This window comes from Oncorhynchus kisutch, linkage group LG7, assembly GCF_002021735.2.
Source record: "Oncorhynchus kisutch isolate 150728-3 linkage group LG7, Okis_V2, whole genome shotgun sequence".
NCBI lineage: Eukaryota > Metazoa > Chordata > Actinopteri > Salmoniformes > Salmonidae > Oncorhynchus > Oncorhynchus kisutch.
Window position 1 is genome coordinate 48,106,618 of NC_034180.2, and position 144,179 is coordinate 48,250,796.

The 144,179-nt window shown below is 43.1% G+C and overlaps 1 protein-coding gene and 1 pseudogene across 1 annotated transcript; one reads left to right on the forward strand and one right to left on the reverse strand.

Annotated features, from left to right (window-relative positions):
- The window catches only part of LOC116374598 (WD repeat-containing protein 25-like), a 15,996-nt pseudogene extending 4,869 nt beyond the window's left edge, over window positions 1-11,127 (forward strand).
- Window positions 11,128-24,265: 13,138 nt separating this feature from the next.
- LOC109893814 (brain-enriched guanylate kinase-associated protein) lies at window positions 24,266-79,792 on the reverse strand. The gene is made up of 6 exons (XM_020487013.2): window positions 79,586-79,792; window positions 76,242-76,403; window positions 73,455-73,521; window positions 36,638-36,745; window positions 35,851-35,934; window positions 24,266-27,413 (listed from the first exon to the last, which is right to left on the reverse strand). Exons 1-6 carry the CDS (start codon window positions 79,654-79,656, stop codon window positions 25,842-25,844), a joined length of 2,064 nt encoding a protein of 687 aa, XP_020342602.1. The 5' UTR covers window positions 79,657-79,792; the 3' UTR covers window positions 24,266-25,841.
- Between the last annotated feature and the right edge of the window lie 64,387 nt (window positions 79,793-144,179).

Genomic DNA, 144,179 nt, shown 5'->3' on the forward strand with positions numbered 1-144,179 from the left:
CAGGCAGCAGGCTGTTAGCCAGCCTGCCAGCGTAGTGGAGTCTGCCACTAGCACAGTCAGTGCAGTCAGCTCATCTATCACCATTGAGACCGTGTCTGTGCCTCAACCTAGGTTGGGCAAAACTAAACATGGTGGTGTTCGCCCTAGCAATCTCACTAGGATAAAGACCACCTCCATTCCTGTCATTATTGAAAGAGATCATGATACCTCACATCTCAAAATAGGGCTACTTAATGTTAGATCCCTTACTTCAAAGGCAATTATAGTCAATGAACTAATCACTGATCATAATCTTGATGTGATTGGCCTGACTGAAACATGGCTTAAGCCTGATGAATTTACTGTGTAAAATGAGGCCTCACCTCCTGGCTACACTAGTGACCATATCCCCGTGCATCCCGCAAAGGCGGAGGTGTTGCTAACATTTACGATAGCATTTACGTTTTCGTCTTTTGAGCTTCTAGTCATGAAATCTATGCAGCCTACTCAATCACTTTTTATAGCTACTGTTTACAGGCCTCCTGGGCCATATACAGCGTTCCTCACTGAGTTCGCTGAATTCCTATCGGACCTTGTAGTCAATACAGATAATATTCTAATCTTTGGTGACTTTAATATTCACATGGAAAAGTCCACAGACCCACTCCAAAAGGCTTTCGGAGCCATCATCGACTCAGTGGGTTTTGTCCAACATGTCTCTGGACCCACTCACTGTCACAGTCATACTCTGGACCTAGTTTTGTCCCATGGAATAAATGTTGTGGATCTTAATGTTTTTCCTCATAATCCTGGACTATTGGACCACCATTTTATTACGTTTGCAATTGCAACAAATAATCTGCTCAGACCCCAACCAAGGAACATCAAAAGTCGTGCTATAAATTCACAGACAACACAAAGATTCCTAGATGTCCTTCCAGATTCCCTCTGTCTACCCAAGGACGCCAGAGGACAAAAATCAGTTAACCACCTAACTGAGGAACTCAATTTAACCTTGCGCAATACCCTAGATGCAGTTGCACCCCTAAAAACTAAAAACATTTCTCATAAGAAACTAGCTCCCTGGTACACAGAAAATACCTGAGCTCTGAAGCAAGCTTCCAGAAAATTGGAACGGAAATGGCGCCACACCAAACTAGAAGTCTTCCGACTAGCTTGGAAAGACAGTACCGTACCGTGCAGTACCGAAGAGCCCTTACTGCTGCTCGATCATCCTATTTTCTAACTTAATTGAGGAAAATAAGAACAATCCGAAATTCCTTTTTGATACTGTCGCAAAGCTAACTAAAAAGCAGCATTCCCCAAGAGAGGATGACTTTCACTTTAGCAGTGATAAATTCATGAACTTCTTTGAGGAAAAGATTATGATTATTAGAAAGCAAATTACGGACTCCTCTTTAAATCTGCGTATTCCTTGCCCTCCTATGTTGAACATAATAAACGGCTCTCTATCCACCGGATGTGTACCAAACTCACTAAAAGTGGCAGTAATAAAGCCTCTCTTGAAAAAGCCAAACCTTGACCCAGAAAATATAAAAAACTATCGGCCTATATCGAATCTTCCATTCCTTTTAGAAAAGGCTGTTGCGCAGCAACTCACTGCCTTCCTGAAGACAAACAATGTATACGAAATGCTTCAGTCTGGTTTTAGACCCCATCATAGCACTGAGACGGCACTTGTGAAGGTGGTAAATTACATTTTAATGGCATCGGACCGAGGCTCTGCATCTGTCCTCGTGCTACTAGACCTTAGTGCTGCTTTTGATACCATCGATCACCACATTCTTTTGGAGAGATTGGAAACCCAAATTGGTCTACACGGACAAGTTCTGGCCTGGTTTAGATCTTATCTGTCGGAAAGATATAAGTTTGTCTCTGTGAATGGTTTGTCCTCTGACAAATCAACTGTAAATTTCGGTGTCCCTCAAGGTTCCGTTTTAGGACCACTATTGTTTTCACTATATATTTGACCTCTTGGGGATGTTATTCGAAAACATAATGTTAACTTTCACTGCTATGCGGATGACACACAGCTGTACATTTCAATGAAACATGGTGAAGCCCCAAAATTGCCCTCGCTAGAAGCATGTGTTTCAGACATAAGGAAGTGGATGGCTGCAAACGTTCTACTTTTAAACTCGGACAAAACAGAGATGCTTGTTCTAGGTCCCAAGAAACAAAGAGATCTTCTGTTGAATCTGACAATTAATCTTAATGGTTGTACAGTCGTCTCAAATAAAACTGTGAAGGACCTCGGCGTTACTCTGGACCCTGATCTCTCTTTTGAAGAACATATCAAGACCATTTCAAGGACAGCTTTTTTCCATCTACGTAACATTGCAAAAATCAGAAACATTCTGTCCAAAAATGATGCAGAAAGATTAATCCATGCTTTTGTCACTTCTAGGTTAGACTACTGCAATGCTCTACTTTCCGGCTACCTGGATAAAGCACTAAATAAACTTCAGATAGTGCTAAATACGGCTGCTAGAATCCTGACTAGAACAAAAATTTATCATATTACTCCAGTGCTAGCCTCTCTACACTGGCTTCCTGTCAAAGCAAGGGCTGATTTCAAGGTTTTACTGCTAACCTACAAAGCATTACATGGGCTTGTTCCTACCTATCTCTCTGATTTGGTCCTGCCGTACATACCTACACGTACGCTACGGTCACAAGACGCAGGCTTCCTAATTGTCCCTAGAATTTCTAAGCAAACAGCTGGAGGCAGTGCTTTCTCCTATACAGCTCAATTTTTATGGAACGGTCTGCCTACCCATGTCAGAGACGCAAACTCGGTCTCAATCTTTAAGTCTTTACTGAAGACTAATCTCTTCAGTGGGTCATATGATTGAGTGTAGTCTGGCCCAGGAGTGGGAAGTTGAACGGAAAGGCTCTGGAGCAACGAACCGCCCTTGCTGTCTCTGCCTGGCCGGTTCCCCTCTTTCCACAGGGATTCTCTGCCTCTAACCCTATTATAGGGGCTGAGTCACTGGCTTACTGGGGCTCTCTCATGCCGTCTCTGGAAGGGGTGCGTCACCTGAGTGGGTTGATTCACTGATGTGGTCATCCTGTCTGGGTTGGCGCCCCCCCTTGGGTTGTGCCATGGCGGAGATCTTTGTGGGCTATACTCAGCCTTGTCTCAGGATGGTAAGTTGGTGGTTGAAGATATCCCTCTAGTGGTGTGGGGGCTGTGCTTTGGCAAAGTGGGTGGAGTTATATCCTTCCTGTTTGGCCCTGTCCGGGGGTGTCCTCGGATGGGGCCACAGTGTCTCCTGACCCCTCCTGTCTCAGCTTCCAGTATTTATGCTGCAGTAGTTTATGTGTCGGGGGGCTAGGGTCAGTTTGTTATATCTGGAGTACTTCTCCTGTCCTATTCGGTGTCCTGTGTGAATCTAAGTGTGCGTTCTCTAATTCTCTCCTTCTCTCTTTCTTTCTCTCTCCTTGCTGTCCCCAGTCCACCTGACCGTGCTGTTGCTCCAGTTTCAACTGTTGTGCCTTATTATTATTCGACCATGCTGGTCATTTATGAACAATGAACATCTTGGCCATGTTCTGTTATAATCTCCACCCGGCACAGCCAGAAGAGGACTGGCCACCCCACATAGCCTGGTTCCTCTCTAGGTTTCTTCCTAGGTTTTGGCCTTTCTAGGGAGTTTTTCCTAGCCACCATGCTTCTACACCTGCATTGCTTGCTGTTTGGGGTTTTAGGCTTCTGTACAGCACTTTGAGATATCAGCTGATGTACGAAGGGCTATATAAATACATTTGATTTGATTTGATTTGATTAAAAGTAATTTCCTCACCATCTTAAATAAGCATGTACTGTCTTTCAAAAAATGTAGAACTAAGAACAGACATAGACCTTGGTTAACTCCAGACATGACTGCACTTGACCAGCACAAAAACATTCTGTGGCGGACTGCACTAGCATCGAATAGTCCCCGCGATATGCAACTTTCAGGGAAGTCAGGAACCAATACATGCAGTCAGTCAGGAATGCAAAGGCTAGCTTTTTCTAACAGAAATTTGGATCCTGTAGCTCTAACTGGGACACTGTAAAGTCCATGGAGAATAAGAACACCTCCTCCCAGCTGCCCACTGCACTGAGGCTAGGTAATACTGTCAACACCGATAAATCCACAATAATCGAGAATTTCAATAAGCTTTTCTCTACGGCTGGTCATGCTTTCCTCCTGGCTACCCCAACCCTGGCCAACAGCTCTGCACTCCCCCGCAGCTACTTGCCCAAGCCTCCCAGCTTCTCCTTCACCTAAATCCAGATAGCAGATGTTCTGAAAGAGCTGCAAAACCTGGACCTGTACAGCTGGGCTAGACAATCTGGACGCTCTCTTTCTAAAATCATCCGCCACCTTTGTTGCAACCCCTATTACCAGTATGTTCACCTCTCTTTCACATCATCTGAGATCCCTAAAGATTGGAAAGCTCCCGCGGTCATCCCCCTCTTCAAAGGGGGTGACACTCTAGACCCAAACTGTTATAGACTTATATCCATCCTGCCCTGCCTTTCTAAAGTCTTTGAAAGACAAGTTAATAAACAGATCACTGACCATTTTGAATCCCACCCTACCTTCTCCACTGTGCAATCCAGTTTATGAGCTCCACCTCAGCCACGCTCAAGGTACTAAATAATATTATAACCGCCATCGATAAAAGACAGTACTTTGCAGCCTTCTTCATCGACCTGGCCAAGGCTTTCGACTCTGTCAATATCTGTCAATATTCTTATCGGCAGACTCAACAGCCTTGGTTTGTCAAATGAGTGCCTCCCCTGGCTCACCAACTACTTCTCAGACAGAGTTCAGTGTGTCAAATCGGAGGGCCTGTTGTCCGGACCTCTGGCAGTCTCTATGGAGGTTTGAAAATTAAAGAGAGCCGCACACTCTAGGAGCTCAGATGCAAAAATGTAATTACCCACATTTCGACAGCCAAGCTGTCTTCATCAGGGTGTAATCACAAACACTGCGGGATGACTCGTTTATGTAGTGTCAAAAGAAACAGGTGTCTGTAATCATGGCCAAGAGTGGCCTAATATCATTGGTTAATTATCAAATATTAAAATGGCATACAAAGAACAGCATACAAACAACAAATGGATAGCATACGATCATAAATTAATTTGACTACAAAAGTTGACAAACAATTACAATGGCAGAGTCACAATAATCACATGAATGGCTTCATATCAAAGTCTACGTTGAGACCGAAGGGAGCAAGGGTCTTTAAATTAAAGATCTAGGCAGCCTCTCGTTTCAACAATAAATTATCAAGGTCACCCCGTCTCCTAGGGAGGGTGACATGTTCGATGCCAATATAACGCAGAGACGAAATCGAGTGGCTTGCCACAGGGTTCAATTCTTTTCTCTGTATATATCAACGATGTTGCTGTTGCTGCTGGTGATTCCCTGATCCACCTCTACGCAGATGACACCATTCTGTATACATCTGGCCCTTCTTTGGACACTGGGTTAACTAACCTCCAAACGAGCTTCAATGCCATACAACACTCCTTCCGTGGCCTCCAACTGCTCTCAAACACTAGTAATGTAACGGCCGTTGGTGGAAGAAGGTGAGGACCAAAGCGCAGCGTGGTACGTGTTCGTGATTTATTAAATAGAACTTAACACTAAATACAAAATAACAAAAAGAACAACCGAAACATTTCCGTCAGGTACAAAATTGAAAGCAACTACCCACAAAACCCATGTGGGCAAGAGCTACCTAAGTATGGTTCTCGATCAGAGACAACGATAGACAGCTGTCCCTGATTGAGAACCATACCCAGCTAAAAATAAAGAAATACAAAAACATAGAAAAAGGAACATAGAATGCCCACCCTAGTCACAAGTAAAACCAAATGCATGCTTTTCAACCGTTCGCTGCCCGCACCCACCCGCCCGACTAGCATCACTACTCTGGACAGTTCTGACTTAGAATATGTGGACAACTACAAATACCTAGGTGTCTGACTAGACTGTAAACTCTCCTTACAGACTCATATTAAACATCTCCAATCCAAAATTAAATCTAGAATCGGCTTCCTATTTCACAACAAAGCCTCCAAACACACCCTTGTAAACTGACTATCCTACCAATCCCCGACTTTGGCGATGTCATATATCCTACTCGGCAAACTGGATGCAGTTTATCACAGAGCCATCCGTTTTATCATCAAAGCCCCTTATACCACCCACCACTGCGACCTGTATGCTCTAGTCGGCTGGACCTCGCCAGGCCCACTGGCTTCAGGTCATCTATAAGTATTTGCTAGGTAAAGCTCCGCCTTATCTCAGCTCACTGGTCACGATAACAACACCCACCCGTAGCACACGCTCCAACAAGTATATCTCACTGGTCATCCCCAAAGCCAACACCTGCTTTGGCCGCCTTTCCTTCCAGTTCTCTGTTCCCAATGACTGGAACGAATTGCAAACATTTCTGAAGCTGGAGTCTTATATTTCCCTCACTAATTTTAAACATCAGCTATCTGAGCAGCTAACCGATCGCTGCAGCTGTATGTAGCCCATCTGTAAATAGCCCACCGAATCTACCTACCTCATCCCCATATTGTTTTAATGTACTTTTCTGCTCTTTTGCACACTAGTATTTCTACTTGCACATCACCATCTGCTCATCTATCACTCCAGTGTTAATTTGCTAAATTGTAATTACTTCGCTACTATGGCCTATTTATTGCCTTACCTTCTCACGCCATTTGCACACACTGTATATAGACATTTTTTTTCTATTGTGTTACTGACTGTACGCTTGTTTATTCCATGTGTAACTCTGTGTTGTTGTTTGTGTCGCACTGCTTTGCTTTATCTTGGCCAGGTCCCAGTTAGCTTACCAACTAGCTTACCTGGTTAAATAAAGGTGAATTATTATTATTTTTAATTAAAAGGAGCAAAGAAATAACTAGTAATAATGGAATGTACAGTATGCATGTACAGTATCTATCTTAAAGCTCTCACTTGTTTTGTCTTCCATAATACACAATTATTCCTCTCCCTGTCATTTATGTAAGTGTTGGACCAAATTGACAATTTAAGTCAATTACACTTTTTTTGTGGCAGAAAATACAGTATTATTGAGTATGAATGCCAAGCCAGGTGAATGTTCTCTGACCTTCTACCATTCAGTTGAATGTTCTCTGACCTTCTACCATCCAGTTGAATGTTCTCTGACCTTCTACCATCCAGTTGAATGTTCTCTGACCTTCTACCATCCAGTTGAATGTTCTCTGACCTTCTACCATTCAGTTGAATGTTCTCTGACCTTCTACCATTCAGTTGAATGTTCTCTGACCTTCTACCATCCAGTTGAATGTTCTCTGACCTTCTACCATCCAGTTGAATGTTCTCTGACCTTCTACCATTCAGTTGAATGTTCTCTGACCTTCTACCATTCAGTTGAATGTTCTCTGACCTTCTACCATTCAGTTGAATGTTCTCTGACCTTCTACCATTCAGTTGAATGTTCTCTGACCTTCTACCATTCAGTTGAATGTTCTCTGACCTTCTACCATCCAGTTGAATGTTCTCTGACCTTCTACCATTCAGTTGAATGTTCTCTGACCTTCTACCATCCAGTTGAATGTTCTCTGACCTTCTACCATCCAGTTGAATGTTCTCTGACCTTCTACCATTCAGTTGAATGTTCTCTGACCTTCTACCATCCAGTTGAATGTTCTCTGACCTTCTACTATTCAGTTGAATGTTCTCTGACCTTCTACCATTCAGTTGAATGTTCTCTGACCTTCTACCATTCAGTTGAATGAATCCAGGAGCTGTACATGTGCCCCAGCCTAGCCCTTTACCTCAAGGAAGACTCCTTTGTAGCGCACACCAATGACAACTACATGGCCCTATTGTCTGCACAGCGGCCATACAGAATGACAAGAGGAGGCGGTATGAGGGACACAAAAGGTCAGTGGTGATTAGGCTGTGAGAGATCCATACGCTCCACACACAGATCTATAGCTGATAGCAGTGCTCCTTCCGGCCTGTCATTTATAGTACTCTATAAACAAACATGATTACCCAGAAACAATAACGCTAATGAGTCACAGAGAGAATGTGACATTCAGATATGTGTGGTATGAATATTGAAAGAACCTGCTGAGTTTTCTTCTGTCAATATTTGTCCAACGAGTGAGTAGCCTATAGCTAGCTCGCATGCCGATGTAAGAAAGCATGTTTAGCTGTCACTAAAGTGTAGTTTCAACATCGATCCGTTGTGTAAAAAAAGCTACAAAAACAAGCATAATGTCACGTCCTGACCTTAGTTCCTTTTGTATGTTTCTATTTTAGGTTGGTCAGGGCGTAAGTTGGGGTGGGCATTCGATGTTTTAGTTCTATGATTGGTATTTCTATGTGTTTGGCCTGGTATGGTTCCCAATCAGAGGCAGCTGTCAATCGTTGTCTCTGATTGAGAACCATACATAGGTAGCCTGTTTTCCCACTCTTGTTTGTGGGTGGTTGTTTTCTGTTTAGTGTATGTCACCTTATAGAACTGTTTCGTTTCTTCCATTTCACTTGGTTATTTTGTTTTGTGCAGCTTACCACGCTGCATATTGGTCCGATCCTTCTTACTCTTCCTCAGACGAAGAGGAGATTCGTTACACATAAGCATAATAAACATGTCATTTATTTGTTTATGCATGTTATTTCCCCAGTTTACTACGGGTTATATGCATAACAGCACTGAGATGCCTATTACTCACAATAGGATAGGAAGTCTATATCTTGAAACCTCTCATGTGATGACATCATTAATAAAGTAAACTTTGTGCTGTATATGAAATGCATGCAATGCCACAGTAATAATAATTGATTCGATTTATATAGGGCTTTTTCACAAGCTAGTCTAATGGCTTTACGTAGTAGGGGGAATCTCAGGCAGGCAGCACAGGATTACAACCTCAATGCAATCTTGATCTTCAGTATTGCAAACTTGCAAGAATAGCCAACATTTATAATTATTTTGTGCACTGCAAGTGTCCGACTAAAGGTGGAAAATGTGAGCCTGGGCCATTTGCAATGTACACTGAGTGGACAAAACATTAAAGACACTTTCCTAATATTTTTTATTGAATTTATTTCACCTTTATTTAACCAGGTAGGCTAGTTGAGAACAAGTTCTCATTTTCAACTGCGACCTGGCCAAGATAAAGCAAAGCAGTGCGACACAAACAACAACACAGAGTTGCACATGGAATAAACAAACATACAGTCAATAATACAATAGAACAAGTCTATATACAGTGTGTGCAAATGAGGTAGGATAAGGGAGGTAAGGCAATAAATAGGCCATAGCGGCGAAATAATGACAGTTTAGCAATTAAACACTGGAGTGATAGATGTGCATAAGATGAGTGTTCAAGTAGAGATACTGGGGTTCAAAGGAGCAAAATAAATCAAATAAATAACAGTATGGGGATGTGGTAGTTGGATGGGCTATTTACAGATGGGCTATGTACAGGTGCAGTGATCTGTGAGCTGTTCTGACAGCTGGTGCTTAAAGCTAGTGAGGGAGATGAGTCTTAAAAATCCTTCTTTAACCTGTCTCCTCCCCTTCATCTACACTGACTGAAGTGGATTTAACAAGGCAGATCAATATAGCATCCTAGCTTACACCTGGATTCACCTGTTCAGTCTATGTCATGGAAAGAGCAGGTGTCCTTAATGTTTTGTACACTCAGTGTATCGTCTATTAATTGATTTTAGTGTGTTGCTTATGGTGCGGGGGTTTAGGTGGAGGCCTATGCTGTGCTGTGTGACTTCCTCTCCAGATGGGTCCATACTGGTCACGGGGCACAGTCCACTTCCACGACCAGCAGAGCACACGGATGCTGAATACGCTGCACTCACACCAGCAGGCCTGCGAGTGTCTCTGCACCCTGTGCTGCCCACTGTGGTGACTACATGTGACTGTGGTGACGAGATCAGGATCTCGCAGCGATTGACACAGAAGAGGGTAAGGGGAATGACTCTGAGAGCTCTCATAGATTATTTTCTTCTTTGGGGATTTAATTATAACACCCAGACACTGCAAACATTCAGCCGTCCTTCCTATCTGAGCTGCCGGAAGAAGAAACTGCTAAGGGATGTTAATATGACACTTAGTCACTTAGTCACACTGACATTCACTTCCATTCAAAGACTTGCCTGTTTATCAAACTGCTGTCAGTTGTCCATTGGTTAGCTCATATCATAACTTCAATCAAATGGACTGTATGTGTATTGTAACATAGCTTACTTAGGAATTAGTGTATAGGATGTTCACTCATATTGTAGATGAACGGTGTGATCTACCTCTGGCACAGCTATAATAAAAGTGTTTAATTCCATTTTACAACCTATTCTAAATTCATTGTCATGTGTTGTACTGTGTGTGGTCGTTGTAGACGAAAGTTGTATGCTTGCCTACAACACTGCGCAAGGTGGCAACGCGAAAGGTGGCAACGCGCAAGGTGGCAACGCGAAAGGTGGCAACACAAAGGCTTTTTATGGAAATGTTGGGTTTTAAGTATGTCACTCCCAAAGGGCTCGACTGCTGTTGTTTAGGCTGCCGTAATCTTGCATGGTGGGTAAAATGCAGTCAGGCTACGTTACAGTGCAGAGGATCAAAGACACGTTTTTGAATTAACATTTCAAAGGGTAAACTGTTAAAAGCATTGGCTTTGTGAGTTTATTATTATTATCAGACAGTAGCGGGTATGGATCCAGCTCAAGCCTATCTGCCTTATTCAGACACTGACCCAATTACATAGCAAGTCAGAATTACTCTCTATATTCAGCAACTTGTATATTCTACCAATATGTTCTCTACCAATACAGAAATTTGTTCAAGAAATGTGCTTGCCAACTCATTGTGAAACTCATAGACTCATCTAAGAACTGAGAAAGTAGTTATTGGATTCTGAAAGACTTTGGCAAGCAAACTTTCCTAACATTCTTGCTGGGTGAAATATAAACGTTATGATATCATGTGATGATTTGTTGTTTTCCTATCTGTGGTATCCAGCTTCTCCTGCTTGGTTCAGTCTGCTTTGTGTCATTGTTGAGAGCAGCCACTTCTTCCACCTCCATGACAGTCAAATGAAATCAGAATGGAGGCAACAACATTTGTTACAGCGCTTGGGCTACAGTCAGCTGTAGGATGAGGAGTTGAACCTATAGTTCTAATCTGTGTGCTGCAACATACTTTACCAAACTGGGAATTCCAAATTCTGTAACTCAAATTCCAAATTCTGTAACTCAAATTCCAAATTCTGTAACTCAAATTCCAAATTCTGTAACTCAAATTCCAAATTCTGTAACTCAAATTCCAAATTCTGTAACTCAAATTCCAAATTCTCACCTGATAACCTGTTCGTCCTCTCCCTGTACCTTTTAATTTAATGTTTTATTTAATTTAAACTTTATTTAATAGACAAGTCAGTTAAGAACAAATTCTAATTTACAATGATGGCCTACCTCAACATCGGCAGTGCTCAGGCTGAAAGATGTTACCTGAACGATTTAGCGGATTGCTTAGTTCAAATTAACAGACTAATTATTTCAACATGAATAGCTTGGTGTATTTCGAGGTTAGAAGTGCTTATTTTTCCCAATAGCCTGCTGGAATAGGCTACTGAGGACAGGGTCGTAATTTCAATCACTGAATCAAATAAATCGCACTGTCGGGATTTATTTAGAATTCAAGGCCCACTTAACCAGCATGGCTACCACACTGTAACTCAAATTCCAAATTCTGTAACTCAAATTCCAAATTCTGTAACTCAAATTCCAAATTCTGTAACTCAAATTCCAAATTCTGTAACTCAAATTCCAAATTCTGTAACTCAAATTCCAAATTCTCACCTGATAACCTGTTCGTCCTCTCCCTGATAACCTGTTCGTCCTCTCCCTGTTCGTCCTCTCCCAGTGCCTGGGCTTACCTCCGCTGTACCCGCACCCCACCATACCCCTGTCTGCGCATTATGCCCTGAATATATTCTACCATGCCCAGAAACCTGCTCCTCTTATTCTCTGTCCCCAACGCTCTAGGCGACCAGTTTTGATAGCCTTTAGCCGCACCCTCATACTACTCCTTCTCTGTTCCGCAGGTGATGTGGAGGTAAACCCAGGCCCTGCATGTCCCCAGGCACCCTCATTTGTTGACTTCTGTGATCGAAAAAGCCTTGGTTTCATGCATGTCAACATCAGAAGCCTCCTCCCTAAGTTTGTCTTACTCACTGCTTTAGCACACTCTGCTAACCCTGATGTCCTTGCTGTGTCTGAATCCTGGCTCAGGAAGGCCACCAAAAATTCAGAGATTTCCATACCCAACCATAACATCTTCCGTCAAGATAGAACTGCCAAAGGGGGAGGAGTTGCAGTTTACTGCAGAGATAGCCTGCAAAGTAATGTCATACTTTCCAGGTCCATACCCAAACAGTTCGAACTACTAATTTTGAAAATTACTCTCTCCAGAAATAAGTCTCTCACGGTTGCCGCCTGCTACCGACCCCCCTCAGCTCCCAGCTGTGCCCTGGACACCATTTGTGAATTGATCGCCCCCCATCTAGCTTCAGAGTTTGTTCTGTTAGGTGACCTAAACTGGGATATGCTTAACACCCCGCCAGTCCTACAATCTAAGCTAGATGCCCTCATAGACGTCATCCTGACCAACTGGCCCTCCAAATACACCTCCGCTGTCTTCAACCAGGATCTCAGCGATCACTGCCTCATTGCCTGTATCCGCTACGGAGCCGCAGTCAAACGACCACCCCTCATCACTGTCAAACGCTCCCTAAAACACTTCTGTGAGCAGGCCTTTCTAATCGACCTGGCCCGGGTATCCTGGAAGGACATTGACCTCATCCCGTCAGTTGAGGATGCCTGGTCATTCTTTAAAAGTAACTTCCTCACCATTTTAGATAAGCATGCTCCGTTCAAAAAATGCAGAACTAAGAACAGATACAGCCCTTGGTTCACCCCAGACCTGACTGCCCTCGACCAGCACAAAAACATCCTGTGGCGGACTGCAATAGCATCGAATAGTCCCCGTGATATGCAACTGTTCAGGGAAGTCCGGAACCAATACACGCAGTCAGTCAGGAAAGCTAAGGCCAGCTTCTTCAGGCAGAAGTTTGCATCCTGTAGCTCCAACTCCAAAAAGTTCTGGGACACTGTGAAGTCCATGGAGAACAAGAGCACCTCCTCCCAGCTGCCCACTGCACTGAGACTAGGTAACACGGTCACCACTGATAAATCCATGATTATCGAAAACTTCAATAAGCATTTCTCAACGGCTGGCCATGCCTTCCGCCTGGCTACTTCAACCTCGGCCAACAGCTCCGCCCCCCCCGCAGCTCCTCGCCCAAGCCTCTCCAGGTTCTCCTTTACCCAAATCCAGATAGCAGATGTTCTGAAAGAGCTGCAAAACCTGGACCCGTACAAATCAGCTGGGCTTGACAATCTGGACCCTCTATTTCTGAAACTATCTGCCACCATTGTCGCAACCCCTATTACCAGCCTGTTCAACCTCTCTTTCATCTCGTCTGAGATCCCCAAGGATTGGAAAGCTGACGCAGTCATCCCCCTCTTCAAAGGGGGAGACACCCTGGACCCAAACTGTTACAGACCTATATCCATCCTGCCCTGCCTATCTAAGGTCTTCGAAAGCCAAGTCAACAAACAGGTCACTGACCATCTCGAATCCCACCGTACCTTCTCCACTGTGCAATCTGGTTTCCGAGCCGGTCATGGGTGCACCTCAGCCACACTCAAGGTACTCAACGACATCATAACCGCCATCGATAAAAGACAGTACTGTGCAGCCGTCTTCATCGACCTTGCCAAGGCTTTCGACTCTGTCAATCACCATATTCTTATCGGCAGACTCAGTAGCCTCGGTTTTTCAGATGACTGCCTTGCCTGGTTCACCAATTACTTTGCAGACAGAGTTCAGTGTGTCAAATCGGAGGGCATGCTGTCCGGTCCTCTGGCAGTCTCTATGGGGGTGCCACAGGGTTCAATTCTCGGGCCGACTCTTTTCTCTGTGTATATCAATGATGTTGCTCTTGCTGCGGGCGATTCCCTGATCCACCTCTACACAGACGACACCATTCTATATACTTTCGGCCCGTCTTTGGACACTGTGCTATCTAACCTCCAAACAAGCTTCAATGCCATACAACACTCCTTCCGTGGCCTCCAACTGCTCTTAAACGCTAGTAAAACCAAATGCATGCTTTTCAACCGGTCGCTGCCTGCACCCGCATGCCCGACTAGCATCACCACCCTGGATGGTTCCGACCTAGAATATGTGGACGTCTATAAGTACCTAGGTGTCTGGCTAGACTGCAAACTCTCCTTCCAGACTCATATCAAACATCTCCAATCGAAAATCAAATCAAGAGTCGGCTTTCTATTCCGCAACAAAGCCTCCTTCACTCACGCCGCCAAGCTTACCCTAGTAAAACTGACTATCCTACCGATCCTCGACTTCGGCGATGTCATCTACAAAATGGCTTCCAACACTCTACTCAGCAAACTGGATGCAGTCTATCACAGTGCCATCCGTTTTGTCACTAAAGCACCTTATACCACCCACCACTGCGACTTGTATGCACTAGTCGGCTGGCCCTCGCTACATATTCGTCGCCAGACCCACTGGCTCCAGGTCATCTACAAGTCCATGCTAGGTAAAGCTCCGCCTTATCTCAGCTCACTGGTCACGATGGCAACACCCATCTGTAGCACGCGCTCCAGCAGGTGTATCTCACTGATCATCCCTAAAGCCAACACCTCATTTGGCCGCCTTTTGTTCCAGTACTCTGCTGCCTGTGACTGGAACGAATTGCAAAAATCGCTGAAGTTGGAGACTTTTATCTCCCTCACCAACTTCAAACATCAGCTATCTGAGCAGCTAACCGATCGCTGCAGCTGTACATAGTCTATTGGTAAATAGCCCACCCTTTTCACCTACCTCATCCCCATACTGTTTTTATTTATTTACTTTTCTGCTCTTCTGCACACCAATATCTCTACCTGTACATGACCATCTGATCATTTATCACTCCAGTGTTAATCTGCAAAATTGTAATTATTTGCCTACCTCCTCATGCCTTTTGCACACATTGTATATAGACCCCCCCTTTGTTTTCTACTGTGTTATTGACTTGTTAATTGTTTACTCCATGTGTAACTCTTTGTTGTATGCTCACACTGCTATGCTTTATCTTGGCCAGGTCGCAGTTGCAAATGAGAACTTGTTCTCAACTAGCCTACCTGGTTAAATAAAGGTGAAATAAAAAATAAAATAAAAAAATTCTGCAGGGATACACAATCCCATCTGGTTTGCGCTTAGTGGGACTATCATTTGTTTTTCAATAGGACAATGACCCAACACATCTCCAGGCTGTGTGCTATTTGACCAAGAAGGAGAGTGATGGAGTGGTGCATCAGATGACCTGGCCTCCACAATCACCCGACCTCAACCCAATGGAGATGGTGCAGCAGGGTCCCCCCCCCCTCCCCCCACTAGCACTACACAGCTCATCCAAATAACCGAGTTTGGGAAACTCTGGCCTACAGAAGCCTACAATGGCATATAAATGATGTACTTGATGGCCAACAGATGCAAATGTATCATTCTCCACATTTAATGTCAGTTTCATTGAGGACTTTTCCCCATAACAGAAGCATGCAAGGGAGTTCCATACCTTCCATTTCAAATGTCCACTCGCGCATAATGAGAAGTGAATTAGCCTACCTACAATTGGTAAAAAGTTCACAGCTTGTGCTGCTAGGTCTCCTCTCACTCATGTGAGTCAGCCAATAGTGGACTTTGCTGCAGTGCTCTCTCAACACACACCTCTCCGGCCCTCCACACCACTCACTCAGCAACAGCCGGCCTCACTGCCTGATAGTCAGCAGCAGCAGGTCACAGTGAAATATATATAAAAGAGAAATGCCATGCCGGCCACAGTGGAACTTAGAAGTAGCCCAAAAATCCTCAAACCGTGACCAATACATTTTCACCCACAATGTAATTTTCAAAGTAGCCCAATTTGGTGGGAAAACCACTGAAATGGCAATCCTGGCAGTGCTCTCTCTCTCTGTGTGCTTTTATATGCGCTACAGTCAATTATGAGTGCATGTCAACTTATATTAATATACGCTTACGTATGATAGCTAGAAAATTAATTAATTAGCTAACTAACGTTACCCTGCCTAGCTGGAAATTCTGAAGAAGGAAAATATTTCATTTCAACAATTTCCAAAAGATAACCAAACAAAAACATATTTACTTTTTACGAGACTCGTTTGTGCCGTCATGTGCATTAGTAGCACAATTTATAACTTATTTGAATTAGTTTTTACTTACACTTGTATGTTGACTTCTCCATTTATGTTGTTTTGAAGTTTTTGCTGACTTTTCTTAGTGGATGTTCAATCGTCGCTGGGAGTTTCAGGCCCTGGAGTGAACATAGCAAGCTAGCTAGCTATGTAGACATTTACTCATTTACTTAGTCCTCGGCACTCCCCCTAAATAAATCTTATGTCCTGTCAATTATATTATGCCAGACCAGCTAGTTCTACTGTCTCTATTATCTTACTACAGACCAGCTACATCTGTCTTTATTATTTTACAACATACAAGTCAGATCTACTGTCTCTATTATATTATGAAGAACCAGCTACATCTACTGTCTCTATTATATTATGACAGACCAGCTAGATCTTCTGTCTTTTCTCCTCTTTGGCATTGGTACCTACATTAAGGGCACTAGTTACTTTTTCACTAAGGGTGACCACTGACTCACTGAGTGCTGCTCATCTGAAAGTGAAGTAGAAAAGGGGATGATCCAGATACTGTGCTAGGTTTGGTGCTAGCCTAGCTAGCTACCTAATGTTAGCCTCGCTAAAATAGCCAACCTAGCATTGCATCACTGCATAAAACTATTTTTTACACAATATCACCTATAGTTCGCTAGTTACACAACAACATAGGAATACATTTATGAAATGGTTACATGTTATAAACTTTAAAAACATTTATACATTGGAGAGCTCGTGAATATAGCTAGCTACTTCTCCTCAGCAAACACCACAAAAAGAAAGAAAGAGAGCATGTAGTGTGAGCTGCTAAACTAACTGCAGACCAAAGCAAAAACAGTGCAGACCGATGAAATGGGAAAGAGAGGAGAAATTGCTTGTTTCTTTGTTCTCCTTACAAGCCGTGCTCAGCTCTTTTTCCCTTTATCACAAACTAGCTCTGGGTGACCGAGCGCAACTGAAAATTTGGTGCTGAGTCAATGCGGTGCAAAGCCAGTAGTTGCCTGGCACTTACAGTGGGGATTTTACTTAGGGGGGAGGGAGTCAAATTAGCCAGTTTCTAATATTGGGGTCATGTCCCCCCTGCAAGTAAAGCGCCTGGCTCCAACACAACAAAAAAGCTTTGTATGAGAAAGAAAGGGGGGATACCTAGTCAGTTGTACAACTGAATGTATTCAACTGAATGCATTCAACTGAAATGTGTCTTCCACATTTAACCCAGCCTCTGAATCAGAGAGGTGCGGGGGGCTGCCTTAACCGATATCCATGTCTTCGGCGCCTGGGGAACAGTGGGTTAACTTTCTTGTTCAGGGGCAGAATGACAGATTTTTAACTTGTCAGCTCTGGGATTCAATCCAGCAACCTTTCGGTTACTGGGCAGACGCTCCTACCTGCCCGGCTACAGGTAGAATATTAAAGAGACACGTATCAAAGGAATGTCAATGCCTGTCACAGTCCAATTTGTCAATCTGAAGAAATATTCCCAAAGGCCAGAGATTCTGTACCAGGTGGCATTGATCTGCAGGTGTATTATTGGTGATTGATGTCACTTGTTAAATCCACTTCAATCAGTGTAGATGAAGGGGAGGAGACAGGTTAAATATGGATTTTTAAGCCTTGAGAAAATTGAGATATGGATTGTGTATATGTGCCATTCAGAGGGTGAGTGAGCAAGACAGAAAATGCATGTGCCTTTGAAGGGGGTATGGTGGTGGAAGGGGGTATGGTGGTGGAAGGGGGTATGGTGGTGGAAGGGGGTATGGTAGTGGAAGGGGGTATGGTGGTGGAAGGGGGTATGGTAGTGGAAGGGGGTATGGTAGTGGAAGGGGGTATGGTAGTGGAAGGGGGTATGGTAGTGGAAGGGGGTATGGTAGTGGAAGGGGGTATGGTAGTGGAAGGGGGTATGGTGGTGGAAGGGGGTATGGTAGTGGAAGGGGTTATGGTAGTGGAAGGGGGTATGGTAGTGGAAGGGGGTATGGTAGTGGAAGGGGGTATGGTAGTGGAAGGGGGTATGGTAGTGGAAGGGGGTATGATAGTGGAAGGGGGTATGGTAGTGGAAGGGGGTATGGTAGTGGAAGGGGGTATGGTAGTGGAAGGGGGTATGGTAGTGGAAGGGGGTATGGTAGTGGAAGGGGGTATGGTAGTGGAAGGGGGTATGGTGGTGGAAGGGGGTATGGTAGTGGAAGGGGGTATGGTGGTGGAAGGGGGTATGGTGGTGGAAGGGGGTATGGTAGTGGAAGGGGGTATGGTGGTGGAAGGGGGTATGGTAGTGGAAGGGGTTATGGTAGTGGAAGGGGGTATGGTAGTGGAAGGGGGTATGGTAGTGGAAGGGGGTATGGTGGTGGAAGGGGGTATGGTAGTGGAAGGGGGTATGGTAGTGGAAGGGGGTATGGTAGTGGAAGGGGGTATGATAGTGGAAGGGGGTATGGTAGTGGAAGGGGGTATGGTGGTGGAAGGGGGTATGGTAGTGGAAGGGGGTATGGTAGTGGAAGGGGGTATGTAGTGGAAGGGGGTATGGTAGTGGAAGGGGGTATGGTAGTGGAAGGGGGTATGGTAGTGGAAGGGGGTATGGTAGTGGAAGGGGGTATGGTGGTGGAAGGGGGTATGGTAGTGGAAGGGGTTATGGTAGTGGAAGGGGGTATGGTAGTGGAAGGGGGTATGGTGGTGGAAGGGGGTATGGTAGTGGAAGGGGGTATGGTAGTGGAAGGGGGTATGGTGGTGGAAGGGGGTATGGTAGTGGAAGGGGGTATGGTGGTGGAAGGGGGTATGGTAGTGGAAGGGGGTATGGTAGTGGAAGGGGGTATGGTGGTGGAAGGGGGTATGGTAGTGGAAGGGGGTATGGTAGTGGAAGGGGGTATGGTAGTGGAAGGGGGTATGGTAGTGGAAGGGGGTATGTAGTGGAAGGGGGTATGGTAGTGGAAGGGGGTATGGTAGTGGAAGGGGGTATGGTAGTGGAAGGGGGTATGGTAGTGGAAGGGGGTATGGTGGTGGAAGGGGGTATGGTAGTGGAAGGGGTTATGGTAGTGGAAGGGGGTATGGTAGTGGAAGGGGGTATGGTAGTGGAAGGGGGTATGATAGTAGGCAGTGGTGGAAAAAGTACACAATTATCATATTTGAGTAATAGTAAAAATACCTTAATAGAAAATGATTCAAGTAAAAGCAAAAGTCACCCTGTAAAATTCTACTTGAGTAAAAGTCTAAAAGTATTTGGTTTAAAATATACTTACGTATCAAAAGTAAATATAATTACTAAAATAAAATAAAGTATAAATAATTTGTTATTCCTTATATTAAGCAAACCTTAAGGCACCATTTTCTTGTTTTTATTTTTTATTTACGGATAGCTAGGGGCACACTCCAACACTCCAACATAATTTACAAATGAAAAATGTGTGTTTAGTGAGTTCTCCAGATCAGAGGCAGTAGGGATGACCAGGGATGTTCTCTGTTTAGTGAGTCCTCCAGATCAGAGGCAGTAGGGATGACCAGGGATGTTCTCTGTTTAGTGAGTTCTCCAGATCAGAGGCAGTAGGGATGACCAGGGATGTTCTGTTGATAAGTGTGTGAATTGAACCACTTTCCTGTCCTGTCCTGCATTCAAGATGTAGCAAGTACTTTTGGGTGTCAAGGAAAATGTATGGAGTAAAAAGTACATTATTTTCTTTAGGAATGTAGTCAAGAAAAAGTAGTCAAAAATATAAATAGTAAAGTACAGATACACCACTACTTAAATATTACTTTAAAGTATTTTTACTTAAGTACTTTAAACCACTGGTAGTAGGTGCCAGGCGTATCGGTTTGTATCAAGAACTGCAATGCTTCTGTGTTTTTCACGCTCAACAGTTTCCAGTGTGTTTCAAGTATGGTCCACTACCCCAAGGACATCAAGCCAACTTGACACACCTTTGGGAAGCACTGGATTCAACACATCCCTGTGGAGAGCTTTCGACACCTTGTAGATGATTTTTGAGGGCAAGGGGGCGGGGGGGGTGCAACTCAATAGTAGGAAGGTGTTCTTAATGTTGTGTACACTCAGTGTATAATTATGATAGGTGATCACAAAGTGTCAGTCCAATACTCCTCTTTATTAGGTAAATAAACATACAACAAAAATATAGAAACATGCATCAAACAACCAGCTGCCCTGTCGTACAGAGTTTGAGGTAGAACAGGACAGGTGGATATTTATTCAGGGGTCAAAGTAAAGAGCATCAACTTAACCAGGATAAAAATATCAATAGTAATGATGACATATATTTATATTTTCTTATGTTACATCCACAACAAAAATACTCTGTCTATCGGGGTCAGAATCTCGTACCCTTCTGAACAGCAGTTAAGATTGAAGTACTGTTGCTCTTTAGGGAAATCATCAGGTCTGTTCACAATGTCACCTCTGCGAAAATGGACACAAAGAACCAAAATGGACGCCTGGTGGAAGAGCTACAGTGACGCCAGTGCACAGAGGGGAGGCATCGCCTCTTTGCCCTCTCTGTCCCTGGCTTCAGCAGTATTTTGGAGGTGTTCACGTCCCCCAGATGGTATCCTGAGACCAGGGCATGAACAATGTATCTCGGTCATAAAGTTTTGGGGGAAGTTAATTCCCAAAATAAATCGCCACAGTGAGAGGACTTGTCAGAGCAAGAAGTGCTTTGTTTTGGTTTGAGATCAATGTGGCTGCTGCCGACAATGTTCAAGATTGTAGAGTAGAAAATCTGTCTGGTATATTAATGGTCTGTTTGAAATATTATTAACAACATACAGGGCCTAAAGAAAGTGTACACCCCCTTGAACTTTTTTCACATTTTGTTGCGTCACAAAGTGCGATTGAAATAGATTTAATTGTAATGTTTTGTAATTGATCTAAACAAAATACTCCAAAATGTCAACGTTAACATTTGATTCTACATTATAATTTTTTTTACCAATAATACTATGCAATAACTGAACTAAAATATAGTCATTGCATAAGTATTCAACCCCTTTGTTTAGGCAAGCCTTAATTAGTTCAGAAATAAAATGTGGCTTAACAAATCACAAGTTGTATGGACTCACTCTGTGTGAGATGATAGGGGTTGACATGATTTTGAAATGACACCCCCTTCCTCTGTCCCCCATATAACATCTGTAAGGTCCCTCAGTCAAGTATGGAATTTCAAGCACAGATTCAACTACTAAGACCAAGGAGCTTTTTGAAAGCCTCATAAAAAGCACAGTGATTGGTAGATGGGTAGCAATAACAAATCAGACATTGAATATATCTTCAAGCATGGTCAAGTTAGTAATTATGCTATGGATGATGTATTATGCCACTCAGACACATCAACTATGCATTCGTCATTTTGAACTGAGCTGCAGGACAGGAAGGAAACTGCTTAGGGATGCTACCATGAGGCCATTGGTGATTTTATAACAGCTACAGAGTTCAATGGTTGTGATGGAAGAAAACTGACGATGGCGCAACAACAATGGAGTGACTCCACAATAATGACCTACAGTTGAAGTCAGAAGTTTACATACATCTTAGCCAAATACATTTAAACTTATTTTTTCACAATTCCTGACATTTAATCCTAGTAAAAATTCCCTGTCTTTGGTCAGTTAGGATAACCACTTTATTTTAAGATTGTGAAATGTCAGAGTAATAGGAGAGGGAATGATTTATTTCAGCTTTTATTTCTTTCATCACATTCCCAGTGGGTTAGAAGTTTACATACACTCAATTAGTATTTGGTAGCATTGCCTTTACATTGTTTTACTTGGGTCAAATGTTTCGGGTAGCCTTCCACAAGCTTCCCACAATAAGTTGGGTGAATTTTGGCCCATTCCTCCTGACAGAGCTGGTGTAACTGAGTCAGGTTTGTAGGCCTCCTTGCTCGCACACGCTTTTTCAGTTCTGCCCACAGATTGTCTATAGGGTTGAGGTCAGAGCTTTGTGATGGCCACTTGACTTTGTTGTCTTTAAGCCATTTTGGAAGTATGCTTGGGGTCATTTTCCATTTGGAAGACACATTTGTGACCAAGCTTTAACTTCCTGACTGATGTCTTGAGATGTTTCTTCAAGGTATCCACATAATTTTTCGTCCTCATGATGCCATCTATTTTGTTAAGTGCACTAGTCCCTCCTGCAGCAAAGCACCCCCACAACATGATGCTGCCATCCCTGTGCTTCATGGTTGGGATGGTGTTCTTCGGCTTGCAAGCCTCCCCATTTTCCTACAAACATATCAATGGTCATTATGGCCAAGCAGTTCTATTTTTGTTTCATCAGACCAGAGGACATTTCTCAAAGAAGTACAATCTTTGTCCCCATGTGCAGTTGCAAACCGTAGTCTGGCTAGTTTATGGCGGTTTTGGAGCAGTTGCTTCTTCCTTGCTGAGCGGCCTTTTAAGTTATGTCGATATAGGACTCGTTTTCCTGTGGATATAGATACTTTTGTGCCCGTTTCCTCCAGCATCTTCACAAGGTCATTTGCTGTTGTTCTGGGATTGATTTGCACTTCTCGCACCACTTTTCGTACCTTCATCTCTAGGAGACAGAATGCGTCTCCTTCCTGAGCGGTATGACAGCTGCGTGGTCCCATGGTGTTTATACTTGCGTACTATTGTTTGTACAGATGTAGTACCTTCAGGTGTTTGGAAATTGCTCCCAAGGATGAAACAGACTTGTGGAGGTCTACAATTGTTTTATGAGGTCTTGGCTGATTTCTTTGGATTTTCCCATGATGTCAAGCAAAGTGGCACTGAGTTTGAAGGTAGTCCATGAAATACATCCACAGGTTCACCTCCAATTGACTCAAATTATTTAAATTAGCCTATCAGAAGCTTCTAAAGCCATGACATCATTTTCTGGAATTTTCCAAGCTGTTTATAGGCACAGTCAACTTCTGACCCACTGGAATTGTGATACAGTGAATTATAAGTGAAATAATCTGTCTGTAAACAATTGTTGGAAAAATCACTTGTGTCATGCACAAAGTAGATGTCCTAACTGACTTGCCAAAACTATAGTTTGTTAACAAGAGGTTTGTGGAGGGGTTGAAAAACGAGTTTTAATGACTCCAACCTAAGTTTATGTAAACTTCCGATTTCAACTCTAAATGAAAGAGTAAAAAGAAGAATACAAATATACAGAATAAAAATGTTCCAATACATGCATATATATGCAACAAGGCACTAAAGTAATATTGCAACAACAACAAAAACACAGCGAAGGAATATAGTTCTGGAAAATCTATGGCAAGACTTGAAAATGGTTGTCTAGCAATGATACCCAACACCATAACAGAGCTTGAAGGATTTTGAAAAGAAAAAATGTGCAAATATTGCACAATCCAGGTATGCAATGCTCTTATGAGACTAACCCAAGAAGACTCACAACTGTAATCACTGCCAAAGGTATTTCAATCACGTATTGACTCAGGAAGGGGGGGGGGGGTGAATACTTATCAATCAAGGTATATTAGTGGGTTTTTTCCCTCCCCCATTAATCAACAACAACAAAAAACACTTTTGAGATGAGAGTATTTTGTGTGGATTGTTGACCAAATAAATACAATTAAATCATTTTTAATGCCACTTTAACTGTGATGAAATCCAAGGGGGGTTGTAGACTTTCTATAGGCACTGTATACATGTACATACATACACACACATATATATATATACACACACAAACATTCATATACATATATACACACACACATACATATATACACACATATATATATATATATATATATATATATATACACATATATATATATATATGTATGTGTGTATATATATATACAGTATATCACAAAAGTGGGTACACCCCTCACATTTTTGCAAATATTGGAGTATACCTTTTCATGTGACAACACTGAAGAAATGACACTTTGCTACAATGTAAAGTAGTGAGTGTACAGCTTGTATAACAGTGTAAATTTGCTGTCCCCTCAAAATAACTCAACACACAGCCATTAATGTCTAAACCGCTGGCAACAAAAGTGAGGGGTGTACTCGCTTTTGTGATATCCTGTAGATACACACACACAAATACCACTGTCAGACTTGTAGTAAAGGAGTAGACTAGCTACTGAACAGAATTAAGGCAAAATGTACTTACTAGTTGTTGGGTATTCATAAATTCAAGCAACAGCATTTGAATTCATGCTTTTTTTTCCAATTTGGGCATTAAAACGTTGGGTGCTTTGGGCCAAATTCCTACATGTAATATTCATACAGAGTAACACTAGCCTGGATACATGGAATATTGGACAACCTGCTGTGCAACTTTTTAAATCATTTATCTCTTGTCAATGTCTGCTCTGTGGGGGTACATTCCTGCCAATCATATTGTAAATATATTCCTTTATATTGTTAGTATTATCGTCAGGAAAATAGCCCATACTGCGCCACCAACTTTACAGTTGTTGTATTTACAATGTATTTGATATTGTGTTACCGACAGTATCTGTATTTTAAATCTGTCTTTGATTTATCTAATTCCAATACACGCCAAATTTATTTTTCAGACGTGTTCCTCCTAAGTATCAATATGCTAATTGAGTGAGAGAAATAAACATTTATTTCTGTAGTGCCTCTCTAATGTTCAGGAGATATCCATGACTTTCTGCCTAGAAGAACCAGTCCATTCATATATGCATAATTAACATGCAGTTTGTCGATGAGAAAATGAGGCCTTGGAAGCAGGACATCATATACATAATGGATAGCCTTTAGTTGGTGTTATGCCATGCTAATGAAGTTCTAATAGTCAGTCTGTTGCCCAAATGAATGGGACACGTTATGCTTGGTACTAAAGGATACCAATGTGCCTGGTACTAAATGGCCATTTTTACTGACATACTTCAAATGCTAATAGTGCATGTACAGTAGTTACTGCCTCAATGCTGTCATTGTTAAGGTTAAGGGATAATTTAACTTATGAGCCTTCCACAAAATAGCTCTGAGCTTGCTGAATGGCTGTCTGAGAGACTAAGGGGATGATATACTGTAAGAAACGGTACGGAAATCTAGTGGCTGTTATCTCTGATAACTACACCGTATCATGACATAAACAAACAGCCAAAACAACAACTACAGCTGTATAGCTTCTCATACAGCTTGAAACGTGCCTTCGCCGGATTACAAGAACATCTCACATCCACACCAACTGTGTGTTTGCCACCAGAAACATGGAGACCTACACAATCATCATGCATAAGAGGAGAAGCTGTTGGTTACACTACTTGAAGCCGGCAGGTATAATGCTTCATTACTTGTTGTAAGCACGTATGAGCTTTCATGTCTTATTACAAGGTTTACAGTTTGTTATGTCCTTTTATGAAAAACAATTTCAAAATTGCTATCATCTAGTCATTGAGATAATATTAAGAATTTTTAAGGGGGGTCGTACGTGCTTATGACAAGTCTTACAATGCATTATAACCGCATCATGATGCATTATACCTGTCAGGTCCAAGTAAAGTGTTACCGAGCGGTTCAATTCAGGAGGGTGCCGTACAGCTGGGCCTTGGTCAGACTGTCCTTCCTGCTCAGTCCTGTTCCTGTGCTTCCAAATTTTTGGTATTGTTGAGAACTCTTTTTGGGAAGTGCCGGGCTGGGCCTCATTCTCTCCCTCTGGCAGTGCTGCAGACTGGAGGCTTCCAGGGAGCTTTGGTGGTGTAAGGACTCAGCTGAGCTGTTGGGGCTCACGTCCACGTATTCCTTGTTCATGCTCCCCCCTGCCGCTCCAGCAGCCCCGCTCTCCTTATCCTTAAGGCTCCCTGAGAGGAACTGCAGGCTGCACTCTGAGTCCTGGCTGTCTACCTTGGCTCTGTACAGGGGCGGGGGATTGTCCGGCTTGCCTCGCAGGCCCAGGCTGGGGTGTTTGGGACTGGGACTGGGGCTGGGTGAGAGGCCACCACTGGCGGCAGCAGCCAAGCACTGGTCCAGCACATGGCTGTGGAGGAAGACGTTGTCGTCCCCCTCATGGAAGCTGCTGTAGAGAGGCCCCAGTTTAATCTTGGCCGGGCCCATGGCAAAGTGCTGCTCGGAGAAGCTGTAGGGAGACACACGGCCAGGGCTGCGGTTGAAGGAGTACGAGTTGATGTCCTCTACGCTCAGCTGCCTCCAGCGTCCAGTCAGTTCCTCCTCGGTGGGGACACCCATGCTGACCATGCTGGCCTGACTATCGGAGCGCTCCACATCACGGGGTCCTCCTCCCTGGGCTGAGCCCACACTGTGTGACGATGCGATGAGCGGTGAGTGGTAGGGCTCACTGTAGCCGCAAGATGCTGTGCAAACGTAAGCCGGTGAAGAGCCACCGCCGCCTTTCGCAGGGCTGGGGGAAGGCGGCATTGCCATGTGCTGGAAGCTGTGGGATTTGGGGAAGATGCTGTGGCCAGGAGGGCTGTCCTTCTCATAGGATGAGGTGCTCTTTCGCTCGCCGTAACCTCCATCCCGCCAGTCCATGTAGAGCCCATGGTGAGAGGAGGACATGGTGCTACTGGGGCCACCGCCGCAGCCTTCCCCGCCCTTCTCGTCTTCCGATGCCTGGCTGAAGCTGGAGTAGGAGCTAGAGGCCCTCAAGGAGCCCGCGGCAAACTCTCCATGGAAGGAGTGGGCACCGTGATGGGAGAAGTTACCCGAATGGAAGGCTTCCTCCTCGGGGTTGGAGTCTGTGGAGTTCTGGGACTGGAGGAGAAGACCCATGGGGCGGGCATGGACATCCACGCTCTGTCTGCGCTCCTGCCAGCGCTCGGGGCAGTAGAGGGCTGTGTCGCTGCAGTACAGGTCCGATGTGCGGTAAGCTGTGCGGCGCCGGAGGCTTTCGGTGGCGCCGCCCGCGCTAGTGGGCACAAAGTTATGGTCATGGCCCTCATCCTCCAATGGCTGGGGGCTGGGCGAACGGGTGTTGGGGCAGCTGCTGCCCGGCTCCGGCTTCTCTAGCACCTTGGCGATGACTGCGGTGGGCACAGCGTCGGAGTAGGGCGAGTGGCACAGCGCCATGGTGACGCCCCGGCCTTGCTTCTCCATGTGGGAGCTCACCCGCTCCTGGAAGTCAATGGGCAGCTGGAGAGAGAGATGTAGAAAGGGGCGTTGAGGAGAAATATTAAACGACAGAAAGGAGAAAGACATGGATAGACAAACATGAATAAATGGGAGTTAATTGAAGAGAAGTTGATTCAGAAATTACAGCAATAAATAACAGAAAGGAGGATTTATTACTCTAACAAAGTAATGTTTTAAAGATTTTTCCAGCGAATCTTTATTGACCAACGAAATATTCCTTAATTGACCATGCTGTCTGACAACCACTATCATATCTCCCCATTACATATTCACCGTTATGGAATGCTCGCCACATCCGCACAGCTGTTTTATCAACGCTGTTCCCTAGGCTCCAATCTAGAGTTTTGAGTTTAGAGAAGTAATTTATTCTCGTGTGTTTACTCAGTCCAGCTCGGAGACCCGGTGGGACTTTCACAACCCCTCCACTCCTGGGCTTTATTTAGGAGCTTGTCTTCTTATACCTCAGTTGTTAACATCGCCGAGTTTTAGGTTACATCCACTACATCCGCATGGACACAGGTACATCAATACACACACACACACACACACACACACACACACACACACACACACACACACACACACACACACACACACACACACACACACACACACACACACACACACACACACACACACAGTTACACACACACACAACTCCCTCCTCTGCGAACATTACATACAACTGTTCCCTCTGCTATCAGTACATACGACTGTCCCCTCTGCTAACAGTGCATACGACTGTCCCCTCTGCTAACAGTGCTTACGACTGTCCCCTCTGCTAACAGTGCATACGACTGTCCTGTCTGCTAACAGTGCATACGACTGTCCCCTCTGCTAACAGTGCATACGACTGTCCCCTCTGCTAACAGTGCATACGACTGTCCTGTCTGCTAACAGTTTGTATGACTGTCCCCTCTGCTAACAGTGCATCTGACTGTCCCCTCTGCTAACAGTGCATCTGACTGTCCCCTCTGCTAACAGTACATCTGACTGTCCCCTCTGCTAACATTACATCTGACTGTCCCCTCTGCTAACAGTGCATCTGACTGTCCCCTCTGCTAACATTACATCTGACTGTCCCCTCTGCTAACATTACATCTGACTGTCCCCTCACACACACACACACACACGCGCGCGCGCGTGCAAACACACACACACACACAACTCCCTCCTCTGCGAACATTACATACAACTGTTCCCTCTGCTAACATTACATGCAACTGTTCCCTCTGCTAACAGTGCATACGACTGTCTCCTCTGCTAACAGTACATATGACTGTCCCCTCTGCTAACAGTACATATGACTGTCTCCTCTGCTAACAGTACATATGACTGCCCCCTCTGCTAACAGTGCATACGACTGTCTCCTCTGCTAACAGTACACACGACTGTCCCCTCTGCTAACAGTACATACGACTGTCCCCTCTGCTAACAGTGCGTACGACTGTCCCCTCTGCTAACAGTGCATACGACTGTCCCCTCTGCTAACAGTGCATACGACTGTCCCCTCTGCTAACAGTACCTACGACTGTCCCTTCTGCTAACAGTGCATACGACTGTCCCCTCTGCTAACAGTGCATATGACTGTCCCTTCTGCTAACAGTTTGTACGACTGTCCCCTCTGCTAACAGTGCATCTGACTGTCCCCTCTGCTAACAGTGCATCTGACTGTCCCCTCTGCTAACAGTACATCTGACTGTCCCCTCTGCTAACATTACATCTGACTGTCCCCTCTGCTAACATTACATCTGACTGTCCCCTCTGCTAACATTACATCTGACTGTCCCCTCTGCTAACATTACATCTGACTGTCCCCTCTGCTAACATTACATCTGACTGTCCCCTCTGCTAACATTACATACAACTGTCTCCCCTGCTAACAGTGCATACGACTGCCCCCTCTGCTAACAGTGCATACGACTGTCTCCTCTGCTAACAGTGCATACGACTGCCCCCTCTGCTAACAGTACATACAACTGTCTCCTCTGCTAACATTACATAGAACTCCCCTTGTATTCACTGGACAGCCACAAGAAGAACAAATGTTTAGGCTTGTCTTCATTCTAATTTTCTCTTGAGTTAATTACAGCATTGGGGGTCAGGGAGAAATGGAGATTGTTTCTGTGGGGGGGGGTGTCTCTCTTCTCTTCCCCACTCTCAGTCTCCTCTCCCCCACTCTCGCTGTCTCCTCTTCCCCTGCTCTCTGTCTCCTCTCCCCCGCTCTCTGTGTCTCCTCTCCCCCGCTCTCTGTGTCTCCTCTCCCCCACTCTCTGTGTCTCCTCTCCCCCTGCTCTCTGTCTCCTCTCCCCCGCTCTCTGTGTCTCCTCTCCCCCGCTCTCTGTGTCTCCTCTCCCCCACTCTCTGTGTCTCCTCTCCCCCTGCTCTCTGTCTCCTCTCCACCGCTCTCTCTGTCTCCTCTCCCCCTGCTCTCTGTCTCCTCTCCCCCACTCTCTGTCTCCTCTCCCCCACTCTCTGTGTCTCCTCTCCCCCACTCTCTGTGTCTCCTCCCCCCCCTCTGTCTCCTCTCCCCCTGCTCTCTGTCTTCTCTCCCCCTGCTCTCTGTCTCCTCTCCCCCTGCTCTCTGTCTCCTCTCCCCCGCTCTCTGTGTCTCCTCTCCCCCGCTCTCTGTGTCTCCTCTCAAAAATGTATTGGGGGGGGGCTCAGGGAGAGTGTGGCAGAGTCAGGGTTCAGACCTGAGCCAACTCCCCCTGTTTATCGTGAGGAGCCAAGGAGGAGACCAGAACCAGAGCCGGTGTTGGAGGTGAGTGAAGCAGAGACTGTGAAGGAGTTAATGGGGAAAGTGGAGGAGAGAGTTATGAGGGAGTTGCTAGTTTGGTGCTTTAGGTACGATATTCGTCCGACGGAGCGTGTCGGGGATTTGATGGCACCTGGGTCAGCGCTCCATACTCGTCCTGAGGTGCGTGTTAGTCGGCTGGTGAAGATTGTGCCAGCCTCACGCACTAGGCCTCCTGTGTACCTACCTAGCCTTGCACGTCCTGTGCCAGCCCTGCTCTCAGGCTCTCCAGTACACCTTCACGGTCCGGTCCATCCTGTGCCACCTTCACACACCAGTTCTCCGGTGGCAGCTCCCCGCACCAGGCTTCCTGTGCGTGTCCTCGGCCCAGTACCACCAGTGCCAGCACCACGCACCAGGCCTTCAGTGGGCCTCGCCTGTTCAGCGCGGCCAGAGCCTTTCTCCTCTCCAGCGCTGTCGGAGTCTCCCGCCTGTCTAGCGCTGCCGGAGTCTCCCGCCTGTCTAGCGCTGCCGGAGTCTCCCGCCTGTTTAGCGCTGCCAGAGCCTTCCTCCTCTACAGCGCTGCCGGAGCCTCCCGCCTGTCTAGCGCTGCCGGAGTCTCCCGCCTGTTTAGCGCTGCCAGAGCCTTCCTCCTCTACAGCGCTGCCGGAGCCTCCCGCCTGTTTAGCGCTGCCAGAGCCTTCCTCCTCTCCAGCGCTGCCGGAGTCTCCTGCCTGTTCAGCGCAGCCAGAGCTGCCAGTCTGCATGGAGCAGCCAGAGCTGCCAGTCTGCATGGAGCAGCCAGAGCTGCCAGTCTGCATGGAGCAGCCAGAGCTTCCAGTCTGCATGGAGTAGCCAGTGCTGCCAGTCTGCATGGCTTCCTGTGCGTGTCCTCGGCCCAGTACCACCAGTGCCAGCACCACGCACCAGGCCTTCAGTGGGCCTCGCCTGTTCAGCGCGGCCAGAGCCTTTCTCCTCTCCAGCGCTGTCGGAGTCTCCCGCCTGTCTAGCGCTGCCGGAGTCTCCCGCCTGTCTAGCGCTGCCGGAGTCTCCCGCCTGTTTAGCGCTGCCAGAGCCTTCCTCCTCTACAGCGCTGCCGGAGCCTCCCGCCTGTCTAGCGCTGCCGGAGTCTCCCGCCTGTTTAGCGCTGCCAGAGCCTTCCTCCTCTACAGCGCTGCCGGAGCCTCCCGCCTGTTTAGCGCTGCCAGAGCCTTCCTCCTCTCCAGCGCTGCCGGAGTCTCCTGCCTGTTCAGCGCAGCCAGAGCTGCCAGTCTGCATGGAGCAGCCAGAGCTGCCAGTCTGCATGGAGCAGCCAGAGCTGCCAGTCTGCATGGAGCAGCCAGAGCTTCCAGTCTGCATGGAGTAGCCAGTGCTGCCAGTCTGCATGGAGCAGCCAGAGCTGCCAGTCTGCATGGAGCAGCCAGTCAGCCAGAATCTTTCAGATCCGCCATTCAGCCAGGATCCGCCAGTCAGCCAGGATCTCCCAGATCCGCAAGTCAGCCAGGATCCGCTAGTCAGCCAGGATCCGCCAGTCAGCCATGATCTTCCAGATCCGCCAGTCAGCCAGGATCCGCCAGTCAGCCATGATCTTCCAGATCCGCCATTCAGCCAGGATCCGCCAGTCAGCCAGGATCTGCCGGAACCGCCAGTCAGCCAGGATCTGCCAGAACCACCAGCCAGCCAGGATCTGCCAGAGCCTACTACCTGCCTGAGCTTCCTCTCAGTACTGGGCTTCCTCTCAGTACTGGGCTTCCTCTCGGTACTAGGCTTCCTCTCAGTGCTGGGCTTCCCCTCAGTGCTGGGCTTCCCCTCAGTGCTGGGCTTCCCCTCAGTGCTGAGCTACCCCTCAGTCCCGAGCTACCCCTCAGTCCCGAGCTACCCCTCAGTCCCGAGCTACCCTTCAGTCCCGAGCTTCCCCTCAGTCCCGAGCTTCCCCTCAGTGCCGAGCTTCCCCTCAGTCCCAAGCTTCTACCTCAGTCCCGAGCTGCCCCTCGTTCCAGTGTGGTCCTTGGTGAGGGTTATTAGGCCTAGGTCGGCGGCGAGGGTCGCTAATTTAAGGACGCGTTACAAGGGGACTAAGACTTGGTTGGAGTGGGGTCCACGTCCCACCATGGACAGACGCCCACCCGGACCCTCCCCTATGGGTTTAGGTGTGTGGCCGGGAGTCCGCACCTTGGGGGGGGGGGGGGGGATTCTGTCACGCCCTGGTCTTAGTATTTTGTGTTTCCTTTATTTATTTGGTCAGGCCAGGGTGTGACATGGGTTTATTTTGTGTTGTGTTTATGTATGGGAGGTTTTTCGTAGGTTTTGGGATTGTGGCTTAGTGGGGTTTTCTAGCATAGTCTATGGTTGCCTGAGGCGGTTCTCAATCAGAGGCAGGTGTTTATCGTTGTCTCTGATTGGGAACCATATTTAGGCAGCCATATTCTTTGAGTGTTTCGTGGGTGATTGTTCCTGTCTCTGTGTTAGTTGTCACCAGTTTAGGCTGTTTCGGTTTTCACGTTACGTTTATTGTTTTTGTATTGTTCGTGTTTCGTCTTCATTAAAGATGTATCGAATTAACCACGCTGCATTTTGGTCCGACTCTCTTTCGACGGAAGAAAACCGTAACACACTCCAATACCTTGACTTTGTTGTCCTTAAGCCATTTTGCCACAACTTTGGAAGTATGCTTGGGGTCATTGTCCATTTGGAAGACCCATTTTCGACCAAGCTTTTAATGACTGATGTCTTGAGTCTTGAGATGTTGCTTCAATATATCCACATAATTTTCCACCTCATGATGCCATCTATTTTGTGAAGTACATCAGTCCTCCTGTAGCAAAGCACCCCCACAACATGATGCTGCCACCCCTGTGCTTCACCGTTGGGATGGTGTTCTTCGGCTTGCAAGCCTCTCCCTTTTTCCTCCAAACATAACCGCAGTCTGTTTTTTATGGCAGTTTAGGAGCAGTGGCTTCTTCCTTCCTGAGCGGCCTTTTAGGTTATGTCGATATAGGACTCGTTTTACTGTTGATATAGATACCTTTGAACCTGTTTCCTCCAGCATCTTCACAAGGTCCTTTGCTGTTGTTCTTGGATTGATTTCCACTTTCCGCACCAAAGTACGTTCATCTCTAGGAGACAGAACGCGTCTCCTTCCTGAGCGGTATGACGAGTGTCCCATGGTGGTCCCATGGTGTTTATACTTGCGTACTATCGTTTGTACAGGTGAACGTGGTTTCTTCAGGTGTTTGGAAATTGCTCCCAAGGATGAACCATACTTGTGGAGGTCTACCATTTTTTGCTGAAGTCTTGGCTGATTTCTTTTGATTTTCCTATGATGTCAAGCAAAGAAGCACTGAGTTTGAAGGTAGGCCTTAAAATACATTCACAGGTACACCTCCAATTGACTCAAAGGATGTCAATTAGCCTATCAGAAGCTTCTAAAGCCATGACATAATTTTCTGGAACTTTTCAAGTTGTTTAAAGACACAGTCAACTTAGTGTATGTAAACGTTCTACCCACTGGAATTGTGATACAGTGAATTATTAGTGAAATAATCTGTCTGTAAACAATTGTGGGAAAAATGACTTGTGTCATGCACAAAGTAGATGTCCTAACCGACTTGCCCAAACTATAGTTTGTTAACAAGAAATTTGTGGAGTGGTTGAAAAATGAGTTTTAATGACTCCAACCTAAGTGTATGTAAACTAGTTTTAATGACTCCAACCTAAGTGTATGTAAACTAGTTTTAATGACTCCGACCTAAGTGTATGTAAACTAGTTTTAATGACTCCAACCTAAGTGTATGTAAACTAGTTTTAATGACTCCAACCTAAGTGTATGTAAACTAGTTTTAATGACTCCAACCTAAGTGTATGTAAACTAGTTTTAATGACTCCAACCTAAGTGTATGTAAACTAGTTTTAATGACCTCAACCTAAGTGGATGTAAACTAGTTTTAATGACTCCAACCTAAGTGTATGTAAACTAGTTTTAATGACTCCAACCTAAGTGTATGTAAACTAGTTTTAATGACTCCAACCTAAGTGTATGTAAACTAGTTTTAATGACTCCAACCTAAGTGTATGTAAACTAGTTTTAATGACTCCAACCTAAGTGTATGTAAACTAGTTTTAATGACTCCAACCTAAGTGTATGTAAACTAGTTTTAATGACTCCAACCTAAGTGTATGTAAACTAGTTTTAATGACTCCAACCTAAGTGTATGTAAACTAGTTTTAATGACTCCAACCTAAGTGGATGTAAACTAGTTTTAATGACTCCAACCTAAGTGTATGTAAACTAGTTTTAATGACTCCAACCTAAGTGGATGTAAACTAGTTTTAATGACTCCAACCTAAGTGTATGTAAACTAGTTTTAATGACTCCAACCTGAGTGTATGTAAACTAGTTTTAATGACTCCAACCTAAGTGTATGTAAACTAGTTTTAATGACTCCAACCTGAGTGTATGTAAACTAGTTTTAATGACTCCAACCTGAGTGTATGTAAACTAGTTTTAATGACTCCAACCTAAGTGTATGTAAACTAGTTTTAATGACTCCAACCTGAGTGTATGTAAACTAGTTTTAATGACTCCAACCTAAGTGTATGTAAACTAGTTTTAATGACTCCAACCTAAGTGTATGTAAACTAGTTTTAATGACTCCAACCTAAGTGTATGTAAACTAGTTTTAATGACTCCAACCTAAGTGGATGTAAACTAGTTTTAATGACTCCAACCTAAGTGGATGTAAACTAGTTTTAATGACTCCAACCTAAGTGGATGTAAACTAGTTTTAATGACTCCAACCTAAGTGGATGTAAACTAGTTTTAATGACTCCAACCTAAGTGGATGTAAACTAGTTTTAATGACTCCAACCTAAGTGGATGTAAACTAGTTTTAATGACTCCAACCTAAGTGTATGTAAACTAGTTTTAATGACTCCAACCTAAGTGGATGTAAACTTCCGACTTCAGCTGTATTTTTAGCAGCCTGCCTACCCCATTGAGAATTGAGTGGGGAAGCAGGTGAGACTGCAGGGTTAACTAGCGCCTCCAACATGCCATGTTCAGCAGCTTTCCTGAGGGGCTCATCTGCACACCGATCAATTTATCTGGCTGGTAATTAGCAGAGTTAAGTCCCAATGAGAATCATGCAGCATCCCTTTGATCGCGCTCAGCCATATCCACCGCTGCAGTTTTTAACGGATTCGTCAATGCTCCGGGAATTGGTCATTGACATTCATTACTACTCTCACTTTCAGTTGACTCAGAGGGAAGTGCTTTCAAAAAACAATCACTGTTATTTCAGTATGAAAATACGTGTGTTATTATTGACAGCTGAATGTGTCAATCGATAAAAACCGCTGTGGTCCCTGTTATCTTACTGTATTTCAGTAACTCCTTCAATTTCATTCCGTAGCAGCTTTGCTACTTGGCCCATATATGCTTGACATTACGTTGAAGAAATCATCCCATGTCTGTGAAGCATTTCTAAGAGAATTGATGAGGATTTTCACTCATGCTTCACTTCTTACTTCCCCTTTGTGTGGACTAGATGTTGTTGGAGACAGTTTGTCCTCTGTTGTGCTCAGTTGTATGGTCAAATCAACAGGGGGAGAATTAAGTGGCCATCAAGAGCCTGACAGAACAGCATTTGAGACGGGGCTGTTTGTTAGCAGTGAGTGAGTGTACAGCAGATCAGAACTCACCTCAGATAGCTTGTGGGCTCTGTGGTGTGACTTGGAGCACTGTAGGAGCTGTGCTGCCAGGTTACAGTCCTTTCTGTACAGGTCCTGGCATGGGAAAGATAGACACTGTTGTTGAGTCATAGGTTGGGGTGCCATGCAAACTTAAGAACAGTATTAATTGTAATGGGAGTAACTGACCTAAATCTATTTAAAATGGGTTACTACAATAATTGCTTTGCAGTTATATTAAATGTACAAATAAATGTAAATTCCATGTAATTTCATGGTATTTGCACATCAGAGTAGAATGGGACCAAACAGTAATTTCAGCGTGTGGCATTCGCGTACACACCAATGCTCGACAAACAAAAAATAGTGTCCTCAAAAATGATATTACAAATTGACTACTAGTCTTTATCTGTTCTTCTCCCTCGAGTCTCTTGTGACAACCCAAAAGTTGACTTCCATTTAAAGGCAAGCCTCCACTTAGGGAGAACACAATCAAAGGAACGAACACACTATCAATTACCGAACAAATTCATCCGCCCAGAGAGAAATTGTGCTAGTTTTTCTGATCAGGCCCCTATTGATTTGAGGGTCACTACAGTACATCTTACTCTAGCAATTTAAAGAATGAAGAAGTTGTGATGATGAAAATGTACTGAGATTTTTATGTTAATGTTAGAGTTGGCATGGTAGGCAAGGCCATCACCAGGCTTTGGTCTAATTGGGTGTGTAGTTTTTTCAGTGAATCCCTTCAAAAACTCATGAAGTAAGGATTTTGCGCAATGGCTGGCTATATACTCACATTGTCCTCTCTGAGCTTTTCAATGGTGATCTTGGCCTCCATGAGGTGATTGTTGAGGACGATAATCTCTCGACTCAGCGCTCTTTTCTCATCCTCATGGTGCTGGGACTAAATCACAGAGGAAAGGTGGAAAGAGGAGAGAAAGAGGAAATTAGGAATTGAGAGACCAAGAAGAGGGAGAAGGGGAAGTGAAAGGAGTGGAAGAGAAAGTCAAAGGAAAGCAGGAGAAAACGAATGAGAGAAGAGGTGGAGAGCAGTCAGTCAGGGGTTCACGCTCTTTCTCTGCCAGTAGCAGGTCGTAATTAAAGGAAGATTACATTGGCCAGTGCCCATATCAAATCAATTACGCTGCCAGGGTGAGAGAAAGTAGCAATCTTGGAGTCCTGAGAAATTAAAGCTTCTTGTATTGCGTTTGCAGTGACTGTCATTTTTACTCCGAAACCTGACACCTTAGTATTTCCTGTGATTTAGCCTCAAACAATAAACGGTTACTAGATGCTTTCTCCCCTCACCCAATCATTTTCAACATCCTGTTGTGTGGCAGGATTTGACAAAAGATGCATCATCAATTCCCCGACGCACAATAGTCATAATTGTTTTGAAATTCAGGGGTGGGAGATAAATTAAATACAAGTCAATTAATGTCAGTTTGAGCAATAGGTCGGTATTGATATCCAAATCCATTCTATAAGCCTCTTATTAATCAGCTCTGGGATGTTGCTTTGGCAGTCTCATTCATTCCTATGACGTTCTACATTGCAATCATATTTCACTCTGGATGGTCTTTGGCAGTCTCATTCATTCCTATGACGTTCCACATTGTAATCATATTTCACTCTGGATGGTCTTTGGCAGTCTCATTCATTCCTATGATGTTCCACATTGCAATCATATTTCACTCTGGTTGGTCTTTGGCAGTCTCATTCATTCCTATGACGTTCCACATTGTAATCATATTTCACTCTGGATAGTCTTTGGCAGTCTCATTCACTCCTATGACGTTCCACATTGTAATCACATTTCACTCTGGATGGTCTTTGGCAGTCTCATTCATTCCTATGACGTTTCACATTGTAATCATATTTTACTCTGGTTAGTCTTTGGCAGTCTCATTCAGTCCAATTCTCAAATAGGAACTTAACACTAGAACGACCAAAGCAGTCATTTTGACTTGTCATAATTTTTATTTTTTTATTACTCTGCCATTTCCTTGACTTTTCCTAAATAAGTCTGTATAACACAGAATCTTAATTTCACAAACAGAACTGGAGTTATAACCAGTTTCAGGAATGCATGTCATTTTTCTAATGGTTTTCCTCCGTTGCCCCTCCTTCTCCCGACAGTGGGGCTTGCTCCGCTCATTCTTCCAACAGTTGAAAGTGCAGTGTACAGCTAATCATTTCCCCGATAATTGCCTCGAAAGTGAACATAAACTATATATAAAAACTAATTTCACACATACAGTGCCTTCGAAAAGTATTCAGACCCCTTGACTTTTTCCACATTTTGTTACATTACAGCTTTATTCAGAAATGGATTAAATCGTTTTTTTAATGACAAAGCAAAAACAGGTTTTTATCATTTTTGGCTAATTTATAAAAAATAAAAAATAAACTGAAAAAATAAATTTACATAAGTATTCAGATCCTTTACTCAGTACTTTTCTTGAAGCACCTTTGGCAGTGATTACAGCATCGAGTCTTCTTGGGAATGAGGCTACAAGCTTGGCACACCTGTATTTGGAGAGTTTATCTCATTCTACTCTGCAGATCCTCTCAAGCTTTGTCAGGTTGGATGGGGAGAGTCGCTGCACAGCTATTTTCGGGGGTTAATTGGGGTTAAGTCCGGGCTCTGGCTGGGCCACTCAAGGACATTCAGAGACTTGTCCCGAAGCCACTCCTGCGTTGTCTTGGTTGTATGCTTTGGGTCGCTGTCCTGTGGGAAGGTGAACCTTCACCCCGGTCTGAGGTCCGGAGCACTCTGGAGCAGGTTCCCATCAGTGATCTCTCTATACTTTGCTCTGTTCATCTTTCCCTCAATCCTGATTAGTTTTCCAAATCAAATCAAATGTATTTATATAGCCCTTTGTACATCAGCTGATATCTCAAAGTGCTGTACAGAAACCCTAAAACCCCAAACAGCAAGCAATGCAGGTGTAGAAGCATGGTGGCTAGGAAAAACTCCCTAGAAAGGCCAAAACCTAGGAAGAAACCTAGAGAGGAACCAGGCTATGTGGGGTGGCCAGTCCTCTTCTGGCTGTGCCGGGTGGAGATTATAACAGAACATGGCCAAGATGTTCAAATGTTCATAAATGACCAGCATGGTCGAATAATAATAAGGCAGAACAGTTGAAACTGGAGCAACAGCACGGTCAGGTGAACTGGGGACAGGAAGGAGTCATCATGTCAGGTAGTCCTGGGGCATGGTCCTAGGGCTCAGGTCCTCCGAGAGAGAGAAAGAAAGAGAGAATTAGAGAGAGCATATGTGGGGTGGCCAGTCCTCTTCTGGCTGTGCCAGGTGGAGATTATAACAGAACATGGCCAAGATGTTCAAATGTTCATAAATGACCAGTCCTTGTCATGTGGGGTGGCCAGTCCAGAAAAGTGCTTCAGTCCTTGTTGCTGAAAAACATCCCCACAGCATGATGCTTCCACTACCATGCTTCACCGTAGGAATGGTGACAAGTTTCTTCCAGATGTGTCTCGGAGCTCCATCGGATTCTTGGTCACCTCCCTATTGCTTAGTTTGGCCGGGCGGCTAGCTCTAGGAAGATTCTTGATGGTTCCAAACCACTTCCAATTAAGAATTTGGTACCCTTCCCCTGATCTGTGCCTCAACACAATCCCGTCTCGGAGCTCTACAGACAAATCCTTCTACCTCATGGCTTGGTTTTTACTCTGACATGCACTGTGAACTGTGGGACCTTAGATAGACAGGTGTGTGCCTTTCCAAATCATGTCCAATCAATTGAATTTACCACAGGTGGACTTAATCAAGTAGAAACATCTCAAGGATGATCAATGGCAACAGGATGCACCTGAGCTCAATTTCGAGTCTCAATGCAAAGGGTCCAAATACTTATGTAAATAAGGTATTTCTTTACTTTTAATACATTTGCAAACATTTCTACAAAATTGTTTATCACTTTGTCATTATGGGTAGATTGTGTAGATTAATTAGGATTTTTTTTTAAGCCATTAGAATAAGCCTGTAATGTATCAAAATGTGTAAAAAGTCAAGGCACTGTAAAGCAACAGATTAAATAAATGAATGGGGAGAATGGGTGAGTTGATGAGTGATGAAGCCTTATTATGTAATCATCAATTGTGAATATAGAACAGGGTGGGCTGTGTGTAAATAATGACGGAAAAATAATAATTTTTCATTTCAGGCTGTTAGGCAACAAATGACATTTTGACTTTCTATACCCACTGTATATTCATCATAATGCCGTTATTGATTTCGTGCTGAGTTTCACTATTTATCAAGACCACTTGGCTCTTATAATGTTGTTTAGGCTACTGATGTTTTCATAATTTGAACCCGTGTCTTGACCGTGCGTCTTGGTGGTTGGGGTATTTATTTTGATTTTTTGTTGTTTTAAAAAGGAGCAGTTGCCGTGTTCCAAACATATGCATTCAGTTTCATAATTCTAATAAAGACACTCCATAAATAAAATTGATTGAACCCTTGAATAGTTTTTTTTGTTTTTTTGTTTTTACATGCAGCCTACAGTAACATAAACGAATGAAAATGCTATTGTGTTATGTACAATAAAATACAAATCGTATTCTGTTACCCAAGGCCTTCATAAACACAACCAAATAAAATATGTTTTTGCGTATCTGAAATGTATTAATAATACTGTTAGAATGTTGCAGTCAGAATGACTGCTCATTAGCTTGTAGGTGTCCCCCGAAGCCCATCACAAACTACTGCATTTTTTTTAGAAAATCGGGATGAAATTGGCAATTGTAGGCCCTTTTTAGACCTATACATGTCTCCACAGACAACATCTTGGTGTCATTAGCCTCCTTATCGTGTTCTCTAACATATGGAGTATGTCTGGAGTCTAAAATGCACATTTTCACATTAACCTCTAAGAGTTTAAAACTTCTTCAGGATCTGTGTCCCGTCCAGGGCACGGTTGAGCTAACGTAGGCTAATGTAATTAGCATGAGGTTGTAAGTAACAAGATATTGGCAGAAAGCTTCAATTCTTGTTAATCTAACTGCACTGTCCAATTTACAGTAGCTATTACAGTGAAAGAATACTAAGCTATTGTTTGAGGAGAGTGCACAATTCTGATCATGAAAAGTTATTAATAAACAAATGAGGTACATTCGGGCAGTCCTGATACAACATTTTGAACAGAAATGCATTGCTTTTTTCTTTGTATTATCTTTAATCCAGATAATGTCAATTTCCATATAAAATGCGTCATATCATTTAAAAGTACCAGAGAGCCCACTCTGACGTATTTGAAGAGTATATTGTTACGAACAATGTCTAAAATATTAGACATTGTTGATGAGACAAAAAAATAATAACCATATTGAATAAATTAATAACAAATCACAGCCCTTCTTTAGGATTGCGAGTTCCCTTTGAATCCACTTTCCCATTCACTGTGTTTTTACAAACAGTACGTCTTAAAACTACCACTTCACAGCACAATATTGGTTTTGACTGACAGCTGTTCTGAACTTGAACACCGCCTCCCTCCCTCCTGCTAACGGGCAACTTTTGCACATTATTTGTTGTCTGAGTGAGGAAAATGCTGTAAATAAAGATTATTATTTTGAAAGATGAAACATTAAGGATTACAATAAATACTGCTTTGATGTCATACAAGTGTAACGAATGTGAAATGGCTAGCTAGTTAGCGGCGGTGCGCGCTAAATAGTGATTCAATCGGTGACGTCACTTGCTCTGAGACCTTGAAGTAGTGGTTCCCCTTGCTCTGCAAGGGCCGTGGCTTTTGTGGAGCGATGGGTAACGATGCTTCGTGGGTGACTGTTGTTGATGTGTGCAGAGGGTCCCTGGTTAGCGCCCGGGTATGGGCGAGGGGACGGTTTAAAGTTATACTGTTACACAAGCAAGCCAAACATCCATCAGTCCAAATGTGCACTTCACATGTCAATATCATAAAACTCATGTCATATACAGTACAATGTCAACGTTTATGATCACTGTGTTAGTTGTACAGTTACAATATGACACAGCGTCATACCCTGGGTTGTCCTGAACAGAATGAGTCTGTTAGTTGTACAGTTACAATATGACACAGCGTCATACCCTGGGTTGTCCTGAACAGAATGAGTCTGTTACAATATGACACAGCGTCATACCCTGGGTTGTCCTGAACAGAATGAGTCTGTTAGTTGTACAGTTACAATATGACACAGCGTCATACCCTGGGTTGTCCTGAACAGAATGAGTCTGTTAGTTGTACAGTTACAATATGACACAGCGTCATACCCTGGGTTGTCCTGAACAGAATGAGTCTGTTAGTTGTACAGTTACAATATGACACAGCGTCATACCCTGGGTTGTCCTGAACAGAATGAGTCTGTTAGTTGTACAGTTACAATATGACACAGCGTCATACCCTGGGTTGTCCTGAACAGAATGAGTCTGTTAGTTGTACAGTTACAATATGACACAGCGTCATACCCTGGGTTGTCCTGAACAGAATGAGTCTATGTTTGTTGTATTGTGAGAAATTTGGTGGGAACACACATCTGAATGCACAAGTGGTGACTATTCTATGTGCACTAAAATGACGATCTGCTTCTCTGAATTGCCTAACACTTTGAGATCCTATCTTGTAACTTCCATGTTGGCAATAGAACATGCTTTCAAATGATGTCCACCCGCTGATTGCAATTTATAATGGACCATTTTTGGAATGTGTAAACATTGTGTGAGAGTGGGGATGCAGGGCTGTTTTCAAAAGAAAACAACTTCAAGTGTGCTTGCTTTATCTAGTTCCTCAATGGCACAGCTAACAAAAAAATAGCACCTTACAGTTGAAGACTCTTCTTTGAGTCATAAAATTGCATTGAAATTACACAGAAACTGTGCACACTTTGGACAGTTGTGTGGCCACTTGAAGACTCCTGTTAGAAACTCAAACCCTTGTCATTTTATTGTCTTATGTTTCATCTACCCCAAATTTCCCAAGAATATTCTTAGCATGTTACTGAATGTATCCAGAGTATTTTCAGATTTAGTAATAAACAAATGTGTCGAAAAGCACAGTAAAAATTTTATTTCTTTGCTGTAATCTCCAAACCTTTGTCTTTTGATTGCTACCATGGGTATGCATATGCTTTCCATAGTTCTTCTGGAAGAAACATATCAATGTAGCCCTATCCATATAGACCAATTCCCATGAGTGTAAAGGGTTAATGTTTAATAAATGAATGTGGGAAATTGTATTTAATAATCAAGACATAGTCCATATTTTAGAGCACACTATAAGGAGTCTGGACACCAAGATGTTGTCTGTTTTCATGTACAGTTCAAAGATCATATGGTCTTACTGTATGTACTGTATCTAAAACAGTATCTAAAAAGGTATCTAAAAAGGGCCTAAAATGTCCACTTTCATCATGATTTTCTCAAAATTGATTTGTCATACAAATCTTAAAAGCTTTTCAAACATCCTTCCTCCCAATTATTTTTTTGGGTGAAAGTTGCCAAAACAACCTGATACCCCAAAATACGTTCCACTGCCTTGGAATCCACCATATATGACAAATCCAGAATACTACTGGGTTTATAGATGAATATCGAAAGATTGTATTCTGACATGCAGATGTAATCTATCTCCCTCACTTGTGATATTCTTGTCAATTTGTAGCTAAACTGTGTTTTTCAGTGGGTTTATTTATATATTACACTCCCAAGGGAACAATGAAAACTTTTATCTCTTGACATCAGATTGACAAATGGCTCATGCACCGTCATTTTAATCAAATCTGAGTCAGCCATTCCTTGCGTAAACCGTGAGATGAGGAAACATGATGAGAATAGATAACACCAACCTCACTCGTAAATTGCTATTGTATCTACATCCAGATTGGCTCTGTATAGACTAAGGTAACAACCAAACAATTTGTAATGACCAAGGTTACATTTTGTCCTCTCTGCTGAATAGAACGCTCCGTGGGTGACAATGAAGCGAGAATTACTCCTAGATTGAGTCGTGTCCTGCTCCATTTCCTACTGTACAATATAACGATGCCGAAGGTCACATTGACACGAATTGTGACTGACTGTTATTAGGGTCAGAGCACAGGGCAATTAGACATTTCCCCTCACCTTCCCATCCAACCACTGCCGCAGGATTGGGCGAAGTGGTTTCCATGACAACCTTTCAAATCAAAATGGTACCCTGTTTTGCACAAACCCAAAAGATATTGATTCCTTTCGCCGTATGATGTAAAATTCTAATGGAATAGTAAGATAAACAAGGTCTGACTCCCGGGTTCTGTTTTCCTGTAATGATTTTGAGAGGAGAGGGTCGAAATAAGTACAAATGTGTGTTGGGTGAGAAAGAACCTGGTTTGTGAATGACTGCGGTATTGTGATTTCCCCATGCTGTTTAGGCTGTCTGTCTGTCTCCGCTGAACTGCTATCTTCTCCAGGCCAACAAACACTGAAGTTGGGGGAGGGGAGAAAACTTTTTTTGTTTATTTAACTAGGCAAGCCAGTTCAGAACAAATTCTCATTTACAATGATGGCCTAGGAACAGTGGGTTAACTGCCTTGTTCAGGGGCAGAACAACCTATTTTTTACCTTGTCAGTTGAGGGTTTAATCTAGAAACCTTTTGATTACTGGCCCAATGCTCTAACCACTAGGCTACCTGCCGCCTCTACGCTCTAACCACTAGGCTACCTGCCGCCTCTACGCTCTAACCACTAGGCTACCTGCCGTCTCTACGCTCTAACCACTTGGCTACATGCCACCCCAAGTTGGGAAAGGGGAGAGAAACACACAAGGTTATATAGGCTTCTGTGGAAAAAATACAATTTCTAACCTTAAGAAAAAGGATTTCCAACCGTCTCATAAATAACCACCTGCCCTAAAGTTTTAAATGCTCAATCGGTAAAATATTTTGTGAAATATCTACAAGTCCCTAAAGGAGAGGGCTGGCCATATCTGACATAAAAGCCATTTAATTTAAAGTTTGATGTGCTTCAACTGAACATTAGGTTTTCTTTTCCCCTTTTGGCACAATTTCAATTCTTAGGTTGAGAGACAGTATTTTTTTGAAGAAGTTCATATCTTTATCTAGGTCCAGTTTGATAGCTGTTTGAGATATTTCCATCAATCGACGACAAGCCCAGTTAATGGATGAGGGGTAACGCATTCTGGTAGGTCAAATGTGAAGACGGGAAGATGAGCAAGAGGCTCGGGGGAAAAAAACAACTGGATGATTTAAGAAGATCAAGTCAAACATTTCAGCATATCATCAAATCCTCTCTGATATTTTTGGCACCTCGAGTAGCAACATCAATACAATGGAAACTCAACTAGCATGTGACTTTTTTCGCTGAACAAAGCAGAATGATGCTTTGTTTTCATTGAAAAGCTTTGACTAATGAGAACACAGTGAATGGCACCTTGAGAAATCTGTGACTCAGAAAACATGCACTTCTGGCATACTAGTGAGCATGGCAGAAATGCAACACACACTGATGAGAACTGTTATTATGGATGAAGTGTCTCTGAACCACCCACTGCAGTGTGAGTAGGGCCGGGAGCTGCCTGCTTAGTCGAGGTCTAGGAAAGCACACACACACACCCTTAATCAGAACAGCCTCAATTCCATCGGGGCATGGACTTTACAAGGTGTCGAAAGCATTCCACAGGGATGCTGGCCTATATTGACTCCAATGAAGTCACTTGTAAAATCCACTTCAATCAGTGTAGATGAAGGAGAAGAGACAGGTTAAAGAATGATTTTTTTTTTGTGAGTGCCAGCCAACCAGCCAACTTGAGACAACTGTTGGAACACTGCTGTGTCAAGTTGGCTGGATATCTTTTCGGGAAACTGCTGAGCATGAAAAACCCAACAGCGTTGGAGTTCTTGACACAAACCGTTGCGCCTGGCACCTACTCTTTTTTCTTGCCCTTTCAGCCTCAAACCTGACTAGTCTCCCAGTCCCTGCAGCTGAAAAACATCCCCACAGCATGATGCTGCCACCACCATGCTTCACTGTAGAGATGGTGACAGGTTTCCACCAGAGGTGACGCTTGGCATTCAGGCCAAAGAGTTCAATCTTGGTTTCATCAGACCAGAGAATCTTGTTTGGTCTGAGAGTCCTTTATGTGCCTTTTTGGCAAACTCCAAGCAGGCTGTCATGTGCCTTTTACTGAGGAGTGGCTTCCGTCTGGGCACTCAGTGATTCAGAGATGGTTGTCCTTCTGGAATGTTCTCAAAACTCCACAGAGGAACTCTGGAGCTCTGTCAGAGTGACCATCGGGATCTTGGTCACCTCCCTGACCAAGGCCCTTCTCCCCTGATTTCTCAGTTCGGCTGGCGGCCAGCTCTAAGAAGAGTCTTGGTGGTTCCAAACTTCTTCCATTTAAGAATGATTGAGGCCACTCTGTTCTTGGGGACCTTCTATCTTGTATCCAAGATGGCGTAGCAGTAAGTCGTCCTGTCGTGTCGTGTCCCTGTATATTTTGTTTATATTTTGTTTATTTTTCGTTTTTTACATATTTTTCGTCTTTTACATAGCTATCCCTTTAAAAACATTTTGCTAAACCTAAGCTTCCAAATACGCTGGATCTTCACAACTAGCTATCTAGCTAAATCGCAACCCCGGATGATTACCCCTGGCTAGCGTTTCCACCCACTTAGCTTGAAGCTAGCCCGGCCTGCGCTACCACCGTAGCATACTCCTGAGCTACAATACCCGGGCCCACGACCGGTCTATCGATGTCACCGCATGAAGAGGAATAAACAGACTCACCCCATCGCGACGTCCCCCAAAGGCTAACTCTCTAGCCCTCGCTATCTCCCTGCTTGCTATTTCGGCCTGCTAACTGCTAGCTTGTCCAGCTCCGGTCCGCTAACTGCTACCTTGTCTAGCCCGGGCCTACAAACTGTTAGCTTGTTAGCACAGGCCTACAAACTGTTAGCTTGTTAGCACAGGCCTGCTAACCGCCTGAATCGCCGCGTCCCAAACGCCCACCGGACCCATATTTACTTTCTATCTCTTTTGACTTTTAATTTGTTTATACCTTCCGGAAACCTGCCTCACCCAATGTGATACGGAATCGCTATTATTTTTTATTTATTTTTAGAACACACTCAAGAACCTCCAGAAGCTAACCAGCTAACTAGCTACAAGCTATTTAGTCATTGTTCGTTTTTTTTAACCTGGATAACACTCGCCAGTCCAGCTTCCCTTCCCCATCCACCGCTGCCCCCTGGACACTGATCTCTTGGCTACATAGCTGATGCACGCTGGACTGTCCATAAATCACGGTACTCCATTCTGCTTGTTTGTTTTATCTGTTGGCCCCGCTGCCTAGTCTACGCCATTTTACCTGCTGTTGTTGTGCTAGCTGATTAGCTGTTGTCTCACCTACTGTTTTAGCTAGCTTTCCCAATTCAACACCTGTGATTACTGTATGCCTCGCTGTATGTCTCTCTCAAATGTCAATATGCCTTGTATACTGTTGTTCAGGTTAGTTATCATTGTTTTAGTTGACAATGGAGCCCCTAGTTCCACTCTTCATACCCCTGATAACTCCTTTGTCCCACCTCCCACACATGCGGTGACCTCACCCATTACTACCAGCATGTCCAGAGATACAACCTCTCTCATCATCACCCAGTGCCTGGGCTTACCTCCGCTGTACCCGCACCCCACCATACCCCTGTCTGCGCATTATGCCCTGAATATATTCTACCATGCCCAGAAACCTGCTCCTCTTATTCTCTGTCCCCAACGCTCTAGGCGACCAGTTTTGATAGCCTTTAGCCGCACCCTCATACTACTCCTTCTCTGTTCCGCGGGTGATGTGGAGGTAAACCCAGGCCCTGCATGTCCCCAGGCACCCTCATTTGTTGACTTCTGTGTTCGAAAAAGCCTTGGTTTCATGCATGTCAACATCAGAAGCCTCCTCCCTAAGTTTGTCTTACTCACTGCTTTAGCACACTCTGCTAACCCTGATGTCCTTGCTGTGTCTGAATCCTGGCTCAGGAAGGCCACCAAAAATTCAGAGATTTCCATACCCAACTATAACATCTTCCGTCAAGATAGAACTGCCAAAGGGGGAGGAGTTGCAGTTTACTGCAGAGATAGCCTGCAAAGTAATGTCATACTTTCCAGGTCCATACCCAAACAGTTCGAACTACTAATTTTGAAAATTACTCTCTCCAGAAATAAGTCTCTCACGGTTGCCACCTGCTACCGACCCCCCTCAGCTCCCAGCTGTGCCCTGGACACCATTTGTGAATTGATCGCCCCCCATCTAGCTTCAGAGTTTGTTCTGTTAGGTGACCTAAACTGGGATATGCTTAACACCCCGCCAGTCCTACAATCTAAGCTAGATGCCCTCAATCTCACACAAATCATCAAGGAACCCACCAGGTACAACCCTAACTCTGTAAACAAGGGCACCCTCATAGACGTCATCCTGACCAACTGGCCCTCCAAATACACCTCCGCTGTCTTCAACCAGGATCTCAGCGATCACTGCCTCATTGCCTGTATCCGCTACGGAGCCGCAGTCAAACGACCACCCCTCATCACTGTCAAACGCTCCCTAAAACACTTCTGTGAGCAGGCCTTTCTAATCGACCTGGCCCGGGTATCCTGGAAGGACATTGACCTCATCCCGTCAGTTGAGGATGCCTGGTCATTCTTTAAAAGTAACTTCCTCACCATTTTAGATAAGCATGCTCCGTTCAAAAAATGCAGAACTAAGAACAGATACAGCCCTTGGTTCACCCCAGACCTGACTGCCCTCGACCAGCACAAAAACATCCTGTGGCGGACTGCAATAGCATCGAATAGTCCCCGTGATATGCAACTGTTCAGGGAAGTCCGGAACCAATACACGCAGTCAGTCAGGAAAGCTAAGGCCAGCTTCTTCAGGCAGAAGTTTGCATCCTGTAGCTCCAACTCCAAAAAGTTCTGGGACACTGTGAAGTCCATGGAGAACAAGAGCACCTCCTCCCAGCTGCCCACTGCACTGAGGCTAGGTAACACGGTCACCACTGATAAATCCATGATTATCGACAACTTCAATAAGCATTTCTCAACGGCTGGCCATGCCTTCCGCCTGGCTACTTCAACCTCGGCCAACAGCTCCGCCCCCCCCGCAGCTCCTCGCCCAAGCCTCTCCAGGTTCTCCTTTACCCAAATCCAGATAGCAGATGTTCTGAAAGAGCTGCAAAACCTGGACCCGTACAAATCAGCTGGGCTGACAATCTGGACCCTCCAGACTCATTCCAGACTCATATCAAACATCTCCAATCGAAAATCAAATCAAGAGTCGGCTTTCTATTCCGCAACAAAGCCTCCTTCACTCAAGCCGCCAAGCTTACCCTAGTAAAACTGACTATCCTACCGATCCTCGACTTCGGCGATGTCATCTACAAAATGGCTTCCAACACTCTACTCAGCAAACTGGATGCAGTCTATCACAGTGCCATCCGTTTTGTCACTAAAGCACCTTATACCACCCACCACTGCGACTTGTATGCTCTAGTCGGCTGGCCCTCGCTACATATTCGTCGCCAGACCCACTGGCTCCAGGTCATCTACAAGTCTATGCTAGGTAAAGCTCCGCCTTATCTCAGCTCACTGGTCACGATGGCAACACCCATCCGTAGCACGCGCTCCAGCAGGTGTATCTCACTGATCATCCCTAAAGCCAACACCTCATTTGGCCGCCTTTCGTTCCAATACTCTGCTGCCTGTGACTGGAACGAATTGCAAAAATCGCTGAAGTTGGAGACTTTTATCTCCCTCACCAACTTCAAACATCAGCTATCTGAGCAGCTAACCGATCGCTGCAGCTGTACATAGTCTATTGGTAAATAGCCCACCCTTTTCACCTACCTCATCCCCATACTGTTTTTATTTATTTACTTTTCTGCTCTTCTGCACACCAATATCTCTACCTGTACATGACCATCTGATCTTTTATCACTCCAGTGTTAATTTGCAAAATTGTAATTATTTGCCTACCTCCTCATGCCTTTTGCACACATTGCATATAGACCCCCCCTTTGTTTTCTACTGTGTTATTGACTTGTTAATTGTTTACTCCATGTGTAACTCTTTGTTGTATGCTCACACTGCTATGCTTTATCTTGGCCAGGTCGCAGTTGCAAATGAGAACTTGTTCTCAACTAGCCTACCTGGTTAAATAAAGGTGAAATATTTTTTTTTTTTTAAACAGTACAGCTCCCACCATCCTCTTATTATCAATTTCTTTCAACCAATCATCAGTCATATGTGTCAGTGCAGTACATGTTGAGTGCCCTTCTCTATAAGCATGCTGAAAGTCTGTTGTTAATCTGTTTATCGAGAAATAGCATTGTATTTGGTTAAACACATTTTTTCCAACAGTTTGCTAAGAGCTGTTAGCAAGTGAATAGGTCTGCTGTTAAAATCAGTAAAGGCCGCTTTGGGTAGCGGAATGACTTTGGCTTCCCTCCAGGCCTGAGGACAAACACTTTCCTCCAGGCTCAGATTAAAGATATGATAGAGAGGAGTAGCTATAGAGTCAGCTACCATCCTCAGTAGCTTTCCATCTAAGTTGTCAATGCCAGGTTCGTCATTATTGATCAATATCAATTTATCCACCTTTCCCACACTACTTTACAAAATTCAGAATTATAATGCCTATCTTTAATTTTTTGATTTTTTGATGCCTTAATATGATCGCTCATTATTCGTTGTTGACATTTCCTGTCTAAGTTTGTCCACTTTGCCAATTAAGTAATGATTAAAATAAGCCATCTGATTCTATGAACGATGGAGTTAAATTTGTCTTTCTGCCCGTAATTTCATTTAAAGTACTCCAAAATGGTTTTTCCCTCATTCTTTATATCATTGATGTTGGCTTCATAATACAGTTTATTTTTATTTTTGTTGTCACATAAGTTTTCAATTTGTAGTAAGATGTGCAGCCATACAGTTATTCAATTCCTCATCAATCCATGGAGCCTTAACAGTTCTAACAGTCAGTTTATTCATTAACAGGTGCATGTTGATCAATAATTGAAAGAAGCAATATCATAAATTCACAAAGTGCAGTGTCTAGATGCTCCTTATTACTAGCATCAGACCAACAAATACGTTTAACATCATCCACATAAGAGTCACAGACTCTTTCCTGGATATAGCCACTATATTGTGATCACTGTATCCAATGGGTATGGAAACAGTTTTAGAACAAAGTTCTACAGTATTAGTAAAAATGTGATCAATACACATGGATGATCTTGTTCCTGTAGTGTTTGTAAACAACCTGGTACAGTTGAAGTCGGAAGTTGACATACACTTAGGTTCTTTCCACAAATTTCTTGTTAACAATCTATAGTTTTAGCAAGTCGGTTAGGATATTTACTTTGTGCATGACAGAAGGGATTTTTCCAACAATTGTTTACAGACAGATTATTTCACTTATAATTCACTGTATCACAATTCCAGTGGGTCAGAGGTTTACATGCACTAAATTGACTGTGCCTTTAAACAGCTTGGAAAATTCCAGAAAATGTTGTCATGGCTTTAGAAGCTTCTGATAGGCTGATTGACATGATTTGAGTCAATTGGAGGTTTACCTGTGAATGTATTTCAAGGCCTACCTTCAAACGCTGTGCCCCTTTGCTTGATATCATGGGAAAATCAAAAGAAATCAGCCAAAACCTCAGACAAAACATTGTAGACCTCCACAAGTCTGGTTTATCCTTGGGAGCAATTTCCAAATGCCTGAAGGTACCACGTTCATCTGTACAAACAATAGTACGCAAGTATAAACACCATGGGACCACGCAGCCGTCCTAGAGATGAACGTACTTTGGTGCGAAAAGTGCAAATCGATCCCAGAACAACAGCAAAGGACCTTGTGATGATGCTGGAGGAAACAGCTACAAAAGTATCTATAACCACAGTAAAACGAGTCCTATATCGATATAACCTGAAAGGCCGCTCAGCAAGGAAGAAGCAACTGCTCCAAAACCACCATAAAAAAAGCCAGACTACGGTTTGCAACTGCACATGGGGACAAAGATTTTACTTTTTTGAGAAATGTCCTCTGGTCTGATGAAACAAAAATAGAACTGTTTGGCCATAATGACCATCGTTATGTTTGGAGGAGAAAGGAGGAGGCTTGCAAGCTGAAGAACACCATTCCAACCGTTCAGCACGGGGGTGGCAGCATCGTGTTGTGGGGGTGCTTTGCTGCAGGAGGGACTGGTGCACTTCACAAAATAGATGGCATCATGAAGCAGGAAAATTATGTGGATACACTGAAGCAACATCTCAAGACATCAGTCAGGAAGTTAAATCTTGGTTGCAAATGGGTCTTCCAAATTGACATTGACCACAAGCATACTTACAAAGTTGTGGTAAAATGGCTTAAGGACAACAAAGTCAAGGTATTGGAGTGTCCATCACAAAGCCCTGACCTCAATCCTATAGAAAATGTGTGGGCAGAACTGAAAAAGAGTGTGCGTGCAAGGAGGCCTACAAACCTGACTCAGTTACACCAGCTCTGTCAGGAGGAATGGGCCAAAATTAATTTATTGGTGGAAGATTGTGGAAGGCTACCTGAAACTTTTGTTGTTTTAAAACAATTTAAAGGCAATGCTACCCAATAATAATTGAGTGTATGTAAACATCTGACCCACTGGGAATGTGATGAAAGAAATAAAAGCTGAAATAAAATTATCTCTCCTATTATTCTGACATTTCACATTCTTAAAATAAAGTGATGATCATAACTGACCTAAAATGGGAATAGTTTACTAGGATTAATTGTCAGGAATTGTGAAAAACTGAGTTTAAATGTATTTGGCTAAGGTGTTTGTAAACTTCTGACTTCAACTGTAGGTTGATTAATAACCTGGTCCAGATTACAGGCACTGGTTACAGTGAGAAGCTTCCTCTTGAGGGGACAGCTAGAAAGTAGACCTCTCTGTTTACATCACATATACTATCAAGCATTTCACACACATTATTTAAATACTGACTGTTAGCATTTGGTGGCCTATGGCAGCACCCCAAAATAATAGGCTTTAGATGAGGCAGGTGAACCTGCAACCACAACAATTTGATAATGCTTGACATGAGATCTTCTCTAAGCATTACAGGGATATGGCTCTGAATATATACAGAAACACCTCCCCATAAGCATTACTGTCTCTTCTTTAGATGTTATATCCTTGTATTGCTTCTGCTGTATCATCAAAGGGATAATGTAAATGAGTCTCAGAAATGGTTAATGTACTAGTGTTATCAAGTTATTGATTTCATGAACCTTATTTCTAAGGCTACATACTGTATATTACTATGGGCTATTTTTAGCCCTTTCCTTTGAAGCTTCTCAGAGATTGAAGTAATATGGTAAAGAGCAAACCAGGAAAGATAAAAAACAAACATTCAGCAGTCCATTAATCAGTTGTAAGTGTGCGTAAGTGTGTGTGTGTGCTTTGGGGTTGAAGCTACGAACCCATAGGCTTGGCTCTCTCATCCCTTCCTGGCTTTTGGGAGGGAGGGTGGACAATGACGCTGTCATAGCAGATGTAAGCAATGTCCCCAAGCGCTCTGGAAGCTTTCACTGGTGAGTTCTTTCCTCTTTTGGTGTACAGTTTCAGGATAGTCCTCGTTGAGGAAGATGTACGTTCCGCTACCTTGTCCTTGAACCTCAGGAACTTGACCACTATCAGCCTGGGCCTGTCACCTAGGCCGGTGGTGGGTTTACCAGTCCTGTGGGAAAGCTCCACCTCTTCAGTTTCTCAGAGATAATTTCCCTCACTTTGTCCTCAGACTCCATCCATGTGGAGATTCTGCAATTCTGTCCACAGCAATGTTGTTCCTTTTTGACTGTGCATCAAAATAATCAGATTTCTCCATCATTTATATCATAGATTCACATGCTGTCACGTCCTGACCATAGAGAGTCCTTATTTTCTATGGTTAGAGTAGGTCAGGGCGTGACTGGGGGGTCAGTCTAGTGTCATGACATTGGCCTGGGAGTAGGTTTATGACAGTCATAAATACCTCTTCCCCCCCTCTTTCCTCTCTCTACCCTACTGATGTTACATTTGCAAAACCCTTGGTTAACATAGAGATTCTGGGAACATCAGAAGGTGGGGGGAAATTAACTATATTCTGGTAATCCGACCAATTGAACATATGCGGTGGTACTTAATGAATATGATGTCAGTTCGGTTGTCATCTGAGACATTCTCATCAATGATAAGATGACAAACTCTACAGTGGAAAGTCTACACATCAGAGTTATCGGATTCACATGGAATTGTTGTTCAATTTAAATATTTGAATATGAAATTATTCGTGATGGGATGAAATGTGATTTTAGCTTCTAAAATGTGAGATTTGGGTTTTCATAAGATAGGGCTCTGCACAATCAGTGGCCTGCTCCTGTGAAGGGACATGGGCTATAAAACTTTTCAAACACGCCCTCCTCTCCCTTCCTATATAAGCCCTTGACCACAATATAACCTCCTGTTCCGAGGACGTGAGGACGACGGTCCTATGTCAGAATGGTTCAGATAATAACTACAGAACGAAGCCAACATCAGAGTGAACTTTGGTTGCAAATGGTATGAACTTTGAACTCATATTCACTACAGAAGTGATACCTCCTAGCCATTGAGTTAGCAACAGCCGCTGCAAACGAGGGTTAGGAAGGAACATACAGAGTATCCCATCTACCACACAACAACGTTACTACAATGTATTTATTTTACCAGCAGAGACATTCTTCAAAGGACTCGGTTGGGCAACGCGGCCTTCCATCTACCACCAACCTACAGAAGCGCAGCTCAGAGTAAATATTTATTGCATTTTCCTTTTCCAAATGGGTGGTAATTTAGAATGCATCAGATACTGTATTTACAATAGCACAGCTTCACCTTTGTTCCTCAGTCTTCCCGGCCTTTCACTCAAACCCTGCATCAGATACTGTATTTACGATAGCACAGCTTCGCCTTTGTTCCTCAGTCTTCCCGCTCTTTCACTCAAACCCAGCCCCTTTTCTTTTGTGTAACCAGCTGTCATATCTGTTCCGTCCGCTAGGGACGTTTTCCTTTATGACGTAATTTGTAATCAAGTTATGATTTAATTATGTGTATGTGTAATTCTTTGTGATTAGCTAGGTATTTAGTAAATAAATAACTAAACCCAATTTTGTATTGCTGATTCAACTTGTGAGCCAGGGTTCGTGCAGATAACCAAGAATTTACAACTTTCAGATGAGACTGAATTAAGATGACGATTAATATTGACTGCTATTGATGTAAAATATTACTAGGTCTTTAAGAGTTTATTTGGAAGATAACAGCTCTATAAATATTATTTTGTGGTGCCCGACTCTCTAGTTAATTACATTTACATGATTAGCTCCATCAGGTAATATTAATTACGGATAAATTATTTTATAGAATAGCATGTCATATCACATAATCTGGCATAGCCAAAGACACGACACTAGTTTATTATTTCTATGTGGGGTTCTAGGTTTGTTTTTCTATGTCGGTTATTGTGTATGATTCCCAATTAGAGGCAGCTGGTAATCGTTGTCTCTAATTGGGGATCATATTTAAGTAGCTGTTTTTTCCACCTGTGTTTATGGGGTATTGTTTTGAGTTAGTGCACATAGCATCTCTGTTGTCACGGTTCGTTGTTCGTTTGTTTTTGTCTTTGCTTAGTTTCACTTTCTATTAAATAATGTGGAACTCAACATCTGCTGTGCCTCGGTCCGACATTTATTCTAGCGAACGTAACAGAATATCCCGTCACAACAGGACCAAGCAGCGTGCCCAGGAGGAGAGGGTAACATGGACTTGGGAGGAGATTCTGTACGGGAAGGGATCCTGGACTTGGGAAGAAATCCTGGCAGGACAGGATCACCTTCCATGGCGGGAGATGCAAGGAGAGAAGGGAGGACCGCGACGATGCTGGGGTTTGCCGCCACAAGGAAAGCCCAAAAGACAGCCACCCCCAAAACATTTTTTGGGGGGGGGCACAAGGGGTGGTACACGGTGTGGTCGGCGGAGCAGAGGTGTGAACAAGTGACAACATGGGAGGAGGTAGAGAGGTGGTCGGTCGACCCAGGGAGAGTGCCAGAACCCGCCTGGGAGTCAATGGAACAGTGCGAGGAGGGATAACGGAGAATGGAGTTGGCGAGGAGTATTTATTTCATTTAACCTTTATTTAACCAGGAAGGGCTCATTGAGATTTAAAATCTATTTTTCAAGAGTGTCCTGGCCAAGATAGGCAGCACCAAGTCATTACAAAAATGACAGACAAATAACATGAAAAACTACAAGCAATCTAGTAAAAACCATAGAATTCACAAGAGTATAACAAAATCAAAAACAGCTAATTAAAAACATTGACAGGTCAGGGAATCAGTCTCAAGATCATTCATCAGTGATTCAAAAACATTGACAGGTCAGGGAATCAGCCTCAAGATCATTCATCAGTGATTTAAAAACACCAATCGGGACAAGTTCTTCCAATTTAAAAGTATTTTGTAAGGCGTTCCAAGACGATGGCGCAGAGTACATAAAAGCCCTTTTACCAAATTCAGTTCGGACATTCGGAACAGCAGGATGAAGTCCAGCAAACGAAGAGAGTACCCACCACATTTCTGAACAATAAAAATGCCCAAATAAAAAGGTAGTAAACCCAAAATGGCTTTGTAAATAAAAATATACCAGTGCCTGAGCCTATGAGTGACTAGAGAAGGCTAGCCAACCCTGGTATACAAAGTGCAGTGGTGCGTAAGGGTTTTGCAGTTTAAAATAAATCTCAAAGTGCCATGGTAAAGGGTGTCAATTGATCTCAAACACTGAGCGGAAGCATTCATATATAAAATATCCCCATAGTCTAGTAAAGGCATAAATGGAGCTGATACTACCCTCCTTCTGGCTTCAAAAGAAAAACAGCCCTTATTCCTAAAATAAAATCCCAATTTCAACTTCAATTTTTTTGTAAGTTGTTGAATATGCAATTTAAAATAGAGGCCGTCATCCATTAAAATTATATTTATTTATATGAGGTTACAACCTCAATCTCCTTGCCCTGACAGGTAGTAATAGGTGAAAGGTTCAGAGGTCTATTTCTTGCTTTAGAAAACACCATTGGTTTAGTTTTGTCAGTATTGAGGAAAATCTTCAATTGACACAAGGTATGTTGAACAGTATAAAAAGCAGTTTGCATGTTCTGGAAAGCTTTTGTAAGAGACGAGGCATAGCAGTAAATAACAGTATCATTAGCATAAAAATGAAGTTGCGCATTTTGGACTTTTTTGTCTAAATAATTTATCTAAATAGTGAATAAGAGAGGACCACGTACAGAGCCTTGGGGCACACCATTAAAGACAGACAATTTAACAGACATAAGCCCATCAAATTGAGGGCACGGAGTTCTATAAGACAGATAGTTAGCAAACCATGCAACTGCATGCTCTGAAAGACCTACACTCGACAATCTCTGCCTTAGTATAGCATGATCAACTGTATCAAAAGCCTTAGGGAGATCAATACAAAGTGAGACACAGTGCTGTTTTTTGTCAAGGGCTTCAGTGATCTCCTTTAAAACTCCTTCCTGATGCCCGATTAGTACATTGATAAAATAGAGTTAGTAAATAAAAACTATTTTAGCTGTTCACTCACAAGGGTTTCAAGTATTTTCACCAGGGGTGACAGCTTTGAGAATGGCCTATAATTATTTAAAAGAGTTGGATCTCCCCCTTTTAAAAGTGGTTGGACAAATGCTGATTTCCAGATCTTTGGAATTTCATTACATTCCAGGGTTAGATTGAACAGATATGTAAGTGGATCAGCTATGAAATCAGCTGCCAGATTTAAAAAGCAGGGTTCCAAAAGATCAGGACCTGCAGGCTTTCTCTGTTCTAAGGGTTTCAGGGCTTTATGTACCACCTGCACTGAGAATGGCAAAAAGCTGAAAGTTTGACCAGCTTTCACTGGTTCATCCACACAGGGTTGTACAGAGACAGAGGACACTGGTTCATCCACACAGGGTTGTACAGAGACAAAGGACACTGGTTCATCCACACAGGTTTGTACAGAGACAAAGGACACTGGTTCATCCACACAGGGTTGTACAGAGACAAAGGACACTGGTTCATCCACACAGGGTTGTACAGAGACAGAGGACACTGGTTCATCCACACAGGGTTGTACAGAGACAGAGGACACTGGTTCATCCACACAGGGTTGTACAGAGACAAAGGACACTGGTTCATCCACACAGGGTTGTACAGAGACAAAGGACACTGGTTCATCCACACAGGGTTGTACAGAGACAGAGGACACTGGTTCATCCACACAGGTTTGTACAGAGACAAAGGACACTGGTTCATCCACACAGGGTTGTACAGAGACAAAGGACACTGGTTCATCCACACAGGGTTGTACAGAGACAAAGGACACTGGTTCATCCACACAGGGTTGTACAGAGACAAAGGACACTGGTTCATCCACACAGGGTTGTACAGAGACAAAGGACACTGGTTCATCCACACAGGGTTGTACAGAGACAAAGGACACTGGTTCATCCACACAGGGTTGTACAGAGACAAAGGACACTGGTTCATCCACACAGGGTTGTACAGAGACAAAGGACACTGGTTCATCCACACAGGGTTGTACAGAGACAAAGGACACTGGTTCATCCACACAGGGTTGTACAGAGACAAAGGACACTGGTTCATCCACACAGGGTTGTACAGAGACAGAGGACACTGGTTCATCCACACAGGTTTGTACAGAGACAAAGGACACTGGTTCATCCACACAGGGTTGTACAGAGACAGAGGACACTGGTTCATCCACACAGGGTTGTACAGAGACAAAGGACACTGGTTCATCCACACAGGGTTGTACAGAGACAAAGGACACTGGTTCATCCACACAGGGTTGTACAGAGACAGAGGACACTGGTTCATCCACACAGGTTTGTACAGAGACAAAGGACACTGGTTCATCCACACAGGGTTGTACAGAGACAAAGGACACTGGTTCATCCACACAGGTTTGTACAGAGACAAAGGACACTGGTTCATCCACACAGGGTTGTACAGAGACAAAGGACACTGGTTCATCCACACAGGGTTGTACAGAGACAAAGGACACTGGTTCATCCACACAGGGTTGTACAGAGACAGAGGACACTGGTTCATCCACACAGGTTTGTACAGAGACAAAGGACACTGGTTCATCCACACAGGGTTGTACAGAGACAAAGGACACTGAATCAAACAGCCTACCAGATGATAAAGTGCTCATTGAAACAATTCAGCATTTCAGTTTTGTCATATACAGCAACATAGTCCTTCAAAACACATGACAGTAATTCATTAACATTACTGTTACCAGACATAGGCTTAATAGCCTTCCAAAACTTTCTAGGGTCATTCAGGTTATCAGTGGTAACAGACATAAAATACTCAGACTTGGCCTTCCTGAGAAGAAAATAACAATTGTTTCATAACTGCCTAAAAATAATCCAATCAGCATCAGAACATGATTTCCTTGCTTTAGCCCAGGCTAGATTACTGTCGTGAATAATACAAGACAGCTCAGAAGAAAACCATGGATTATCCCACCATTAACCCTGAACTTGCGGAATGGGGCATGTTTGTTCCTATTTGGAAGAAAACACCATGAAAGAATTTCCAGGCAGTTTCCACATCAGGGATAAACTCAATCTGCTCCAGTCAAAATAAAACAAATCATGAAAGAAAGCCAGCTCATTAAAACACTTAAAATGTATCTTACGAATAAAACGTGGGTTTGTCTTAAGAACCTTAGTATTTCTAATAGCAACAACAGCACAATGGTCACTTAAATCATTACAAAAAACACCAACCGTAGAATATTTATGTGGAACATTTGTCATTATCAAATCAATCAGGGTAGATTTATCTGGGCATTTAAGAGTTGGGCGAGTGGGTGAGTTAATCAACTCGGTAAGATTCATAGAATTACATGCTGGTCCCAGTGCGCCTCCCCAGTCCCCTACGTCCTGTGCCTGTTCCTTGCTCTCGCCCAGATGTACGCCCCCACAGCCCAGTACGTCCTATGCTAGCTCCTCGCACTCGCCATGCGAAGTTTGTCATCGTTCCGGTACAATTTGTGCCGGTTCTACGCACCAGGTCTCCAGTGTGCCTCCACAGCCCAGTGCGTCCTGTGCTAGCTCCTCGCACTTGCCGTGTGAGGTGTGTCATCGAACCGGTACCATTGATGCAGGCTATACGCACCAGGTCTCCGGTGCGCCTTCACAACCCAGTACGTCCTGTTCCTTCTCCCCGAACTCGCCCTGAAGTGCGTGTCACCAGTCCGGTGCCACCTGTACCGGCCCCACGCATCAGGCCTCCAGTGCGCCTCCCCAGTCCAGTACGTCCTGTGCCTGCTCCTCGCGCTCGCCTTGAGGTGCGTGTCACCAGTCCGGTACCACCAGTGCTGGCTCCACGCACCAGGCTTCCTGCGACGATCCCCAGTCCAGAGCTTCCGGCGACAGTTCCCAGTCCAAAGCTTCCGGCGACAGTTCCCAGTCCAGAGCTTCTGGCGACGGTTCCCAGTCCAGAGCTTCCGGCGACGGTTCCCAGTCCAGAGCTTCTGGCAACAGTTCCCAGTCCAGAGCTTCCGGCGACAGTTCCCAGTCCAGAGCTTCCGGCGACAGTTCCCAGCCCAGAGCTTCCGGCAACAGTTCAGGACTAATGCCCAGTCCAGACATGGCGTCCAGTCCCGCTCCATGGCAGGAGCCTTCCTCTGCACCGATGTCCAGGCCAGGGTCAGTGTCCAGTCTCGCTCCATGGCAGGAGCATTCCTCAGCATCTAGGTCCAGTCTAGGCACAGTGTTCAGCCTGGGTCCATTGCTGAATCCGCAGGATGAGCGGGTTCTTCGGCCCGCACCAGAGCCGCCACCAAAGATGGTGGATCTGCAAGCTGAGCGGGTTCTTCGTCCCGCACCAGAGCCGCCACCGACACTAGACACCCCCCCTAACCCTCCCTTTTGGTTTCAGGTTTCATAGATCATAGAAAAACAAACATAGACTGCCCACCCCAACTCACGCCCTGACCAAACTAAATAAATACAAAACAAAGGAAATAAGAGTCAGACCGTGACACTCCGGCGTTGGTCTTTGTCATGGTAGCAACATCATCTATGCTGTTACTGCTCCCAGTTCCAGACAGGGCACGTCGCAGGGAAGATGGAAACAGCAACAAACAGCAGGATCTAGACAGCTACAAGCCCAGGACAATCCGGAGTCCCTACCACATTGGCTAACCACATCGCGGGCTGCGTTCAAGCCCTCAAGAAAACCCTGCTAGCTTGATATACTGTGCCAAGCAGCTCCTCAGACCCTTGGTCAACAGGATCCCTGGACAGATAGCAGCGGTCCCAGCAACTGATGCCAACCGTGTCACGGGATCCAGACTTTAAAGGTAGCTAGCTAGTAACCATACTTGATCAATAGAACACTTCAAAGACTTTCAAAACATTCCAAAACAACAAACTTTCCGAATAACGAACAGAGCTCTCCCTCGTTCCATGTTCAACAAATAAGGGATGCAAAGAGGAATGGGCTGTTCACAGCATGAATGTACCGCACTCCAATCTGCAGCAACTGTGTGATGCCATCAGGTCAGCATGGAGCTGTGGAACGTTTCCTACTGTAACGCTTGTCGGAAGAGGAAGAGTAGTCGGACCAAGGTGCAGCGTGGTAAGTGTTCATACTTCATTTACAACTGAACACTAAACAAAACAACAAACGAACGTCACGTTCTGAAGGCTACAGAGCTAACAAAAAAACAACATCCCACAACCTAAGGTGGCAAAGCAGGCTGCCTAAGTATGATTCCCAATCAGAGACAACAATAGACAGCTGTCCCTGATTGAGAACCATACCCGGCCAAAACATAGAAACACAAAACCTAGAAATAAAGAACATAGAATGCCCACCCAAATCACACCCATACTTAGGCAGCCTGCTTTGCCACCTTAGGTTGTGGGATGTTGTTTTCACCCTTGAGTTGTGGGTGATTTTTTTCTGTGTCTGTGTGTTCCACACTGAACTGTTTCATTTTTTGTTATTTCACTTTGTTATTTTGTATTTTTCTGTGTTCTATTAAAAGTATCATTGGTCCTGCGCATTGGTACTCCGATCCTTCCTACTACTCCTCGTCAGAGGAGGAAGAAGACTGTTACATACCTAGCTATCTTAAGATGAATGCACTAACTGTAAGACGCTAATTGACTAAAATGTAAATGTATGTATATGATGTTTTGTATAGACATTATGGATAGTATATGAATAGAAAAGGTGTGTAAAGGAGCAGTAGTTATATAGGATGAGACTTGACTAGAAAACAGTATATACATATAAAGTGGGTAAAACAGTATGTAAACATTCATAAAGTGACCAGTGTTCAGTTGAAGTCGGACGTTTACATACACCTTAGCCAAAAACATTTAAACTCAGTGTTTCACAATTCCTGACATTTAATCCCAGTACAAATTCCCTGTTTTAGCTCAGTTAAGATCACCACTTTATTTTAAGAATGTGAAATGTCAGAACAATAGTAGAGAGAATTATTTATTTCAGCTTTTATTTCTTTCATCACTTTCCCAGTGGGTCAGAAGTTTAAATACACTCAATTAGTATTTGGTATCATTGCCTTTAGATTGTTTAACTTGGGTCCAACGTTTCAGGTAGCCTTCCACAAGCTTCCCACAATAAGTTGGGTGAATTTTGGCCCATTCCTCCTGACAGAGCTGGTGTAACTGAGTCAGGTTTAGTTTAGTTTAGTTTATTAATTCGACCATTTTATAAAACAAGAACACATAAATCGTAAAAGCCATACATGCACATGAATAAAATCATTGAGGATAACACACAATAAAGTCTGGGACTTATTTCCATTGTGGTCCTCTTGAGACAAGATGGCTAGACAAGATCGAACAAAGTATGGCAGTGAAATAATAAAACAAAAATAGAGAAGAAGAATATCTCTCATTTTTCCAGTTACATCATGGGAAAATTTGTTTGTAGGCCTCCTTGGTCACAAACGCTTTTTCAGTTCTGCCCACAAATTTCCTATAGGATTGAGGTCAGGGCTTTGTGATGGCCATTCCAAAACCTTGATTTTGTTGTCCTTAAGCCATAACTTTGTAAGTATGCTCGGGGTCATTGTCCATTTGAAAGATCCATTTGCTACCAAGCTTTAACTTCCTGACTGATGTCTTGAGATGTTGCTTCAAAATATCTACATAATCTTCCATTCCCATGATTCAATCTATTTTTTGAAGTGCACCAGTTCCTCCTGAAGCAAAGCACCCCCACTTCATGATGCTGCCACCCCCATGCTTCACGGTTGGGATGGTGTTCTTCGGCTTTCAAGCCGCCCATTTTGTCCTCCAAACATAACGATGGTCATTATGGCGAAAAACAGTTCTATTTTTGTTTCATCAGACCAGAGGACATTTCTCCAAAAAGTATGATCTTTGTCCCCATGTGCAGTTGCAAACCGTAGTCTGGCTTTTTTATGGAGGTTTTTCGAGCAGTGTCTTCTCCTTGCTGAGCGGCTTTTCTATGACGATATATGACTCGTTTTTACTGTGGATATAAATACTTTTGTACCTGGTTCCTCTAGCATCTTCACAAGGTCCTTTGCTGTTGTTCTGGGATTGATTTGCACTTTTCGCACCAAAGTACGTTCATCTCTAGGAGACAGAACGAGTCTTCTACCTGAGCGGTATGACGGCTGCGTGGTCCCATGGTGTTTATACTTGCGTACTATCGTTTGTACAGATGAACGTGGTTTCTTCAGGCATTTGGAAATTGCTCCCGACGATGAACCATACTTGTGGAGCTCCACAATTTTTTTTCTGAGGCCTTGGCTGATTTCCTTTGATTTTCCCATGATGTCAAGCAAAGAGACACTGAGTTTGAAGGTAGGCCTTGAAATACATCCACAGGTACACCTCCAATTGACTCAAATGATGTCAATTAGCCTATCAGAAGCTTCTAAAGCCATGCATAGGCACAGTCAACTGTAAACGTATGACCCACTGAAATTGTGATACAGTGAATGATAAGTGAAATATTCTGTCTGTGAACAATTGTTGGGAAAATGACTTGTGTCATGCACCAAGTAGATGTCCTAACCGACTTGCCAAAACTATAGTTATTTTACAATACTTTTTATGGAGTGGCTGAAAAATGACTGTTTAACAGTCTGATGGCTTGGAGATAGAATCTGTTTTTCTGTCTCTCGATCCCAGCTTTGATGCACCTGTGCTGTCTCCACCTTCTAGATGGTAGGGGGGTGAACAGGCCGTGGCTTGGCTGGCTGATGTCCTTGATGATCTCCTTGGTCTCCTGTGACACCATGTGCTGTAGATGTCCTGGAGGGCAGGCAGTGTGCCCCCGGCTAACCACACCACCCTCTGGAGAGCCCTGCGGTTATTGGCGGTGCAGTTGCTGTACTGGGCGGTGATAAAGCCCAATAGGATGCTCTCAATGGTGTATCTGTAGAAGTTTATGAGTGTCTTAGGGGCCAAGACAAATTCCTTCAGCCTCATGAGGTTGAAGAGGCGCTGTTGCGCCTTCTTCACCACACTGTCTGTGTGGATTGACCATTTCAGGTTGTCAGTATAATGTGAACACCGAGGAATTTGCAGCTTTTCACCCTCTCCAATGCGGCCCATTGATGTGGATGGGGCGTTTTCCTTCTGCTGTCTCCTGAAGATCACGATCAGCTCCTTCATTTTGCTGACGCTGAGGGAGAGGTTATTTTCTGGCACCACTCCGCCAGAGCCCTCACCTCCTCCCTGTAGGCTAACTCGTCATTGTTGGTAATCAGGCCTACCACTGTTGTGTCATCTGCAAACTTGATGATGGAGAAAGAGACCATGCAGTCATGAGTGAACTGGGAGTACAGGAGGGGGCTGAGCACGCACCCTTGTGGGGCCCCCCTTGTTGAGGACCTACCTTCACCAACTGGGGTCGGCCCGTCATGAAGTCCAGGACCCAGTTGCACAGGGCAGAGTTCAGACCCAGGGCCCCGAGCTTAGGGATGAGCTTGGAGTGTACTGTGGTGTTGAAGGCTGAGCTGTTGTCTGAACAGCATTCTTACATAGGTATTCCTCTTGTCAAGATGGGATAGGGCTGTGTACAGGCAATTGCATCAGCATGGATCTGTTGGGGCGGTATGCAAATTGTAGTGGGTCTTGGCTGTCAGGTAAGGTGGAGATTATATGACCCTTAACTAGCCTCTCAAAGCGCTTCATGATGACAGAAGTGAGCGTTACGGGGCGATAGTCATTTAGTTCAATTACCTTTGCTTTCTTGGGTTCAGGAACTGGGATGGGGAGAGATTGAATATGTCTGAAAACACTCCAGCCAGCTGGTCTGCACATGCTCTGAGGACGCGGCTATAGATGCTGTGACTCCATTGTTTTGCCTGTCTGTTTGCCTTATATAGGTCATAGCTGGACTGTTTGTACTCATCCATGTTCCCAGTCACTTTGCCGTGGTTAAATGCGGTGTTCGTGCTTCCAGTTTTGTAAGAATGCTGCCATCTATCCACGTTTTTTGGATTGAATAAGTTATAATTGTCACAGTGGTAACAACATCTTCTATGCACTTCCTGATGAACTTAGTCACTGTGTATACGTCCATATTATTCTCAGAGGCAACCCGGGAACATATCACAATCTTGAAGCATAGATTCCGATTGGTCAGACCAATGTTGAACAGTCCTTACTACGGGTACTTCCTGTTTAAGTGTCTGCCTATAGAAGGGGGGGTGGGGGGGGGCAGAATGGAGGCGTGATCTGATTTTCCTAAGGGCCGTCCCAGAAGGGGGCGTCCCAGAAGGGGGTAGCCATCTCAGAATGGGAAGTAGCAATGGACAAGAACCCTCTGTCAACACTACAGTCAGCACAGCCAGGGAGGGCTGCATTCCACACAAATAGGGCCAGGAGTTGTTACCTGACCAGGTGACTTGACCAGGAGAATCTCTGGGCCCTAGTCAGGTAACACGTTTAGAAACTACTCCTGTCGCTACATAAAATAATGTAAACACTTTCTGACAACCCACTTACACTACATTCTACATTCTACATTCTACATTCTCTAGGGTGTTGGTTCAATTGTTTGGTTTGTATTTTTTTTTATGACCTTCTTGGTTTCTGCTCAGAACTTCCTAATTGCATGTTTGATTTGCTTGAACCTATTTTCCCGCAGTGTCTATCTAAGACCGTTTCCTGCTCTATAAATATTTTCCACTTGAAAATACCATTGTGAGACATAATAAAGGAATGGCAATCAGAATCAGGCATACTTCTGAGGAAATCCTTTACTATTTCCTGTCATGAACAGTGATTATTTACACCAAGGTCGCTAGACAGACTATTATTTTGAAAAGCCAACCACCAAATAATTTCACAACTGGAATACAAAAGAAGTGTGCGTGACAGAATATGATTTGTGATACATTTTTCGTCTCTTGTCTTTTCTCCGTATGACAATGCAATGAGGATTACTCAGACCTTACAAAAATCCAGGCTAAGCGATGGGTGAAGAAACAACAAATAATACACAAACACTATAGAATTGGTGTAAATTATAGAGTTTTCTTAGATCAATGTTCAAAATCGGTCATGTCGTCTTATACCTCAGCACCAATGGATAGAGTGCAAAACATGTAGCCCACAAATAGGGATGGCTGGAATCAACGTTGAGACAATGTTGCGCGTTGGTTGTGCTTTGATGGCCATACTTTTGGAACTAGTCAAATCACTATCTTCTGTATGAACAGTTGCCTGAGGAAATCACTTTGTCTTTAATCATCTAAGAAGAGGTGATTGGGAAAATAAATTAATTTCACACACGGTCGTCTTCTATTAAAACGTCCTCACAGATAGGGAGCCATGGTGACTCAAATTTATATTCTGATGAGATAAAAAAATAAATATAGTTTTAATCATGATACGTCTTAAATATGGACCTGTAGTGTGGCCGCGGTCTCATCTTGAACAGTAATGACATTGTCTTCGGTGTCTGAAGGAGGAACGAATGGGAAAGGGGAGCTCTCGACTGGGGAGACAGGGGGAGTAATAGTTTTCTAACAAGGTTCCATGGCAGGGCAATCATTTTGGACATTGATTGCGCTGCGTCTCTGATCATGTAACTACTTTGAGCGTGGCAAGAGAGGGGCCTCTCACCATGAGACTGCTTGTGTTTCGATCGATTTATACCGGAGTTCTCATCTAAGATTTCACACCAAAGACCACATACAGTAGCCGATCACTGAGAGAGACCGCCCCACCTCAATTCAGCAGGAGTATGGAATAATCATTAAACCCTTCTCAGGTGTTTTTACTCTTATCATTTTCCTCATACATTTTGGGATAGTTGTTTTTTTACATGATAGTTGTTGGTTATTATGCCTATGTTATAATGGGTTTTACTTTAAACAAAGTACACCTTATAACGATCTTATATAGCATACATAAAGGCTTCATAAGCACTACATGAATGCTTCACAAATCATCTAATGAGCGTAAGTCACACTCTATAAATGGGGTATAAACATACATAGTGCGTTATGTCACATTAGACAATTCACCCTACTGTGGTAATTGTTATGTCACTCGTTAGACACCATTTAGAGTGTGACATATGCTTATAGATGATTTATGTGTGTGTGTGTGTGTGTGTGTGCGTGCGCGCGTGACGGGTGGTTGAGTGTGTGTAATCTCGGAAACCACCCCAAAAATCTTGCGTAATTACATCAGATGCTCGATTAGGTTCTGGAGAAGATGCATGAGAAAATACACTAATGAGATTAGCTAAGTCTCCACTAGCCTAAAACAGAAACTCAGCCAAAGCCCCACCTCCTTTCCAAAAACGTTCTGCTTGAAACGCCGCACCCACCAAACCTTATACATCCAAATAACCAGTGACGGAACATCAAAGCACTAGAACTACTGTCGCTCGTTAGTTGTCACAACCAGCAATCTTTTGACTGATGTTAAAGATACCATTTATGTTATGTAGTCTGTCCACGAGAGATTAAGGTGTGTGTGGTGTTCTCTATGCTCTGTGTGTTGCTCAGTGAGACAGAGATGGAGCTCTCCTTTTTTTAATGCACTCATGCTTGACCCTGAGCAACAGGTCAGCCTTATCATCAACATTAATATTTGATAGCCTTTTCGTCTTAAACACTATAAAATATTCAAAGAACTCCATTGTAAATGTCACATAAGGAGTGCCGTGGAGACCTGTGAACCAATAACTATCAAGCCATCGACTTGTTTATTTACCAAGCGGAATTTAAATCTAATTGGAATGGTGAGAGGGGAGGTAAACATGATTTCTCAACTGACTAGAGTGTGACGCATATAGAGAGCTGCCTGACCGCCTGTATTATAAAGAGCTGTCTTATAGAGAACTGTCTCATGGAGAGCTGCCTTAAAGAGAGCTGTCATATAGAGAGATGCCTGCGGACTGTCTTATAGAGAGCTGCCTTATAGAGAGCAGCTGTACAGAGAGCTGCCTTATAGAGAGCAGCTGTACAGAGAGCTGCCTTATAGAGAGCAGCTGTATAGAGAACTGCCTTATAGAGAGCTGCCTTATAGAGAGCAGCTGTATAGAGAGCTGCCTTATAGAGAGCCGCCTGATAGAGAGCAGCTGTATAGGGAGCTGTCTTATAGAGAGCTGTCTTATAGAGAGCTGCCTTATAGAGAGCTGCCTGATAGAGAGCAGCTGTATAGAGAGCTGTCTTATAGAGAGCTGTCTTATAGAGAGCTGCCTGATAGAGAGCAGCTGTATAGAGAGCTGTCTTATAGAGAGCTGCCTGATAGAGAGCAGCTGTATAGAGAGCTGTCTTATAGAGAGCTGTCTTATAGAGAGCTGCCTGATAGAGCGCTGTTCTACAGAGAGCTGTCTGACCGACTGACTTATAGAGAGCTGTTTAATAGAGAACTGTTTTATAGAGAACTGTCTCATAGAGAGCTGTCTTATAGAGAGCTGGTTTATAGAAAACTGTCCTAAACAGAGATGTCTTATAGAGAGGTGTCTTATAAAGAGCTGTCATATAGAGAGATGCCTGCGGACTGTCTTATAGAGAGCTGCCTTATAGAGAGCTGCCTTATAGAGAGCAGCTGTATAGAGAGCTGCCTTATAGAGAGCTGCCTTATAGAGAGCTGCCTGATAGAGAGCAGCTGTACAGAGAGCTGCCTTATAGAGAGCAGCTGTATAGAGAGCTGTCTTACAGAGAGCTGCCTTATAGAGAGCAGCTGTATAGAGAGCTGTCTTACAGAGAGCTGCCTTATAGAGAGCAGCTGTATAGAGAGCTGCCTTATAGAGAGCTGCCTGATAGAGAGCTGTCTTATAGAGAGCTGTCTTATAGAGAGCTGTCTTATAGAGAGCTGCCTGATAGAGAGCAGCTGTATAGAGAGCTGTCTGATAGAGAGCTGTCTTATAGAGAGCAGCCTGATAGAGAGCAGCTGTATAGAGAGCTGTCTTATAGAGAGCTGTCTTATAGAGAGCAGCCTGATAGAGAGCAGCTGTATAGAGAGCTGTCTTATAGAGAGCTGCCTGATAGAGAGCAGCTGTAAAGAGAGCTGTCTTATAGAGAGCTGTCTTATAGAGAGCTGCCTGATAGAGCGCTGTCCCACAGAGAGCTGTCTGACCGACTGACTTATAGAAAGCTGTTTAATAGAGAACTGTTTTATAGAGAACTGTCTCATAGAGAGCTGTCTTATAGAGAGCTGGTTTATAGAAAACTGTCCTAAACAGAGATGTCTTATAGAGAGGTGTCTTATAGAGAGCTGTCATATAGAGAGATGCCTGCGTCCTGTCTTATAGAGAGCTGCCTTATAGAGAGCTGCCTTATAGAGAGCTGCCTGATAGAGAGCAGCTGTATAGAGAGCTGTCTTATAGAGAGCTGTCTTATAGAGAGCTGCCTTATAGAGAGCTGCCTTATAGAGAGCTGCCTGATAGAGAGCAGCTGTATAGAGAGCTGTCTTATAGAGAGCTGTCTTATAGAGAGCAGCTGTATAGAGAGCTGTTTAATAGAGAGCAGTTGTATAGAGAGCTGTTTTATAGAGAGCTGTCTTATAGAGAGCAGCTGTATAGAGAGCTGTCTTATAGAGAGCTGTCCTACAGAGAGCTGTCTGACCGACTGACTTATAGAAAGCTGTTTAATAGAGAACTGTTTTATAGAGAACTGTCTCATAGAGAGCTGTCTTATAGAGAGCTGGTTTATAGAAAACTGTCCTAAACAGAGATGTCTTATAGAGAGGTGTCTTATAGAGAGCTGCCTGAATGACAGCCTCTTGGAAAGCAGTCTTATAGAGAACTGTTTTAAAGAGAACTGTCTTATAGAGAGCTGCCACACAGGGAAGTGTACTTTAGAGAGCTGCCGTATAGAGAGCTGCCTGACCGACTGCCTCTTAGAGAGCTGTCTTATAGAGAGCTGTCTTATTGAGAGCTGTGTTATAGAGAGCAGTCTGATTGACTGCCTATTAGAGAGCTGTTTTATAGAGCTATCTTATAAAGAGCTGTATTTTAGAGCGCTGTCTTATAGAGAACTGTCTTACCAACTGTCTTATAGAGAGCTGTTTTATAGAGGACTGTCTTATAGAGAGCTGCCTGAATGACTGCCTCTTGGAGTGCTGTCTCATAGAGAGCTGTCTTACAGAGGACTGTCTTATAGAGAACTGCCTGAATGACTGCCTTTTGGAGAGCTGTCTTATGGAGAACGGTCTTAAAGAGAACTGTGGTTAGAGTGTTGGACTAGTAACCGGAAGGTTGCAAGTTCAAATCCCAGAGCTGACAAGGTACAAATCTGTCGTTCTGCCCCTGAACAGGCAGTTAACCCACTGTTCCTAGGCCGTCATTGAAAATAAGAATTTGTTCTTAACTGACTTGCCTAGGTAAATAAAGGTAAAAATAAAAAATAAAAAATAAATTGTGAACTGTCTTATACAGAGCTGTCATAAAGAGAGCTGTCCTATAGAGATCTGCCTTACCGACTAGCTTATAGATAACGGTCTTGACTGACTGTCTTATGGAAAGCTGTCTTATAGAGATCTGCCTGATCGACTATCTTATGGAGTCCTGTCTTATAGACAGCTGCCTTATAGAGAGCTACTTGACTGACTGTCTTATAGACAGCTGCCTTATAGAGAGCTACTTGACTGACTGTCTTATAGACAGCTGCCTTATAGAGAGCTGCCTGTCCAGCTGCCTTATAAAGATATTCCTGGCCAGCTGCCTTATAAAGATATTCCTGGCCAGCTGCTTTATAAAGATATTCCTGTCCAGCTGCCTTATAAAGATATTCCTGTCCAGCTGCCTTATAAAGATATTCCTGTCCAGCTGCCTTATAAAGATATTCCTGGCCAGCTGCTTTATAAAGATATTCCTGTCCAGCTGCCTTATAAAGATATTCCTGGCCAGCTGCCTTATAAAGATATTCCTGTCCAGCTGCCTTATAAAGATATTCCTGGCCAGCTGCCTTATAAAGATATTGCTGTCCAGCTGCCTTATAAAGATATTCCTGGCCAGCTGCCTTATAAAGATATTCCTGGCCAGCTGCCTTATAGAGAGCTACTTGACTGACTGTCTTATAGACAGCTGCCTTATAGAGAGCTGCCTGTCCAGCTGCCTTATAAAGATATTCCTGGCCAGCTGCCTTATAGAGAGCTGCCTGTCCAGCTGCCTTATAAAGATATTCCTGGCCAGCTGCTTTATAGATCTCTTATTCCTTAGATGCTTTATTGACGTGGCGAGCTGCAGGACCCTAGGGAACGACTGGAATGGCTGACGGGGAGAGCAGAGCAAGCCTCTGTACACCTCCTACATTATTTATGAGAACAAAGTGAGTGAGAGCTGAGGTACTTACAGGGATCATTAGGACACAACAAATCTATCCCAGTAATGTCAATACCAGCATCTCATTAATGCCCCTCCATCCCAGCTGTGAAGAGATGGGGTAAAGAAGTGGATGCTTAAGCGACAGGATTTTATGGGCGCATAAGGTGATGTAACACACAGTAACTTTAAGGTCGGAATGCCAATTAAGGTCGGAATGCCAATTAAGGTCGGAATGCCAATTAAGGTCGGAATGTTGCCAATTCAAATTGTCTTTCTGGTATAAACAAGGCTAGTCCTTCACAATTCTGGCTAAATGGAATGCACGTTAGTTCAATAGCCTATAAGTTAGTAAAGGGCTGTAGGAGAGCCATTGGCAACCCACACTGTTGGATGTAGGCTGGTCTTGGATGTCTGTTTCCAGGAGAACTAAGATTAGATGGTGTATCTGAGCTGCTCCGTTGACACCAGTATAGAGTGTCAGAGGCTGACACCATGCTGCTGGCAACTAGCAACAAACTGACAGCAACAATACAGTTGATTTTAAGTCATTACACAATGCATATCAGCTCAATGATGTCAAATGGGAAGGTTGATGTTACTTTAGTTCTGCCTGATTGAGTTTGACTGGCGGGACCAATCGAAAAGTCCCAAAGGTGCCAACACGGTGTGCAGAGGAAGCTGGTGGGAGGAGCTATAGGAGGACGGGCTCATTGTAATGGAATTAATGGAACAGTATCAAACACATCAAATATATGGAAACCACATGTTTTATCTCCGTTCCATTTATTTAATTCCAGCCATTACAATGAGCCTGTCCTCCTATAGCTCTTCCCACTAGCTTCCACTGACTGTGTGGTATTGGAGTGGGCTTCAAATTAATGTATGTCTGAAGCACTGTGGTGTATGGCTGAAGCACTGTGGTGTATAGCTGTAGCAGTGTGGTGTATGGCTGTAGCAGTGTAGTGTATGGCTGTAGCAGTGTGGTATACGGCTGTAGCAGTGTGGTGTACGGCTGTAGCAGTGTAGTGTACGGCTGTAGCAGTGTAGTGTACGGCTGTAGCAATGTAGTGTATGGCTGTAGCAGTGTAGTGTACGGCTGTAGCAATGTAGTGTATGGCTGTAGCAGTGTAGTGTATGGCTGAAGCAGTGTGGTGTAGGGCTGTAGCAGTGTAGTGTATGGCTGTAGCAGTGTGGTGTATGGCTGTAGCAGTGTAGTGTATGGCTGTAGCAGTGTGGTGTACAGCTGAAGCAGTGTAGTGTATGGTTGAAGCAGTGTGGTGTAGGGCTGTAGCAGTGTAGTGTATGGCTGTAGCAGTGTGATGTACGGCTGAAGCAGTGTAGTGTATGGCTGTAGCAGTGTAGTGTACAGCTGAAGCAGTGTAGTGTATGGCTGTAGCAGTGTAGTGTATGGCTGTAGCAGTGTGGTGTACAGCTGAAGCAGTGTAGTGTATGGCTGAAGCAGTGTAGTGTATGGCTGTAGCAGTGTAGTGTACAGCTGAAGCAGTGTAGTGTATGGCTGAAGCAGTGTGGTGTAGGGCTGTAGCAGTGTAGTGTATGGCTGTAGCAGTGTGGTGTATGGCTGTAGCAGTGTAGTGTATGGCTGTAGCAGTGTGGTGTATGGCTGAAGCAGTGTGGTGTACAGTATGGCCGAAACAGGTGTCTTACCGTCCTGTGCACCTTGTCCTCAAGGTCTTGATTGATCCTCTGTTGAGCTGCGTAACTGCTCTGGATCCTGCATGACAGGAAAGAGTACATATTGGTGAAACATTGGCTATGTAAGTCAGAGAATGAACATGCTTTCAAAACCAAGTATTCATTGACTTTTTTTTCAAGATGATGAATATGAAAATCCAAAGCAATGGATTTGGATTTGAAAATTATTCAATGGATATCTCTGGTTGTCTGTACTGCACTATTTATACTGTACAGTAATTCTTTTTGGACGAGAATCCTAGCCTCACAATGGAAGCATGGAAAAAACAATTTAATGTGATCAAAGCAGAATTTTGAATTCCTTTTGTGCTTTTTTTTTGGGGGGGGGGGGGGGGGGAGAAAAGCCGATGAAGAATGCATAATCAAACCCATAGGACTGACGCATGACTCATGAATGAGCAGAGGAATTTTGGCAACGTTTCAGCGCGAGGTGTGTTTCCTTGCACAAAACACTGTTTCTGGTCGGCTTCCAAAACATTAGTGGGTTTTAATGGAATAAGCTGCTCTTCCATCTCCACTTTCCATTAGTTCAATCATTACCAGCATTAGGCTACTATCTCTTTTTTTTTTAAACCACACAGTGCTGCATGCCATTATCACTGGCCCTGGTCTCATGGGGGGTTTGGATACATTGTAGCATTTTTGACCCCATTGACGAAGCAGCTGTGGAGATCCATTGTCACTGGCCCTGGTCTCATGGGGGGTTTGGATACATTGTAGCATTTTTGACCCCATTGACGAAGCAGCTGTGGAGATCCATTGTCACTGGCCCTGGTCTCATGGGGGGTTTGGATACATTGTAGCATTTTTGACCCCATTGACAAGCAGCTGTTGAGATCCATTGTAAAAAAAAAACGTATGTTATAGAAGAAATGACGTCGCTCTAGAACTGAAGTGGGCCTGGAGGTTACGTCAACAATGATTTCTCTCAGAACATGTTCTGTATGCTTCATTTGTTCACTGTCACAAGTTCAATTGATATTGCTATTGCAGGGGGATACATTGGACAATTGTAACACAGGTTAGTTGTAACAGGTTAAATAACTCAAATTAGAAACAAAAGGTTTTATTCAATGTGCCAATGCTTGATTGGTGTCTCCACATGTCTATGAAGAATCTTTTCAAATTAATCAATTGTTTTGGATTTTATATATATATACATATATATATATATATTTTTTTTCTTTTTAAATAAGGTTATTTCTCTTTTTGGATTTTTGATCTGTGGAACATTCTCCACGTATCTAAACATTAATAATTTTTTATCAATAAGATATGATCTTTTGATTAGTATTGACTTTAATTAATAAGTAAAGGCTCCTATGCTTGGGGTTGGTTTTAATGCAGTGGTAACGCAACTTACTCTCATCTAGAATGATATAATATAGAGATACATTCATATATTTATAGCACATTTACACTGCTTTATGGCAACTTTGGCAGTGCAACTAAGAACATTTTGACAACTAATACAGAATATAATATTAAACTATGACATCCCTAAAAGAACAAAGTATTTTTTGTAATTTCATCCAAATATCAGTGGTATTGTTATACTACCCGCCATTTTGACAATTAAAGACATTGGTACAACTGTCCCATATACTGATACAGCTAACCGTGCTATTGGGGTTAATTGTAACATCAGGACATTTTCTGACGTTGGGTCTTCAAGATATAATTGTGAAGAATCCACATTTTACACAGGCCCCCCAAAAAATTTGCAGAGAAATATTAATTGTTTGTGTGAAATTTTGAAATCTATACACTGTTAGAGTAAATACATATTTTATTTTAAACAACTCCAAAATGTGTTAGAATTGTCCCCGTCTCCCCTAAGTAATTTGCTATGTTTATTACTTTAAGTAAATATGGTAACTTCCAAATCAAAACGTATTTTTCTCTGTATCTGGCCCAAATGAGGCCAGTAATTTAGGGAAATGAAAAGCCACTGGCTACATAAGTAATTCGGTTGTAAATTGCTTTACCTTTCATAGTTACTTGGCTTTTGATTCAGCTCTGCAGTAACAAAGATGATTTAGCTAATTATGGTCTGGACTGAAGACATTGATTAGTTGAATCAAGGTATGTTACTGCAGGGAGGAATCATAGACAACAGTTGGAGAACCTTGCATTAGATTATTCCCAATGCAGATTCAGTTGAACTAGTAGATGTGTAAATACATTGACTCATTGAGTTAAGATGAACGATGACATAGTCACGATTTGTTAGACACAACAGCTGTGGTAAGATACTAAAGATGGTGTAACAGGACTGACATGTTGTAACAGGACTGAGATGGTGTAACAGCACTGACATGTTGTAACAGGACTGACATGTTGTAACAGGACTGAGATGGTGTAACAGGACTGACATGTTGTAACAGGACTGACATGTTGTAACAGGACTGACATGTTGTAACAGGACTGAGATGGTGTAACAGGACTGAGATGGTGTAACAGGACTGAGATGGTGTAACAGGACTGACATGTTGTAACAGGACTGACATGTTGTAACAGGACTGAGATGGTGTAACAGGACTGAGATGTTGTAACAGGACTGACATGTTGTAACAGGACTGACATGTTGTAACAGGACTGACATGTTGTAACAGGACTGAGATGGTGTAACAGGACTGAGATGGTGTAACAGGACTGAATGGTGTAACAGGACTGACATGTTGTAACAGGACTGACATGTTGTAACAGGACTGAGATGGTGTAACAGGACTGACATACCTGCGTAGTTTGTCAGTGAATTTCTCCAACTCTTCCTGGGCTCGACGGAGTTCCGTCTCCAGGTACTGACGGGTGGAGTCAAACTCAGACTCCACCATCTCTAGTTTGTGGGTGGTGTAAGACAGACGCTTGCGAAGATCATCCTTGTGATCATGTAGAGAACTAGGCAGGAAGTAGAATGACAGGCAGACAGACAACGAGGTCAAAACAGCTCATGGTATCATTAGGTCTTAATTCAGGCTGTGAGCAGGGTTTTGGAGGTTATATTCTAAATGTAATCTGTTAGTTACCTGTCCTAACTTGTAATCAGTAACATAACTTTTGGATTACCCAAAAGCAGTCATGTAATCTGATTACTTTCAGTTGCTTTTGGATTACTTTCCCCTTAAGAGGCATTAGAAGAAAACAAAAAAGATCCATCAAATGCATTTGGTGTGTCATCATAGTGGTCTCTGACATCATACTAGTCTCTGACATCATAGTGGTCTCTGACATCATAGTGGTCTCTGTCATCATAGTGGTCTCGGACTTATGGTCAGGCTCGCTAAGGTCAAACAAATTTAAACTACCGCATTTTTTCAATGTTGAATTAAATGTAATTGATAAAAACAGAAAAGTGTTATAATGTATCAGTGTTAACTGTAATCAATTACTCCACAACCATGGATGTGAGCAATTGCTAAATATTCTTTATGTACAAATTCAAGTTCATGACTAGACATAAGATAAGTTAGATATTCAGGACCTAAACAAAATGTTTCTGCACATGTATTGATAATTATACAATTTGTCATCTACATATTGACTGTCTTCTGAAGTGTGATTAAAAATATACATTTGACATTCTCAAAAGGTATTCATTGTTTGGTTGCATGACATGAATTTGTTCAGAACTGACTTAGTTAAATAAAGGGTCAAAATAAAAACACAATCGGACTTAGATAAGAGCGAAAGAGAGAGGCATGAAATGGAGGTGAAATCTAATTCAGCTGGTGTGAAAATCCCCAGCCAAGGAAGGCCTGTGGGTATGTATTGATGGATGGAAGCTAGAGCGCTAATGATTTTCCATTGACAGCCAGGGAACAGGAACCAGCTCACAATTCTGTAATGGGTCACTCCCGTTACACACCGCTCCAGCATGAAATCACTGGCAAACCAGGAAGAGATTCTGATTCTATCGAGATGCAGCACCATGAGGGATTTGTGTGTGTGTAGGAGGAAGGATGTGAATGGGGTTATGGGGCTTGTTTGGTGAATACGTTTGGTTTTATATAGATTGTGTACAGTATGTATCTACAGGAGAATACTGAACATTTTTATCTGGAGAGTGCATGAGTCAATAACTTTCTCTGACGTAATGAGTTTCTCTGACCTTCTATGGTAAATGAGAGAGAGAATATGTGTGTTTGTGTGTGTGTGTGTGTGTGTGTGTGTGTGTGTGTGTGTGTGTGTGTGTGTGTGTGTGTGTGTGTGTGTGTGTGTGTGTGTGTGTGTGTGTGTGTGTGTGTGTGTGTGTGTGTGTGTGTGTGTGTGTGTGTGTGTGTGAGAGAGAGAGACAAAGACATACACAGACAAAGAAAAAGAGAGAGGCTGGGAATGAAGTAGATAGGAAAGGGAATGAAGAGCAGGGGGCAGTTTTCTCTGGGAATTTAGATTCTGGCTCAGAGACAATACTCCTGGAGATGTTCACTATCACACTGCCAGTGTCACACTGGTCTCATGTCACAGCAGTCCAGCCCCAAACTCAGAGGACGGACCCTTTTAAGGGATCATGTGACTCTCTCACAGCCTGGTTGGCTATTGCAGAAATAGATTGACACGGCTAACCAGCTTGAAAGATTAAAGACATTACAGTGCATTAGAATGATGTAGGACAAAGGCTTGACTCTGTCTGCTTACAAATGATTGATGCATGGTATTCAAAACTGCAGTGAGGTTGTAGGAAATACGTCAGTTAAAGATGCGCTATGCAGGAATCGCTCCGCCATTTCCTGGTTGCAAAAATTTAAATAGTTTGCCTAATTTGAGTTTATATGACAAAACAAGCAAGTAGAGTGTAGAGAATCACTGTACCTTCTAAACCGCTGGGAAATATATGTCCCAGAACCAAAAAGATTGTACTTTCAACTGTTTGAAGCTGGAGTACAAAAATGAAACTTAAGAACGGGAAGAGAATAGAAATAGCAACATATCTACCACTTCTTAGACTTGCTTTCAATGAGAATGACAGATCTATAACCCACATTTCTATGTGAATTTAGTTGGGTCACATATTGCAGCTTTAAGTCTACTGTAAACACGTTATGCCTGCCAGTCTGGACTTTATGATAGGTATCTTAGGGACTTAAGTTGTGGGTTAAACCCAGACTCTGACATGCTAGGCTAGCCCTTGCATTTCCTACAAAGTCTTTACAAGACTCACTGAAAGCAGTAAGTGATTGGCAGGCATAATATGCACATTGCATTGATTTCTGTGGCAAAAAAACACTAATTAGTATCCTGAAATTGGGAAATAGCATAGACTGTATTTGGTAACATACAGCACAACATCAGCTTTTCAAGGTTGCCTGTCTTCGTTATCTGAATAGTTGACACAGAAATAAGGTGTTAAATGAATAAGAGACTGATGTAATGAAATTGGTACCATGACAATGGCTTTTAATTGAGATTAAATTTGAACAGTGGTCTAAAGTACTTAAGTAAACATACTTTAAAGTACTACTTAAGTAGGTTTTTGGGGGGGGTATCTTTACTTTACTTTACTATTTATATTTTTGACCACCTTTACCTTTACTTCACTATGTCCCTGAAGAAAAGAATGTACATTCTATTCCATGTATTTTCCCTGACATCCAAAAGTACCCGTTACAGGACAGGACAGGAAAATGGTCAAACTCCCACACTCATGAAGAGAACATCCCTGCTCATCTCTACTACCTCTGATTTGGCAGACTCACTAAACACAAATGCTTCATTTGAAAAACTATTTCTGAGTGTTGTAGTGTGCCCCTGACTATCCGTAAATTTAAAAAGCAAGAAAATCGTCAATATTTAAGGAATTTGAAATCATTTATACTTTTACTTTTGATACTTAAGTATATTTAAAATCAAATACTTTTAGACTTTTACTCAAGTAGTATTTTACTGGGTGACTTTCACAATAATGTGAAGGTATCTTTACTTTTACTCATGTATGACAATTGGGTACTTTTTCTACCACACAGCATTTGAAATCGTTTATGGTGTTAAGAAATCAAATGAATGAAGTGGATTCTTGTCTTGAAGTGGATATGATCGAATGAAATGAAAAGGGTGGCTTTTAAAAGTGGAAACTTCCATCTTACCTTCTTTTCTGATGCTTGCAACCATTTCTCCCGGCTTTGAGTGCTGTTTTCCCAATATATATCTTTTTCATATTCTTCGCTCTGCATTCACTTTCATGTGTTTTCTAGTCGATTCCCAATAATGCTGATGCAGAGTGTGACGTCTAACCTCAACCACTCAGGCCATAAGTCTTGCCTGTGGAGTCAGATAGCAGTTGTCTATCTGTGTTGACCCTGCCAACAGATCACAGAAACAGCGCTGCAGTCACAGATTAAATTGTATATGTTATACATTACTACGACTAGCTTTTAGGTGCTGTGAACTCATGCATTAATTTGCTCTTTTTGAACAAGCTCACATTCTTCACAGATGATACCGACGAAGGTCAAAGGTAAGATTCGTACTTCCTCCAAAGGCTCCAATGTGCCACTTGATGAGTTCCCCTTTCATATCTCTCCCTTTGTCCAATTCATAATCATCAACAGAACGCATCCACAAACAGCTAAATCCTATGAAGTATCGATGAAATGACCTGGCAGGTTATTCCCCTATAAATCAGCATTACAGAGCTGACAGAACCTACTGTATTGTGTGTCTATTCATCACGCTCCACCTGGGCTGACTGTTATATCAGTGGAGGAGCTAGCTAGCGTTTCTAACCTTGTCACTGTCACCCTGGAAATGCAGAGTAGTAGGGATGGGTCTGGTTGACTAACTGTGAGATGGAGGTAAATGAAAGTAGAGATGGCCTACTGCTTTGCTGCTAGGCTAATGTTGGCAGTGTTGACTGCATGGTTTACGAGATGATACTAACACAGGACAAAGAGGAGCTTGAAGGGTGGGAGGTGATCAGACATCTTATTTCCACTGATTCCTCAATCACTCATTTCTCTAACACTGATTCCTCAATCACTCATTTCTCTAACACTGATTCCTCTATCACTCATTTCCAGTGGTATAAAGTACTTAAGTAAAAAATACTTTGAAGTACTACTTATGTAGTCTTTTTTTTCCCTCAAGAAAATAATGGATTTTTAATTTCATTAATTTTCCCTTTACACCCAAAGGTACTCGTTACATTTTGAATGCTTAGAAAGACAATTCACGCACGTATCAAGGGAACATCCCTGGTTGTCCCCACTGCCTCTGATCTGGCGGCCTCACTAAAAACAAACGCTTTGTTTGTCAATTACGTGTTGGAGTGTGCCTTCTGGTTTGCTTAATATAAGAAATGATTTCTACTTTTACTTTTGATACTTGCTTCAACACCTGCCTTGCTTGCTGTTTGGGGTTTTAGGCTGGGTTTCTGTACAGCACTTTGAGATATCAGCTGATGTACGAAGGGCTATATAAATTCATTTGATTTAATTTGATACTTAAGTATATTTGAGTAATTCCATTTACTTTTGATACTTAAGTATATTTAAAAACAAATACTTTTAGACTTTTACTCAATTAGTATTTTCACTTGAACTTGAGTAATTTTCTATTAAGGTAACAGATTTTTTTTTAAACAGATTTCGTTCACAGATTATTATTTTTTCAACACAGATTTTTTCAACACAGATTTTTTCAACACTGGTTTCTGTCCTTCAAACATTTGAAAGTAGAATGTGATGGATCAGTACCAACTCTAATTCACTCTAATTCAGTTCATTCAAATTTCAAAAATGAAAGAGAAACTTCAGGCTGTAGATAATTCACAGTGACACCAGTCTTAATGCTCGTCCCAACTCCAGGATCTGGACTACGGTGAATGATTAGTCAAAAGGAACCTTCCGCCATTGTATGCTTTTGACAGTTAGTAAACGAAATCTCTCCACTAATGGTCTCTTTTCAAGATTTCAGGAGGTTGAAGGCATAAACGAAGTTGAAATACAAGAGGGAATTTCGAAACGAACGTAAAAGTGTAAATTTGTGACTCCACTTAGTACTAGGCTTAGATACTGTAAATGTCTAGCAATTCACCCGATAAACGATACTCCTGCCAACTACAGGCACCTATTAACCTGATAATAGCATGACAAAGAAGTTCTACATCCCTGGGAAAGTGTTATCACTGTGCTTAAAGAGCCAAAGCCTCAGTGTAAATACTAACAGGGCTGCAGTAAAACTTTATCGGGGCCCGGCAGAACACCGAGGCAAAATTAATGTTTGTTGCCTGCCTCATTCGCTCCAAAGACACCACTACTTATTGTATTTTAATCTCGCTTTGACACTGCCGGGTAGAAGACAAAGAGGAGCCGCGATAGAGGCTGAATACGGTCGCTAGCTGTGGCTTATCTGTCAGCTGCAGTGTGAGAGGTCGGAACTATGTTGTTGCTGGAGTAAGGAGTTGTGCTTGTAGCTACCCGCCCCCCCTCATTCCCCTTTACTCCCCAGTGCTATTGTGACTCCCTCCCTGTGTGTCCGCTATTGTGACTCCCTCCCTGTGTGTCCGCTATTGTGACTCCCTCCCTGTGTGTCCGCTATTGTGACTCCCTCCCTGTGTGTCCGCTATTGTGATTCCCTTCCTGTGTGTCCGCTATTGTGACTCCCTCCCTGTGTGTCTGCTATTGTGACTCCCTCCCTGTGTGTCTGCTATTGTGACTCCCTCCCTGTGTGTCTGCTATTGTGACTCCCTTCCTGTGTGTCTGCTATTGTGACTCCCTCCCTGTGTGTCTGCTATTGTGACTCCCTTCCTGTGTGTCTGCTATTGTGACTCCCTCCCTGTGTGTCTGCTATTGTGACTCCCTCCCTGTGTGTCTGCTATTGTGACTCCCTCCCTGTGTGTCTGCTATTGTGACTCCCTCCCTGTGTGTCCGCTATTGTGACTCCCTCCCTGTGTGTCCGCTATTGTGACTCCCTCCCTGTGTGTCTGCTATTGTGACTCCCTCCCTGTGTGTCTGCTATTGTGACTCCCTCCCTGTGTGTCTGCTATTGTGTCTCCCTCCCTGTGTGTCTGCTAGTGTGACTCCCTTCCTGTGTGTCCGCTATTGTGACTCCCTCCCTGTGTGTCTGCTATTGTGACTCCCTCCCTGTGTGTCTGCTATTGTGACTCCCTCCCTGTGTGTCTGCTATTGTGACTCCCTCCCTGTGTGTCTGCTATTGTGACTCCCTCCCTGTGTGTCCGCTATTGTGACTCCCTCCCTGTGTGTCCCCTATTGTGACATTTGTGAAATCATAACGTTCTCATTCTATTCTCAGAGAGAGCAGCTCTCGTGGTTCTTTGTGTTAATTAAATATAAACGCTGTTTAATTCAGATGAACAGGTCTACAGGTCTCCATCCATCTTAAGTGTGGTGCCTGGTGCCAGCGTCAGGAGGTTATTTGGTGTCTATGAGTCATGGGAGGTGAGATCGAGCTACCTCCCAGATATATTTATAAATGATCAGACGGACGTCTGAAATGTTAATGCCCACAATGTAATGTAATGTAATCACTCTTTATAGCCTAGAGACTGTGTGGGCCTTTCATCGAAAACATCTTATTCAAGGAACCAGATTGACTTCATAACGACTACAAAACGTACTGCCGTCCCACTTTACATGATGGAGTATAACAGTTGTAGTACGTACTAGGTCAGAGGTCAACTGGGTTCAGCACGGGCCAATTTCTGTCGGAGCGAATAGTCGGGGGGGGGGGGGGGGGACATAATTATTTTAAAAAAGAGATTGTATTTGAAAATAACAATAATTTCATACCTTGATTACATTGAGACATGATCACATATCTATCTTTTTTGTTAGTTTGTGGGACAACTTAGGAACAGATTTCCTAAATTGAAGCACATTTTTTGCACTTGTTGAACTTGGCCTGCAGGTTGCCTGTTGCCAACCCTTGTACTAGGTAATCATATCTACAGTACTTACATTGTAATGACACTGGTGTGAGTATGAGAACAAACCAAAAAGAAGTACATGCACCTGGTGTAAATCAATGCAAAAACTGTGTATATGTATATCAATGTGAAAACAACATTATGAAATGTTGGCTGTACGAATTGCATGAATTTAAAAAAAGTTTCAGTCCAACTTTTTTCAATATTTTCTGTGGGCAAAGCACAGAAACGGATTGTGATGCAACACTCCAGAAACGGATTGTGATACAACACTCCAGAAATGGATTGTGATGCAACACTCCAGAAACGGATTGTGATGCAACACTCCAGAAACAGATTGTGATGCAACACTCCAGAAATGGATTGTGATGCAACACTCCAGAAACGGACTGTGATGCAACACTCCAGAAACGGACTGTGATGCAACACTCCAGAAACGGACTGTGATGCAACACTCCAGAAACGGATTGTGATGCAACACTCCAGAAACGGATTGTGATGCAACACTCCAGAAACGGATTGTGATGCAACACTCCAGAAACAGATTGTGATGCAACACTCCAGAAATGGATTGTGATGCAACACTCCAGAAACAGATTGTGATGCAACACTCCAGAAACAGATTGTGATGCAACACTCCAGAAACAGATTTTGATGCAACACTCCAGAAACGGATTGTGATGCAACACTCCAGAAATGGATTGTGATGCAACACTCCAGAAACGGACTGTGATGCAACACTCCAGAAACAGATTGTGATGCAACACTCCAGAAATGGATTGTGATGCAACACTCCAGAAACAGATTGTGATGCAACACTCCAGAAACGGATTGTGATGCAACAATTCAGAAATGGATTGTGATGCAACACTCCAGAAACGGATTGTGATGCAACACTCCAGAAATGGATTGTGATGCAACACTCCAGAAACGGATTGTGATGCAACACTCCAGAAACGGATTGTGATGCAACACTCCAGAAATGTACGTTTCTCTTGTGTATTCCCCCGTGTACTTCACCGAAGGCAATAACCAACACCGTGGATCTTGTCAGCAGAGTAATTAATAATTGGCAGGGTAGCCTACTGGTTAGAGCGTTGGACTAGTAACCGGAAGGTTGCAAGTTCAAATCCACCAGCTGACAAGGCCCCTGAACAGGCAGTTAAACCACTGTTCCTAGGCTGTCATTGAAAATAAGAATTTGTTCTTAACTGACTTGCGTAGTTAAATAAATAAAAATCAACAATATGAGACTAGGGAACTGTGCATTGACTGGGGAAAAATACAACTCAAAGTTCACATCCCAAAAGGGATTATCTGATGTTCCATTGAGGACCACAATGGAAATATGTTTCTAAACTATTTTCTGTTGTCCTCGACTATTTTTAAATGCACATGTGTGGTTGTATTTTTATTATTTTAATTGTCAAATAAATCATGCAATACATACTACATATGAATACTTTCATATGTTCTCTATTTTTCGAATGTTCTCTGAGGAAACCACATCCTCTCAGCAAGCTCTATCCACCGGAAGAAGAACATTAATGATGTTGTGAGTAGCCACGACAAGCAGCCCACATTATCTGTTTCATCTGATCATAGTCCTTGATTTGCCAGTTGAATACCTGGGTTCAAATAGTATTTAAAAATCAATTTGTCAAATGCAATGGAACCCAAAGGCATAGTTCCAAAAGTGCAAAACTATCCCAATCTGTCACTCCAGGCAGGTTTAACCAAACGTTCATCAAGGTATTAGAAATATTTCAAATACTACTTGAACCCAGGTCTGGTATATTGTTTAAGAAACACAAGTGTATCGGCCATGTTTGAATTGAGTTACTTGTGGATCAGGTGGAGGAGGATGATGCTTGATGAGCATCTGCATTATAGAGATAAACCATAGAGGTATACCATAACGAGGAGGGAATCCCTCACATTGTGTTATTGTAACACTTGAAGCTCATTGGGAGGAAATTGTTCATAATAAATAGTTCTCCCCTGCTGTGGTGACTCATCACTAAACTCACTAAACTCACTAATACTCCCTCATGCCTCATCCCTGCCTTTGAAACTGCATGCCTGTCACAAAGAGGCCACGGGTAAGTGTGTGTGTTTGTGTGTTTGTTGTGTATGTGTTTGTCTGGGGGGTGGGGGGGGGGGCTTAAGTGCTACAATGGCTGACCCTAAGTACTACTATGGCTTACCCTGAGTACTACTATGGCTGACCCTGAGTACTACTATGGCTGACCCTAAGTACTACTATGGCTTACCCTGAGTACTACTATGGCTGACCCTGAGTACTACTATGGCTTACCCTGAGTACTACTATGGCTGACCCTGAGTACTACTATGGCTGACCCTGAGTACTACTATGGCTGACCCTGAGTACTACTATGGCTGACCCCGAGTACTACTATGGCTGACCCTGAGTAATCCCAGAACACATGGCTGTGTTCTGAGATTCATCCAATGGCATTGAGGAGTATACCACCTCAGTCACAGGCTTCAGCAATAAGTGCATCGACGACGTCGTCCCTACAGTGATCGTACGTACTTATCCCAACCAGAAGCCATGGATTATAGGCAACATCCTCACCGAGCTAAAGGCTAGAGCTTCAGCTTTCAAGGAGCGGGACACTAAAATTGCCTTTTATGCTCGCTTCGAGGCAAACAACACTGAAGCATGCATGAGAGCACCACCTGTTCCGGACGACTGTGTGATCACGCTCTCCGTAGCCGATGTAAGCAAGACCTTTAAAACTTTATTACAAGGACGTGTACTTACTTACTTACTGACTTTATTGGCCCCATGGGGAAATGTTGTTGCAGTGTCATGTACACATTTAAAGTGGTGTTTAAATACAAAACAAGATTGACAATACAACTTTCATAACAGTTACTGTACATACCAATAAAACTTTTTTTTAAAGACTAGCCTGCTGGCCTTACTGAGTCGGTAGGAACATTAGCCTGAGCTATTTAGAAGGGATATCACACCTGGCACAAATGATTGTCTAGTTCTGTTTTTCCTGCTGAGGGGTGCCCTATACCTGCGCCCAGAGGGGAGTAGTTCAAAGTTTGGGTACAGGGGGGGGCTTGGGTCTAAAATGACTTTGTGAGCCTTGCGGAGGGCCCTGACCTTAAAGATCTCACCCAGGCCTGTCTGTTTGACTCCAAGTACCTTGCTTGCTGTGGTGATAATCCTTCTCAGCATATTTCTCTGGCTGACAGTGGCATTGCCAAACCAACAAACAATACAAAAAGTTCAAAATAATCTCAATGAAAGATTTGTAAAACACAGTCAGTATAGTACAGTCTACATTAAAAGATCCCGGTTTTTTGAGAAAGTACAGTCTCTGTTGGCTCTTTCTGTAGATCAGGTCTGAACATTTACTCCACTGAAGCTTATTGTCCAAGAGGACACCCACGTATTTGTATTGCTCTACAATCTCTATATTCTGACCTCTTATAGATGTTGCAGAGGTAGGTGTTGTACACTTCCTGAAGTCTATGCACATCTCTTTGGTCTTGTTGGTATTGAGGACCAAGTGTAATTCCTCACACCACTCTACAAAGTCATCTAGGACCGGGCCATGATGTTCCTCGTCATCATGCAACAGGCTGATCAAGGCAGTACTCAGAGAATGCCTGGACCAACTGACAAGTGTCTTCACTGACATTTTCAACCTCTCCCGGACCAAGTCTGTAATAGCTACATGTTTCAAGCAGACCACCATAGTTCCTGTGCTCAAGAAATCAAAGGTAACCTGCCTAAATGACTACCGCCCTGTGTAGTAAGAGGTGTCAGTATGTAGAGGTATCAGTGTGTAGAGGTGTCAGTATGTAGAGGTGTCAGTGTCAGTGTGTAGAGGTGTCAGTGTGTAGAGGTGTCACTGTGTAGAGGTGTCATTGTGTAGAGGTGTCAGTCTGTAGAGGTGTCATTGTGTAGAGGTGTCATTGTGTACAGATGTCATTGTGTAGAGGTGTCATTGTGTAGATGTGTCATTGTGTAGAGTTGTCAGTGTGTAGAGGTGTCATTGTGTAGAGGTGTCAGTGTGTAGAGGTGTCATTGTGTACAGATGTCATTGTGTAGAGGTGTCATTGTGTAGATGTGTCATTGTGTAGAGTTGTCAGTGTGTAGAGGTGTCAGTGTGTAGAGGTGTCATTGTGTAGAGGTGTCAGTGTGTAGAGGTGTCAGTGTGTAGAGTTGTGACAAGCACATCGAGAACTGGATCAGTCTCTGACACCTCTCCAGAGGAAGCATGTGGCTCTATGAGATTGGTTAGATTGGAAAACCTTAAAGGAAAACCAATCTAATCAATCTCACTGAGCCACATGCTCCCTCTGGAGAGTTCTCCAATGAGGAGTCAACGTTCTAACAGCATCAAGACCAGTTTGCCCTGCGGCCCTGCCATTCATGCCATGGCAAGATTGAACATCTTGCCTAGAGGAACCATCTCCATATGGCTAGGCACAGATTGAGTGTTGAGCCTTGGAGGTAGACGCTTTAAATGGGTGGAAATTACAGGAAGTACTTGGCTCCTGTCTAAGAGTTGTGTGGTTTTCTACTTGCAGCTCTATACTGTTGGTTCACACAGTCCAATTTAAAATCACTTTGTCATGCTGTGTATTCAGTGATGTCCTCTACGCTGGTTTCTGCATAGCATCTGTCCCTTTACAATATCTGGCACAGGATCTTAGACATATTGAAGCACACTTTGAAAAGACGCCCAAATAGCTTCACTAATTAGTTAGAACAAAGTTTTTACAAAATCGCCAAATTTCATCACAATGAAAAAGTTGTTAAAGACATTATAACGATGTTTGAAATACCACATAAAAAGATAAGATTAGAATTTGTGGCAATAAAAAATATCACAGGAGTCATTAACCAGACAAATTAAGGTTGTGAATTGTGGGGAAACTTATGAGGACGGCCAGTCTTTCCAGTCAATGACCATCTGGAAAGTTGAACACCAACTGTTCATATCCTCCATCCTTATTATCCTGTTGCCCAGCAACAACACCCATTAACACAGTCTGATTCCAGATTTCTTTGTGCAGTATAGTCAACTCCAATGGTTATTGTTATTGCTATGTGACCATAAGAGATATTCAGCAGAGAGGAAGTCTAGGCTAGAGAGAGTAAGAAGGGAGGAAGTTGAACCATCTACTGTAGGGCTAAAGGAGAGAAGAGATGCTCGGCTGGGAAAGGATCCAAAGCAGCATGAGCTTTCTCTCCCTCCTGAGTCCTGACATCCCTGACTGCTCTTATCTGTCAGGAGGGCTAAACTTTCTCTCCCTCCTGGGTCCTGACATTCCTGACTGCTCATATCTGTCAGGAGGGCTAAACTTTCTCTCCCTCCTGAGTCCTGACGTTCCTGACTGCTCGTATCTGTCAGGAGGGCTAAACTTTCTCTCCCTCCTGGGTCCTGACATTCCTGACTGCTCATATCTGTCAGGAGGGCTAAACTTTCTCTCCCTCCTGAGTCCTGACGTTCCTGACTGCTCTTATCTGTCAGGATGGCTCTGGAAATTAAAAAGAGGGAAAACAGTGATATCTACTCATTCCAGTGTTTTTCTTTATTTTTTACTATTTTCTACATTGTGGAATAATAGTGAAGACATCAAAACTATGAAATAACACATGGAATCATGTAAAAGACCAAGTCCATATTATGGCAAGAACAGCTCAAATAAGCAAAAAGAAATGACAGTCCATCATTAGTTTAAGACACAAAGTTCAGTCAATCCAGAACATTTCAAGAACTTTGAAAAACCATCAAGCTTTATGATGAAATTGGCTCTTATGAGGACCGCCACAGGAAAGGAAGACCCAGAGTTAGCTCTGCTGCAGAGGACAAGCTCAGTCGAGTTACCAGCCTCAGAAATGGCAGCCCAAATAAATGCTTCACAGAGTTCAAGTAACAGACATATCTCAACATCAACTGTTCAGAGGAGACTGCGTGAATCAGGCCTTCATGGTCGAATTGCTGCAAAGAAACCACTCCTGAAGGACACCAATAAGAAGAAGAGACTTGTTTGGGCCAAGAAACATGAGCAATGGACATAGACCGGTGGAAATCTGTCCTTTTGTCTGATGAGTCCAAATTGTTTATTTTTGGTTCCAACCTTCGTGTCTATGTGAGATGCAGAGTGGATGAACGGATGATCTCCGCATGTGTGATTCCCACCATCAAGCATGGCAGAGGAGGTGTGATGGTGTGGGGGTGTTTTTCTGGTGACACTGTCAGTGATTTATTTAGAACTCAAAGGACACTTAACCAGCATGTCTATAGCGGTACGTCATCCCATCTGGTTTGGGCTTAGTGGGACTATCATTTGTTTTTCAACAGGACAATGACCCAACACACCTCCAGGCTATGTAAGGGTTATTTAACCAAGAAGGAGAGTGATGGATGACCTGTCCTCCACAAATTCAAGACTTCAACCCAATTGAGATGGGATGAGTTGGACCGCAGAGCGAAGGAAAAGCAGCCAACAAGTGCTCAGCATATGTGGGAACTTCTTCAAGACTGTTGGAAAAACATTCCAGGTGAAGCTGGAAGGCAAAGGGGTGGCTACTTTGAAGAGTCTCAAATATAAAATATATTTAGATTTGTTTAATAACTTTTGGGTTACTACATGATTCCATGTGCTATTTCATAGTTTTGATATCTTCACTATTTTCCACAATGTAGAAAATAGTAAAAATAAAGAATAACTATGGAATGAGTAGGTTTGTCCAACTTTTTGACTGGTACTGTAAATATATATTTGTTTTTCATATTTGGTTGAGTCTAATTCTCTCTCTCTCTCTCTCTCTCTCTCTCTCTCTCTCCTCTCTCTCTCTCTCTCTCTCTCTCTTCTCTCTCTCTTCTCTCTCTCTCTCTCTCTCTCTCTCTCTTCTCTCTCTCTCTCTCTCTCTTCTCTCTCTCTCTCTCTCTCTCTCTCTCTCTCTCTCTCTCTCTCTCTCTCTCTCTCTCTCTCTCTCTCTCTCTCCTCTCTCTCTCTCTCTCTCTCTCTCTCTCTCTCTCTCTCTCTCTCTCTCTCTCTCTCTCTCTCTCTCTCTCTCTCTCTCTCTCTCTCTCTGGTGCTTCAAAAGACAACATCTAAGTTAAACAAGATTGAACCCAGGTATCCATCACCATATTGTCTGTATAATATTGTGATTCATTGCAAACCCTGGTTTGGAGAAAGGTGAAAATAATTGAACTCGTCTCTGCATGCTGCCTAACCTGAGAGAAATCTGATTTGATACTGTGTAAAATCCTTACTGATCCTGAGGTTGCCAAGACAACACCAGTCACTAGGAAAGTCTACACACCCCTTGCACTCTTAATGTATCTAAAAAATATAATACATTAGATTTTTACCCTACCTATCTACACAACCTACTCTACATTTTGAAAGTGAAAGAAAAATATAGATAATCTTCCAAATTAATAAAAATACAAAATTGTGTGTGATTGTGTGTGTCTTCACATCCCAGAGTTAATACTTGATGGGGAAGCACCTTTGGCAGCCATTACAGCTGTAAATCATTGTGAATTAGATTCTACCAACTTTGCACAGGGCAACATTTGTCAATTTTTATTGGTCAAAATTACACAAGTAATAACTTTGGGATGTGAGGACATACTCAAAAAGGTAGGAACACAATGTGTAGATGTAATTTAAAGGCAGCAAAATGTAAGGACTGTGCTAAAGGGTGGGTAGACTTTCACAAGGAACTGTGAACAGACCACCCAAATTCAGCATGCATTGTTGCTAGCAATTACATATACTGAGCACCAATAAGACAAGGAAGTTACTGAAAACCTAAAGAATGACGGATATGCATGTTTTAGTTTACAACCAGCAGTGGGGGTATCCTGTATCTCCTCTGCACAGTGCAGCACAGCGGAGGAGCGTGACATTCACATTTGGCTCCTCAGCAAAGGCTTTTACATTAAAAACCCCTTTCACTTCATCAGCCCAATCCAGAAGTTGTGAATCCACAGCTGTATATATTTCCCCTACAAAAGCCCTGTGCTGGGCTGGGAAAGGGGGTGGAGGGAAGCCTCTGTACCTCTGTTTTTGGAGGAGTCAGCATTCCCTTGAGAGAGAGAGAGAGAGAGAGAGAGAGAGAGAGAGAGAGAGAGAGAGAGAGAGAACCAGCCATCCAGAGATGTCAGGCTTTGCTAGGGTGTTCTGGTTCCCCTGATTTCTATCTGCTCTCTGACATGCTGGTGAAATGGCTCTGTGACAGTTGGACACATTTCCAATTGGCTAGATTTGTCCTAGGACTGACATGTAGGCAGTTAACAGGAGCACAGGTAGTATGGGATGGAGATGAGATGGAGGAGAAGGGACTGGGCATTTACAGTTGAAGTCGGAAGTTTACAAACACTTAGGTTGGAGTCATTGGAGTGGCCATCACAAAGTCCTGACCTCAATCCTATAGAAAATGTGTGGGCAGAACTGAAAAAGCGTGTGCGAGCAAGGAGGCCTACAAACCTGACTCAGTTACACCAGCTCTGTCAGGAGGAATGGGCCAAAATTCACCCAACTTATTGTGGGAAGATTGTGGAAGGCTACCAAAAATGTTTAACCAAGTTAAACAATTTAAAGACAATGCAACCAAATACTAATTGTAAACTGAAATGTAAACTGACCCACTGGGAATGTGATGAAATAAATAAAAGCTGAAATAAATCATTCTCTCTACTATTATTCTGACATTTCACATTCTTAAAATAAAGAGGTGATCCTAACTGACCGACTAATTCCAAAGACTACTGACTGGCTCCTTCCTAACGGGGGATCAGAATTTATTCAAATCTGGCAACCCATTCATTCACATATGTCAATACGTGTTCAGATTAATAAACTAAAACTTACTTTATGGGATTCCTGTCAATGGCAAATACTGTGAGCCCTTAGTTAAAATGACATTTTGGAATGTGTGACTCACAGTGCTTACAGCTGTGACACACTGGTCTGGACAGGAGGCCTTTGTAAATGCAATATTCACTCCGAAAATTGGTTCACTCAAATGTATTTTTTTTCCTGGGGGGTAGCCCTCTCTTTGTTTGGATCAAACAGTTGTAATGGAAGGGGGCGGAACTCTGGGGCTATGTGTGGCTGTGTGTGGCTGTGCGTGGCTGTGCGTGGCTGTGTGTGGCTGTGTGTGGCTGTGCGTGGCTGTGTGTGGCTGTGCGTGGCTGTGTGTGGCTGTGCGTGTGGGTGTTTGAGTGAGAAAGCCAGACTAGATGTGTTGTACCTGTCAGACAAATCCTCAATAAACAGAAATTGATTTGTTTAGTAACTCTCACCAGATTCGATGGGATGTTTAACCAAACCATAACCCTGGAGTTCCGAGTCCAATTATTTCTCATCAACCTCCTCCAGATGCCAGACCACACAAATTGCTTTTATAAACATCAGATCTCATCCACTTGGAAATAATAAGAGTGAGAGAGTGTTAGAGAGAGAGAGAGTGTGTGTGTGAGAGAGAGAGTTACAGAGCAATACTCATTCATGAGGCATCAAAGCCAAAGGTACTGAGTAACATTAGGAAATGCTATAGATGGAAGGAATGCAGTTTGGAAACCTACCAAAAAACAATTAGGCAGCAACAAATTCAATCCCTTTTAGACAATTTCCTGGGTAAAACGTTCTACTGTAATAGTGAAGGTGTAAACTTGTCAGTAGAAAATCTTAACAATATATTTGACCTCTCAGCTTCCCTATCACTTCTAAAAATCTAAAATAGAAAACCGAAGAATGAGCAACAATGACAAATGGTTTGATGAAGGAACAGCATGGCAGAAATCCGCTCAATGTAATTGAAGAATCCATAGGCTCTAACCAATTCTGGGAAAATTGGAAAACACTAAACAAACAACAACATGAAGAATTATCTATCCAAAATGGAGATGTATGGGTAAACCACTTCTCCAATCTTTTTGGCTCTATAACAAAGAATAAAGAGCAAAAACATATACATTATCAAATACAAATCTTAGAATCAACTATTAAAGACTACCAGAACCCACTGGATTCTCCAATTACCTTGAATGAGTTACAGGACAAAATAAAAACCCTCCAACCCAAAAAGGCCTGTGGTGTTGATGGTATCCTTAATAAAATGATAAAATATACAGACAACAAATTCCAATTGGCTTTACTAAAACTCTTTAACATCATCCTTAGCTCTTGCATCTTCCCCAATACTTGGAATCGAGGTCTGATCACCCCAATCCACAAAAGTGGAGACAAATTTGACGCCAATAACTACCGTGCGTCGACAGTAACCTTGAGAAAATCCTCTGCATTATCATTAACAGCAGACACGTACATTTCCTCAATGAAAACAACGTACTGAGCAAATGTCAAATTGGCTTTTTACCAAATTACCGTACAACAGACCATGTATTCACCCTGCACACCCTAATTGACAACCAAACAAACCAAAACAAAGGCAAAGCCTAGTCATGCTTTGTTGATTTAAAAAAAGCCTTCAATTTGGCATGAGGGTCTGCTATACAAATTGATGGAAAGTGGTGTTGGGGGAAAAATATACGACATTATAAAATCCATGTACACAAACAACAAGTGTGCGGTAAAAATTGGCAAAAAACACACACATTTCTTCACACAGGGCCGTGGGGTGAGACAGGGATGCAGCTTAAGCCCCACCCTCTTCAACATATATATCAACGAATTGGCGCGGGCACTAGAAAAGTCTGCAGCACCTGGCCTCACCCTACTAGAATCCAAAGTCAAATGTCTACAGTTTGCTGATGATCTGGTGCTTCTGTCACCAACCAAGGAGGGCCTACAGCAGCACCTAGATCTTATGCACAGATTCTGTCAGACCTGGGCCCTGACAGTAAAATCTCAGTAAGACCAAAATAATGGTGTTCCAAAAAAGGTCCAGTTGCCAGGACCACAAATACAAATTCCATCTAGACACTGTTTCCCTAGAGCACACAAAAAATGATACATACCTTGGCCTAAACATCAGCGCCACAGGTAACTTCCACAAAGCTGTGAACGATCTGAGAGACAAGGCAAGAAGGGCATTCTATGCCATCAAAAGGAACATAAAATTCAACATACCAATTAGGATCTGGCTAAAAATACTTGAATCAGTCATAGAGCCCATTGCCCTTTATGGTTGTGAGATCTGGGGTCCGCTCACCAACCAAGACTTCACAAAATGGGACAAACACCAAATTGAGACTCTGCATGCAGAATTCTGCAAAAATATCCTTTGTGTACAACGTAGAACACCAAATAATGAATGCAGAGCAGAATTAGGCCGATACCCACTAATTATCAAAATCCAGAAAAGAGCCGTTAAATTCTACAACCACCTAAAAGGAAGCGATTCCCAAACCTTCCATAACAAAGCCATCACCTACAGAGAGATGAACCTGGAGAAGAGTCCCCTAAGCAACCTGGTCCTGGGGCTCTGTTCACAAACAAAAACACACCCCACAGAGCCCCAGGACAGCAGCACAATTAGACCCAACCAATTCATGAGAAAATAAAAAGATAATTACTTGACACATTGGAAAGAATTAACACAAAAACAGAGCAAACTAGAATGCTATTTGGCACTAAACAGAGAGTACACAGTGGCAGAATACCTGACCACTGTGACTGACCCAAACTTAAGGAAAGCTTTGACTATGTACAGACTCAGTGAGCATAGCCTTGCTATTGAGAAAGGCCGCCGTAGGCAGACATGGCTATCAAGATAAGACAGGCTATGTGCACACTGCCCAAAAATGAGGTGGAAACTGAGCTGCACTTCCTAACCTCCTGCCCAATGTATGACCATATTAGAGAGACATATTTCCCTCAGATTACACAGATCCACAAAGAATTCGAAAACAAATCCAATTTAGATAAACTCCCATATCTACTGGGTGGAATTCCACAGTGTGCCATCACAGCAGCAAGATTTGTGACCTGTTGCCACGAGAAAAGGGCAACAAGTGAAGAACAAACACCATTGTAAATACAACCCATATTTATGCTTATTTATTTTCACTTGTGTACCCTTAACCATTTGTACATTGTTAAAACACTGTATATATATATAATATGACATTTGCAATGTCTTTATTGTTTTGAAACTTCTGTATGTGTAATGCTTTACTGTTAATTTTTGTTGTTTTTCACTTTATATATTCACTTTGTATGTTGTCTACCTCACTTGCTTTGGCAATGTTAACACATGTTTCCCATGCCAATAAAGCCCTTGAATTGAATTGAATTGATAGAGAGGGAGAGTGTTAGATAGAGATAGAGAGGGAGAGGGAGGGTTAGACAGAGATAGAGAGGGAGGGTTAGACAGAGATAGAGAGGGAGGGTTAGACAGAGATAGAGAGGGAGTGTTAGACAGAGCGAAAGAGAATTAGACAGAGCGAGTGTTAGAGAGGGAGAGTTAGACAGAGAGTGAGAGCAACTTTAACCATTTGTACATCGTTACAACACTGTGTATATATATATATATGTATAATATGACATTTGAAATGTCTTTATTCTTTTGGAACTTCTGTGAGTAATGTTTACTGTTCATTTGTATTGTTTATTTCACGTTTGTATATTATCTACCTCACTTGCTTTGGCGATGTTAACATATGTTTCCCATGCCAATAAAGCCCCTGGAATTGAATTGAGAGTGTTAGAGAGACATATTGTTAGAGAGAGAGAGAGAGAGAGAGAGAGAGAGAGAGAGAGAGAGAGAGAGAGAGAGAGTGAGAGGAGGTTGTACCATTCAGTACATTCAGTACACTGCTCCAGGCTAGGTAAACACCAACCCCCTAGCTTAATGCTACTCCTCACACTGTTCAAGTGGAAAGACTAACAGTGTACTGTACCCACAACAATACACAAGCATATATCTCAAAGTCTAAATAAAAGAAGCCTGGCTTAACTTGGCCTCGGAGCAACTGTTGGTGTGAGGCCTTAGTCTCAGGAGAATAGAACTACAGTTTACTGTCCTGTGGCTGATGTGTACATCTAATGAAGAGAATGTGGTAAGACACGAGCCCTCACCCACTCGGGGGCAGTTCATACAACGCCAGTGTTGTTATTGTTGTTGTTAGAAAATGTGTACGGTGTGTATCGACGACGGACGCATAATACTCAGGATACTAACATCATATGACAGGGAGAGCTAATAGATGTGGTGTACTGTTAATCTCCTCCTTCACTATTCAGGTAGTGGAGCACTGCAGTAATACAGTGGTTCTGTGGTGCGTTCAGTACAGCGTTTGCTATGTTACGTGCAGTTTGTACTGAACAACACATTTCCCCAAAATGGTGTGCACCGTCTTATTAAACAGCCTTTGAGGTACGTTTGTTCCCGCTTGGTGGGCGTGGCGTCTGGCGAGGTGTTGCTTGATCAATGTGGGTGTGACCATTTGAAATCGCAAATCTCGTGCTGTACACAATCGCTTTCTGGACCACCATAATCACACCACTATTCAACTGGTCGTTCGGTACAGTAGCGTTTACATTGAATGAAACTTTTAACACAGTTCGGTCGCACTGAACACACCGCTTACGTTTTGAGCCTTCACCTTGGTGTCAACTACCTTTGTCATGGCACTAGGAACATCACAGGGAGGTCAACACTGTTTCCCTGTTTGAGTGGATAAATTAGATGCATCACCTCAGGCTGTTGGTGAAACACTTCAGAGATTCCAAATATCCCTCTGGATCCCTCTGCAAAGTGCTATTTCTTGTAAAGGGGCAATCTGCGGTAGAAACAACAACAAAAGCGAACACCCCGCCACTGTTTTGGTAAACAGATGGTGCTGGAGAAATGGAGCCGCTGTTACCACCCTTCAATTCATAGACAGAGCTATGGATGGATCCATGATATCAAAATTATAGTTTTAACCATGTCTGGAGGACATACGGTGTTTGTTTACATTTACGTTGTTTACAAACATTGGAGTAAAACAAGCTTATATTTTGGTTTCTGATGTGGTACGACATTTTGAATTAAGATCATGAAGCATTATAAATTATATTCTTCAAGAATCAATGGGTATATATCATTCAGAAATCGATGTAGTAACTGTAGATTGCCATTTAATTTACTAATGGCAAATGGGCATCATCTCAATCAATCAATTTCCCACCTCAAGGTTCATTCTTGAGGTGAAGACAATTAACTCCTAAGATGTTATGGTCACAATGTGCTGAAGACAACATTATAAATTCGATGGAGAGCTGGAAATAGCTTTCTAATTCACTCAGCGTTTTGCAAAATAAAATATTAACCAATCTCCCATGTTCCGTCAAAAATATTGTCGTCATGAGTTTGGACACATGAAAAGAGGAATGATTCAGGTGAAGATAATAACAACTTTGTTGCATGGCACACATTCCTCCATCATGGTCTCTCTTGGTACCATTTTTGTAAAGCTACAGAGGTGTCACTGAATGACAGATAAAATGCTTAGCCTATTATATAATTCCCAGCATAATCTCATTCACGATACAAATGAACTCAATGGGCAAAGAGAAAAAGAAATGTTAACACACCTCTAATAACCATATCCATTATCCAACTAACTGGGAGATCTCTCAGTAACACACAGCACAGATAAATACACATGCCAGTCCACTTCCTGTACTGCATACATTCTACAAACATATCATTTGGAGCTCTTTGAAAGCCCAGCAATTTCCCCTCATCATCTCATCACTGGTTCTTTCACAGAGTGTCAGATTAGCAACAAGGCAAAGCACCACAAAGCACGCAATAAGACCCACAGCAAAGAATTCCCAATCATTACGTGTAAATGGTATGGCAGGTTTTTCTCTCACACGCACACCCACTCATGAACGTATGCTTCCCTCAATCTCCTCTGCTTACCGTTTATATGCTTTACGTCTCATTTTCAACGGGTAAGATCACAGTATTCATGTGTCTGTGCATCCGGAGCTCTGAGCAGTAGCAGCAGTAGCGGTATGCACTATGAAATAAGCCCTCCACCAATACTGACTGGACACAGACATCAGAGCTGAATGAAGCAGGAGGGAAGAGAGATGAGTGGGAGAGAGAGAGAGAGAGAGAGTGAGATGGAGAGAGAGGAAGAGGGTGAAGAAAGAGAGAGAGAGAGAGAGAGAGAGAGAGAGAGATAGAGAGAGAGAGAGAGGAAGAGGGTGAAGAAAGAGAGAGAGAGAGGGGGTTGTGGTGTTTCAGCATGGCAGAAAAGTGGAAAAGTGAAAGTGGCCTACCTCATGTCATACATCTTCCCATCAGACACCTAGTGGGGGAAGATATGCAGGAAAGGGGGAAGAAATTAAAAGATTAGATGGATAAAGCAATTTTTCATCCCGGGTGTTACTGAGCTGAGACACTCAGTCTATTATCTTTAACGAGGCTTTCGTGGTATAAGTGTCTTTCAAAGACGCTCGTACACAAATACATACTCACTAACACACTCCAAATCAGCAGAGAGAGAGGAGAGGAAAAATATTTCCCTACACAGGTGCCCCAGGGCCATGGGTAGGGAAAGAGAGAGAGAGAGAGAGAGAGGAAGAAAGAGAGAGGTAGAGCGAGTGAGATAGAGAGAGAGAGAGTAGGGGAGAGAGAGAGGTAGAGTGAGAGAGAGAGGGGGAGAGAGCCAGAGCGAGAGAGAGAGAGAGGTAGAGAGAGAGAGAGAGAGAGAGAGGTAGAGAGAGCGAGAGAGAGAGAGAGAGAGAGAGGAGAGAGAGAGAGAGAGAGAGAGAGAGAGAGAGGGGGAGAGAGAGAGAGAGAGAGAGAGAGAGAGGGAAGGAGAGAGAGAGAGAGAGAGAGAGAGAGAGAGAGAGAGAGAGAGAGAGAGGTAGAGAGGTAGAGAGAGAGAGAGAGGTAGCGAGAGAGAGAGAGAGAGAGAGAGAGGTAGAGCGAGAGAGAGCGAGAGAGAGAGAGAGGGAGAGAGAGAGAGAGAGAGAGAGAAAGGTAGAGAGAGAGAGAGAGAGAGAGAGAGAGAGAGAAGGAGGGAGAGAGAGAGAGAGAGAGAGAGAGGGAGAAGGAGGAGTAACATGAGTAACAGATAATGGAATCTGTTATATTTTACACATGAACGTAATTCTCACCAACATCTTTGTGTTTTTTCACTCTGTCCCTGGACATGAAGGTGGAGATGAATGTGGAGAAGGACTTTCCTTGTATGCTTGCGTCTCCCCCACATGGGTTATACACAAAAGGGTTTTGTGGTGCAGAACCAATTAAGCAAGGGATCCTCTGGATCGTGTTCTAATGCGCAGTATACTGAACAATATTATAACAAAACAGATGTTTCTCACTGTTATTATGATGATACTATTATCATTATATTTATGACTATGATGATAATTCAAATTAACACATAAAAATAATATACCCATTCACAGACATCGCAATTGTGTTATTAAGCATCATAACAACTTATAAACCCTTCAGCATATGGTATCTGACACTGCTCTATGAGAAGCAAAAACTGTGCGTGTGTGTCATAGCAACAGTGTGTGTATGTGTGTGTGTGTGTGTGTGTGTGTGTGTGTGTGTGTGTGTGTGTGTGTGTGTGTGTGTGTGTGTGTGTGTGTGTGTGTGTGTGTGTGTGTGTGTGTGTGTGTGTGTGTGAGTCATAGCAACAGTGTGTGTATGTGTGTGTGTGTGTGTGTTTGTCATAGCAACAGTGTGTTTATGATTTAGTAGGATGAGTCACGACTCACTAGTGAATGAGAGAAGGCCCCTGCACATGCTTTGTCACCAAGAAGAAAAGTGATGGAGTGCTGCATCAGATGACTTGGCCATTTGAGATGGTTTGCGATGAGCTCAGCATATGTGGTAACTCCTTCAAGACTACTGGAAAAGCATTCCAGGTGAAAGTGGTTGAGAGAATGCCAAGAGTGTGCAAAGCTGTCATCAAGGCAAAGGGTGGATACTTTGAAGAATCTCAAATATAAAATGTATTTTGATTTGCTTAACACTTTTTTGGCTACTACTTGATTCTACACACACACACACACACACACACACACACACACACACACACACACACACACACACACACACACACACACACACACACACACACACACACACCGTGCTACTCCCATCTCTCCTGCTTCCATCTTCACCAATTCATTGGCAGAGACCATCTCTCCTGGCAGAGACCATCTCTCCAGGCACCCCCCCCCCCCCCACAACACACACCCACACACTGACAGACAGTTGCTCTGAGTTGCTAGGGAGCTGGCACACGTTGAATTGAATTCACATTGAATTCTAATGAGGAAAACGACCCTCCTCTGATTGTAGGCTTTGTGTCTAGTCCAGTCCACACCAGCAACAACATACAGTGGCCTATAATACCATAGGGCCCTTAGGGGTGTTAAAGAGACATTGCAGAAGCAGTAATGGTGGAGCCCAGCTCAGACGAAACAAGGAGCATTGTGAATGATTTATGATGGCTACCTTCACAGGCAGGTGGAAAGCCAGGTTTCTTCTCCGTCTGGACAGTGAGTGAGAGGGTTGTGAATTAAGCCTATGTATATTTTACAACATATGCCAAAGGGAAGGATTACCACCAGTATGTCTATGGGTCTGGCTGCTTACGATTTAGAACAATTTATATGGGTAACAGATGTCTAGAATAGACATACTATAACTGCAGTGTATTCTATTGATATTCCACAAATCCATGAAGTTTTGTAAAAAAAATGCTTGGGTTAAGTGTAAAATGATGTTTGAAATGGGAGAGGAATCCCCTTCATAGGCGTGTTAAATGTGTGTGCCTTTGAATTTATGGCTTTAACTGCAGTGTGAAACATACTGTATCTGTTGTAAAACAATATCATGCCAATGCAAAAAAAAAGCTCTGGTCTCTGTCCTGCGTGTGTAGTTTTGTGCATCATAACTAGACAATCTGTCAGACACATTTAATAGCAATGGGTCAAATAAAAAGTCTTGAAAATGGCACCCGAGTGTGTCAAGTATAATTACAGTATTTTTTTAAACAAGGCTGCTTATGATCAAATTATATTTCAATGCCTTGAACATGATGAAGTCAAGTCATTATGGATCTCTGTAATCTTCTCCTTTCTGCTCCCCAGTGTTTTTTGTTTTGATAACGAATCTGTGTTTTGCTCTGTTCACTAGGCAGTTCATTGATAAGGACTTCGCATCTGATGTATAAAGCAGTACCGTTTAATTGAAATGCTTAATTCATTGTCGGAATGAAGACATTGTAATCTGGAGGACCTGTATTATGTATGTGTGGTATTTTAAAGGGAACTGGTACTCACCGTTTTACTGACAGGTCTAGGCAGCGAAGTGGACCTGTTGGGGTATTTGGAAAAGCCTTGGGGCCAGGACAAGACAGGACATGGACTTGGGCTTCTCGGTCCCTCGAAGCTCACTCGAGGAGTTTCAGGACTGCCATGCATAGTTCTTCTCTCCCTTTCCCTCCCTCGTTCTCTGTCCCAAGGGCTCTCCCTCCCTCTCTCCAGGGTGCCATTAAACTCTAGTTCATCCTGTCTCCTAACAATGTCGATGTCTGTCTCCAGATAGGTTCTCCCTACGGACGCCAGCTCCGAGTGGAAGCAGCTTTCCACCTGGCCCACTTTCCTCAGGCCTTCTCCAGGGTCCAGCACCTTACAGCTGGGAATGCTGTACTTGCTCCACTGGTGCTCCAATTGGAAACAGTCCACCTTCGGTTCTTGTAGTTCCTGAATGGGCTGTAGAGAGGAAGACATTGGGCTGTACCAGGAGGCTGCAGCTGCAGCTAGTGTTCTCTGTCGGATTGGGTTGAAGGACTCCCATGGACTCCCTGGAACCAGTACCCTGTTTGTGACCTCATCTAGGAACTGGGAGAACTTGAGACGCTCCTCCAGTTTCTGCTCCTGCTGTGCTGAGAAGGTCACAATCTTGCTTTGGCCCTGGTTGCTGGATGACGACAGGCTTTGGGTTGAATCCCACTTTACTTTCAACACTCGCGCCGCCTCCTCCTGGCTTTCGGCTCTATCCATTCCGCTATCACCCTCGCAGTTCCCCAAGGTCTGGTAGACATTCTCTGTAGACGTGTCACTGGCGGTGGCCTCATTGGCCCTGCCACCAGGACCAGGGGAGCTGGCACGGGCACGGAACACCTCGTCGCTGTGCTGCTTTATGGAGGTGCGTAGCAGGCAAGTGGCCCCGGAACTCCAGCTGTTGGTATCCCAGCTGTCATCCTCGCTGGAGCTGCCGCTGCACACGCTGGAGCTAGATGTGCTCTGAAGACTGGGGCTAGAGCTGCGCAAGCTGGGACTGGAGCTGCGCAAGCTGGGACTGGAGCTGCGCAAGCTGGGGCTAGGGCTGGGGCTGGAGCTACGCGGGCCCGGGCTGGAGCGATCCAGACTTGCCAAAGAGCGCCTCAACCCAGAGATGGATCCCTTCAAGCTGGGTAAGGAGCCTTGGAGGCTGGGTAGAGAGCCCTTGGGGCTGGGGCCATATGAGTAAAGACTGGGTAGAGAGCCCTTGGGACTTTGACTGGAATTGGAGACGGATTTGTGGAGGCTGGGGGAGGAGATGCTGGAGGGGCAGCATGGAGGTGGATCCTCCTCTTGGTCAGTATGCCTTCCGGAGAAGATGGGACAGGAGGCGATGGAAGAGCAGGAACTGCACTCCTGCCGGGTGAGGGAGGTTGTCCGGGCCGTCTGGGGCCGGGGATGGTTTTGCCGCTGCGGGGCACCGGTGGTCCAGTTGGCCATTGTCCCGCGACCCGTCTTTGCCGATCCATTCGTTGATCCTTTTGCCGATCCGTTCTGCATTTGGTGCTTGGAGCTTGGAGCTGCACCATCAGAAATCGCTCGCACAGGCAACTGAACCATGGCGAGCTGGGTGGGACAGATTTCAAATGGGTTTTCCGTCCCACAGCGTCTATATCACTGATCGTCCTAGATGTGTTGGCTTCCCATCATGCTCTCTGCCTATAACTGACAACTGAGTTTCAACCCCCCTGCTGGTTAGCACCCATAGTCATATGGATGTGGGGACCTACTTTCATTATAGACCCACTGACATTCTAGACATAATCTTTTCCCCTTTACACAAGGCATTAGAGCGCTCAACAAGTGCACACACTCTGTGAACGGTATTTGTAATTAACATGTACAGCTACGTATATTGGTTTAACAGCAGAGCCCAGCATGCTTTCCAGGTCACTTGCTTGTTGGGGCAGAGACATTGATCACAGATACCACGTGACATCTAGGATGTGGTCATGAAAACAAAGTTACAGTGCCATAATCAATGATTATGGAGGGGGGGGGGCTGTATTTGTGTGGCACATACAGTGGGGTCTGTAATTATTAGCACCCTTGATGAATTTGATGAATTTTTGCTGTTTTATTTGATGTTGGACTATTCAATGGACACAGCTTAGCCAACTTTAGTTTGTCAAAGAACCTAAGTGCTTGAAATTCAACTGGCACAGTTACCACACAGTGTTTTGTGTTATATTCCATGTGTTGTTGTAACTAACCACCCGAGGGTACTCATGCAACTTTTACAATGGAGATGCAATGAGTTTGAGACTTTCAAAATAGTATTTTAAGAAAAACAGCTCATTGTACGGCACGTCACTATAATTGAAAAATGCTCCCAGTAGTAATTCATTATTTTATTTCATACTACCTATATCCCATTGATGGATCACCACATCAAAACAAGGATATAAACGAGGAAGAATACGGTCTGTTTTCCACTCTTTTTAAAATATTTGTTTAAATGTTCTTTCAATTTATCCTTAGTTTCCCTCACTTGTCTTTCACTTTAATAAGTGCCATGCAAAGTAGTACAGAGGTATGGCTCTAGAGAGACATGGGTTGACTGGTAAAGACATGGGATGGTGAGTAATTGATACTGCACCAGACATTTTATATTTCAACAAGCTGAACTGATAAGTGAGAAATACACATTTAAAGGCCAGGTGTCTAGACAAGGTCACATCTACTGGGGTGGGTCGTTTCATCCTAGTTGTAAGCAACAGCTGCTCTCCTGGAAGACACCTTCAGAAAGACCAGCTATATTTAAATAACGGGGTGTTGCATGCACGTCATGGAGGATTTTGGAGAATTCATACATGCACAACTTTTATCTTCTAATTTGAAAATTATCTTTTAGGGGGTGGATCATCTTTAATATTACAGATAGATTGTGGCTTCTATCAATGTCATTTTCTGCATCATTTCCAATCCCCCCCATATATTTTGGGGTAAATAACCTGTATTTAGAGTTGAAGTCAGAAGTTTACATACACCTGAGCCAAATACATTTAAACTCAGTTTTTCACAAATCCTAGTAAAAATTCCCTGTCCTAGGTCAGTTAGGATCACCACTTACAGTATGAGATGGGTAAAGAAAAATACGTAAACATGAATCAAGTGACTAGTGTTCCAATTAGTAAAGCGGCCAGTGATTTCAAGTCTATGTATAGGGGCAGCAGCCTCTAACGTGCTAGTGATGGCTGTTAAACAGTCTGATGGCCTTGAGATAGAAGCTGTTTTTCAGTCTCACAGTCCCAGCTTTGATGCACCTGTACTGATTTCACCTTCTGGATCAGAAGTGTGGCAAAAGGTCGCAAAGTTCAAGGGGGCCGAATACTTTCGCAAGGCACTCTATTTTAAGAATGTGAAATGTCACATTCCCAGTGGGTCAGAAGTTTACATACACTCAATTAGAATTTGGTAGCATTGCCTTTAAATTTTTTAACTTGGGTCAAACGTTTCGGGTAGCCTTCCACAAGCTTCCCACAATAAGTTGGGTACATTTTGGCCCATTCCTCCTGACAGAGCTGGTGTAACTCAATCAGGTTTGCAGCCCTCCTTGCTCACACACGCTTTTTCAGTTCTGCCCACACATGTTCTATAGGGTTGAGGTCAGGGCTTTGTGATGACCACTCCAATACCTTGACTTTGTTGTCCTTCAGCCATTTTTCCACAACTTTGGAAGTATGCTTGGGGTCATTGTCCATTTGGAAGACCCATTTGCAACCAAGCTGATGTCTTGAGATGCTGCTTCAATATATCCATGTCATTTTCCTCCTCATGATGCCATCTATTTTGTGAAGTGCACCAGTCCCTCCTGCAGCAAAGCACCCCACAACATGATGCTGCCACCCCCATGCTTCACGGTTTGGGATGGTGTTCTTCGGCTTGCAAGCCTCCCCCTTTTTCCTCCAAACATAACGATGGTCATTATGGCCAAACAGTTCTATTTTTGTTTCATCAGACCAGAGGACATTTCTCCAAAAAGTACAGTCTTTGTCCCCATGTGCAGTTGCAAACCGATTCTTTGCTTTTGTTCTGGATTGATTTCCACTTTTCGCACCAAAGTACGTTCATCTCTACGATACAGAACGCGTCTCCTTCCTGAGTGGTATGATGGCTGCGTGGTCCCATGGTGTTTAAACTTGCGTACTATTACTTGTACAGATGAACGTGGTACCTTCAGTCGTTTGGAAATTCCTCCCAAGGATGAATCAGGTCTTGGCTGATTTATTTTGATTTTCCCATGATGTCAAGTAAAGGGGCACTGAGTTTGAAGGTAGTCCATGAAATACATCCACAGGTACACCTCTAATTGACTCAAATGCTGTCTATTATCCTATCAAAAGCTTCTAAAGCCATGACATCATTTTCTGGAATTTTCCAAGCTGTAAAGGCACTGTCAACTTAGTGTATGTAAACTTCTGACCCACTGGAATTGTGATACAGTGAATTAGATGTGAAATAATCTGTCTGTAAACAATTGTTGGAAAAATGACTTGTATCATGCACAAAGTAGATGTCCTAACCGACTTGCCAAAACTATAGTTTGCTAATAACAAGACATTTGTGGAGTTTTTGAAAAATGAGTTTTAATGACTCCAACCTAAGTGTGTAAACTTCTGACTTGAACTGTGTATACACTACCATTCAAAAGTTTGGGTTCACTTCGAAATGTCCTTGTTTTTAAAGAAAAGCTAATTTGTTGTCCATTAAAATAACATTAAATCGATCAGAAATACAGTGAAGACATTGTTAATGTTGTAAATGACTATTGTAGCTGAAAACGACTGATTTTTTAATGGAATATCTACATAGGCGTACAGAGGCCCATTATCAGCAACCATCACTCCTGTTTTCCAATGGCACGTTGTGTTAGCTAATCCAAGTTTATCATTTTAAAAGGCTAATTGATCATTAGAAAACCCTTTTGCAATAATGTTAGCACCGCTGAAAACTGTTGTGCTAATTAAAAGAGGCAATACAACTTTAGACTAGTTGAGAATCTGGAGCCTCAGCATTTGTGGGTTCGATTACAGGCTGAATGGTGTATATACAGGCTGAATGGTGTATATACAGGCTGAATGGTGTATATACAGGCTGAATGGTGTATATACAGGCTGAATGGTGTATATACAGGCTGAATGGTGTATATACAGGCTGAATGGTGTATATACAGGCTGAATGGTGTATATACAGGCTGAATGGTGTATATACAGGCTGAATGGTGTATATACAGGCTGAATGGTGTATATACAGGCTGAATGGTGTATATACAGGCTGAATGGTGTATATACAGGCTGAATGGTGTATATACAGGCTGAATGGTGTATATACAGGCTGAATGGTGTATATACAGGCTGAATGGTGTATATACAGGCTCAAACGTGTATATATTTTGTAAGTATTTTCCCTAACGCTGTTATTTTTATCCCACCCTTCAGCTCCTCTCAACCCATCCCGTCTGTCTCTGAATATCCAGTTTTGATTTCTATTTGCCATATCTTTTTCATCTGTACTCACAGCATTGATCATAATTAGCAACTCCAACTCAGGTTCTTCCGTCACTAAAACCTCCACACAGCAACAGTCTAGTATCATTAGAACTTTCTATTTCACAACATGGTAACGGAGCACATGGACAAACTCAGTCTCTCAATTTAGGCAGGCTTCATGGACAGTGTTTGGTATGCTTTGTGGACAGTGTTTGGTATGCTTGGTATGGACAGTGTGCAGTATGCTTGGTATGGGCAGTGTGCAGTATGCTTGGTATGGACAGTGTGCAGTATGCTTGGTATGGACAGTGTGCAGTATGCTTGGTATGGGCAGTGTGCAGTATGCTTTGTGGACAGTGTTTGGTATGCTTGGTATGGACAGTGTGCAGTATGCTTGGTATGGGCAGTGTGCAGTATGCTTGGTATGGACAGTGTGCAGTATGCTTGGTATGGGTAGTGTGTGGTATGCTTGGTATGGGCAGTGTGCAGTATGCTTGGTATGGACAGTGTGCAGTATGCTTGGTATGGGCAGTGTGCAGTATGCTTGGTATGGGCAGTGTGCAGTATGCTTGGTATGGACAGTGTGCAGTATGCTTGGTATGGGCAGTGTGTGGTATGCTTTGTATGAACAGTGTGTGGTATGCTTTGTATGAACAGTGTGTGGTATGCTTGGTATGGGCAGTGTGTGGTATGCTTTGTGGACAGTGCGGGGTGTGCATCGTGGACAGTGTGTGGTATGCTTGTTATGGACAGTGTGTGGTATGCTTTGTATGGGCAGTGTGTGGTATGCTTTGTGGACAGTGCGGGGTGTGCATCGTGGACAGTGTGTGGTATGCTTCGTGGACAGTGTGTGGTATGCTTCGTGGACAGTGTGTGGTATGCATCGTGGACAGTGTGTGGTATGCTTCATGGACAGTGTGTGGTATGCTTCATGGACAGTGTGTGGTATGCTTCGTGGACAGTGTGTGATATGCTTGATAACTGTGGTGTTACCAAAGTGCACACCTTAGTATTTTTCCTGTTACTCCATTTGGAAACCTCACCAATGATCAAATACTGAATCACAGAATGATGTGAGTTACTATTGACAGAGTAATGCAGTGGAACTATGATGTAACACAGTGGGATTATGATGTAATGCAGTGGGACTATGATGTAACACAGTGGGATTATGATGTAATGCAGTGGGACTATGATGTAATGCAGTGGGACTATGATCTAATACAGTGGGACTATGATGTAATGCAGTGGGACTATGATGTAATGCAGTGGGACTATGATGTAATACAGTGGGACTATGATGTAATACAGTGGGACTATGATGTAATGCAGTGGAACTATGATGTAATGCAGTGGGACTATGATGTAATACAGTGGGATTATGATGTAATACAGTGGGATTATGATGTAATGCAGTGGGACTATGATGTAATGCAGTGGGACTATGATGTAATACAGTGGGACTATGATGTAATGCAGTGGAACTATGATGTAATGCAGTGGGACTATGATGTAATACAGTGGGATTATGATGTAATACAGTGGGATTATGATGTAATGCAGTGGGACTATGATGTAATGCAGTGGGACTATGATGTAATACAGTGGGACTATGATGTAATACAGTGGGACTGTGATGTAATGCAGTGGGACTATGATGTAATGCAGTGGGACTATGATGTAATACAGTGGGACTATGATGTAATACAGTGGGACTATGATGTAATGCAGTGGAACTATGATGTAATGCAGTGGGACTATGATGTAATACAGTGGGACTATGATGTAATGCAGTGGGACTATGATGTAATGCAGTGGGACTATGATGTAATACAGTGGGACTATGATGTAATGCAGTGGGACTATGATGTAATGCAGTGGGACTATGATGTAATACAGTGGGACTATGATGTAATACAGTGGGACTATGATGTAATGCAGTGGGACTATGATGTAATACAGTGGGACTATGATGTAATACAGTGGGATTATGATGTAATACAGTGGGACTATGTGTAAGGACCGACGTCGGACAGGAGAAGCAGGTACGGGGAGTCAGACATTTATTAGGGAACAGACAAGGAAGCAAGACAGGAACAGCGTCGGAACATGGGTAACACGGACATATGACAATAAATGCAGCAGCGCGGAACAGAGCTGGGGAACTGACAAATATAGGGGAGGTAATAAACAGGTGATTGAGTCCAGGTGAGTCCAATATCGCTGATGCGCGTGATTATGGAAGGCAGGTGTGCGTAATGCAGGGCAGCCTGTCAGGGGTGAAGAGGGGTGAAGAGAGGGTGCAGGCATGACACCATGATGTAATGCAGTGCTTCTATCTGCATTGCTTACTGTTTGGGGTTTTAGGCTGCATTTCTGTACAGCACTTTGTGACATCGGCTGATGTAAAAAAGGGCTTACTAAATACATTTGACTGATTGATTGATTGATTGACTATGATGTAACACAGTGGGACTTTGATGTAACACAGTGGGACTATGATGTAATACAGTGGGACTATGATGTAATACAGTGGGACTATGATGTAATGCGGTGGGACTATGATGTAATACAGTGGGACTATGATGTAATACAGTGGGACTATGATGTAATGCAGTGGGACTATGATGTAATACAGTGGGACTATGATGTAATGCAGTGGGACTATGATGTAATACAGTGGGACTATGATGTAATGCAGTGGAACTATGATGTAATGCAGTGGGACTATGATGTAATACAGTGGGATTATGATGTAATACAGTGGGATTATGATGTAATGCAGTGGGACTATGATGTAATGCAGTGGGACTATGATGTAATACAGTGGGACTATGATGTAATACAGTGGGACTGTGATGTAATGCAGTGGGACTATGATGTAATGCAGTGGGACTATGATGTAATACAGTGGGACTATGATGTAATACAGTGGGACTATGATGTAATGCAGTGGAACTATGATGTAATGCAGTGGGACTATGATGTAATACAGTGGGACTATGATGTAATGCAGTGGGACTATGATGTAATGCAGTGGGACTATGATGTAATACAGTGGGACTATGATGTAATGCAGTGGGACTATGATGTAATGCAGTGGGACTATGATGTAATACAGTGGGACTATGATGTAATACAGTGGGACTATGATGTAATGCAGTGGGACTATGATGTAATACAGTGGGACTATGATGTAATACAGTGGGATTATGATGTAATACAGTGGGACTATGTGTAAGGACCGACGTCGGACAGGAGAAGCAGGTACGGGGAGTCAGACATTTATTAGGGAACAGACAAGGAAGCAAGACAGGAACAGCGTCGGAACATGGGTAACACGGACATATGACAATAAATGCAGCAGCGCGGAACAGAGCTGGGGAACTGACAAATATAGGGGAGGTAATAAACAGGTGATTGAGTCCAGGTGAGTCCAATATCGCTGATGCGCGTGATTATGGAAGGCAGGTGTGCGTAATGCAGGGCAGCCTGTCAGGGGTGAAGAGGGGTGAAGAGAGGGTGCAGGCATGACACCATGATGTAATGCAGTGCTTCTATCTGCATTGCTTACTGTTTGGGGTTTTAGGCTGCATTTCTGTACAGCACTTTGTGACATCGGCTGATGTAAAAAAGGGCTTACTAAATACATTTGACTGATTGATTGATTGATTGACTATGATGTAACACAGTGGGACTTTGATGTAACACAGTGGGACTATGATGTAATACAGTGGGACTATGATGTAATACAGTGGGACTATGATGTAATGCGGTGGGACTATGATGTAATACAGTGGGACTATGATGTAATACAGTGGGACTATGATGTAATGCAGTGGGACTATGATGTAATACAGTGGGACTATGATGTAATGCAGTGGGACTATGATGTAACACAGTGGGACTATGATGTAACGCAGTGGGACTATGATGAAATGCAGTGGGACTATGATGAAATGCAGTGGGAATATGATGTCACGCAGTGGGACTATGATGTCACGCAGTGGGACTATGATGTAACACAGTGGGACTATGATGTAACGCAGTGGGAATATGATGAAATGCAGTGGGACTATGATGTAATGCAGTGGGAATATGATGTCACGCAGTGGGACTATGATGTCACGCAGTGGGACTATGATGTCACGCAGTGGGAATATGATGAAATGCAGTGGGAATATGATTAATCTACAGCTGTTCTTTATTTTTGTTTTGAAAAAAATTACCATAGTGTTCAAAGGTGATGTACTTTTTTTTTAATAGCTTTTGGGAGATTTTTTGTTGTTGTATATTGTACCATCTTTGCTGTGTTGTTCCTATGTTAATAACAGGCTTGCTTTCTCTTCTTACTAATTACAAAGAACCATTGCAAGGAATGCATCGGCAGCCGATGTGAACAAAACCTTTAAACAGGTCTACATTCACAAAGCCACTGGACCAGACGGATTACCAGGACGTGTACTCAAAGCGTGCGCTGACCAACTGCCAAGTGTCTTCAATGACATTTTCAATCTCTCCCTGTCTGTAATACCTACATGTTTCAAGCAGACCACCATAGTCCCTTTGCTCAAGGAAGCGAAGGTAACCTGCCTAAAGGATTACCGCCCCGTGGCATTCACGTCGATAGAAAGGCTGGTCATGGCTCACATCAACAGCATCCAAACCAGACACCCTAGACTCACTCCAATTTGCATACTGCCCCAACAGATCCACAGATGACGCAATCTCTATTGCACTCCTCACTGCCCTTTCTCACCTGGACAAAAGGAACACCTATGTGAGAATGCTGTTTATTGACTACAGCTCATCGTTTAACACCATAGTGCCCACGAAGCTCATCACTAAGCTAAGGACTCTGGAACACCTCCCTCTGCATCCGGATCCTGGACTTCCTGACAGGCCGCCCCCAGGTGGTAAGAGTAGGCGACAACACGTCTGCCATGCTGGTCCTTAACATGGAGTCCCTCAGGGGTGTGTATTTAGTCCCCTCCTGTATTCCCTGTTCACCCACGACTGCGTGGCCAAACACGACTCCAACACAATAATTTAGTTTGCTGACGACACAACAGTGGTAGGCCTGATCACTGACAACGATGAGACGGCCTATAGGGAGGAGATCAGAGAACTGACAATGTGGTGCCAGGACAACAACCTCTCCCTCAATGTGAGCAAGAGAAAGGAGCTGATTTTGGACTACAGGAAAAGGCGGGCCGAACATGCCCCCATTAACATTGACGGGGCTGTAGTAGAACAGGTTTCAAGTTTCAAGTTTCTTGGTGTCAACATCACCAACGAACTATCATGGTCCAAACATATCAAGACAGTCGTGAAGAGGGTACGACAAAACCTTTTCCCCCTCAGGAGACTGAAAATATTTGGCATGGGTCCCCAGACCCTCAAAAGGTTCTACAGCTGCACCACCTGGTATGGCAACTGCTAGGCATCTGACCGTAAGGCCCTACAGAGGGTAGTGTGAATGGCCCAGTACTTTACTGGAGCCAAGCTTCCTGCCATCCAGGAGCTATATAATAGGCGGTGTAATTGGAAGGCCCTAAAAATTGTCAGAGACTCCAGTCACCCAAGTTATAAAATGTTTTCTCTGCTACTGCATGGCAAGCGGTACCGGAGCGCCAAGTCTAGGACCAAAAGGCTCCTCAACAGCTCCTACCCCCAAGCCATAAGACTGCTGAACAATTAATAAACTCGCCACTGGACAATTTACATTGACCCTCCCTTTTGTACACTGCTGCTACTCGCTGTTTATTATCTATGCATAGTCACTTCACCCTCACCTACATGTACAAATTACCTCAACTAATCTGTATCCCTGCACATTGCCTCAGTACCAGTGCCCCCTGTATATAGCCTCGTTATTGTTATTCTTATTGTGTTACTTTTTAGTATAACTTTTTAATTTAGTCTACTTGGTAAATCTTTTCTTAACTCTTCTTGAACTGCAGTGTTGGTTAAGGGCTTGTGAGTAAGCATTTCATGGTAAAGTCTACACTTGTTGTATTCGGCACGTGACAAAGTCAGTTCTGCCAATGGCACATGACTGTTGGAAAGGGAAACAACCTTGTCAGTTTTACACACCTTAATTTTTTTTTACAGACCAGTGAAGTTTATTTTTGTTGAATCTGTATAAACCTGATCCACATCTACAGCGATGACCTGGTAAAACGGTATTGGGTAAAGCCTTTTTCATCACCGTGAACTATCTGACCTCAAAATGTTTTGTTCTATTCCTCCGAGGTAGCTTTTTAAGGATTTCTATTCGTATGGGAGCCTGTTGTGAGGAAACAAATGGCAACTATAAACTACCACAGAGCAAATGCATTAATATTCCCAAGCATCACTGCTTCACTCAATAATAAACAGGCAGATAAACAATACATTGGCCACCAACTGCTACACGGGCAAAGAACAAATCCATTACAACAGCCAAGATGCATATCCCTCGATGTATAATTTGAGCCGTCGCCATTAAACAACGCGTTGCTTTCTTTTTGTTTCCCCCCCATGCCATCAATGAGTGTTCAAACAAGTGGACTGTTCTCAATTCCCTCGTGTCAACAACATTGACGTCGCCATGGCAACAAGATCCGTCGAGCTGAAGATGAGTCTATACCCCGAGAAGGGCATAGCTAGACAACTAAAGCCTCTTTCTTATAGGAAATATAACCCTCATTTCACCAGGATATAGAATTTGTACTTGGGTGAAAGGCCGGACCATACTTTTTTCCTCCTTTAATCTAATTTCCATTGGAAATAGAAGGAGCAGAACGTCAGAGAAAATCGAATTAAAAAGATCGCCATAACGGGCAGCAGAGATCTTAGTACTGCCGTAAGAGAGGATGACAGACTATGGTTTCATTGATGAGGGTGGGGGGGGGGGGGGGGGGGGGGGTATAGTCTGGTATAGGCTGTCACGTTTGAATTAGTGTTGCTGTAATGTGTAATTGTAAATGTGTAGTGTTTTTATTGAGACTGATCATGTTGATTTATTGTTACCATGGCACCCTTGTAAATGAGAGCCTGGTCTTAATTGGTTTGCTCTGGTTACACAATAAAAATAATAATAAGAATAATAACAATACAAATAATAATAGGCCGGAGCAGGGTTATTAAAACCATTAAACCCTTCCATTGAACGCCTCTCTAGACCCCTTGCTCATGATGCTCTGACTGTGGCTTGTCAGTTTCTGATTAATTTTCTGCTCTCTGTCAGTCTTTCTGGTTTATCTGCCTAATACAGAGTATATTTCTAATTTAAAGTTAAAGACGCTATACATAACCTTTGCCTCTGGTTGTGCTTTTGAGCCAAGGGACAAATATATTGCCAGGAAATTACCTCATGGGTGGTACAAAACTAAGTATTTGTATGGTTTCATGAGATAAGCCATTTAGTAATATTATATCATCCACCATACAGCCAACATCCAAGACAACATTTGATGTAAACAATAAGCAACTGAACTTCCATATTGTATCTTTAGAGGCCCACATCTCTAAAATTCTATTTTTGGATCATGGGAAGAAAAACTGAGCTATGTTCATACTGAGAAACACTGCTGGTGTACAGACAGATAACAGTCAAAGTATGTTTCATAGTCGAGAAAATAACTACAGCGATGTAGTCAAATTAGAGTTGTTTATATATGCAACAGTGTCCCCTAGTGGTTAAATACAGTCATGTGTTCAACGTCATCAGTGTCCCGTCTCCCACTTTCATGCTGGCTTCACCCTTATTTTCACCAATTCACTGCTTGTACTGTGGATGTCTGGGTAAAAACAGTTATGACCCTGAAAAATTTTGGCAGATTTTATATGAAAGATTAGGGGAAACAGCTCCACTGTCAGCCCCAGCACCTTATTGTTTTTGTTCTGCGGACGGAACGGAGGTGAGGTGCGTCGAGCAGTGTGGGGGAAAAAAAGGTGCTGTACTGTAGGTTAGAAATGTACATAATGATCAATGTGGCTTGTGGCGTCTTGACAACACAATTTTGTGCAAGATTACACATTTATATACAGTGCTGTGGAAAAGAATTAGTCCAATTTGTGATTTTTTGATTTATATTTCTGATACTGAATGTTATCAGATCTTCAATCAAAACCAAAAATTATATAAAGGGAACCTGAGTTTACAAATAACCACAAAAAATATATACTTATTTTATTTATTTAATTAAAAAAGTTACCCCTTACAATCAATAACTGGTTGTGGCACCTTTAGCTGCAATGACTCCAACCAAATGCTTCCTGTAGATGTTGATCAGTTTCTCACATCACTGAAGAGGAATTTTGGCCCACTCTTGCATGCAGAGCTGCTTTAACTCAGCGACATTTTCTTGGGTTTTCAAGCATGAACCGCTCATTTCAAGTCCTGACACATCATCTCAATTGGGATTAGGTCTGGACTTTGACTAGGCCATTCTACATCTTCAAATGTGTTGCTTTTTAACCATTTTCATATATTGTAGACTTGGTTGTGTGTTTTGAATCATTGTCTTGCTGCATGACCCAGCTGCACATCAGCTTCAGCTCACAGATGGATGGCCTGACATTGTCCTGTAGAATTCTCTGATACCGAGCAGAATTCATGCTTCCTTCTAAAGTCGTCCAGGTCCTGAGGCAGCAACGCATCCCCAAACCATGACACTACCACCACCATGCTTGACCATTGGTATGAGGTTCTTACTGTAGAATGCAGTGTTTGGTTTTCGCCAAACGTAATGGGACCCAGGTCGTCCAGAATCGGACACAAATTTGCCAAAAATGTACCTGGATGATCATCAAGACTCTTGGAAGAATGTCCTAAAGACAGATGAGTAAAAAGTGGAACTTTTTGGACGATATGGGTCCCATTATGCCTGGCGAAAACCAAACACTGCAATCCACAGTAAGAACCTCATACCACCGGTTAAGCATGGTGGTGGTAGTGTGATGGAGCGAGCAGTTCATGCTTGAAAACCCCAAATAAATTAAATAAGTATGTAATTGTTGTTATTTGTTCACTCGGGTTCCCTTTATCTAATATTAGATTTTGGTTGAAGATCTGATAACATTCAGTATCAAAAATATGCAAATGTAGAGAAAATTAGAAAGGTCGCAAATACTTTTTCACAGCACTGTGACTGTTCATAATGTCAGTACCATTTCAATGGTCGCCCAGGTGCAAGCGAGTGAAACGACAGCGGTGCTTGTGTGTGAAAGGGGCTCTGCATTTCAGTTGAAGTCAGAAGTTTACATACACCTTAGCCAAATACATTCAAACTCAGTTTTTCACAATTCCTGACATTTAATCCTAGTACAAATTCCCTGTTTTAGATCAGTTAGGATGACCACTTTATTTTAAGAATGTGAAATGTCAGAATAATAGTACAGAGAATGATTTACTTCAGCTTGTATTTCTTTCATCACATTCCCAGTGGGTCAGAAGTTTACATACACTCAATTAGTATTTGGTAGCATTGCCTTTAAATTGTTTAACTTGGGTCAAACGTTTCGGGTAGCCTTTCACAAGCTTTCCACAATAAGTTGGGTGAATTTTGGCCCAGTCCTCCTGACAGAGCTGGTGTAACTGATTCAGGTTTGTAGGCCTCCATGCTCACACACGCTTTTTCAGTTCTGCCCACACATTTCCTATAGGACTGAGGTCAGGGCTTTGAGATGGCCACTCCAATACCTTGACTTTGTTGTCCTTAAGCCATTTTGCCAAAACTTTGGAAGTATGCTTGTGGTCATTGTCCATTTGGAAGATCCATTTGCAACCAAGCTTTAACTTCCTGACTGATGTCTTGAGATGTTGCTTAAGTATATTCACATAATTGTCCTTCCTCATGAAACCATCTATTTTGTGACGTGTACAAGTCCCTCCTTGCAGCAAAGCACCCCCACAACATGATGCTGCCACCCCCTTGCTACACGGTTGGGATGGTGTCTTCGGCTTGCAAGCCTCCCCATTTTTCCTCCAAACATAACGATGGTCATTAGGGCCAAACAGTTATATTTTTGTTTCATCAGACCAGTGGACATTTCTCCAAAAAGTACGATCTTTATCCCCATGTGCAGTTGCAAACCGTAGTCTGGCTTTTTTTATGGCGGTTTTGGAGCAGTGGCTTCTTCCTTGCTGAGCGGCCTTTCAGGTTATGTCGATATAGGACTCGTTTTACTGTGGATATAGATACTTTTGTACCTGTTTCCTCCAGCATCTTCACAAGGTCCTTTGCTGTTGTTCTGGATTGATTTGCACTTTTCGCACCAAAGTACGTTCATCTCTAGGAGACAGAACACGTCTCCTTCCTGAGAGGTATGACGGCTGCGTGGTCCCATGGTGTTTATATTTGCGTACTATTATTTGTACAGATGAACATGGTACCTTCAGGCGTTTGGAAATTGCTGCCAAGGATGAACCATACTTGAGGAGGTCTCCAATTGTTTTCCGAGGTCTTGGCTAATTTCTTTTGATTTTCCTATGATGTCAAGCAAAGAGGCACCGAGTTTGAAGGTAGGCCTTGAAATACGTCCACAGGTACACCTCCAATTGACTCAAATTATGTCAATTAGTCTATAAGAAGCTTCTAAAGCCAAGACATAATTTTCTGGAATTTTCCAAGCTGTTTAAAGGCACAGTCAACTTAGTGTATGTAAACTTCTGACCCACTGGAATTGTGATACAGTGAATTAGAAGTGAAATAATCTGTCTGTGAAAAATTGTTGGAAAAATGACTTGTGTCATGTACAAAGTAGATGTCCTAAATGACTTGCCAAAACTATAGTTTGTGGAGTGGTTGAAAAACGAATTTTAATGACTCCAACCGAAGTTTATGTAAACTTCCGACTTCAGCCGTAACATTAGCTCCCAAATAAGCTTTTGCTTACCACAGTGTACAATGCCAAAGATACAGGGACACAGTCATTCAGGGATGCACCTGCTGACACTTGGCAGGTCACATTGACTGTTCCAGGATGTCGCTGTCTCCCTCTGTCCTCCGTAATGGGTCTTCCTCATGCAGAGGGATTCTAGAGGTTGTGACAGAAGTGACACGCGCGCTGACATCATGCATGCTATGAATAAATGGATGGAATGCATAATGTGACTGCTGCTTGTGAGTGGCAGTAGTACTATCTGAGGGGTTTTCAGAGGAATGTGTGGTATCCATGAGATGGAGATATAATGTTTATAGAGGACATGTGTGGTAATTATGAGATGTGGGTGATCTGAATCGAGTGTGAAGGGTGACTGATTGACTGTCACCTTGGACATATTTAAGGTGGCTATGAAGACAGAGAACCCACTGGACTGGGCACAGACATCAGTTCAACATCTAGTTTTGGTTTACATTTGGTTGAGTTGTCAAATAACGTGAATACAATGTGAAATCCACCAAACATGGCAACCTGTCATTGGATTTAGGTTCAAAGTTGGGTGAAAAAAACACGAAATTCCCTTACGTTGATAACTTTTTGCAAATCCAATCAGTTTCCACATTGATTCAAAGTCCTCACATTTAATTTGGGCGGTTGAGATGACGTGGAAACAACGTTGATTCAACCAGTTTTACCCAGTGGGAACTATCTATTTACATTAAAAGTGTATTTGTCATATGTATAGGATACAGCGGGTGTAAATGGTACAATGAAATGCTTCCTCGCGATAACAATACCAACAAAATGTTCCAAAAGGTAAAAAACAAAACAACACAATACAATACTATGTCAGGATTGCAAAGATTAGGGCTGGTAGTGCACTACTTTTGACCAGGGCCTATAGGGCTGGTAGTGCACTACTTTTGACCAGGGCCTATAGGCATAGGGTGTCACTTGGGACACAACCCCAGATACAGGGCATTCGGAAAGTATTCAGACCCTTTTATTTTTCCCACATTTGTTACGTTACAGCCTTATTCTGAAATGTATTAAATAAATAAAAATCCTCATCAATCTACACACAATACCCCAGAATGACAAAGTGTCAGGATTGCAAAGGCTATGCAGAATTGTATATATACTGTATACAAAAAAACGCGGTTCTACCATTTCAAGAATACATAGAGTAATCGCATCACCCAGAACCAATCAGTTAATCGATTTCAATTTGAATACAATATTTTTATTCCCTTCCATGAAAAGTGTAGGTTAGTGCCATCTGAAATAAAAACGCATTGTTAATTCACAATTGTACATATCAATACACTCACTGTCACAGTCATACGCTGGACCTAGTTTTGTCCCATGGAATAAATGTGGTGGATCTTAATGTTTTTCCTCATAATCCTGGACTATCGGACCACCATTTTATTACGTTTGCAATTGCAACAAATAATCTGCTTAGACCCCAACCAAGGAACATCAAAAGTCGTGCTATAAATTCACAGACAACACAAAGATTCCTTGATGCCCTTCCAGACTCCCTCTGCCTACCCAAGGACGCCAGAGGACAAAAATCAGTTAACCACCTAACTGAGGATCTCAATCTAATCTTGCGCAATACCCTAGATGCAGTTGCACCCCTAAAAACAAAAAAAATGTCTCATAAGAAACTAGCTCCCTGGTACACAGAAAATACCCGAGCTCTGATGCAAGCTTCCAGAAAATTGGAACGGAAATGGCGCCACACCAAACTGGAAGTCTTCCGACTAGCTTGGAAGGACGGTACCGTGCAGTACCGTAGAGCCCTTACTGCTGCTCGATCATCCTATTTTTCTAACTTAATTGAGGAAAATAAGAACAATCCGAAATTCCTTTTTAATACTGTCGCAAAGCTAACTAAAAAGCAGCATTCCCCAAGAGAGGATGACTTTCACTTTAGCAGTGATAAATTCATGAACTTCTTTGAGGAAAAGATTATGATTATTAGAAAGCAAATTACGGACTCCTCTTTAAACCTGCGTATTCCTCCAAACCTCAGTTGTCCTGAGTCTGCACAACTCTGCCAGGACCTAGGATCAAGAGAGACGCTCAAGTGTTTTAGTATTATATCTCTTGACACAATGATGAAAATAATCATGGCCTCTAAACCTTCAAGCTGCATACTGGACCCTATTCCAACTAAACTACTGAAAGAGCTGCTTCCTGTGCTTGGCCCTCCTATGTTGAACATAATAAACGGCTCTCTATCCACTGGATGTGTACCAAACTCACTAAAAGTGGCAGTAATAAAGCCTCTCTTGAAAAAGCCAAACCTTGACCCAGAAAATATAAAAAACTATCGGCCTATATCGAATCTTCCATTCCTCTCAAAAATTTTAGAGAAGGCTGTTGCGCAGCAACTCACTGCCTTCCTGAAGACAAACAATGTATACGAAATGCTTCAGTCTGGTTTTAGACCCCATCATAGCACTGAGACGGCACTTGTGAAGGTGGTAAATGACATTTTAATGGCATCGGACCGAGGCTCTGCATCTGTCCTCGTGCTCCTAGACCTTAGTGCTGCTTTTGATACCATCGATCACCACATTCTTTTGGAGAGATTGGAAACCCAAATTGGTCTACACGGACATGTTCTGGCCTGGTTTAGATCTTATCTGTCGGAAAGATATCAGTTTGTCTCTGTGAATGGTTTGTCCTCTGACAAATCAACTGTAAATTTCGGTGTTCCTCAAGGTTCCGTTTTAGGACCACTATTGTTTTCACTATATATTTTACCTCTTGGGGATGTTATTCGAAAACATAATGTAAACTTTCACTGCTATGCGGATGACACACAGCTGTACATTTCAATGAAACATGGTGAAGCCCCAAAATTGCCCTCGCTAGAAGCATGTGTTTCAGACATAAGGAAGTGGATGGCTGCAAACTTTCTACTATTAAACTCGGACAAAACAGAGATGCTTGTTCTAGGTCCCAAGAAACAAAGAGATCTTCTGTTGAATCTGACAATTAATCTTAATGGTTGTACAGTCGTCTCAAATAAAACTGTGAAGGACCTCGGCGTTACTCTGGACCCTGATCTCTCTTTTGAAGAACATATCAAGACCATTTCGAGGACAGCTTTTTCCATCTACGTAACATTGCAAAAATCTTAAACTTTCTGTCCAAAAATGATGCAGAAAAATTAATCCATGCTTTTGTCACTTCTAGGTTAGACTACTGCAATGCTCTATTTTCCGGCTACCCGGATAAAGCACTAAATAAACTTCAGTTAGTGCTAAATACGGCTGCTAGAATCCTGACTAGAACCAAAAAATTTGATCATATTACTCCAGTGCTAGCCTCTCTACACTGGCTTCCTGTCAAAGCAAGGGCTGATTTCAAGGTTTTACTGCTAACCTACAAAGCATTACATGGGCTTGCTCCTACCTATCTCTCTGATTTGGTCCTGCCGTACATACCTATACGTACGCTATGGTCACAAGACGCAGGCCTCCTAATTGTCCCTAGAATTTCTAAGCAAACAGCTGGAGGCAGGGCTTTCTCCTATAGAGCTCCATTTTTATGGAACGGTCTGCCTACCCATGTCAGAGACGCAAACTCGGTCTCAACCTTTAAGTCTTTACTGAAGACTCATCTCTTCAGTGGGTCATATGATTGAGTGTAGTCTGGCCCAGGAGTGGGAAGGTGAACGGAAAGGCTCTGGAGCAACGAACCGCCCTTGCTGTCTCTGCCTGGCCGGTTCCCCTCTTTCCACTGGGATTCTCTGCCTCTAACCCTATTACAGGGGCTGAGTCACTGGCTTGCTGGGGCTCTCTCATGCCGTCCCTGGAGGGGGTGCGTCACCTGAGTGGGTTGATTCACTGTTGTGGTCATCCTGTCTGGGTTGGCGCCCCCCCCCTTGGGTTGTGCCGTGGCGGAGATCTTTGTGGGCTATACTCAGCCTTGTCTCAGGATGGTAAGTTGGTGGTTGAAGATATCCCTCTAGTGGTGTGGGGGCTGTGCTTTGGCAAAGTGGGTGGGGTTATATCCTTCCTGTTTGGCCCTGTCCGGGGGTGTCCTCGGATGGGGCCACAGTGTCTCCTGACCCCTCCTGTCTCAGCCTCCAGTATTTATGCTGCAGTAGTTTATGTGTCGGGGGGCTGGGGTCAGTTTGTTATATCTGGAGTACTTCTCCTGTCCTATTCGGTGTCCTGTGTGAATCTAAGTGTGCGTTCTCTAATTCTCTCCTTCTCTCTTTCTTTCTCTCTCTCGGAGGACCTGAGCCCTAGGACCATGCCCCAGGACTACCTGACATGATGACTCCTTGCTGTCCCCAGTCTACCTGGCCATGCTGCTGCTCCAGTTTCAACTTCCACCTGACTGTGCTGCTGCTCTAGTTTCAACTGTTCTGCCTTATTATTATTCGACCATGCTGGTCATTTATGAACATTGAACATCTTGGCCATGTTCTGTTATAATCTCCACCCGGCACAGCCAGAAGAGGACTGGCCACCCCACATAGCCTGGTTCCTCTCTAGGTTTCTTCCTAGGTTTTGGCCTTTCTAGGGAGTTTTTCCTAGCCACCGTGCTTCTACACCTGCATTGCTTGCTGTTTGGGGTTTTAGGCTGGGTTTCTGTACAGCACTTTGAGATATCAGCTGATGTACGAAGGGCTATATAAATAAATTTGATTTGATTTGATTTGACTTTCACTTTCTCAACCAAAAAGGATAAAAGTATCACAATTATCAAATATTTCACGCAACAATCGTTTTAATTTATATAAATACAAGTAGGTCACTTATCATTGCTTCCTTCAATAGACACTAACAGTTTGTGATTACAATAATTTTATTAATTATTTGTCATGCATATCAACCAAGGTCAATTCCATTTCAATTCCATTAAATTCATGAAGTACACTGAAATTCCAATTATCTTCAATGCTTTTCAATTAGGACCATTTTTAATTGAAATTGGAATTTGGTTTACTTTCTGAATTGACTGGAATTTAAATTAAATTGACCCCAACCCTGATACCAACTGGTATCAATGACGAGTTCCTTGTATTTTCTCTACAATTATTCCCACAATAACTATGATCAAGAATGTACTAGAATATGCCCAAAAAGCTGTTAATATGACAGCGAACACTATTGTTAAAATGGTCAAGAATACCTCCTCCTTCGTTAAGCCAGTGCCTCTTGAGAGGTCTCTCTCTATTCTCTTCCAGTTGATGTGACCAGACAGACAGGTCCTTAGGTTCTCTGACAACCAGAGTGTTAGGTTGCACAGTGAACTTCGGCCATTTGTACGGTGATGATGCCTTGAATATAATTACATAAGAAACTCCTTTGTTCGGTAAACCACTGAAGCACGGCTCTGGGTTGGTCAGCAAAGATGGCATCTATATCTTTTTGGTGTAGGCTTCAGACAGGCAGTTCAATTATTCTCCATGTTGAGACAGCAATTTTTCTTATCCACGTCTTGGACTGTCTGGCTCTCTCTCAGCCTCAGCAGTCTGATCAGGTCTTCAACCTGATAGTGGATCTGGGCTTTGATATTGGTGGCGACGGTGATTTCATTCTGTTGGCTGTGGCGAATCTGATTAACTTCAGCAATCTTTTTGTCCAGGATATCCAAGTTTGAGACCTGCTTCTTCTTGAAATCCTCCTCTAACTCATTCAGTGGTTTGAAGGAGTGGGCTCTGTGATCTCTCCCCTTGGTGCAGACCAGTCAGACCAGGTCGCTACATGACACACAGATGAGTTTAAGAAGCTCGTCATGTTCATGGCACATGTGCCCTGCTATGATCTCTGACCTCCCTTCTCTGTCTCAGCTCCTGTGTCAAGTCTCTCTGGATTGTGATGACCTGAAGGTCCTCTGTGATCTGTCTCCTGCACACTGGACAGAACTGGTGGCCAGCATTTAGGCTCTCTACCAGGCAGTATCTACAGAAGCTGGGCTGGCAGCTCAGAGATACAGGCCCAGTGATGGAACAGAATAGACGGCCTGATAAAGGGGATGCTGTAGTCATGTTTTAAGTCTGATCTGACAATGAAAAGTGTCTCCTCTTTAGACAAATACATCTACGTGACACTGGAAACGTCCTGTGATGAACAAAGGTTAGAGACGTGTGTTCAACGTGCCTGAAACTACTACTTAACGTTCAGCAGTATTCCATTGCTTTTATAAGTAAGTTAATATTAATAATGTACTGTATGTATTTGACACAGGTCAGAATGGTATGTCACAAAGCTAGTTAGATAGCTAACTTTCGTAGATTATTTTAAGAATAGATGCTTTAAATGGACATGGATTGTTTCAGTTGTTCAACAAACACCCTATGTTCAAGTGTAGGTTCATTCATTTTGCAACCCTACATGAGAGGCTAATTCCAGGATAATATTTCCACAGAGCATGTTGAGCATTCTGTTATCCTTGAGACAGTGAGACATGTCCGGTGGCTATACGTCAACATCAAATTTGATTCCTTAGTACAGCACATACCCAATGTTGTGAAAATATCCCATTGGGTATTTGGAGCCTTGCCAATATAGGACATCCTACAAGGGACAGTGTTCCATATTAAGAGTTTCCCACATCCCAGAGTATCCGATAGTTTGGTCATACTGGAATCAACCTGGATAATGCAGTCACTGTTGCCATGGTGATGGCCGCCTGCATATGTATGAGAATTGGCACGCAACCATGAAGGCCCCAATTATTTTCCACTGTGCAAGGACACTCTGACACCCCATATACAAATTATTTGAATGGAAGTAATGATTTCAGAGTTAATTGTGAATAAAGTATTAGCAGTTATGATTGACAAAAGTTAATCACTTTTGAGCTAGACATGCAAAACATCCGTGCATGAAAAATGTGTCTCGCAATGGCAAATGCAACTATTTTAACTCTTTTACGAATAAGATGGGATCAGCCCAGAGCTGATTTTTTGATAACTTTTAAACATGAATGCATCTTGTAAGCGACACATGAAAATGTGCTGATTCATTATTTGTTAGTAAATGTGTGTTGCATTTAATATGAACACTGTTTTTTTGTGGGTGTAGCAAGTTTATGTGGCTCTATCCTTGGAGTATTATCGCTAGATGTTAAGTCACCCACGTAGCATTTAGGCATTGGTGCCAAACAATTTGTCTGGGGTTATATCAGCTCAATCAAGTGAATATAATTAAATCTAACTACCTCTATAAGAGAGGGAAAATGAACGCCACTGAAAAGGACCTTCAAAAGCCAGCACGACAAACACACACCACAGTCTAATGAATCAGGTGTATTTTGACTATGAATGACTGGCTCTTTGTGAAAGATCAAACACAAATGATAATATATGCCTTATGAAATGGGTAACTAGACTCTGTGATGCTGTAATAGATGGCCATGCTCAGCTCAGTTCAATTCACCAACCAGTTTGCCTCATCATAGGCTGGATTATAGAATGGTTAAATGCTATTCGGTATCCTTGGGACGTCCCTACCCTAACACTTACCTTAACCCATACCCTATAACCCTAACCTTTACCTTATCCATTCAAAATTTCAACTTCAATGGGGCAGGGATGTCAACATGAAATCTTGTAAAAATCTGTTCACCCCCCTGAAGAATATGACACCTTTAAAAATACTAATAATAATAATCTCAGAAATGAGCATATGATTTGGTCATTTTCACGTTTTCATCATTTCATAAAATGTTTGGGATTGATGTATAGTAATGCATTTGTCAGAATTCTATAGCAACATAGAGTGGGAAAGCAGTCGTGCGTTTGGACAATTAATAGACACTGCAGTAAATAAAACCGGTGAGCCATAGCCAATCACAGCTACAGTAGGCCTATATGCAAATAGCCATAGCCAATCACAGCTACAGTAGGCCTATATGCAAATAGCCATAGCCAATCACAGCTACAGTAGGCCTATATGCAAATAGCCATTTTTCACACCGTCCTGCCATCATTCACTTTGAACTGGACTGTGTGTTTACAGGCAGTTGGGCCTGTCATTATTCATTTTTAACTGGACTGTGTGTTTGCAGGAAGTTGGGCCTGTCATTATTCACTTTGAACTGGACTGTGTGTTTACAGGCAGTTGGGCCTGTCATTATTCACTTTTAACTGGACTGTGTGTTTACAGGCAGTTGGGCCTGTCATTCTTCATTTGAACTGGACTGTGTGTTTACAGGCAGTAGGGCCTGTCATTATTCACTTTTAACTGGACTGTGTGTTTACAGGCAGTAGGGCCTGTCATTATTCACTTTTAACTGGACTGTGTGTTTACAGGCAGTTGGGCCTGTCATTATTCATTTGAACTGGACTGTGTGTTTACAGGCAGTAGGGCCTGTCATTATTCACTTTTAACTGGACTGTGTGTTTACAGGCAGTAGGGCCTGTCATTATTCACTTTTAACTGGACTGTGTGTTTACAGGCAGTTGGGCCTGTCATTATTCACTTTTAACTGGACTGTGTGTTTACAGGCAGTAGCAAAATTGCGGCTTTAGATTATTAGAACGCATTCGCCAAAAACCACAAAACACACTTGAATGGATTTCTGCAAATATGTAAATACCACGAGAGTCCTCTTACATTTGGGACCTTTACAGTCCTATTGATCAAACAACCATGAAAAGGTATGTTCTCTCTCCATCAGTTGCCTATGCACATCAACAACAAAAAGATCAACAGATAATGCTAGCCAGAGCATTAGTTCTTATAGATGAGCTAAAATCTAACGAGGGAACATTAGATAAACCCTATAAAACATTTTCAGCCAGTTGGCCGTCAAATGGTACTGATAAATGATGGGAATTGTAGCCTGCTCATCCTTCTGTAGCTTGCCTGCCAATGAATGCTTGTCTCAACCCACTTTTTGACACTGAATGGGAACTTATTATTAAGTTCTTATTTTCTGATGTATCAAATACTTATGTCATGCAATAAAATGCAAATTAATTACTTAAAAATCATACAATGTGATTATCTGGATTTTTGTTTTAGATTCTGTCTCTCACAGTTCAAGTGTACCTATGGTAAAAATTACAGACCTCTACATGCTTTGTAAGTAGGAAAACCTGCAAAATACACAGTGTTTCAAATACTTGTTCTCCCCACTGTACATAGGATGCTGTATATAGCATTTCAACATATTAAAACAAAAGAAGAGATAAATAACATTTTTCCAGCCTTTGCTTGCTATGCTTGCAGATGTGCATAATATGCTGCAACCCTAATCAAAAATAATTTACTAACTACAAATAATGAAAACGTAGCTATAGGTTGTTGTAACATTTCAATTTAAAACATGTTTCAAAAACATTTGCACTGCATGAACCACTGGTGCAGTTGAATGCAGCATTTTGCTGTATGGTGCACTCAAAATGTATTGTATTTGAGTAGCCAGCCGAGGCTACAGCTCAAATGATGCTGTAATGGGCCTACATGTCTGTCCTCTGCATGGTTTTGTTTTATGGTTATTCATTGTCAAGCTTTAAAAACCGAAACCAGTCTGCAACATTTAGTAGCCTAGCTAGGACTGTAAGAGTGTGTCTGTACACTTTCCCTTTGTCGTGCACTGTAAACCGGACCAAGAAAGCAGCACAATTGAAGTTGAATTCCCCTATACATCAGGCTGTAATTTCATAAAGTAGATGACTCAACTGTTGACTCGTTTATACTTGCTTGTGTGTCCTACTCGGCCTGCAGGTCCTGTGTTTGACACATGTGCGCTAACCTATTAGCCACTTTGATTTCTGATCGTTTCCCTTGTTAGTTTGATTGTATTGACATACAATCAAGCCTTAGTTACAGTTGTCCATTTTGTTCAAAATATTGAGTCATTGAAACTGAAACAGTGCATCCCAAATGGGTTAGGGTTAGGAATGCCTGTTTGTGTCATATCTGCAAAGTAGTTAAAGCACTGTCAGTTCCACTTTAAAACACATAAAATATCTTTGAAATCTTCGGAGCTGAAACCTGGGACAAGGGATATGTAGTCAAGTTTCACTGTGAGGGGAGGAATGATGACAGAAATGAGGACAGATTCTATTGGGTTGTGTGTGTGTGTGTGTGTGTGTGTGTGTGTGTGTGTGTGTGTGTGTGTGTGTGTGTGTGTGTGTGTGCCTGCCTGCCTGCCTGCCTGCCTGCCTGCCTGCCTGCCTGCGTGCGTGTGTGTGTGTGTGTGTGTGTGTGCGTGTGTGTGTCAGGCAACTCCTCTTGTGACGTTCAGCTCTACTGATGTTGATCAGATGAATGCCACTGACAAGTGAAACAAATTTCGACAAGATAGGGTTTATCCCATAGAGATGCAATATCCATCAGTGTCTGGGTCAATTCCATTTCAATTCCAGTCAATTTAGGAAGTACACTGAAATTCCAATTTTGATTCCCTTCAATGCTTTACTTTGAGTAACATTTGTAATTGGATTTTGAATTTGGTTTACTTTCTGAACTGACTGGAATTTAAATGAAATTGACCCCAACCATGATATCCATTCATTTAAAATGTATGCTGAATTCTAATGTTTTGTTTCAACCTGAGTCTATGACGAGAGGGGGGTTGTGTGTTATTTTTTTATGAGTTTTTTGGTGATTTCATGTGAAACTGCTGCTCATCAATAGACAGATTTTTTAGAAAATCAAAAATAATTTATTCAAGCTTTATTTATCAAACAAGCACACTGTGTTTGATTAAATCTGTCAAACACTGATTAGAAATGTGATGATTAATCAGTGCCAATTTTAGCATGTAAATCTTGATAGGGCAAAAAAATATTGGGGGGGGGGGGGTGCATGCCAGCAAAGCCACTACATAGCACTAAACAATATGTTAATTGATTAATTGCACTATAACGGTGACAAACGGTGCCCACATAAAGCTGTCCCAACAGCAGAGTCCTAACAGCAGTCCAAACACCTTACCACTGCTACACCTGGCTATCAGCTGAGCCTTGTCTGGCAGAGAAATAGTTAATTCAGCCTCATTTATTGCCTTTAAAAAAAAACATAGCTGATAGCTGACTTGCTTAAACAAATGTGGTTTCTACTGACAATTGAGATGTACAAACTATGGCATAAGGGGCAATCCATAATTTTGATTAAAACATTAATGAGCGAGCTAGAACGGACGTAGTCAAAATAACTATTTGTTCAGCACTTTTGAAATGTACAGCAACGAAATTCAGAACATGGGCCGTTCTTACAGTGTTCTCCCTGTACACTGAGTCAGAATCGTAGGATAAATGAAGGGGGCATATAAGCAGACAATGTGCCACCAAGTCAGAACAGTAGGCGAAATTAAGAGGGGAAAATAGACCAAATTATTACACAACATACACTTAGTATTACTTTCTTAGCTACATTATACATATCTCCCTGGAATATTACATCATTTATGCAGCAGCATACAATACATTTTTGTACTCACCATGTTGTGGTCACTTGAACAGGAAGGTTGTGTGGTAGACCTTCGTGGGTATATTTAGCCATAAAACTTGATCATCAAAGCCTGGCATTCTCTGGGTTTATGGTGCTTTAAAGACAACTGGAACATCTGTAAAAAGTAAGGTTGAATCATGAGTCAGTGATCTTCAGGTCATAGCCCCAGAAAGAGGCCCGAGTTCCCAACTTACAATTCCGAGTTGGATGACTGTTCAAAATGTATTTTCGCAGTCGGAGCTCGTTTTTTCCCGAGTTCTCAGTTGTCTTGAACTCACTGATGTCAGATTTCCCAGTTCCAAGTTAAGTTGTTTTGAGCGCGGCAGAAATCATGCTGGATTGACAGTATGGTCAATGCTGAAAGTTTATCATTTTAAGCTTGGAAAGAGACCCTTAAATCCAGACTTGGGGCCAGACAGCCACTCCACTGAATAGCAGGCTAGTGATTGCTTTGCAACGCTTGCAGTTAGCTACTGATTCCTTCCAAACCACTCAGTGTTGAATTTGCGATTTCCAGCTTGTTGTGTAATGTTTATGTCCAATGGTCGATGAGCACCGATAGGTTTTATCCATCATTTCTCTTCATTATTTCTCTTCATATGACAAGGATTAAAAATTATTTTCCAGTAGATTGTCAACTTGATTCATGACGATGTCTGCTAGCTAAGATTTTGAAAGTATGATGTTGACATGATCAGTCCAATCAGAGCTACTGTAGATATAACGTGATTTGATGTCATTGTATCTGTGGCCAATGACCTTGAGCCTTCTTGGATGGGCACTTCTAATGTAACTCTATGGCAGCACCCAAGGGGTTTGAATTTTAGAGCTCTACCCTTAGATTTGGCAGTGATGTAGTGTCCCCATGAGTGACAGAACACTGAGACAATCACGGCACAACTAGAGAACATTACCAACCCCAATGCTCCGTATTTTCCACTGGATGTCCCACCACCACAGAAAGCATTGAGCTAGGCTTAAACATCTGCATTTTGGAGCGGCCTTACTCAAGAAAGAAAAAAAGAGAGAAAAAAATCACAAACTGATATGGGACACGTATCAATGCCAGAATAACATGCAGATCAGGCAACAAAAAAATACAAAAAGTTTATTTATTTTTGAATGTTTTCTTTTTAGCTAAACATGTTGGGCTCAAAACAGGTTCTGTCCCACTTGCCCCGAACGATGGGTCACCACTCCGATTCATTTAATTAATGGAAATGTGCAATGTTTCCATCCCCAGTGGTTGGGTTATTATCTCTTTGAATTCTGGCCATTTAGGGTGGAAAATGATTGTTGGTGTATTTAAAACATATAATCAGAATTATATATATACAGTATATTGCTTAGAATGTGTTGTACTTTCTTATGAGTTCTTTGTGATATTACTGATGTTTTGGGAGGGATTACTTTTTGATAATCCAATCATTTCAAATCAAACCCTTTGCTGAATATTGTAATTGCATGCTCTGGACAAAATTGAGGCATGACGCAGTCCACTGCTATGAATAATTAATTTGGAAATTAAGCTGTGGTAAAGAGGAAACACTAATCAAGCATTTCATTTTCCTTTGGCTCATTGTGTAATAATAAAAAATGTTTTTCTTCTTACAGCTGAGTCGTATATACATTCATTTGTATACCTTCACCAATTGCCTCAGACAATGCATGATGAACAATGTATAGATGTAATGGTGTGTGGCATTTTATTTTTGGCTTTGTGTTTGTGCTCTGACACTGTATAATACAGTACTCCTGTAGTCGTGGATACCTTTCATGTTACAGACCTGTGTTGTGCTGTGCTGGGTTGCTGAATGTTGCTGAATGTCTTGCCACGGAGGAGTGAGAATATGACGAAAGCACAGTAGTCTGTCATGAAGTCAACCTCCAAACCTCTCAAGTCAGCAGGTGAGTAATAGAGCCTAGAGAAAATGGGTTAGCACAAAAGAAGAAAACAAGAAGAACTTTCAGGTTTCAAACTACCTTCTACTACTTCTGTGTAACAAAACAAAAAAAACACCCTGCTACTTCTTCTTCTTCTGAGTAACAAAGTTCAGGAAATTGGGAAAGTTCCAACAATACCAATGATTTCATTTTGAAAACGTATTTGTCAATCTCAATATACTGTCATTTGAACTAGGGCCTGGTGGAGGATAAAGGCTGCCTGCACGGTAACCATTATCTTGACAAGCCTTCATTGTTCTCATATCGGGGAGTTTGATAGACAGTTCGTGCAATTAGGATGGCCAACAGAGACAGTATTAGACTGACAATTCCCCAGCACACAGTAAATGGCTTACTTACTGAAATCATAGTTGTATTACTTGTCAATCACGTTTTCTAATAGTGCAAATGAAGAAAACACATCTCTGATAGAGATCATTTCACTATGTTTCTATAATACAGTATTTTCCTTGGCTTATAGCCATTCTACAGTCTTTTAAATCCTGTATCTATCTCCAGTGTTATCTTGTCAGAAGTTGTAGGGGCACATGCATTACAAGATTAATTGGTGTTTTTGATTCAATTCTTAAAACATCGATTTGTCCTTTGAAATGGCCCTGTATTCTGAATTCCTGACTGTATCTCCCGTTACGAGCCCTTGGCTAGACAGATCCCCAATATACAGTCCCCTCTGTTAGCATAATGTGATTACTGGAAGTACACAGACACGGAGCGCAATGCATTGCATTCAATCCAATATTCTAAATTTGTCTTTCTCCGTGGTTAGTAACAAACTGTAGAGAACTCTCTGTGCCCCAGTCTTATTATAGACACATAGAGAAAATGCATTCTGGGATGTGGTCAGTCGGAGAGAACATCCAGGCTATGTTTAAAAAAAAAAATACTAGCTGCCAAGTCCTTGATCCCTTCTTCCTTTTCCCCTTAATTCCTCTCAAAACTCATTGGAGGAGAAGGTTCGAGGGAGAGACCTTGGATTCTCTCTTCCAATTGCGGAAACGAGGACTGAGAGACCTTGGATTCTCTCCTCCGATTGCGGAAAGGAGGACTGAGAGACCAAGGATTTGACAGATTGTAACGTTTTTAGACACAGGCCCATACTGTACATTTAGATCCCCAACAGGAAGCAGGGCTTTAGAAAGCACGTGTAGCAGCCTGGAACTGGAGTCTGATCAGCCTAAGGAACACTGAGAGCCTGGGGAACCTGACAAAGCTTTCCTAATACTACCTTCAAGGTTCTCCATTTATTCACTCACCCCCCCCCCCCCCCCCCCCCCCCCCCCCCCCCCGACACATCTTAGTATGCTCTGCCTGAGATGTGAGAATGTACTATGATTAACACATGGATATCAGTAGAGAGAAAGAAAGAGGTCAGGGTCACACAGTACCTGTACAGACAGTGCTTACTTGCTTCTCTCCTCCAAAAGAAGATATCATTTTTCATTCAGTTGATGGGAGGATGATTGCCAACATAGATTGGTTGCTTCTCTCCTCCTGCTCAGGGGATTAGATCTGACAGTGTGAATGAGCGTCATCATGTTTGATACAGTAGGAGGCTCAACGACACTCATTATTTTCATTACTCAAGACCTTAGGAGGGAGAAATGGGTGGAAATTAGACAGAATACTGAAGCTGATTGATTTAGAGAGATCAACGACATAGCTGTGAGTTTCAAGCATCATGGTGATTTTCTTTTATTTCAAATAGTTAATAGATAGCTTACAATGGGGCGCACACACAACTTCAGCAGTATCACTGTATTCAACAGATGTGAGAATGAAACCAAACCATTTATATGACTGTATTGTACAGTAGGTTTAGTATGATCTTTGAGGTAGGGTCTGACTCACTCATGGGGTATCTGTCACGCTCTGACTTTAGAGAGCCGTTTTATTTCTCTATTTGGTTAGGTCAGGGTGTGATTTGGGGTGGGCATTCTATGTTGTTTATTCTATGTTTTGGCCGGGTATGGTTCTCAATCAGGGACAGCTGTCTATCGTTATCTCTGATTGGGAATCATACTTAGGCAGCCTTTGTTCCTTTTGGTAGTTGTGAGTAGTTATCTTCGTTGGTGCATGTACAGCCTTACGGAGCTTCACGGACGTTTTTGTTGTATTTTTGTTTTGTTGGCGACATAAAATAAAGAAAAATGTACCCTCACCACGCTGCACCTTGGTCTATTCCATACGACGATCGTGACAGAACTACCCACCACCAAAGGACCAAGCAGCATGGAGAAAGGGACTCAAGGACATGGGAGAAGATCCTGGACAGTAAAGGACCCTGGAGGCGATGGTCCCCAGTCCGGGGCCTGCGGCGAGGGTCCCCAGTCCGGGGCCTGCAGAGAGGGTCCCCAGTCGGGGTCAGCGATGAGGGTCCCCGCACCAGAGGCGGGGGGAGCCAGAGGTGGAGCGGGGGCTATGTTCCGAGCCAGAGCCGCTACCGAAAGGTAGATGCCCACCCGGACCCTCCCCTATAGGTTCAGGTTTTCGGCCGGAGTCGCACCTCTGGGGTGGGGGGGGGTACTGTCACGCCCTGACCTTAGAGAGACGTTTTATTTCTCTATTTGGTTAGGTCAGGGTGTGATTTGGGGTGGGCATTCTATGTTGTTTGTTTCTATGTATGGTTCTCAATCAGGGACAGCTGTCTATCGTTGTCTCTGATTGGGAATCATACTTAGGCAGCCTTTTTTCCTTTTGGTAGTTGTCTTTGTTAGTGGCCTGTATAGCCCTAGGAAGCGGTACGGTCGTTTTTGGTGTTTCTTGTTAATAATAATAAAGGAAAATGAACGCTCACAACGCTTCAACTTGGTCCGGTCATTTCCCTGACGACGTTCGTGACAGTATCTCTCAGGTTTGACAACACCTGCTAATTAATAAATAGAGAGTACCATTGGTGTGTCAACCAGATCTAGATCGAAATACTATTTTAAATCATTTCAAATACTTTAGCTGGGCTTGAATGATCTAGCCTGGCTAAATGGAACCAATAGAATAGTCACAAAACTACAAACTCTGCCCGTCTGGCACTTGCTAATGCTAAGAGTTTGATTTGAATTAGTATTTGAACCCAGGTCTGGCATCAACACCTGCACAGTTGTAGATGGGTGTTAACATGTTTCAATTTGGCATGCCTACAGATAAGGTACAGGATAATATAATATATAATTAGCAGGGGGAATAAAATGAAAATGAGTTTCAGTATCTCAATTCATACTGTATCTGAGATAATTTGCCTTCAAGCTTCCTAAGATGCATGTGCTATATTATTGTAGAAAAAAAAGTCTAATTATAATAAAGACCATTATTAACATGCAGCCAATTTGGTTGTGAAATGAGTGCAATCCTTGCATTTCATTCAGCTAGGTTGTTGAGGATGCATGCACAACAAAAGGTTTCCAAATACATCATGCCAAATTGAAAAAAATACATGCAGGAACACATATTTCCTTTCGTACTAACATACATACACTGAGAGAAACTGCAGACGATATACCTGAAAGAGGTGAAGAAATAACTCAAAAGCTATAGTGAGTAATGCAGATTGCTATGATTTTACCTATCTCTCTCTCGCACTCTCTCTCTCTCGCTCTCTCTCTCAAGACTGAGTTCGTTGACAGGCACTGCGTTACAGTCTGCTCAGAGGTGGGGCTGAACGCAGTGAGTAGTCAAAGCTACACCGAGAGAAGATTCATCTCCATTATATCACATTCACCCGAAACCAGGCATATGGTAAAAACACTGATAGGGCAGTCAACCGTAGCCAGGTTTGGAAAATGGAACTTACACGGCAATATCTCACGCATGCACGCACGGTAATCCCACTAACCACAATGTGTAGACTTCAATCTCACCATCACCGTGAACCTCAACCACACCAATGAATCTACTACTACCAGAGTTTGCTATCCTCTCTCCAGGTAAACAAAGGGCTACCTACGGATACACGCATGTGCGCACGCACACACACACGCTTACCTTTCGACTTGAGTTATTTGCCTATTCTGTGTGTCGGTTTTGATATTTGTTTACCTTGACAACTATCAGCTCATGCCAGCTCACATGCAATTTTCCCAAGCTGCCTCTGCTGGAACCTCTGAATGCCCTCAGAACCTGATAGAACAAACAGCAGTTGCAAACATTCTCCGGGGGGTGGAATAATCCTGTTAGGAACTCATTTCACCAACCTCCAACCTAAGACCCAAAACTCAACCTCATTTCAAAAACCAGGAAAACACTAAATATTGAACTATTTTCATCAACCTCCAACCTAAGACTTCTCAACTCAACTTATTTAAAAAAACAGGAAACACAAATATTTAGAAGAATATATCCATTATGTTCTGCATACAGTAGTGTCACAGGTAATGACTTCTTTAGTCGACAGGATCAATACACCCATGGTAGAAGTCCCTTCTAAAGATTTAGACTTAGAGGCACTTACAGATGACGAGCACTAACACAGTAAAGAGGCTAAGTAAAAACCTTGTAAAAACAGTAAAAACCTTGTTACCTTGTTGGTTACATTTTCAATGCTAGCTCAAAATCATACCCCATCCTTTAACCCTAAACCTTACCTTAACCAATTGGGATTACTTGCTTAAACTCAAACAGTCACATTTATTGGCTAAACATTCATTTCTGTGCTTGAGGCAAAGCAGGGAACAAAATTGAATAAGGAAAACGCCAATCTTCTCGAAGCAGAGAAATGATATTCTGCTTTGTCACCAGTGTGGCTTTTGTTAATGGCTTGTATTGAAACAACTATCTGAGTCGGGAAAAAGACTTTCAATTGAAATGGATTGCGAGCCACGCGAGGCAATTAATCCCACCAACCACAATGTATGGACTTCAATCTCACCACCGCCGTGAACCTCAACCACGCCAATGAATCTTCTACTACTACCAGGGCTTGCTATCCTCTCTCCAGGTAAACAAAGGGATACCTAAGGACACAACACACGCCTCATCGATAGCATCACCTGTGTTTGTTCCTATGGTAACGTGACAGGGATTGGTATTAGCTGATAGATTGCACTCTTTATCTCTCGTGCACCCTAAGCCTTCATTAGGGACCTGTTGGCAGCACGGGTCCCAGGTTGCCATGATGATGAACGAGCGTGAGCACATCGCTTAATGAAATGAATCGAAGATCTCTACACCCTCCACATATCGGAGCAGCTGGCGAGATGTACGAGATGAAAAGAAACCAGTCTCTGATTGGTTGCCTGCACACACCCCGGCCCTCGTTTTGCGAGCCTCCGAGTTAGATTTCTGAAGGACTAACACTAGTACCTAATTTTAAGCCTCTCATCAATACATGTCCAGACTAACAATACATTTGGCTTTTCAATCCTGTTGTAAACATTTGCCTCGCACAGTCAATTAACGTAACGAGTGGAAAAAAGTGATAAGTCTAGGTCTGAAATCAAATCAAATCAAATGTTATTTGTCGCACACATGTGTTTAGCAGATGTTATTGCGGGTGTAGCGATATGCTTGTGTTTCCAGCTCCAACGGTACAGTAATATCTAACAAGTAATATCTAACAATACACCCAATCTAAAGTAAAGGAATGGAATTAAGAATATATAAATACTTGGACGAGCGATGTCAGAGCGGCATAGACTAAGATACAGTAGAATAGTATAGAATAGAGTACATACATATGAGATGAGTACAGCAAAATACGTAAACATGAATCAAGTGCCTAGTGTTCCAATTAGTAAAGCGGCCAGTGATTTCAAGTCTATGTATAGGGGCAGCAGCCTCTAACGTGCTAGTGGCTGTTAAACAGTCTGATGGCCTTGAGATAGAAGCTGTTTTTCAGTCTCACAGTCCCAGCTTTGATGCACCTGTACTGATTTCACCTTCTGGATCATAGCGGGGTGAACAGGCAGTGGCTCAGGTGGTTGTTGTCCTTGATTATTTATTTGGCCTTCCTGTGACATCGGGTGCTGTAGGTGTCCTGGAGGGCAGGTAGTTTGTCCCCGGTAATACGTCCAACCTCTGGAGAGCCCTACAGTTGCGGGCAGCGCCAGGCGGTGATACAGCCCAACAGGATGCTCTCAACTGTGCACCTGTAAAGTGTGTGAGGGTTTTAGGTGCCAAGCCAAATTTCTTCAGCCTCCTGAGGTTGAAGAGGCACGGTTGCGTCTTCTTCACCACACTGTCTGTGTGGGTGGATCATTTAAGTTTGTCCATGATGTGTATGTCGAGGAACTTGAAGCTTTCCACCTTCTCTCCTGCGGTGGAGGCCACACTCAACGGGACAGGTTATTACCGTCGCTGGGATTAAAACACGAGTTGCTCCCACTAGAGCCGAGCAACAACTTGAGCGTGCGACCCCTCCGACAGATACGCCACAGACACCGCCATGTCAACGAGATGGTTTAACCTTGACACAACGCAGGGCATCAACGAGCATCAGCTGACAGACAGCCAATCGATGTAGGACGCACTCTTTCGCTCTCTTATCCTTTTAGAGGACACTTGAAAGCCCTCCATTACTATGAGGAAGTATGAGGTTGCATTCAAATGAACAACTCCTTGTGATTTTGGATTTAAAAAAGGAGGAAATTCAAGGGTTTTGTCGGCTTCTGAGGTGTAATTGTGAATGTGGTAATTGAGAAGTTCTTTGTGGAATTACTGTATATACTTTCAAACTCTGCTTATAGGCCCATGTTCTGTACCAGATAGTGTTTGTATATTGTGAACCCTTTGGAGTTGATGTAACAGCAGTGAAATGTTGAAAAGTCATCGAACTGGCCAATGCTGAAAGCAGCAAATATGGCCGACGTTGTAAGAAGCGAACTTGGCAAAGATCGCAAGGAAAAAACAGCGAGCATTTTGATCACTGAACAAAGAAATTAGTCGTTACCACGCACCAAAATATAAATCAATAATTCTATGGCCTAGTTATCTAGTTATCTGTGCTAATTTTTATATTTAGGACATGCAAATTAACCAGGCCAATTTAGAAGATGTTGCTTTCAAGCCATCCTTCCAAAAGGCTTTTGGGGAACATGTGGGAGCTGGGGATTTCAAAGCAATGGAGACAGATATCACAATGCTTGAAGTCTTGCCAGCAGCAGAGCCATGTCCCTGGAGCTATGTGGCAGTCTGCCCCTCAGCAAAAAGCAAACAAAATTCACAATCCACTTCCAGGCAAAAGCAGAGAAGCAGACATCAGTGTTAGGTTGGTTTTATTCTCTGGTGTGTATGTGTGTGTGTGTGTGTGTGTGTGTGTGTGTGTGTGTGTGTGTGTGTTTGTGTGTGTGAGAGAGAGTGAGAGAGAGAGAGAGAGGGAGAGGGAGAGGGAGGGAGAGGGAGCGAGGGGGGGGGGGGTGTACTCACACTTGGTGTAAGAGAAAGAAACAAATACAGAAAGAAAGATGAAACGAGATAGAGACTTAAAGAGAGAGAGAGAGAGAGACTTAAAGAGAGAGAGAGACTTAAAGAGAGATAGAGAGAGACTTAAAGAGAGAGAGAGAGAGACTTAAAGAGAGATAGAGAGAGACTTAAAGAGAGAGAGAGACTTAAAGAGAGATAGAGAGAGACTTAAAGAGAGAGAGAGACAGAGAGAGAGAGAGACTTAAAGAGAGATAGAGAGAGACTTAAAGAGAGAGAGAGACTTAAAGAGAGAGAGAGAGAGACTTAAAGAGAGAGAGAGAGAGACTTAAAGAGAGAGAGAGAGAGAGACTTAAAGAGAGATAGAGAGAGACTTAAAGAGAGAGAGAGAGACTTAAAGAGAGATAGAGAGAGACTTAAAGAGAGAGAGAGAGACTTAAAGAGAGATAGAGAGAGACTTAAAGAGAGAGAGAGAGAGACTTAAAGAGAGATAGAGAGAGACTTAAAGAGAGAGAGAGAGAGAGACTTAAAGAGAGATAGAGAGAGACTTAAAGAGAGATAGAGAGAGACTTAAAGAGAGATAGAGAGAGACTTAAAGAGAGATAGAGAGAGACTTAAAGAGAGATAGAGAGAGACTTAAAGAGAGAGAGAGAGAGACTTAAAGAGAGAGAGAGAGAGACTTAAAGAGAGATAGAGAGAGACTTAAAGAGAGATAGAGAGAGACTTAAAGAGAGATAGAGGGAGACTTAAAGAGAGAGAGAGAGAGAGAGACTTAAAGAGAGATAGAGAGAGACTTAAAGAGAGAGAGAGACTTAAAGAGAGAGAGAGAGACTTAAAGAGAGAGAGAGACTTAAAGAGAGAGAGAGAGAGACTTAAAGAGAGAGAGAGACTTAAAGAGAGAGAGAGACTTAAAGAGAGAGAGAGAGACTTAAAGAGAGAGAGAGAGAGACTTAAAGAGAGAGAGAGACTTAAAGAGAGATAGAGAGAGACTTAAAGAGAGATAGAGAGAGACTTAAAGAGAGAGAGAGACTTAAAGAGAGAGAGAGAGAGACTTAAAGAGAGAGAGAGAGAGACTTAAAGAGAGATAGAGAGAGACTTAAAGAGAGAGAGAGAGTCTTTGTGCTACTAAGAAAATACAAATCTTCTCTGCATGCAGAGGATGATGGATCTTCCTGAGCGTCTGGGTATTTGTGGATGTGTCCCTCTCTGCCAACAAGCTGTTTATCATTCTTCAGGGCCCTGACGGTGTTAATACATTTTAGTAAAAGTGGTCCTGAGTTATAGTCATGGGCTAAGGCTTCAAGCTGAGGGGCACATACATGTCAATCCTCTCTTTCTCTCCTCCCTCCTACTCTCCCTCTCTTTCGCTCCTCCCTCCTACTCTCCCTCTCTTTCGCTCCTCCCTCCTTCTCTGTCTCTTCTCCATCCTACTCTCCCTCTATTTCACTCCTCCCTCCTTCTCTCCCTCCTCTCTTTCTCTCCTCCCTCCTCTCTGTCTCTCCTCCATCCTACTCTCCCTCTATTTCGCTCCTCCTTCCTTCCTTCTCTCCCTCCTCTCTTTCTCTCCTCCCTCCTCTCTGTCTCTCCTCCATCCTACTCTCCCTCTATTTTGCTCCTCCCTCCTTCTCTCTCTCCTCTGTTTCTCTCCTCCCTTCTTCTCTCCATCCTCTCTTTCTCTCCTTCTCTCCCTCCTGTCTTTCTCTCCTCCCTCCTACTCTCTCTCTTCTTTCTCTGCTCCTCGGCTAAGGGGCGAGGATGACTATCTCTCAGACAAAGGGACTAAAGCCTGTGTAATGATGTGATCATTGCATATTATTAATAGTTTATGACTATGGAAATTGATGTCAAGAGACCAAACTGACTCAATAATTTGCCTCCGGGCTGTCAATTAGATTGGAAACACTTTTGAACGCTCCCACTCAGACAAATGGCTCTGTCGTGACATCATGAAACAGACTCCATTCAAGTCCTCTGAATCAGCACATAAGCATCATCATATAAACTGGATACATGGAGTATTTTCATTGACACTCACTTCACCTCTACCTACATGTACATACAGTACCAGTCAAAAGTTTGTACCCACCTACTCATTCAAGGGTTTTTCTTTATTTTATACACTGTAGAATAATAGCCAAGTCATCAAAACTAGGAAACAACACATATGGAATTATGTTCATGGGGTGGAGATAAGGGCCTCGCTCAAGGGCCAAACGGTAGGGAGACATTTAGAGGATGTAAACCCCAGCAGCCCTCCAGTTGTCAGATCAATTCCACCCAATTGTTTCAGTGCCCAGCCCAGGTTTTGAACTGGCCACCTTTCAGTTACAGCTCCAACTCCTGCCACAGGTCCAACTCCTTAGCCGGCTGGGCAACCTACCACTAGTACAGTACCACTAGTACAGTATGGGTTGTAGTACAGTATGGGTTGTAGTACAGTATGGGTTGTGGTACAGTATGGGTTGTTGTACAGTATGGGTTGTTGTACAGTATGGGTTGTTGTACAGTATGGGTTGTGGTACAGTATGGGTTGTTGAACAGTATGGGTTGTGGTACAGTATGGGTTGTAGTACAGTGTGGGTTGTTGTACAGTATGGGTTGTGGTACAGTATGGGTTGTTGAACAGTATGGGTTGTAGTACAGTATGGGTTGTTGTACCGTATGGGTTGTTGTACAGTATGGGTTGTTGTACAGTGTGGGTTGTGGTACAGTATGGGTTGTGGTACAGTATGGGTTGTTGCCAGACTGGTTCCAGAGAAGAAGAAAAATGAGCAAATCTGCCAAAAAGGAGACGAAGTGCTATGCAGACATATTATAATGTAGAAGAACATCTTTCATGTAGTTGTTGTCAGCAGCAGTCAAAAGAGAGATCCTCTACCTTTGATAGATCTGGGTTACTGCCAGACTGAGCAAAACATAGATAGTGTGTTAAAAGTCCTGTAGTGATTAACTAGGCTATTGGATCACGAAGACTAATTATACATAATATATTCTAAATAATTTATACAGTACCTCCTTCTCAGTCCGCAAGTCTTCTTCTTATTATCTAAGATTGTATGTTTTATGAAACAGATCATTTCTTCTTGCTTCTAGCATTTAGTTTGCAACAGCACAGGTTTGTATGAACCTTTCAGTTTTCCACTCATCCCTCGGCAACAATGGCGCAAAATATGAATTGTATCTACCCCTTGTCACAGAGAGCTAAAAGGTGTCAGACGCCAGCTAGCCATTTCTCTGACATGGCGAAATCATGTAAAAAGTGCTTTATCAAGGAATTTGATTATAAATTCATTTGATTGGTTAATATGGATATAGAGTTGAAGTCGGAAGTTTACATACACCTTAGCCAAATACATTTAAACTCAGTTTTTCACAATTCCTGAAATTTAATCCAAGTAAAACTTCCCTGTCTTTCGTCAGTTAGTATCAACACTTTATTTTAAGAATGTCAAATGTCAGAATAATAGTAGAGAAAATGATTAACTTCAGCTTTTATTTCTTTCATCACTTTCCCACTGGGTCAGAAGTTTACATATACTGTACTCAATTAGTATTTGGTAGCATAGGCTTTAAATTGTTTAACTTGGGTCAAACGTTTCGGGTAGCCTTCCACAAGCTTCCCAAAATAAGTTGGGTGAATTTTGGCCCAATCCTCCTGACAGAGCTGGTGTCAGGTTTGTAGGCCTCACACAATTTCAGTTCTGCCCACAACTTTTCTATAGGATTGAGGTCAGGGCTTTGTGATGGCCACTCCAATACCTTGACTTTGTTGTCCTTAAGACATTTTGCCACAACTGTGGAAGTATGCTTGGGGTCATTGTCCATTTGGAAGACCCATTTGCGACCAAGCTTTGACTTGATGATGTCTTGAGATGTCTTGAGATGTTGCTTCAATATATCCTCATGCCATCTATTTTGTGAAGTACACCAGTCCCTCCTGCAGCAAAACGCCCCCACAACACCCCTGTGCTTCACGGTTTGGATAGTGTTCTTCCCCCTTTTTCCTCCAAACATAACGATGGTCATTATGGCCAAACAGTTATACACTGCTCAAAAACATAAAGGGAACACTTAAACAACACAATGTAACTCCAAGTCAATCACACTTCTGTGAAATCAAACTGTCCACTTAGGAAGCAACACTGATTGACAATAAATGTCACATGCTGTTGTGCAAATGGAATAGACAACAGGTGGAAATTATAGGCATTTAGCAAGACACCCCCAATAAAGGAGTGGTTCTGCAGGTGGTGACCAGACCACTTCTCAATTCCTATGATTCCTGGCTGATGTTTTGGTCACTTTTGAATTCTGGCGGTGCTTTCACTCTAGTGGTAGCATGAGACGGAGTCTACAACCCACACAAGTGGCTCAGGTAGTGCAGCTCATCCAGGATGGCACATCAATGTGAGCTGTGGCAAGAAGGTTTGCTGTGTCTGTCAGCGTAGTGTCCAGAGCATGGAGGTGCTACCAGGAGACAGGCCAGTACATCAGGAGACGTGGAGGAGGCCGTAGGAGGGCAACAACCCAGCAGCAGGACCGCTACCTCCGCCTTTGTGCATGTGTCTGCTCAAACGGTCAGAAACAGACTCCATGAGGGTGGTATGAGGGCCCGACGTCCACGGGTGGGGGTTGTGCTTACAGCCCAACACCGTGCAGGACGTTTGGCATTTGCCAGAGAACACCAAGATTGGACAATTCGCCACTGGCGCCCTGTGCTCTTCACAGATGAAAGCAGGTTCACACTGAGCATGTGGCAGACTTGACAGAGTCTGGAGACGCTGTGCAGAACGTTCTGCTGCCTGCAACATCCTCCAGCATGACCGGTTTGGCGGTGGGTCAGTCATGGTGTGGGGTGGCATTTCTTTGGGGGGCCGCACAGCCCTCCATGTGCTCGCCAGAGGTAGCCTGACTGCCATTAGGTACCGAGATGAGATCCTCAGACCCCTTGTGAGACCATATGCTGGTGTGGTTGGCCCTGGGTTCCTCCTAATGCAAGACAATGCTAGACCTCATGTGGCTGGAGTGTGTCAGCAGTTCCTGCAAGAGGAAGGCATTGATGCTATGGACTGGCCCGCCCGTTCCCCAGACCTGAATCCAATTGAGCACATCTGGGACATCATGTCTCGCTCCATCCACTAACGCCACGTTGCACCACAGACTGTCCAGGAGTTGGCGGATGCTTTAGTCCAGGTCTGGGAGGAGATCCCTCAGGAGACCATCCGCCACCTCATCAGGAGCATGCCCAGGCGTTGTAGGGAGGTCATACAGGCACATGGAGGCCACACACACTACTGAGCCTCGTTTTGACTTGTTTTAAGGACATTACATCAACGTTGGATCAGCCTGTAGTGTGCTGTTACATTTTGAGTGTGACTCC

Coding starts and splice junctions, on each gene's coding strand:
- LOC109893814 (XM_020487013.2), bottom strand. CDS start 79,656: ATGAAAAAGATATATATTGGGAAAACAGCACTCAAAGCCGGGAGAAAT. Junction 73,522..76,241: donor TTCACTGACAAACTACGCAG/GTATGTCAGTCC, acceptor CCTGTCATGCAG/GATCCAGAGCAGTTACGCAG. Junction 27,414..35,850: donor GAGCCCACAAGCTATCTGAG/GTGAGTTCTGAT, acceptor CTCTCTCTCCAG/CTGCCCATTGACTTCCAGGA.